Genomic DNA, 144,179 nt, shown 5'->3' with positions numbered 1-144,179 from the left:
CTTGTATATGTTTTGGTTATCTAGTTGCGGTTTATTTGAAGTAGCTGATGTAGCAAGACTCAAACTCAAAACATATATTTTGAGTTTTTACAACATGATTAAGGCATGTTGCTAAAACTCAAAACACAAATGTTACAATGTATATCAGTGTACTCTGTCAAAAATGTTCCAAAGCAACATAAGCATTTGTCTATGGGCAATAACGCATGTATCAATCAGCTTTTCCATGAATTGGAAACAAAAATATAAATTTATGTTGTCTTGTCCCTTAATTGTTAAATCCAACACTGATATAGTTAATAGTTCATTTGTATTGATTGGGTTGTCCAAAGAAATGCATATCTACATTCATCATTTGCTTTTTGCAATGATTGGTAAGTCAAATTATTTGAGGCCAATATCAAAAAAATTTCTATGTCTGTTGTAAATTTCACTAATTTCTTTAGAAAATAATACTGTGTTCATTTTTAAAAATACATCATGTTGGTGCGAACAACTACCTGATGTGTGTGATACATTTAAAGTATGTCAATTTTTATAATATAACATAGAGCCAATATACCTGGAAAGAGATTCAACAAGGGTCAAAGCTGATCAATTATACTATTCAGATATATGTTCAAGCTACAAAATATTGGAAGACAAAAAATTAGATTGCTTCCACTCTTTTGTTTGGACTATTTGTGCAACACTATGCTAAGGAACCCAAGATGATGACACTAATCTAGCCAAAATAAAGGTGCAAATATTTTGTTTAAACAATCAACTACATATTCATTACATATGATTAGAGCTTCTATTTTAACATTAAGTTCAATTTATATTCTAAGAAAGTAGAATTATGGATATATCATCACATAACATAACTATTCATAAAACATAAATGGAAAATAATTAACTTAATCCTAGGTCCTTTATGGGTTTCTTAAAGTCACTACCTAAGCAGCGCTACTATAACATATCTAACCATCTAGGTACATAAATGAATCACATAATAAGAACCTTAAATATCATTTGCTTAAACTACAAGTTCATTTTATAGCACCAAACCCAAATGTTCCTAGATTCTTTTCATCGTCATCATGTAATGATGTAGTTCACTAACTCTAACTATCATTTAATGATTTCTTATCAATGTATCAAATAACTATGCAACAAAAACAATTATGATATCATCTTATCCTACCATTATAATTTGTAATGCCATAAATTTTACACCCCTGTGTAGAATGCCTTTTTTTCATCTAGCCAAACACAAAAACTCACCAACCCATGATTCTTGTCATTTACCAACTCATTGCTCAACTCAAAATCCTGCAATGAAGCCCTAGCAGTGAGACATTCATGTAGGATGCTCTAGTCCACAAATCTGTAAATATGTCAAACATAGTCATGAAAAAGCAAAAAAATTAGTTATTATATGCAATTAAAAGGTATATAGTTAGATAGGGACATCCATAGGGAATATTGAAGAAATGAAATGGTCATATAGATTTCATGTAGGATTTTGAAGATGATAGTGTTCTAAGGAGAAGAATCCATTCATATGACCATAATGACATTAAATGTTTATGCATGGACAATCATCAAATATCAAAATAGAGTAGCAATAGTATTTGCTTGAAATTTTCTAAAGCCTTTTCAAAAAATCCATTTTTTTCTTTTAACTCTTAAATCATTTTCTTTCATTTCTGTCATGATACAATAGAAAGCAATGCTATTCAGAATTATATTCAACAAACTTTTGCAGTGTAAATAGCCATCTCCTTTAAACTAGACTCCATACATGAGGGGGCATTCACATACTCTTTCCCTAAAGGTGTCCTAAAAAACAAAAGCCACTATTCTTGAGTTTGTGAATTATACCTCGAGATGAATGAAGCTTAAAAGGAATGAAAATTGTTTTCATACATTTAAATCAGGATGTAATATTTATTCATAAGTATATACCTTGCAAGCACTCATACTAGTGTTTGTGTGTTGCCAACAACCACCATTATTTGTCAAGCATTCATTTGTCTCTATATCTGTATTTATAAATGGAAAAAATGGATTACATCAGCCAAGAGTTTGTAAAAATATGGTATTCCAGATAAACGTGTAAAATAAATTGAGTAAAAAAAAAGGAATAAAATAATATACTATATTCTTTTTACAAAAATCAGTAGTTTTTAAGAAATCAATTTGGAGGTTTTCAATTACCATGAATTGGATTAAGAAAGCCTAAACACCTATATCCTAAACACCTATATCTTATGAGACTACATATAAAAGGTGTCGGGAATCTACCTCTAGTCAAACAAATTAGAGGTTCGGTAGTTTCTTTAAATCTTGCACATATGGCCTTCAATATAGCACTTCTCTCTAGCTTGCCTCTCACAATAGAAGAAAAGATGAAATTAAAATGAAAGCCAAAAATGTTACAAAGAGAATGAGCTTTTTTATATTGATTATTTTTAATGATATTATAGAACTCTGTATCTATAAATGCTAGCAGGGTATTGAAGTGGGTGGCCTTCAAACCAGCCTTGGCCAGCACATGAAACATCATTTCATAACAATATTTGTAGCCCTACCCTCCCTTAAGCCACATTGCACCCATACCATAAGGAGTAATACACACCCAGGTCATATCACAAGCAGCGTAAAGAACATTCAGATGTTTCCGTAGATAACACAACATGAAATGAAATGAGTATAAGTTATTATGTCATTCAAATTGTATTTTTTTGCATTTGACATACAAACAACATTTTAGGTCTCCGTTACTCTAAGTCTTGCTAGGCATTTTCGGTCAACTAACGAACTAATTTGTAACGTTTGTAATGCTTGTCTAGTTCTTGTTGGGTCTTTTGTGTAATCTATGTTACTACTAAATCTTAGCATGCTTTCCTGAGTTTAATGTTAACTAACGAGATACATATTTGATTGTGGTAACACTAGAACTTACAACATAGGTAAGAGTAAGTTAGCAACACAAGGAACCAAAAATGAAAAGAAATAATTCATAGTTTCATACCAACAACATGGAGTAAATGTACACAGACATATAATTAAGCATCATACAGAAGTATAGCAGTATAAAAATAGTAGAGAAAATATTTGCAGTGCATGGTACAACTCATTATCATTTGTATAAATCTCAGTATTGAGCATCTTACAGCCAACATGTAAAATCCTTAACATTTGTGTAATTTTCACTAATTCTCCTTGCTGTTCAAGTTTGATGATATTTTGCCTAATTCCATCTTAAAAACATAGTGAACTATAACAACAAAACCCAACAAGTTTTTGCAAAAATTTATTTCATCACAATCCCAATTCATCATGCATGGTCTATATACAGCTAATAGTCTCTTTTGAACAAACCTTAACACAACACAAAAATATATATAGTCACTCTACACGCAACTGCAATCTAGGTGTATATAGCAGGTGTCGTGATTGTTTAAACAACATTAAAAAGGCACTTTAAATGCATAAGAAAACACAGTCATAAACATGACTAACCACTACTACAAGAACCTAGTCCAATGTAGCATGGTCATAGAACATAGTGCAATCTCTGCACACATCTTAGGGTAATCACAGAACAACCTCATGATACCACATCGATCCTAGTAACCACTGGCACACAAACCTCAATGAACCAAAAATCACCATAATCTCATAGATTAGTCAAAAGCATAATCAACGCAACTGATACAGAAACATAAATCCAAACACCTCGACGGTGTAGACCACTCAGGGTCACAATCATGATCCTATCACAACAAAAGATTAGCAAGCTTTCATCCATAAGGATGACTTAAAAAAGTCAAATGGGAGAGGCACTACATCATTCCCCCCAAAGACTAGGCTTACTCCTGGAAGCCTGCAATCCAAGAATAGAAACCAAAACACACAAGAACCAAAATCAAAAGTGAGCAATAGGAATGACTCAACAACTCTCTACAAGTCAAACCCAATCAGTCCCACATTCTCAAACAATCATGTTAACCCCCAAACAAGTTAACCACAAGAAAATGGGTGTCACACAGACATAAGGTCCTCCAACAAGGAACCTTCTATGCGCTAGGAAAAACCCATCTAGCCATAAAGTCAACAATACAAGGTAAGGAAAAAGCCCCTCTACCTCGTCTACAGGTGCCCAACAAAACATGCACCTACCAAGTGTAGGAGCACAACGCCTCACCAAGGCACAAAAGCTCAACTACCACTAGAAACTAGGGTAACATAACCCAACCACACAAGATATCACCTTCTCACAAGGTTTCAAATACTTTTTTCAGTGGACACAATCATGAAATATCTGCATACCAACTCATAAGATGGTAACATGTGTCCAATGATACCATGTCCCTCTAGCACCATGCTGGGAATACCACACCCAACCTACCACTAAACTCAATCTCTAGCCTCAAGTCAACAGTTAATGAGAAAACTTGACTAAGACAATCCACATGAAGATATAAGCTTAGGGAGAAGGATACTACAGAGTATAGGACTGAGAGGGAATAACTCTCAACCTCTGCACAAAATCAGCCCAAGATGCATTAGGGAACTCACAATTCCACCAACCATCAACATACTCAACAGAAAATACTAAGCTAGTGGCATAACCACACTAGCCTACTCTCTCAAAAGAGAAAGAATACGGAGATGCACCAAAGACAACCTCCAAAAAGGAGAATCTAGACTCATCAAAGAACTGAGTCACTCCCAAATGACAAGGGAACATCATCCTCAAACAAGGAATGCTCACAAACCACACTACACCTCACAAAGGTGGGTCAGTGCAATAGGAAACACAAAAACCCAAGCACGAACCCCAATAGGTACCTAGTAGATTATGAAGACAAGATAACTCTTCCATTATGAATAAAATGAAGAGTTAAACTTCTCCAATGGCCATCAATATGATATGTCATGATTCAATTGACCTCTACTCGAAAAGGTACTTGAAATCTCAATCAGCAACTCCAAAAGCCATAGCTTTCACATCCAGACTTAGATTGAATCCATTTGAAAAGCATTAAAAGATATCGACAAGGACTACAACATGAAGAAGCTAAGAGAGACCTAAGACCTACGATCTGAGACACCACTCAAGAGAAAACCACAAAGACAAAAACAACAGTCTTGGCCACCAAGACAAGCGACGGACAAAATATCCAAATCCACACAAGAGTACACATGGCCAAACAACATAAGGCATGGAACGAAAGCTAGTTCACACATTGAAACCATCATTACTTCTCTTTCATAATTTCATTAATGAAACATAACATAAGCACTAATGCACAATTAAAATGAAAGGTTTTTCAAGCAAGGTTTCAAGAGCACTTTCCATAAAACAAGTACATATCTTTCAATTTCTTTCAAAAATAACATTAAGTTTAATCACCATTTAAACCATTCAATTACAATAAAAACTTTAAATCTAACAAAGACACACTAGCATGTTCTCCATGATATTATCCCTTGAACGTACTACCAGAGGTTCAAGATGAACATGATAGAGTGACAACACACAACTGGGCAGCAGTAAAACACATCCAAAACAGTCATCATGAACCAAAACAAAAAGCCCAAATGGGGGAATTATCAATTCCAATAGTAAGTACCAAAAAGAGCTCATTTCAACAATAAGTCAAATGTGACAACTGTCACAAAGAGAGTGATAGATAAAATTTGATGACTGTTCCAATAGAGGAAAATACTAAAAACCAATGCTAGCCCAACAACATGAGGAAAGTACCTCTAGCCAAATAAAATAAGGCATCAAAAAAATCACATTATAGGTGATGATTGAGTACAGTCACACAAGAGGGATAAATCACCACGCAATGCTAAGGAATACATCATCCTAGCAATGTTAGAGAACACACTCACACACATCAAGCAGTATACCATCAGTAACCTCATGCATATGCAGAAAACAATAATTTCCATGCAATGCAACATTTATATATCCATCAAATTAATACAATTTTACATAAGCTTAAGTCATTAACCCAAGGATATAATGCAAAACTACTACTTTGCAATGATTCACAATAAACACTCATTTCTCCATGAAAAGAACCATTTCATTATTATAACAAAAAAATAAAGAATCACAATAGGATTCATCTATTAACTTATAAGTAGGATAAAAGAAGGAAATCAATGCACCTAACTCCACAAGGAGAAACAAGAAGAGGCACACAAGCCAACACATGGAAACCAATCAGTGGCTCCATCCAAAAAGGGTCACACAAGCAACCAACCAACAAGGCACATCGACACTATCAACAAAACAACCTGAAGATTCACTTCCTTCTCCTCACACAGATCTAGTTGCATCTACTGGACAAGCAAGTCCATCACGAGTAGATACCAAAGCAACAAAGATCACAATTTCTCACCAAGACACTCACACTAACCAATGTAGAAATAACTACAAGGGCAACATAAACACAGAGATCCAAATGTTTGAACATGGGCTCTGATACCAGATGTAATGCCCCGCCCAGAGATCCTTGGAAGCAAGGATGAAATACAAGCCAAGATTGTTTTTTACAAGTATGAATGCACATGACAACATCATCACAAAGATCGCAACGAAAGACTTCACCACAATTCTGACAACCAATGAATCTCCAAACGCCACTACCAAACAAGCCAACAATGACAACACACAAGATGAGGGCTCAAGAAACAACCACTCATTAACAAAACACCAAGCTGAGGTAGAATGCAGAAACCTAAAATCTGGCTAATCTTGAAATCCTGAAGCCCTGAAAATTTGCTAAGGCTAGATTTCTAAAGCCCTAAAATTTCCTAGAATTTTTAACTTATCTCTGAGAGGTCTGAAACCTATTTCAAAAGATTCATCACATATATTAAAATATATCTTAAGTATAAGAAATTAAATTAAATATACGTCAACTTATACTTAAATGATATATTTTAAACCCCAAGAGACTGACTACAGAAATGCACACAACGAAAATCAAAAAGCAACACCGAGGGATTGAAAAACACCTAAGACGGTATCCTGAATCATCCCTAAAAAGTTTAGATCAGACCAAAAAGTGCCCGCTGCCCACTTGTGCAGGTTTCATAAAAACTATGTGACACTTTATCAGCATTGTGTGATACTTTACCAGTGTCGTGTGACGTTTCTTCTCCAAAGGGTGTGCAATACTGGAAGTGTATCGTACGACATTTCTTCTGAGCGTGTACGATACTTTAAAGTATCGTACAACATTCATCAAATGGGCATGCGACACTATATTGTATTGCACCATGCTGACACATGGTCGCCTAGGGAAAAAGCAAGAAAACTCTAAGGACAAACAACAAGCTAAAACATAGATAAAAACCTCCACATCGGGGAGTACCGGATCCACATAGATCAAGGAGTGAACACTCACGAGCAACAATAGAAAGGAAAGAGGAACATCTATCCATCTAAACCATAATAGTAAGGAACATACTGAAATAAACATCACAGTAAAAAGAAATACTAGAAGAAACTAAACAACCAAATTAAGTGCACGGTTCCTCCCAACCGTCAATAGCATCATAAGACCATCATGTGTCCTAGCCATCCCCCATGCGTAACATCCCAAGCCACTAACCAGATCATTGGTACTATCATAATAGGGACATCACTACTAAACATGCTACCAACAAAAGCATAAGGAAATCTAACATGCTAGTAGTAAAGCATCAGATAATCCTACAAGTAGATAACATCACCTATTACATGCTAAACATCAATAAGCAATAGATATGCTACTACAACAATTCACATCATCTAATTATATGCTAAACATCATAATATGGGAATGCATCAATTAAACTAACATCATCTAAACATGATATCCAAGAATTCCAATGAAAGCATAAATCACAAGAAAGCATACTCCAGAACCTGAAGTACTGAGTGAAAACATCCAGCAACGGTTGCACTAGGACAAAAGACTATCTCTGTACACCGGTCCCTAGTAGTGGTGAAGGTAGCTATGCCTCCCAACTACGTGGAACCCGTAGGTCCACACCTGCCGTGCTGATGGAGATAAAGATCCAACCACAAACACACAAAACAACATCCATGGCTAACACTCATGCCAGATAGTATGATGGCTACAGCCAAGAACCTAAGACAATGCAAGGAGTACAGGTCCTGGTCAGACACTCAAAAGGTTACTAAGTAGGGGTTGACATCATGGAGAATCATTTGGCATCGACAAGCCCAAGCTCGGATCGTGCGTTTCAACTCCTCAATCGAGGGCCCCGCACACACATTTTATTATCTTAAGTTTTATTACCAGTCGCACATTTTATTTAGTTATCACTTATTTAAAACTTCCTATCCTCCGCCAACCCTATGGGACTAAGGTCACTAGGTTGCGAGATAGAAGCCCCCTCCATATGCTACCCTACCCTACCCATGCTCATCCTACAACAAGTGCCTATGGGCACGCATACTCTCATCCCAACTCCAATGAACATAACTTTTGACAAATCCATAGAAGATCGGGCCTCGCAAGTCACCCAACAAATGTACATGCATGTACTCGTGTGTGGTGCACCACCATCATGAAGATCACAACACAAGGACAGGATGAGAAGACAATGCAAAAAAAACACCGAACTAAAAGCAACAGAGGAAGGATGGATTCTACACGAATCCCAAAGTGAATAAAACCATACATCATGAAATCACTCAATCGGCCTCAATCCAAGAGAATGGATTCTACACGAATCCCAATGATGCAACAAGACCAAAAGTCATGAACTTACTCAACCAGCCTCAAACCGAGAGTATGGATTCTACACAAATCTCAACATCCATGAAACAAAGAAAAGGTCTAAAAGAAACCATAACAACAGGTATAAAATTACTCAACCGAACACAATGTCGGGAGCACAAATGTGACACGCATCCCTATGCAAAAAAAAAGTGCAATTGTGGTCTGACTGATATCCAAATGGATCATCCTGATCCATGACCCAAATTGTGCCAAGAGAACCCAAGAAAATAGGGTGACATGCAAAACGAGGTAAAAATCTCAAATTTTAGAAAAATTCCAAAATTAAAACCCATTTGGCCTTTGGGTTCAAAAACCCCAAAAATCCAAAAATAAATAGAATTGAACATCGTATGCTAAAATGGCCAGCATAATGGCATAAAACCCCAAACCCTCATCTCAAAAAATAGGAAAATGTTCGTACCCACCCAACCAAGTAGAACTAACATACAGAAACGAAGGGGAACACTAGTTCTCAGCTTCCAAACAAATGGATATCAAAAATAGAAGTAGAAATGGAGTAGAAACAATAAAACAAGAAATCCCTACCTCACAGCCAAAAGGGTAAAACGAGAATCTGAACCATAAAATAAATATCTCGTAGAAGTAGCTAAAAATTGTGACAATCCAAGGTTTCCCCGAGCTGGATCCAATGAGCCCAACCTTGCAATGATCCCACACCCATAGCTCCCACAACGAACAAAACAATAAATCCTCATGAAGAGGATTTTGGGTTTTACTCTCCAACTTTCTAATTCAAAAGTGAGAAGTGAGGAATTAAATTCCTTTTTGGATACTTATTCACTTTTCGAGTGAATAATCAATTAGGGCAAATAACTAGCCAACCTAGTTAAAGCCTGAATCGACCCAAACGAAAATAGGCTATTTCTATAAATAGGAATTCATCTATGGAAAAGCTGCCAAAAATTAAAATAAATCAATTAAAAAGCTCGAAAATACAAAAATACATAAATCTCCTTAACAACTTTCGCAACAATGCGAAACTCTAAATGCATAGACACACTCATTGGTCTAATCACATAATGCAAATGAGTTCGGATTTAATAATCATCAAAAGGTTTAAATTAAATATTTAATTAAGGATACGTCAACCATATAAGGATGACATTGGTAAAATATGAAAGGCTGAATCACTAACTCCATGTGCCACTGCCAGGGATATAAATCCTACACACTAAACAACACAATCAAGTGCAATTGCATATAATAACATAGCCAAAGCAATAAATGCATTAAATCACCTAATTTAAACATTTATTTAATTATATTAAATAATCTATTTACATCACTCACGTTCGCATAAAGCATAACAATGCAGGAATGAAGTAAATAACCATAGCTTTAAATCCATCACCTAACATAATTAGAGGTATGTCCAAATACCAGATAACTAGATATCATCATAAAACACACTGTCATCTCAAAATGGCATCATCATGCAATATGATTAACTGAACAACATAGAAGTCTAATATATATGATACTAAAATCAAAGTATAACATCTGACCCCCAAGTCATCTCAAATGTAAAACATCACATAAGTAATAGATATCTCTCAGATCAAAATATAACAAGGTAAATGTCTGCAACACATAACCAAAGAAACCAACAAGAACAACCCATTTTAATTACTTAAGCATTTAATAATGATTGTTTAAACAACATTAAAAAGGCACTTAAAATGCATAAGCAAACATAGTCATAAACATGACTAACCACTACTATAGGAACCTAGTCCAGTGTAGCATGGTCATAGAACATAGTGTAATCTCTTCACACATCTCAGGGTAATCATGGAACAACCTCATGATACCACATCGATCTTGGTAACCACTGGCACAAACCTCAGTGAACCAAAAATCACCATAATCTCATAGATCAGTCAAAAGCATAATCAAAGCAACTGATATAGAAACATAAATCCAAACACCTCGACAGTGTAGACCACTCAGGGTTACAATCATGATCCTATCACAATAAAAGATCAACAAGGTTGCATCCATAAGGATGAGTTACAAAAGTCAAATGGGAGAGGCACTACAAACCTCATCCTAAATATTGAATATCAAACCATTCATATATTGTGCTACCTTCTCTTTTGAAAATTCTTGATGCCCAGATTGAATAGTCAACTTGTAGAATTCTTCTGTATAATCATTAAACCTGCATGAACAAATTGAGCTATTTTGAACTATTTTGAACTGCTTCGTACTTTAGTTCAAAGTGGTTCGAGACTCTGCACTTGAAGTTTGAACTATTGAACCTTTGAAACATCAAACTCATTAAATCTTTGAAACTATTGAACTGACAAAAACTAATCATTAATTGTGAACTTTTCTGAGTCAACCATTCAGCACTTTGAACCATGAGTCTAAATTTTGCTTGTATTGAACCTCCAGGATGGATCATCTAAACCACTGAATGATTTCAAACTACTTTGAACTAAGGTTCAAAGTGGTTCAAAAACACAAATTACAAGTTTTAAAACCATGTCCATATTGGGTACTAACACTAGGTTAAGATCTCTATTTAAAGAGTTTCGTAAAGAGTTTTCTAGATGCTTCCATAATATATGAATCATTGATCACAAAACATAGCGATCTATGATCCATGTCATTAACATATAAAATTCTCTATAACAACCTCTACATATATTAAATGTCCCTTCCATGTTGGCTTGAAAAGAATTTTCCTTACAATGTGTATCATTCTTGACTTTTATGTAAACTCTACATTGCTCAGCCTTTACTATTTTCTATTGGCATTGTTGTTTCTTGGTTTGTACTATGATCAACACATACTGTGCAACTCAACACTTGTATGCTTGAAACTGATTGGTCAATGTTGAGCTTGAATTATATAGAAAATACTCAGTTACCATACACTTACTCAGCACCTATAGATCTCAATACATACTTACTTATGTAGATGACTCAAACTTTATAGAGTACCTTGGTCATAGTGATGATCATCCAATTCTACCCTATAAATGACTAAGTCTTTGACACTAATTGATAACAATAGTTAGAGATACCAATAATCTCCCCCTTTTACACAAGTAGAAAAAATACTTTTTCATATTTACATCATTATAAATATAATCTGATATTGAACTCACCCCATAAGTTTTATGAGTTATGCCAAAATGAATAATAAATAAACAATATAAAATTAATTCCTCATTTAAAAAATCCATTTCCCCCTTTTTTGAATACTTATGTCATGGTCGTTGGGTTGAATGGGTGGAAGAAGACCATATTTATCAATGAATGTCTTATGAACTCAGGTTATCATAGATAATGCATGATCCCATGTGGTTCTTGTTGCCTCCAAAATGTGATTCTACAACTGTATTCTTGCAACTAAATTAATTAAGTTGTTAGCCACTAAGATATTGTGATCTTCTTTGATAAGATCATTGGTTGATTACATTTCCCTTTACATGACCTCCAAATGAGGTATCAACATTGCTTGAATAGAAATCAATTTAGATCTCATGTTGTTGTCAGCTGTCTAAATCTTGACCAATGTTCCTTGAGCATTTAGTAAATTATTGTAATGATCAATGTTGAATCATGCTGACTATGAGATAATGTTGCTAGATCTATTCGTCTCAGCTTGAATTAGGAGCATCTATGCTTGAATATAATTTGTAAATCTTGGTACATCTAACAAAATGTTGTACAAATGTTGTACTTTCTATATAACTTCTATCATAACCTATACATGCTCTTGCAATTGCACTTTTTTCTTGGTAATGGTTATGGAAACTTTATCCACAACCTTGTTCTTGAATATTCTAGCAAACAAATCCAACCATTTTTCATTTGATTCTATATGACCAACATTCAATTGTTCAACAATATTTACAAGTTAAGTAATGATTGGGGCTTCTTCATCAAAATTTTGAATATCAAAAGCATCAACATAAATGTTTTTCACATCATAAAGTACCTATTTTTTCTTATGCTCTCTTTAACTCTTCTTGCAATTTCTTTTTTGCCAAAATCTCTTATAACAAAATTGTTTGTTCCAAGTTGAGATTTTCCAAATCTAACTATGGCATCTCAATTATTTCATCCTGACTGACTTCAATATCTAGTGAAGCATCCTTTACTGATTTTCCTCTTCTCAACAAAGGAGTACTTTTACTTAGCACTTCTTTGAGATTTGGTGAGGGAGTTTCACCACCTGGTCATGTTGGTACATCGATGCATGAGACACAAATGGTTGCACTCAATTCAGCTTTACTCATCTCTTTATTTTCCTCAATATGAGGTGTTGAAATAGTCTTATTGTCTACATTTGTGTCTTTTTCCTCAATACCTACCTCTATATCTATGAGCCTTAATTTCTTGGCCCCTAGAATGTTAGGGGTGTCAACACATACTAGTGACATGCTACCTTATAGAATCGACACACCTGAACTTTCTCCACTATTGTGATCATCTTTAATGGTCACAGTTGTAGTTTATTTTTCTATCTCTACTCCCTTGGTTGATAGCCCATAAATGTTTTTCCAAAGCAATTCATCCTATTGTGATACAACTTTGATTTTATTTTGTAAAACAAAAAAACATTCTATACTTAGGAACAAATCTTCTCCTATACTTTACCAAAAATGTTTCATGTTGATCAAGATAGACTAGGCATGACTTTGACTAAGGTGTTAGTCCTTATATTTTTCTCTTCTACTTTTTCCTACTACCATCTTATTTCCAGTTTATCATATAAGTTTGTGAGTATCTTCTTCTCAATTTCACTAGGAGCTAGCTTATGATTAGTAATCATATCTACCATAGCCTCCTCAATTTTGGTTATGTTAGTATTATCCATTGTATTATATTTTATAAATCTAAAGTTGGATAATCCTGAAGATCTTATGATATTTTCACATACCTCTTTAATAGAATTTGTGTAAGCTATGGGTGGTCCTCTGACCAATCTCCTTCTCTTAGGTTTAGGAGAACTAGGATCAGTAGTTTCTACTACTCTTTATTTTACAATCTTCTCAGTATTAGCATCTGTTCTGGTTCTTGGCTTCTTTGGTGGTGGAAGAGAGATGGATGTCAAGTTACTTATTGGGAATAAGGTGTCTCAACCTTGGATAATTCCTATTCTTATTTTTCTTTTTGTAAATGTAGTTTTTGAAAATAATGTAATTAAGTGTGAGTGTACTCCACTTGCACGTGTCAGAATCTTGAATTGTGTGTAAGGAGATCATGACTGAAATAGTTATGATAGATTCCTATGACACATAAGAGCTATATTTGAAAGATATGATGATGAGTGAAGATGGTAAGACATGTGGCAATTGATCATCAAGTACTATACACTCGAGCCTCCATCTAGTGTGTAATTTTTTTTGGATTCCTACTTTTCTAAAGAATGGTAAAACCCTAATATGGTTGTACTTTGGAAGTTTCCCTAAAAATGGAAAGCACATTATATAAGAACTTTTAAGGTTGTAGATAAGAGTGTGAATAGTGCATTATTGGTTGCTATCAAATAAGTCTTTTGTGTCCTGAAAGAGCTTGTACTGCAAGTGTGTTGTAACCTTTGAGTTGAAGATAATACATTGTGTAGGTTTTAGAGGGGTAGGGTTGTTTTACTGAAAGGTTTTTCCCCATCGACATATCTTTGTGTTTATGTGTTATTATTTCTCTATCTATTTTCTACATTTGTGATTAACTACAATATTATTGTTTACATAATATCAAATCTGAAATTGTAAAGATTTGAAAGAATTTGCACAATACTTTCCTTAGAAAGTTATTTCCACACTTGAGTTTCCTTACAAGTGGTATCAAAGCTTGATCAACTTTTGATCCTAGTTGTTGGGTAGGGTTTTTTGAGCTAATCTTAAGTTGAGTGGAAGTTTTTTGTGTAGAGCATTCTAAATCTTATTTGTAGATTGAGATGGTTAGTTTATTATACAAGAAAATGGAGGTGGAGAAATTTAATGGTAGTAATTTTGAGTTGTGGGAACTCAAGATGGAAGACTTGCTTGAACATCATGATCTATGGGAGAAAACTTTACTTGATGTGAGATTTGCAACAATATCTCAAGTAGATTGGGATCTCAAGGATTAGAAAGCTAAGGGTCTCATTAGACTTTGTCTAGCTGATTTGGTTCTCTTGAATGTTCTTGATGAGAAGACAACAAATAGTTTGTGGACACAGCTTGGGTCTATGTATCAGGACAAATATCTGGTTAAAAAGTTGTTCCTATTGATCTTATTTTTTGCATAATGAATTTTCCCATTTTTAGGTATTAAAAATCAGATTTGATTCCATTATTATAAGATAGGTTTTCTAGTTTTTGGGCCTTGCAGATTTTATCATTTGAAAGCTTTGCCTAAGCCTTCGATTTTTTTTAGTTTTAAATTTATCCTAGTGCCAACTCTTTTTAAAATGCAAATATTTATTTCCCACTTAAGTCTTGTCATGCTAAGATACTTTTTTCAAAATCATTTCTCACCATTTGATCTTAGTTAGATTCATGGTTGTTTCTTTGTCATTATAACAAAATGTAGGGTCTTTAACTATAGTGACATAGCGACCATCAGAAATTTAGTTACGTTACTAAAAAATGAGGTCCGACACAAGAAATGTGCATTGATTTGAATACATTATGGTCACATGCTTTGTCCTAGGGTTATTAGTGTCAAAAAGGACACACATGGAGCAATTTGCAAATGGTGTTGTCAGAATTCAAGTTTTTCTAGCAAGTCGCTATGTCGCGACTGGAAAATCTACGTGCCTTGCCAATAGCGACATAGCAAGTACTCAGATAATGCAAAAGGTGATGCTCTTTTGAAAAGGGGGATGATTATGAGGATCCCAAGAAAGATATCTTGAAAAGTATGCTTTTATTTCTATGAGAGTTGTATCATTTTTGGTTATTCTGTTTTAAATTTCCTAGCACCAAACTTTGATGGATCACTGAAAGTTGCTATGTCACTACTGGAAAGTTAATGACTTTCGTCGGTAGCAATGTAGTGACTAGTAAAAATTCATGATGTAACAATAGTTTCAAAAGGTGGGACCCAAATGAGTGTTTTTTCATAAATGAGCTATGTAGATCTAATGACATTGTGGCATCCTACAAAGCATTTATATGTCAGAAACTCTGAATCCATTGGAGGTCCCTATGTCACTACTGAAAAGTTAATGATTTTCACCGTAGTGATGTAGCGACCCGCCTAAAAAATAACAAACATGGTGAAATCAAGGAGGTGTGATGTCACTAAGGATTAAAAAATATATATGCCAACATGTCAAGATAGGTTAGCATCACCAAGAAATGTGGACCCACTTCCAAGTCAAAAGCCAGGTAATGAATTGTGATCATTCGATCAAGTTGAGATCAATGAGAATCGCTACCTCACTATGGTGAGTTGCTCAAAGGCTATGTGTAGTGACATACCAAGGAAGGAAGATAAAGATGGGACCCACCATGTTCATATTGTATGATGCATTGAATGTCCTCCACTTGATCAAAGGGAAATCAACGATCATCACTTTGTCACTATTGAAAGTTGCTCACCTTTTATGCATAGAGACATAGTGAACAAGGAAAATATAGGAGGTACCCACTATTATAGTAATGAGAATGTAGCAAAAAATTTTCCATTAGATTAATATCAGAGCAAGGGTTATCACTTCCTCGCTATAGCAATGTACTCACTCTTTATGTATAGCAAGGTAGTGATTCAGTGACATGTCTCCTCAAGGAAAAGTGGGTCCAATTTAAAGTGCCAACAGCAAAGGAAAGGTACAAGTGTAAGAATTTCATTGGTTTGACTGCTAGCATGTTAAAAAGAAAGATGAGTCAACCCTATTTTTATCCCTAAATCGTAGGATTTTTCAAAGATCAACAGCACAAATTTAAAAGGAAAGATGATGCCACTCTATTTTTCTACTTTGTGCATTTATGAGGAATGAAAGCTTCGCATGTGAGAAAAATAGAGTATAATACAAGAGATTTCATTAGTTCTAGTATCAAGTGAACAAAGATTTCATGTTTTATGAGCATAAGAGGCTATTGAGAATATTGTGTTAAGCCTAGCAAAAACGTGAAGTAGTTTTCCATTTGTTCGTGAGCTATTGCAGAAATTCAGAGAAGAACAAGTTTAAAGAAAATCAAGTAAGTAGTAATATTATAACCTCTGTAGCATTCCAATTCCTATGAATTATAGTCAAGATGCCTCCTAAGAAAGTATTTTTTGTGCAAGGGAATTATATGGATAGAAATGTTCATGATGATTTGCTAGAAATACTCCTAGAGTCCACCACCGAAACTATACAAGTTAAGAAGTTAACTTCCTTAAACCCTAGGCTTAAAATTGTTGACGGCCTGTATGACAAAGGGAACTAGGTTAGGGATGGTAAAACTTCACAAACTGGTCTTTTTTTGTTCAAAAAATGGTTTTAGAGAGAAGTTTTCTTGCCCCACATGCTAATATCTAGAATTTTGATTTGGGAAAACTAGTAGTTCCAAGTGTTTTCATGGATTATGATTTTCTTGAAGCCATTGCTAAGAATTATGACCAATCTGTTAGGGTGGTGAGAAGAACTGATGGTGTGCCTCTAATTTCAATTAGTCGTGAGGAAATTAGAGAGGTTTTTCACCTAGAACCATCGACAGATTATCATGTGTCGATTAATCTGCAAGAACTAGAAAATGAATACAAGGCAAAGAAGGATGTGATTAGGGGAGGTGCACTGAGGGCACATATTTTCACAATAGGAACTTTTCTATTAATCATTGTAGCCTCTAGGGAACCTTTTAAAAAGGATCTTTTCTCTTCCCGAGCTATAGAAATATATAGGACCTTGTGTTGTGTTTTTGGTGAAGATGAACATACTTTCATGCCTATCAGCATTATGTATATGACGGTTCAAATTTCTTCTTTTGGTGTAGATGTTATTTTTGATTTTGCTTCCTATTTGGCTAAAGAAATTCATACTAGTTTGGTTGGAATTGCAAAAGAGAAAGTAGAGAAAACTTTTGGTCATTATTCTTTGTTAATGCATATGTTCTCATTTAAGGGAGTAACATATTTTGGTAAAGAGATGGAGTTGAATAGAGAGGAGGATGGAGAAGTACTACCAGTCGAGTTATGGAGTGCAGATATGACCTGAGATGCAAAGAATGCTAGCTTTGTTAGGTTTGATAGGTATTTCACCTCCAAGTTGAGATGCCTCATATTGAGTGATAATCCCAAAATCCCCAAGGCACTAACGAATTTTATTCGGCCTATGGACAATCCCAGTGGTTTGAAAGTTTCATACAATTGGGGATATATCATCCCATACTTTGTTTCTATTGTTTTAAAAATTTGTAGTTTTAAAGGAAGCCCTCAAGTGTTACCCTACCAAGTACATTTAAAGGTAGGAATGGCTCAAGTTTTGTGGAAGTTAGGAGGAGTGGAAGAGATGTATCTATTGAAAAGGCAACTAGGGTCAATTTTCCCTACTTGTATAGTGGCTCATCAATTTCTAATTACTAAAGGGGGTTGGCTCTTTTTACATAAAATTTTGGATTAGTATAAAATGGCTATTTCCCATCCCCATGTTTTTGATACTGAGGGGTTTTATAATCAGATCTTGAGACATAGGATTAAATTGGGAAAAGTCAAACATGACTCATACTATTCAAAGGACATTATAAGGAATGAGTTCTCATTACAAGAATATAAAACCAAAAAGGAAAAGTGGAGATTTTATTCCCTGATTTTAGAATTCATTCATTGTTTTGAATAGAAATATAGTCATCTAGATAATGCTAATAGAAAGGCTGATAAAATAAATAAGCTCATGAATACCTTCCCTAAAATCATGGAAGCTATGAATGAGAAGAAATAATTTTTTTCTTGATTCATACCCAGATAAGGCCAGAGAGGTCATGAGGAGGTTGGCTTTCACTCCTAATTTAGGATCTGGTCAAATAATTGTTCAAAAGAGACTAGGCTATACTGTAATTTAAAATTAAAAGGCTATTGTAGACAAAGGCGAGAAAATAATGGGATCCACCAGTGTAGTCCTAAAGGAGAGACCTGATGAACCTTCTCCCAAGAGGTAGAAGGTAATGAAGGAAAAGATTCATCAAGTTGAGGAGTATTCATCCACTCAATCCCCTTTGAGGATTGGAGAAGCACAACTCATTAGTGAGAAAATTGAACAAATAGGATTACAAGGAGGTGTATTTATCACCCAAGCAAAACTAGATGAGGAAAACCCTCAAGAGCCTCCTATGCCAAGTTTGGATTTGATTGTTGCAGACTATAAAGGTAGGGAATTGGACCCTGTATTGGAACATGCTAGCTATCAATTTTTGTCTGATGATAGTTTTTTTAAGTCTAGGGCTTTTCTCCAATTTGCATGGTGGGCCAATATGGGTAGATTTGAAGAAAGGTGCAATAAGTTGAGAACAAAGTACCTAGAAATGGAGGAAACTACCTTGGAAAATTAGGTAAAAGAGGAAATGATGAGGGAGTTTCAAAGTATAAGCCCTGAGGAAGGAAGGCAAATAGTCAAAGCATCAAACATTTTCTTGTTTCCCAATTGGGACATTGTTGATGCTCTTGTGTTTAATTCTATTTCAAATAAGCTTGATTTACAAGACCAAAATAAGAAAGACTTCTAGGGCACTACTTTCAATGAAGACTAGGCTACCTTGGTTATCTGGTCATTGAGGAGAGGATCAAGAGCCACCTCATCACAACTGGATGATTTTGGTTTGATGAAAAGTATTGTTGTAAGAAGGGTGACTGATACTTCTCATGTGTAGGCTACACATTGGAATATAGATTCATCTTAGTTTGTTTTGGCCACTACAAAAAAGGAAGAAAAGGCCATGTTTGAATTGCAAAGTAAGTATGAAACAATTTTGAAAGCTTACAATAAAGAGGTTCAGAAGAGGATTGAGTTAGAAAATAAAATTATGGGAAAGTCTACCAGGCCAAAAATAACATATCCTTGCCCTCCAGTGGAGCCTTTTAAATCCACTCCTCTTATAGAAATACTATACACCCCATTGAGGCCTCAATATTATACAACCAAGGATTTTGAGGAAGAAAAAAGTAAACTTTGGGAATTACATGTAGAGATGGAATTACAATATGAGTATAAACTTAGAAAGGCTCTGTTATCCATTTTTGGCCCCCCCCCGGCCAAAAGTTTGAATTTTGAATGTTGCCCCATCAAACGGCTACTTCGCATCTTCTATATTATTTAAATGCCCAAGAAATACAAAAAAAACATGTTTAAAACCTTAGGTTACTTCTTTATTTCCTAAGTGACTATGCTTTAACATTTCTGCGGACCCACAACTCTCCTGCCGTTGGATCTTCTCAAGATCTACGGCCCTTGCCATGTTGCTATGGGAATTGTCATGGTCCTTTGCCATGGTGACATAGTGAGGTTTTTTCATGTGTTCGATGGGTCCTCCTATTTCTTGTTGTTTCTTCGGCACTGGGTTTTGTTTCACCCATGGTGGGCTCTATGGCGCTATCAGAAAACTCAAGCATCCCACCGTTAGCAACATAATGAGTCACCGTGAAATGAGTGTTTGGTGGAACCTCATGCAACGTGGAAGGGTGAAAATTCTTAAATGGGGTTTTGTTTTGCTAGTTGTGCATTTTTTTGATGTCATCAGTACCTAGACCCACGCCTCTTTTGTAAAACACGAGGGATTCTGACCGTCAGATCAATGCAAAATCAATAGTCCTGGCTATCTCGCTATGGAAGGTTGCAAGTTGTTTACTCATAGAAACATAGCGAGTATGGGACCCACCAATCTTCAGAATGCCTGATGCAGTTTCTTCACCCTTGGATTGACCTCAAATTAATGGCTTTCACTATCTCACTATGGGAAGTTGCTTGAAGGATATGTATAGCGAGATAGCGATTCACTGCCGCATATCTTTGTGGGGCCAGGTTTGTTCCATAAGCCACAGGTTGGACCCCAAACTAGTGATGCATCAGGAATGAGTGTACAGATGAATGGCACATTGGTAGTTGGTTGATTTATCATTGGCTAGGGTGATGATAGTGCAAAATGTGGGCCAATCCCTTCAACGAGTCTTTCACTGTCGTCAGATCAGCATGGATCTATGGTCCTCGCTAACTCGCTATGGGAAGATACACGTCATTTAGGTATAGCAAGTTAGCGACCTGGTGACACATGGATTGTGGGTCCTATTTCCCTTGGTGGGCCGCAAATGCAAGAACTTACTAGACAAGTTGGGAAAAGGCCAAGTTTCTATTGGTCAGTACATTGACAAATTGGGTGTATCTTCAAGGCTGTCAGATGGTGGAAGATCAATTTTTCTTGCTATGTCATTATGAAAAAATGCTCAATCTTTAGCTATAGTGACATAGCAAGGATTTTCCATGTGTCCTCAGAGTTCTGTGGGCCACAGGGCGAACAAGTGGTGGTTGAGCTGGTAGATCATTTGGTGTCCACTTCCCTGCATTCTGAGTTTTGTCAGACCTTCTGACAATGGGAGGAAGCACCTTGTTGACACGCATGGATAGAATGACATCACATAGGGTCTTTGTCAGGTTTCAACATGCAAGTTATGTTCACCGTTAGATGGTGGTAGATCGACGATACTCGCTAACTCGCTATGGAAAGATGTGTGAAAGATATGTATAATGAGGTAGCGAGTGAGGGACCCACCATTGTTCTCATTAGGTTATATCAAATTCCATCCATAGGATCAAAGAAAATCAATGGTTGTCGCTATCTCGCTATGGAAAGGAGCTCAAAAGTTATGTATAGCGACATAGCAATTTAGCGACATGTGTCTTCATGGGCCCAGCCAAGATTGATAGTTAAGGGTTGGCGGTTATGTTGCGGCCATTGCAGTTAGAATTTACAAGGATGGCACAGTTAGTTGGAGAAAGATGTGGTCAAACTCGTAGGACTTTGTGAGGTGGCAAAAAGAAAAGAAACTATTGGCTTACATGGCCCATTTTGCTTGCAAATTTTTTGTTTAACTTGTTGACTCTGCTGGTTATGAACCCAGAAATGATGGAAATCACATTTTCTTGTGTGATTTGATCCTGTGATCAATGCCAACCACTTTTGCATGAACGCTAAATAAATAAGAGTACTCCACCACATCCCCAGTTGATCCATTTGCCTAGTCAGAGAATAGTTATGGCACCATTTCTGTCTTCTCAAGGCATTATTTGACACAGACAATCAGATTTCATGGTACCTAAAGTTATGCTTAGATCAGATTTCTTCAAATCCCCATGATTGTTCTTGGCAGAGCCTTGATGGCAATGGTTGTGGGATAATTTTGGAGGGAAAATCTCAGTTATGCCTGCACTATAAAGGTAAATTTTATAGATTTTTTTGAGGTCAGATCATTCTCTCTTGTTCTCTGCTATTGCTCTGCAATTCTTAGTGTAAATTCCCCTGTGCCTCTGAACTGTATGATTCTTTACTTTATCTCCTTTAGCCATTGGTATGAAAGTTCAAGAACTCTTTGCCTTCACCATTTTTTTGTAGAAGTCTATAATCTGCATGACTGTATCTCTTCTGGCCTATGAATGATATATAAGTGAATCTTCTCTTTCCTTGTGTCATTCATTCTAGTTTTCTAATCTGCATATGGTTATTAGATGAAAGCAAGTTTGAATGTGTATATCCTTAGTTTCATTATGGTTCAGTGGTGTATATATGGGCAAAGATTGGTCTGAACACTCTATTTTGGTGCATCACCTCTTTAGATTAGATTAGGTAGATTTGCTTTCATGCTCTCCTTCTCCCTTTTTCTCTCCAAGAGTAGCTAGGTGCATCCTGATAGTCAGAGGAAGCCAGCCTTCTCTAGAGACTCAACCTCATAGTTCAAGTCCCATAGCTTGGAGGTTATTTCCATGTTTCACTAGGTTGTCCTCATGCATAGGCTTTGGACAAGGGTGCAAACCTAAGTGACTATAGTTTTTGGCATGCTTGGTGGGACAAAAATCTTGGAAAATTTCAAGTTTACTGGTGTCAAAAGCAAAGATTTCAAGATCAATACCGAGGAGATAGTACTAGGTTTGGTGTTTAAGCCTTCAAGAGGTTCATTCTTCAAAGTACTTGGTGACTTTGAGCTTCAAATACACATTTGGTTCCAGACCAAAGTTGCAGTGATTTATGCCCAGAGCTGGAACAAGGGCATCTTCTAGAGGTAAGTTTCAGTATCAAGAGCTTTCATTTTCAAATCCTAGAAGAAGGAAGACTAGAGTATCCTTATTACCAGTTAGGAGTGCAATAGTAACAAATACACCTACAAGATCTATCTCTACTCCTCCTGCTGTTAGATCTCAACCTAGATTTCCATCAACACATATCAATAGAGCACTTGTCTATATGGCATTGCGTAGAGCTCATACTTTTGCCACCTTTAATGGTGGGAGCCCTCTCTTATTAGCCCAAATACATGACATACTAGTAGCTACACTCAAAAGTATACCAGAGTTTACTGGCAAAACTTCTATCTTTCCCTCAAAACACATTCAAGAAGTTGCAAATGTGTGTAATATCCATGGTATTATAGAAGATGATGTTGCAGTTAGGCTCCTAGAATCATCCTTGGAAGGAAAAGCACTACAATGGTATAGAGGTTTAGCTCATGTTTCTATAACAGATTGGGATGGATTAGGAGCAAGATTGTGCAAACATTTTGAGGATAAAAGTGACTATTTGTCACTTTTAGAGCAGTTGACTACCATAAAAAGAGCCCCCCATGAATGTATGACTAATTTTAATTATAGATTTCAAAAGACATAGGATAGAATACCTGCTTCATTGAAGCCTACCCCTGGTAATACCTTATTGCATTACCTTAGAGCTTTTAACAGTGATATTGCCACTACAATCCAAACTATGGGAGGAGATACCTTGCCTAATGCTTATGACATAGCAATAAAATCAGAGAACATCCTAATACAAGGAGCTAAACTAGCTCCAAGGCCTCATCTACCTTTCTTTCCTAATGTTCCAAATCATCAACAAGAAATGGCTCCCCTTCCCACAACTTCTACATCACAATCCCTTACTCCAGTCCCTCAAGCTTCCACATCCTCAAATGCAATAGATGAGATCAAGGAGATGATGCAATCTCTAATGCAATACATGGACAAAAGAGAGAAGAACCTTGATAAAAGATTGCAAGATCAAGAGAAGAACCTTGATAAAATATTGCAAGATCAATGGAAGAAATTAGAAGATCAAGGAAAGAGGCTGGAGGATAATTTCTCTATGATGCAGAAAGTGAGCAACAAGGTGGTGACTTTAGAAAGACAAGCTCAAGTTAGTAAAGCTCATCAATTACAAGGTCAAACTCTAAGCAGTGGTAGGCCTCCAAATCCTAATCATTGGAACAATTCTTTTGATCAGAGTAGGTAGGGTGGCCATGCTTCAACCTCGAATGTAAACCAAAGTAGGGCCATAGTCCCTCAAAACAATATGGCTCAAGATCAAGATTTTTGTCCCTCCTATAACTACTCCTATGCCTATTGTATGTGTTAGAAGGTTGAATATTTTATGGCTTTGACAGTCCAAGAACTTGCAGCAAAAAAATCATACCAAGAAGGACAATTTAGGGATGCCTTACATATGCAAAGACAGGGTGATTGTTCTTTTATGAATTATCAAATGGAGGAGCATTGTAATGTAAACCAGGATTCCATTGCTCATAACACTAAAAGAAAAAGAAGAGCTATGGAAGATGTTGTCCCTTCTCCTCCCAATCAGGCCTCAACTTCAAATGCAGTATCTCATGAGCAAGCAGCAAATAATCAATCAAGTACCTTTCAGCAGCAAAGGCAAAACCATGGCAGAAAAGATACAAGTAATCCTTAGGCTATTCCATCTCAACCTCATACAATTGCAGCTCTTAAGGTTTCTACCAAAACACCTACGATGCCATTTAGTGTGGTAGAGAAAATGAAGAAGACAAATGTGAATATCTCCATGTGGGATGTTGTTGCTAATACCCATGCAAAAGAGGTTGTTGCAGCAAGAATTGGAAAGAATTGAACCAAAGGATCAGACACCTAGTATGGAAAGTGCCACAAGCCTAGTACAACCATCAAGGGAGGTAAAAGTAAGTAAAAAGGTTAGACCTCCTCCCTTCTATGTTTCTCTAATTATAGGGGGCAAACTAGTCCATTATTGCATGATTGATTCAGGGGCTAGCAATTCAATGATGCTTAGGTGTGTTGCTAATGCTTTGGGAATGAAATATGAGCCCATTATTAGGGATGTATCATAGTTGGATGGTAGTACTATCAAGACTATAGGAATCCTTAGGAATGTAGAGATGGCCTTGCATGCATGCCCTGGTTGTACTGTAACCCAAGATATCTCTGTTGTTGACGTCAAGCCATATTTTTCCATCTGTATGTCAAGAGATTTTATTGCCCAAATAGGTGGTTTCATATTGTAATCACCTAAAAATGGTCATCTAGACTATTAGCCCCCTTCTCAGCATTTTGGATAAATTAATTTAATCATTTACCTAGACCAAATTGCTAATAATCAATTTATTTGATTATAACCTATAGTTGACTATGCTATCCTAAGTTCATTATTTGATCAAAAAAATGTGTCCCCTTTTAATTAAATAAAAGACCCCATTCTTCTAACCCACTTAAAGTGCACACATAAAGTCCTTTTTCTATTTTACAATTAAAAGAAAATGTTTGTGAGACTTATGTCTTATATGACAAGTCAACTTATATTCTATTGGTTGACTTGTGTGTGCACATGGATCACTCCTATTTTTGAATTCAACCGTTGATCATCCACCATCTTCATCTTGATCTCCACCGTCCGTACATCTTTAAAAGGGAGAGAGCTTTCCCCCTCAAAGCATCCATCTTCATTTTGAATATTGTTATGCTACAGGCTTTCTAACATGTTTCTTTGGAGCTTTGTGGAGAACTTCTATTTCTTGTCTACATTATCTCATCCATGGCATCATGGCATTCTAGCTTAGCTTAACTTTTATTTTTACATGTAGCTTAATCTCACATAGCTTAATAATGGTATTGTAACACTCTCATACATGTTTTAGCATAGCTCCATTTTGCATTATCATCTTAGCTTAGTTTGCATTGCACTCTTGAGGAACTCCTTGAGACATTTGCATTCTTGCATCTTGTCTTTGGAACCTCCCATTGCATGGTTTACTAGCAAGAAGAGTATCTCTAAGGCTCATCTAAGAGCTTTCTTATTCTTGAAATATACTCTCTTGCACTCCGTGGATAGGGAGCTCTAAGCCGGCATCCAAGCATTTCCAACTCATGGAATCGTTTGGATAGAAGGGTTTAGAGTGTGACACTTTTCGAGTGTACATTTTTTGTGCCCCACGATGGGTGCCAAAAATGTACACTCAAAAAGTGTGCACTTATCTAAATCATTCTATCTAAAATTCTCCATAGATTGGAAAGCTCAAATGCTGACTTAGAGCTCCCTAGTCATGGAGTGCAAGGGGCATACAAATGAGTATATAGGAGCTCTCAGCTGAGCCTTACAAATACAACCCTTGCTAGTAAAACACAAAATGGGAGATTCTTTAGACAAGAGCAAGAGTGCCAGTGTCAAAGAAATCTTAGATCATGCAATGCAAAAATGAAACTAGATTAGGATGAGATGCACAATGCAAGCTATGCTAACAATGAGATGGGAATGTTACAAATCCAACTATTAATCTATGTGATCTAATTATTTGCAAAGGAATCAAAGTTAAACTAAAATGCAACTATGCTAAGAATGCCATATGATCTTATGCTAATGTGATGGAATGAGAGAATGAGACAAGAAATGAGAAGTTCTCCACAAAGCTCTAAAGAAACCTGTTAGAAAACCTGCAACATAACAATATTCAAATGAGGATGGATTGAGGGGGAAAGCTTTCTCCCTTTTAAAGATGTATGGACGGCAGAGATCAAGATGAAGATGGTGGATGATCAACGGTGGAATTCAAAAATAGGAGTGATCCATGTGCACACACAAATCAACCAATTGAATATAAGTTGACTTGTCATATAAGACAAAAGTCACAAAGCCTTTTCTTTTAATTGCAAAATAGAAAAAGGACTTTATGTGTGCACTTTAAGTGGGTTAGAAGAATAGGGTCTTTTATTTATTTATCTTAGAAAAAGATCAATAGGGAATTCACCATTTGTGTTGGCATATGGTAGAGAGGCAAGGCTTCCAATTTCATTGGAGTTCCCATCTCTAGAGCTAGCTCATCATTGGAACTAATTGAAGATGATGCCATGACAGTGAGAATGGCAAAGCTGACGGAGCTGGAAGAGAAGAGAAGTAAAGCCATGTAGACCCTAGAGACACACCAGCAACAAGTAAAGAAGAGTTTTGAAAGGAAGGCTAGAGTCAGGATCTTCAGAGGGAGATTTGGTTCTGAAATGGGATACAGATAGGGCAAAACTAGGGAGGCACTCAAAATTTGACACACTGTGGAGTGGTCCCTATTTGATTGAAAGTTGTAAATAGGCAAATCCCTTTTAGTTAAGCAAGCCTAAAGGTGAGATTCTACCTATCCCAGTCAATGGGATCTATCTCAAGCCTTGTTTTTGAGGGTTTAAGTTTCCATGTACATAGTTAGTTTAGTTATGTTCTCTATTTGTTTCCTATTTTCCAAGAGGTGCACAAGCATAGGCTGTGTCTCTGTTAGAGAGCCAGTTTTCAAAATTTTGAAGGTTGCAGAAGGAGTTTTGGTCTCTAGTTCCAGTTGTAGAGATTGGGGTTTCAAGGTTTCCCTCTCAGAGGTAGGGTTAGGGTTTCATAGTGTTTAGAATCTACATGTTTTTTATGACACTATAACCCAATGGATGCTACAGGCCACTAGTCTTATGCATAGTAGGCTAGCATCCCCTGTGAGTCACCAGAAATGTTATCCATTTTTGCCCCCCCCACCAAAAGTTTGAATTTTGAATGTTGCCCCATCTAACGGCTACTTCCCATCTTCTATATTATTTAAATGCTCGAGAAATACCAAAAAAATGTTTAAAACCTTAGGTTACTTCTTTATTTCCTAAGTGACTACGCTTTAACATTTCTATGGACCCACAACTCTCTTGCCATTGGATCTTCTTAGGATCTACGACCCTTGCCATGTCACTATGGGAAGTTGCATGGTCCTTTTCCATGGCGACATAGCAAGGTTTTGCCACATGTCCGATGGGTCCTCCTATTTCTTGTTGTTTCTTTGGTGCCAGATTTTGTTTCACCCATGGTGGGTGCTATGGCGCTATCAGAAAACTCAAGCATCCCACCGTTAGCGACATAGCGAGTCACTGTGAAATGAGCGTTTGGTGGAACCTCATGCGATGTGGAAGGGTGACAATGCTTAAATGGGGTTTTTTTTCCCTAGCTGTGCATATTTTTTGATGCCATCAGTACCTGGACCCATGCGCCTTCTGTAAAACACAAGAGGGATTCTGACCGTCAGATCAATGCAAAATCAACAGTCCTCGCTATCTTGCTATGGAAGGTTGCAAGTTGTTTACTCATAGTGACATAGCGAGTATGGGACCCACCAATCTTCAGAATGCCTGATGCAGTTTCTTCACCCTTGGATTGACCTCAGATCAATGGCTTTTGCTATCTAACTATGGGAAGTTGCTTGAAGGATATGTATAGCGAGATAGCGATTCACTGCCGAGTATCTTTGTGGGGCCAGGTTTGTTCCATAAGCTACAAGGTGGACCCCAAACTAGTGATGTGTCAGGAATGAGTGTATAGATGAATGACACATTAGTAGTTGGTTGATTTCTCATTGGCTAGGGTGATGATAGTGCAAAATGTGGGCCAGTCCCTTTAGCGAGTCTTTCACTATCGTCAGATTAGCATGGGTCTATGGTCCTCGCTAACTTGCTATGGGAAGATACATGTCATTTAGGTATAGCGAGTTAGCAACCTAGCAACACATGGATTGTGGGTCTTGGTTCCCTTAGCAGGCCGCAAAAGAAAGAACTTACTAGACAAGTTGGGAAAAGGCCAAGTTTCTATTGGTCAGCACACTAACAGATTGGGTGTATCTTCAGGGCCATCGGATGGTGGAAGATCAATGTTTTTCACAATGTCATTATGAAAAAATGCCCGATCTTTAGCTATAGCGACATAGTGAGGATTTTCCACGTGTCCTAAAAGTTTTGTGAGCTACAAGGTGAATAGGTGGTGGCTGAGTCGACAGATCATTTGGTGCCCGCTTCCCCACATTTTGAGTTTTGTCATACCTTTTGACAATGCAGGGAAGCACCTTGTTGACATGCATGGACAGGATGACATCATGCAAGGTCTTCTTCAATTTTCAACACATGAGTTATGTTCACCGTCAAATGGTGGTAGATCGATGATACTCGCTAACTCACTATGGAAAGATGTGTGAAAGATATGTATAATGAGGTAGCGAGTGAGGGACCCACCATTATTCTCATTAGGTTGTATCAAATGCCATCCACAAGATCAAATAAAATCAATGGCCATCGCTATCCCACTATGGAAAGGAGCTTGAAAGTTATGTAAAGCGACATGTGTCTTCACAGGCTCGGCCAAGATTGACAGTTAAGGGTTGGCGGTTATGTTGTGGGTGTTGCGGTTAGAATTTGCAAGGATGGAACAGTTAGTTGGAGAAAGATGTGATCAAACTCGTAGGACTTTGCGAGGTGGTAGAAAGAAAAGAAACTATTGGCTCACATGGCCCATTTTGCTTGCAAATTTTTTGTTTCACTTGTTGACTCCGTTGGTTATGAACCCATAAATGATGGAAATCACATTTTCTTGTGTAATTTGATCCTCTGATCAATGCCAACCACTTTTGCATGAATGTTGAACAAAGAAGAGCACTCCATCGCCTCCCCAGTTGATCCATCTGCCTAGTCAAAGCATAGTTATGGCATCATTTTTGTCTTCTAAAGGCATTATTTGACATAGACAATCAGATTTCATGGTAGCTAGAGCTATACTTAGATCAGATTTCCTCAGATCCCCATGATTGTTCTTGGCAGAGCCTTGATGGCAGTGGTTGTGGATAATTTTGGAGGGAAAATATCAGTTATGCCTACACTATAAAGGAAAATTTTGTATATTTTGTTGAGGTCAAATCATTCTCTATTGTTCTCTACTATTGCTTCACAATTCTCAGTGTAAATTCCCCTGTTCCTCTGAACTGTATGATTCTCTACTTTATCTCCTTCAACCATTGGTATGAAAGTGCAAGAACTCTTTGCCTTCACCATTTTTTTGTGGAAGTCTATAATCTGCATGACTATATCTCTTCTGGCCTATGAATGATATATAAGTGAATCTTCTCTTTCCTTGTGTCATTCATTCTAGTTTTCTGATTTGCATGTGGTTATTAGATGAAAGCAAGTCTGAATGTGTATATCCTTAGTTTCATTCTGGTTTAGTGGTGCATATATGGGTAGAGATTGGTCTAAACACTCTATTTTGGTGCATCACCTCTGTAGATTAGATTAGGTAGATTTTCTTTCATGCTCTCCTCCTCCCTTTTTCTCTCCAAGAGTAGCTAGGTGCATCCTAATAGTAAGAGGAAGTCGGCCTTCTCTAGAGACTCAACCTCACAGTTCAAGTCCCATAGCTTGGAGGTTGTTTCCATGTTTCACTAGGTTGTCCTCATGCATAGGCTTTGGACAAGGGTGCAAACCTAAGTGAAAATAGGCTCTAATGTACTTGGTAGATAAAATTGAATGGCCCCTATTCTATGATCAGTTGGCAAGAGTAATAAGTATATGGGAAGAATTGAAAACCCATGATGAAGCCCTCAAGCCTATTGTTAATAAGTGGGGAAAGAGGAAGAAAGAAATTACTTTTTTATGTTATTTAGTTATAAGGTCTTTCCATGACCATATTGAAAAAAACATATGATGTTGCTAATGATCTGTCAAATTTTGATAACAGGAGAGTTGCTTTGCAACTAAAAGTTGTTTCTTTTTTAAGCAAGTATATGAATCAAAAATTTGATTTGTTTCCTCGTGCCTTGGATAGAAAGAATAAATTGAAAAATAAGGATGAATGGGCTAAGGAATTGGATGACCTATTCTGTCTAAGGATGAATAAAGTCATAAATGAAAAAGGGCATGCTTGGTGGGTCACCATGGCAGAGGAATTGGTGAAAGTCCAGTTATTTTTTGATTCTTTGAAACAAGAATTTGTTAGTATTGATAACAAGGCTGAGTATATACTTAAGAAGCAAAATGATATTCTACAATTCAACTGGCCAGATGATGCACAATTTAACACATGGATGGTAGATATTGCTTTTGGTGAGAAGTTAGTGGAAGTTAGTATAGATAATGATGAGGTATAGGAGGATGAGGTGTAGATTATTGACACAATAGCACTAGATCCAAGAGATAAGGAAGATGAAGGTCACTAGTTGGTTCCAGATACAAGCTCAGAGAACTAGGATGTGGACATGACAGAAGATAAATTAAGGGTAAAAGTGGTAATGTCAGTTCAAGATGAAAATAGTGAAACCCCATGAGTAGAAGTTGATTTGCAAACATTACCACATGATTCATCATTGGCTAGCTTCATAGTTGCATATTTAGAAGAGTTAGAATAGTGGTGACGAATCAAAGTAACCAATAGCTTGTTGTGATGTAATAGAAATGGGACCTACCAAAGAATATATTGATATGTTAGCTTTCTATTATATTAAGTTTTTTCTTTTGGACACTTGTCAATTTCTCCAAGCCTAAATCTTGTTGCATCTCATGTTATATAAGTGAGACCCCAGGGCTAGAGAAAGGGTCTGAAAGTTGTATAATTTTTGTTTTTGTTCAAAAAAGGTATAGTCAGTCTAGTTGCATGTAGATGTGTTGATTTTATTGTCAAACTTGTACTCTTTGATAATACATACAAATGATAGCATCAACAAGATATTCAAGGATTTTGATTGAATTTCTATTCGTCATTGTATTCGTCATCTAAAAGGATCATACAAAGGGGTATTTACATGAGATTTGTGTCATCAATTTTTGTCTCCATTTTATGAGTTTTTTTACTTTGATGTCATTTGAATAAGGTTCAATTGATTGAATGCAATTTGGATGGGTTGTATGTTGATACTATTGTTTCTCTTAATTCAAAGAGTTATATAAATTCTTTAGTAGATCAGTGAGGTTTATGAGTTTATAAACTAGATAAGTCATAAGAATGGAAATAGGTGACTACAATTGATGAATTCATTTACAATTTAATTGAATTAGATCTCCTACCAATAGATAGTCTTTTGCCCAATGGATAAGACACTGATCTCATGAATCAAGAGTGAGTTGGGGTCAATTCTGCTTCTACGTATCATATTAATCACAAATTCAAAATCATTCTTGTTCTTTTTAGTTTAGAGTTATAATGTTGGTCAGCACTCATTTATATTTTATTTCTAGATCTTAGGTAGCTTCTATTCCTAGAAATAATTGTAAACTTAAGGAGAAATAGGACCAAATCTTTTTATAAGGGATGCATCATAAATTGGATAAACTATATATGTGTTAGGAATTAGAGATGAGAATCAAAATGAAACTAATATAATTCTCATATATCAGTGGTTATCTAAAGCATCCTCTAGGTAAACCCACCTTGGTCCTGCAGAGCCTAAAGAGTAGGAAACCATTTTTGGTTTTGTTGAAGTTTGTCCAAATGGTTTGCACATAGAGTTGTTGATAGGAAGTGGCTAATCCATATATTGTGTGAGTATTATCAATTTGTTGTTGAAAATTTTGTGGTTCAATAGTTTTAAACACCAACAGTTCCTGAGGAAGGAGTTGTATTCTCTAAGAATGGAGGAAGGAGGATATGTTATAGATCATCTAAATGCTTTTAATTTATTGATTGCATAGTTGACATCATTTGGTGTCAAGATAGAGGAGGAGGATCGATGTATGACCCTATTATGTTCCTTGTTGGATTCATGCAACCATCTTGTGATGGCTCTTGGAAGTACTTTAGTCACTTTCAGAATGGATGATGTGGTGTCTTCACTTTTATCTGAGGAGGTGAGGAAAAAGCCATCAGATTTGGCTAAGGAAGCTCTTGTTGTTTTTAGTAGATCCAACAATAGAGGGAAGCAAAATGAAAATGCATCTGGAAAGGGTAGATGCAAAATCCTGTGGAAAGTCAAACACTCCTGGAAAGTCCAATGCAAAATGATAGAATTGTGATAAGACTGGGCACTTTTGTAAAGATTGTAAAGAGTCAAAGAAGAAGAAGAAGGCCTCAAATTCAAGTTCAGAAAAATCTCAAGAAGATAGTGATGCTTTCATTGTAGCCTTGGTAGTGCATGCATCTGATGATGTGCAGTTGATAGACTCTGGTGCTTCTTTCCATATGACCTCTCATCAAAGTTGGTTCTCAAAGTATGAATTTTTTGATGGTGGAAAGGTGTACTTGGGTGATGACTCTCACCTAAAGATAGTTGGAAGAGGAAGGGTCACTATAAGATTCCCTGATGGATGAGAAAAGGGGATCAATGGGGTAATGCACATCCCTAGTGTGGCATGAAACCTATTATCTATAAGTATGTTGAATGATGTAGGTGTGCAAGTTGTTTTTTCTAAAGATGGATGTAAGATCATGAGATGAGATATCGTGCTTGCTAAGGGTACTAGGAGAGGTACTTTGTTTCCGCTTGATGCATGTGTTTCTCAATGCAATAATTCTTCTAATTGAAAGAAGAGAGCAACTATCACTTCATCCCCACCATCTGAATGAGCAATAAAGAAGATAGTGGTTATTGGTTCCAATGGCAATGCAACATTTGTACCTAAGCATGCAAACACATTAGAAGGAGAGATTGCTATAGAAAAGACAATGTTGCGGCATATGAGATTTGGCCACATTGGTGAGAAGGGTCTTAGAACCTTGAAAAACAAGAATCTCATTGAGGGGATAAATGATTGTAATCTCAAGTTCAATTTCTATGAACATTGTGTCTATGGTAAACAAAATCATGTTCAATTTTACTCTACTTCTCACAAATCTTTTGATGTTTTGGATCTTATTCATTCCAATGTATTTGGTCCTGTAAAAGTTCGTTTAAATCTCCAAGTTTGTATTTTTTGTATCTTTTATAGATAATTACGTTAGAAGGACATGGATTTTTTTCCTAAAAAGTAAGACACAAGTCTTTATTCAGTTCAAGGAATTTAAATCCCTTGTAGAGAATTAGACTGGTAAGAAGATTAAGTGTGTGAGAACTAACAATGGTGGTGAGTTTTGCTCAAACAATTTTGAATAGTTCTATAAAGAACAAGGTATCAAGAGGCATAAGATAACTCCTTATACCCCACAAAAAAATGGAGTTATAGAAAGAATGAATAGGACACTAATGGAGAAGGCTATGACTATGCTTAGTGGAGCTGCTCTTAAACAAAGGTTTTGGGCTAAACCTATGGCCACTAGTTGCTATCTAGTTAATAGATCTCCTACATCAGCCCTTGCTGATAAGACACCCATGGAGATGTGGTCTAGTAAGAAGCCTTTAATTAGAAATATTCATGTTTTTGGTTGTGAAGCTTATGCATATGTTCCAAAGGAGAAAATATCTAAGTTAGAAAACAAAGTTGTCAAATGTATTTTCACCGGATATAGTAGTGGTGTGAAGGGATACAAGCTTTGGGGCCCTGCGGCTAGTAAGGTTTTGTATATTAGAAATATTATTTTTAAAGAGATAACATCTTCTCCTATTATGCTACAACTAGATTAAAAAGATAAGAAAGAAGATATTGTTCAGTTGCCTCCTACCCCTAAGAAGATTGAACAGAAAGATCATGTTGGGTCTAATAATGAGCAGAGCTCTAGTAGCTTTGATAGTTTAGAAGAAGAGGAAGAATAACCTCAACCTTAGCCCTTGAGGAGATTCACAAGAGTAAGAAAGCAGCCATAAAGGTTTGGTTATTCTATGTTAGATTCTTGTTGTGCCTTTGCTTTGATTAATAACACTGATGAGCCTAGATTTGTGAAAGATGCTTTGGATATGGAAGATGCAAGTTCCTGGATTGAGGCCATGGATGATGAGATAGCTTCATTCGATAAAAAAAAAACTTGGGAGCTTGTACATTTTCCTAAAGAACAAAAATCTATTGGTAGCAAATAGATGTTTAAGAAGAAATTTTGTGTAGATGGCAGTGTAGAAAAGTACAAAGCTAGATTGGTTACGAAGGGGTACTTAAAGATAGAGGGAATAGATTATGGTGAGATATTCTCTCCTATTACAAAGTTGAAATTCATTAGATTTATATTATCTCTTGCTACATCATATGATTTAGAGATAGAATAGATGGATGTGAAGACAACTTTCCTTCATGGTGATTTAGAGGAAGAGATTTATATGTCATAGCCTGAGCACTACATTGTTAGAAGTAAAGAATCATTGGTTTGCAAATTAAAGAAGTCTCTGTATGCTTTGAAAAAATCTCCTAGGATGTGGTACCTCAAGTTTGATTCCTTTGTGTTGTCAATTGGATTTGTAAGATCAAAATTAGATCATTGTGTTTGGTTCAGAGTTAAAAATGATCACCTTCTTATTGTTACAATATATGTTGATGATATGTTGCTATTTGGGAAGGGTAGGGTTATGATTTCTGATTTTAAATCTTATTTGTCAACATAGTTTGAGATGAAAGATCTTGGGGTAGAAATATACTTCTTGGGTATGGAAATCAATAGAGATAGGTCTAACAGAAAACTTTGGTCGAGTCAAAGTAAGTATGTGAAGTTTGTGTTGGAAAGGTTCAGCATGGAAAATTGTAGACTATTATGTGTTCCTATTTCTAGGAGAACAAAGTTATCTATAGATGATTGTCAAAAATCTCCTAGTGAGGTGGAGGACATGAGTAGAGTACCTTATGCTAGTACAGTTGGTAGTCTTATGTATGCTATGGTTTGTACTAGACAAACATTGCCCAAGTAGTGGGAGTTTTGAGCCAATTTATGGATAATCCTAGATGGATAAATTGGAATGTAGTTAAGTGAGTATTCAAATATTTTAGGGGTACATCAAATTACTCTATTTGTTATTATGGTAACCCTTCTGGAGCTCTACATTCAATTTTTATTTTTGGGTTTGTGGATTCATATTGGGTAGGTAATATTGATAGTAGGAGATCCACCAGTGCTTACGTGTTCACTATGTTTGGTGGTGCCATCGATTGGATGAGTAAGCGATAACCTGTGGTTGCTTTGTCCACTATAGAAGCTAAGTACATGGCTGCTACTCATGCTTATAAGGAAGCCATTTAGGAGATTGCATTTTGATATTGGTGTTGATATATGATAGATTACTATTTGTTGCGACAGTCAGAGAATCATTTGCCTTGCAAAGAATCCAACTTTTCATGCCAGAACAAAGCACACTAATGTGTAGTTTGACTTTTTGAGAGATATGGTGGAAGATGGAAAGGTAAATTTGGAGAAGGTAGATACTGTAAAGAATGTTTTAGATGCATTGATAAAACTAGTAGGCACAAAGAATTTTAGATGGCATTTGAAGTCTATGGGCCTTTTGACCTATAATAGTTAATTTCTATTACATTTTTGTTGCTCTTACAAGGTGTTCAACAAGTGTGAGAATGCTAGGAATAAGGTTTCTCAACCTTGGATAATTCTTGTTCTTATTATTAGTTTTGTAAAATTATTTTTTGCAAATAATGTAATAAAGTGTGAGTGTACTCCACTTACACATATCAGCATCTTGAATTGTGTGTAAGGAGATCATGACTAAAATAGTTATGACAGATTCTTGTGACGTGTAAGAGCTATATTTGGAAGATGTGATGATGGGTGAAGACGGTAAGACATGTCATAATTTCTCATCAAGTATTGTACACTCGAGTCTCCATCCAGCATGCAGGGTTGCAAAAAAAAATTGTGTTCCTACTTTTCCAGAGAATGGTAAAACCCTAATACAGTTGTTCTTTGGAAGTTGCCCTAAAAATGGAAAGCGCGTTATATAAGAACTTTTAGGGTTGTAGATACGAGTGTAAATGGTGCATTGTTGGTTACTACTAGATAATTATTTCATCTCCTAAAAGAGACTACAAGTGTGTTGTAACCTTTGAGTTGAATATAATACATTGTGTAGGTTTTGGAAGGGGGGGGGGGGCATTGTTTTATCAAAAGGTTTTTCCCCACTAGCATATCTTTGTGTTTATATGTTATTATTTCTCTATCTATTTTTTGTATTCATGATTGACTGCAATATTATTTTTGACATAATATCGAATCCGAAATTGTAAAGATTTGAAAGAATTTGCACAATACTTTCCTTAAGAGATTAGTGTTGGAAGTTTTTTTTGCACTTGAGTTTCCTTACATTATTGGCTTCTTAGTTCCTTTATCCTTCTTACTTGGTGGAGTGACAACAACTAGGGATTTACTATTGTCTCCTTTTTCTTCTTCCTCTCCCTCATCACCACTGTCTTTTTCTTTATCCTCTCCAAGACTTTGTCTAATCTGTAATATTTGGTTCCTTTCCTTTTCCTAGGGTGCCCATTTTTGCTTCTAGGTCTTCAATCATTATTTTCTTCTCTTCTCTTTAGAAGCTATCTTGATATTTACAATTAGTATGGTTTTAGCATTCTCATATTTTCCAAGAGGTTCAGTCTCGGTGTCTATTTCTTCTTTCAATAGTGCAACAATGTTTGCACTCACTAAATCACTATCAATTTCATAATCAAAACCTTGTAGCCAAGCCTTCCTCGACTTTACTACCTATACAAATGTATTGTTTGAATGTATAAGAAAATATATGTTGTTATAATACATTGTGACCAATTCATCAAGTATCCTCATCCTCATCTTCATTCTTTTCTTCAATTCCTTAAAGTAAGCATCCATGACATTCTCAAAATTTACTCCTAATTGAGAAAAGTATTCATTTATCTATCTTGTCATTAGTTTGTTCTATTCCCAAAGAAGATCACCAACATCAAGGAAATACTTATGGATATAAAATGAAATGCATACAATGAGGGATTCAAACTTGCACAATGAATTCTTTTCTTTTTTGATAGATGATAGATTCTTTACTAATTGTAGTCATTGAAGCTTGGCAAGATCATATTCATGATCTTTCATCACTATCTTCCATGCTTGGTTGACTTCCATACATGACACACTTCTCAATCTACTTGACTGATAAAATTTGTGAGCTATATCCCTTACAGTAAATTTGATTAGTGGATCATAAATGTTTGCAATGGACAAATCGTGTCCATTCCACTTGGCACCTGTGTTTTCCTCAACTTCCTCTTAACTCATGCATACATGGTTTTCTTCTATTCTAGGGTTAATAGCATGTAACTCTATGAATCATTTTCTTTGTGATCTCCATGGTTCTATTCTATATCCAATACTTTATATCATGAATTCTTCTTTAAAAAAATTTAATCCATTCAATCTTGAAATTATTTGGAAATTATAGGGCATGAGTTAACCCTTTCCTTTCAACAACTTTCTCTTTCAAGTTATTTTCTTTAATCTCTCATTACTCTATCTTTGTTATTTTATTTTCCAATGCTTGGTTAAAATAGGAATTTGTATAATTTCATTAGTAGATTGAATTCATCATAAAACAAAAAAGTACAAAAATATATCTCTTTTGTGGTTACATCTCAAAAAATAGCAACAGATTCTCTAAGATTGTTCAAGAACCAACAAAGGCCTCCTCATGAACATACACATTTATCTTCAATTGAGAGAACCTAGTAGGTTGCAAGACCACCCAAAACCTTAGATTTGGTCCTTGATCATCTTTCCAAAAGAGGGATTCGAAAGGGTTCATGTCATTCAACATCATGCAAAATGACATCTCAATAGGTTTGTCTAACTTTTAAGAGGATGATTGACAAATAGACAAGGGCCAGGAGTCTTGAGATGAATTTAGCTTTGAAGAAGAACTAATTTGTGAGCTATCCTCACCTTTTGATAGTTCTAACCTAGTGAGCATCTATAAAGAAACCTATAGAGTACATAAATTTGAATGGTCTGTATATGTTGAGTCCTTGGAAGAAATTAATGTGTGATATTCAAGGGAGCTTGGTTGGGATGGAAATCCACTATCCTCCTAAATTATTGGAGCATCATTTTGAGTCAAATATCAAATCTTCCAAATAAGAGAAAAATAAAGATCCAAGGAAACCGATATGCAAGTTTTACCAAATCCTCTTCGAGTATGCTCTTAGAAATCCCCTTGAGCTCCTTCTCATGTAGGGATCTAAAGTTTGGTGCTTCATATTGGAACAACTAATCTTTCACTATATTATCCATTTGAGCTGAGCTAATTTCCTTGGTGGAGCTTAAAAGTACTATTTGTTGATCAAATGAAGAAGACTATTAAAGAGGGAGATTATTGAGAATGGATTGATACAAGTATGATCAATATGCTTCAATCATTGTTTTGTCACTGATGTCAAACTTGCTATCTACTGTTAACTACTTATATGATTTAAGTTCTATCACTTATTTAACTAATGAAGATGATTTGATCAAAAGATGTAACAATAGCACCTAGAGAGAAGGTCGAGTTATAATTATGTAAAGAAGTCTCATGATGTAGTGCATATTGTAGATTTTTTTTTTCAAAGAGGTGGTGAGGCTACATGGTCTCCTAAAAAGTATTGTTTCTGACAGTGATACTAAATTTGTTGGGTATTTGTAGAGGAAAATGTGGAAGAAGTTGAAGATAGAATTGAAGTTCAGTTCTGCACATTGATGAACAAACAAAAGTAGTAAATAGAAGTCTAGGAAATTTACTAAGGTTTTTAGTAGGAGATAAGCCCAAGTGATGGGATTTGATTCTACCACAAGTAGAATTTTCTTACAATAATTTTGTGAATAGGAGTACTAGTAGATCACCATTCCAAATTATGTATGAGAGCAGTCTGAGGATTGCACCAAAGCTAAGAAAGATGGAACAAGGAGAGAGGACAAGTGTAGAGGTAGAAGACCTTTTTGAACATGTCAAGAACCTACATGAGGAGGTATATGCACATATTATAACAATAAATCTATAGTATAATTCTAAAGCAGATCAAAATAGGAGACATAAGGAGTTTCAAGTTGGGGATGTGGGTATGGTATACTTGAGGAAGGAATGATTTCTAGTGGGTACCTACAACAAGCTAAAGATAAAGAAATTTGGCCCCTGCAAAATTTTGAAGAAACATGACTCAGGAAATGCATATGAGGTGGAGTTTCCAAATGGGATTCACACTTTTCCTATTTTTAATATTGTATACTTAACAAAGTATCATGATGATGGTGCAGATGAGGAGTTGATGCTGGAGCCATGTCTAATTCCTACTTCTGTAAAGGAAGAGATTGAAGAAATTCTAGATAGCCATGTGGGTTGGAGTACCATAAATAGGTAGTATGAAGAATACCTAGTGAAGTGGAAAGGACAACCAGTACAAGATTCAACATGGATATCCACAATAGAGGTTTCCCATTTGAGTTTTCCTTTACTAGCTATAAAATGATAGGGTCACTTTTTAATCTACCCTGGGTGTCTAATGCAAGAGCATCTAGTAGTGTAAGGGAAATCTTGTATCATCTAAAAATATTCTTAGCACTAGTTTCTATTTAATGTGTTTTCATTTTTGGATACCTAATTTGGTCAAATAGAGATTCCAACTCTCATAATTTTTCTATTGCTTTTATGGGTTAGAGTTTTTTAGCACCTTGGGATACGTACTAATGTAGAAAATAGATTATTTTATAATTGAGCCATAATTATGAATGATTACACTTGTAATTTAAAGCACTCCAAAAAAAGAATCAGGTCAAAAGGCTTTATGGTTTGAAATTTATTACAATTTTAAGTTGCCTAGAGACCCCCTAAGAACACTTCAAAGTCATATTTGATGCACCAACTAGCCTCATAAGGGCTCAAAAAATGAGAGGATAAAAAAAGCTGGTCCATAGGGCTATAGAGTGCTTGGAGAGATTTCCAAAAATCTAAACAATTCATCAATCGGAGTCTCAAATCAAAAGTTATGCCTCTTAGAAGTTGCACTACCATTTCTAAATTCTTCTAATTTTACATCAACTTCTAATGATTTTTCTAGAGCCTTCTATTTTGGTAGTGGATGCCAAATGGAATATTAAAAAATGTATTCCTAACATAAACCTAATTTATGTTACTTAAGGACATTTCAGGCATTGTAAATGTAGTTTTTGGTGGAGTTTGGGAGAAGGTACTAGAGGAGGGTTTTTCTCTAGAATCAGACAACATTGTAATCCCCTGGGGCACATCATTGGGTTTGTTTTCATTGTACTAAATGTAATAGCATATCACTTCTGATAATAATATTCCCCTTTTTCCTGTTGTGTTCATTTTGGTCTTGGATTGTGCCCTCATCAATTAGCATATTCACCATGAAAATGATTCTTAAACTCCTCACATACCTTATAAGCTTCTGCAAAATCCTCATCTCCCTCATAAAGAGTCTTGAACTGAATGCTAATACTTTGTAACTGTACCTCATGAATTATGAGTAGCCTGCTACTCAATGCATTTACCATCTTGTTACATTGTCCTTTATTATGTTTGATGGTGAAGGTGTAGGCCTATAGGAACTCCATCCACTTGATATGTCTTACACTGAGCTTCTCTTGAGTATTAATGAAACTAAGAGATTGGTTTTTAGTGAACACCATAAACTCTTTAGGAAACAAGTAGTGTCTCAAATTTCTAAGGGCTTGCACTAATGCATATAGTTCTAGCTCATAAGATGAATAGGTAGACTTAGCTTGATTTAACCTCTCACTAAATAAAGCCACTAGTCTTCCCTCTTGACTCAAGACTACTCCAACTACTATGTTTCTTTCATCACACTTCACTTATGAAGGGCCTCTCAAAACTAGGTAGTTTTAGGATGGTTTGGGTGGTCACTACCTTCTTTAATTTCTCAAAAGCTTCAAAGGCTTCCTTTATCAACTTCAATTGAGTCTTGTGTCCATCTTTTATGGTATCCTAAATGGGTGCACATATCTAACTTCCAATAGAACTGAGCCAAACCATGGAAGCTCCTAACTTTAGATATTGTCCTAGGTGTTGGCTAGTTTAGTATAACTTCCACCTTATTTGGATCCATCTTGAGGTTTCCTTGTGACACCACAAATCCTAGGTATACTAGTTCTTGTTTCAACAACTCACTCTTCTCCAAATTGATGGTTAACTTCTCCTCTTGTAGCATCCTCAATACCAACTCAAGATGTTTCATGTGCTCTTCCTTGGTCCTATTGAAAGTGAGAATGTCATCTAAGTAGACTACTACAAACTTAACTATAGTGTTTCAATACCTCATTCATCAATCTCATGAATGTGTTAGGTGCATTGGTGAGGCCAATGGGATTACTAACCACTCATAAAAATCCTATGTGGTTTTAAATTCAAACTTCCACTCATCCCCCCATGGTAAATTCCACCCATGCTTGTTCATTGACCAACACATTTTGCCCCTTATTCAACCAACTAACCCTATATGGCTTAGTATGTGGCAACTTGTTTCATTTTAGTTTCATCACTACCTCTTCTAAGATCATGTTATCAATAGACCTTGAGTCTATGATAACCTTGCACACCTTCCCAAGTATCTTACACTTCACTCTAAAGAGAGCCCTTCTCTATTTTGGTTCTCCCTTACTAGGTTCCCTAATTCACACTCTCTTGAACATTAGGTTTTATCCACTCTCAGAGTCAAGGTTAACCTCTTGTATTTTGATATTACCAAATTCCACTTGTACATAGCCTATCTTCTTCTCACCTTGTGATGAAGAGGCTTTATCAAGGCATCTAAGGTATGGTCACCTAGTTGGCCATAGTTGTAACATTTCATGTTAGAGAAATGAGAACCCCAACCATAGTTATTGAATATACCTCTTCCACCAATACTAAAGCCTCTACCCCTATTGTAGTTTCCCCTTCCACCCAAGCTAGTACTTTGTTTAGCATTTATAGAATCCCCTGAACTCTTGTTATCCATACTTCTTCTTCCATAGCCACCTCTATGTCCTTTAGATTCTTTGTCCCTTCCTCTCCCTTTGGATGTTGAATCTTGTGTCTTCTTGTTCTTTTATTCTACCTTGAGTGCCAACTGATAACACTTATGAACTATGGTGGGTATCCACAATCTGATTTGTTCTTGGGTACTCAACTTTAGTCCTCCCAAATATCTAGCCACTTTGATGCTCTCATCTTATTGGACCTTAGATCTTAGGCACAAATTTTGGAACTTCTCTGTATAGGATTCCACATCCATATCCTTTTGGTCTAGACTACCTATTCTTGTGTAACTAAATCTCATAGTCCTCTAGTAGGAAATGCTCTTTGATCTTTGTCACCATAGCCTTCCAGTTAGCTATTGGCTTCCTATTTACTCTTTTGCTTTCCTCTTGAAGGAACTTCTACCATCTCAATGCTTGTCCTCTCAACCTAGACTTTTCCACTTTTACTTTTTGTCCCTCTGTGATCCCTTCACATTTAAAAATATTCTTTGTACCTTCTATCCATTCCATGGCCATTTTTTATCCATCTTGCCACTAAAAAGAGGCACTCCTTATAAGGATTTTTCACTTAGGGCTTTTAAGACCTTAAAAAATGATTTATCTCTTAATGGAGGGTCTAGTTCTGGGATTACATCTTCTTCATCTACTACTTTGCTTTTATTCTCATCTATATCTAGCTTTTATTTCACCTTTTCAATCATCTCCACAATTTCATCCAATTTATTCTTCATGTCTTCCAAAGCTTCCTCTAGAAGTCTATTTCTTTCCTTCTTCTATGTGACCTCTTTAGCCAATTCAATAGTAGTCACCATGGTGCTCTTACCCACTGATTTAGACATAAATAATTCCTATCCCAAATCTTAACTAGGCTCAGATACCACTTTGATGGGGAGAATCCAACTACCAAGACCTAAAAGTTCTCTTCTTTTAAATCTACACTAGGTTCACTCTCCTAGCTTTGTAGGGTTTATCTCTTCACTCTAACCCAAGGGATAATCACTCTCCTATCCCTCTTACTCTTTGATCCTCACCAATTAACTCAAAATAATCTTCTACCCTTACAAACACACCCTTGCATTTGTAGTTTTATAACCTAATATTCCAAGAAGTTAGCACCCTCTTTGACAAATAATCTTTTAGGACTCCATTACTAACACTTCCATCTCTCTTGAAGGTTTCTTGTAAGCCATATGTTCCTACTCCTTAATAGTCTATTCAAAACCCACTTTTTTCCTTGTAGCCCGTTTGCCCCCATTAGGCCTCCAAATAGGGAATTTGACTCTTCATTCCAAAAAAATCTTTAAAATCCCATAAAATAACCAGTACCTTGATACCCTTTTGGGAAAATCCCAAGATTCATCTAGTTTGGAGTCCTCAACTCATCCATACACCCCTATGCCAAAATGGCACTATTATTAAGGGTTTAAGGATTTGTTGTAGTCAATTTGGTTTCTAGTGCTTTGAACTAGTCAAAAGGACTCAACTCTTTCCCACCTTTAGTCCTACTTTCTTTCACCCTATGGACTACACAAATCATTAGCTGATTGGCACAAAACAATCCACCTCCTCCATTCTTTTCCTCTTGCAAACACCAAGTTCCCTTGTTGAGCACACCAAGGCTTGCCTAGGGCTTGGTGGGAGAATTAGCCATCCAACTCCAATAAAACCAAAAATGCATATTTATAACATATGTATAGTGTTCTACTTGATTCTGAGTAGCCATGATGTTTCAAGCATTGGAAATCAAGTTAGAGCCATGTTTCTACAAGCAACTTTGTACAAACCAGAAAACTAGCCAAAGCAAACTTAATTTTATAACCCTTATCAAAAAGATTCCAATTACTAAATTTCTAATGGATTCAACAAGTAAACAACATAATCTGACTATCCACACTAAGAAACCAACTAGTTCAATCCATTAGAAATTGAAAGAATAACTCTTCAACTGTATTGTGGTAAAAATGCTTAGAAATTGCTCAAGAATCCCTTATGCCTTCGTACAATATGAATTCTAACCCTTGATATGGGCATGGAATGGAATTATATAAGCCTCTTGCATGTGTGGTAGTTGTAAAAACTACCCAACAATGACTTTGCACAAAAGTTGTCATGACAACTTTGCAAAAAATGAAAAGTTGTCATGAGCAACTTTTTACTTTTTGTTGTCTGATTCTTCCTAGGACCCCTAATGTGTCCACTTTGATCCATTGGGACTCAATAAGGATATTTTACTTAGTTTCACATATTCCTAGTCATGGTCAACCCCTTTGACTAGGTTTTAACCCTTAAGAAACATTTTCTCACCTAAGTCCTATTTGAGTCCAATTTGCAAAAATAACTAGACAACTCTTGCTAACCCCTCCCAACCTATTTAGACACACCTCATGGACTATTTTAAGTCCTTATTATTCAATGGTTTATCTAAGATTATTTACAAGCCAAAATTTGAGTAGGCAGAAGCCAAAAACCTAGGTGCTTCTACACCAAAGAGGTAACTATGCTAGAGATTATTCTTCTTCGTACCCTAGAAATAACAATATTGTAAAAAGAGAAGATAGATCTTGGTTTAAGGGAACTTGTTTTAAATGTGGAGAAGGAAATAGAGGCTTTGAATTTACCTTTTTTAACAAGACCATAAGTGATGCAGAGTGTTAGTAGCAAAAGATGGTTTTTCCCAAAATTGGAATTTTGCGCAAATGTATGAAGAAATTGCTTGATACTCCAAAGGTGTAAATGCAAATATCATAAAGTCCAACTCCTTGTCCACACTAACAATGGATCACCTATGACAAGATCCTGGAATAACTTTCCTTCACCAATCTCCATATTATGAAATTTAGAAAATTGACATCATCCTAACTTAATTCCCCCAAGTGGTCATATAAATTCATTGGTGGGAAGTCAAGTTAGGGCTCTATCTTTATGGATGCCCTAGATTTAAGGGTTTAATAGACCAATTTTGCAAGAATCAATGTAACTTCTACCCTACTTAATGAAATAACTTAAAATAAACTTCCATAGCATGTTAACTCCTTCCTCTACCCAACCATATCATTTTTAGATGTCAGGACTTTCGTACAAAATTGTACCAACAGAAAATACAATGAATTTTTGCACAAAACTGAGTTTATTTTATTGATATCAGTAAATCCTTTCATACAATGGTGCTCTCTGACTAGAGAGAGATGATACAACCTTAACAATCCTTCCTTCAATGGATACAATCACATTTTAGGCTATTAGAGGTAGTTTTTCAAGTTTGGCAACTTCTTGGCTAAAAATTGCTAATTAGCAACTTTTGTAAAAAGTGCAATTTTTCTTTATAAATTGAAAAATAGACTCCTATACTTGCTATAGGCATAATATAAGAAGAAAACATAATTAAAACTTATTTATAGACCATGGTGGCCATATTTAATCCAAAACTAGCAAAGACTCCTAATTAAGCGTCATATAGGACTAATGCAATCAGGATTTATAAAACATCCTTAAGCAATGCCCTTTACAAGTGACCAAGACCAATATCTAACATGTCTAAACATGATCAAATAATGGTTCTTATCATCTTTCTGGTTGATGTAGACCCTTTCTCCTTGTCCTTGCATGGGTGATTTGCACCATACTCCTCTGGCCAATTGAACTCAAGCCCCTTGAGTTGGAATGGTGGAAAACTTTGCTCTAGTCTTTTCAATCTAAGATTTTGTCAGCCAAGTGGCCTCCTCTAAGGATTTTCCTTGCCATTTTACCAAGTATTCATATTACTCATGCCTTCTTTTTTGTTTTCTCACCCTTTTATCAACAATACATTCAATGCTTTGTGAGGTGTGGATTGGTAAATCCTTGAGAGTTTCCTAAGTTTCAACTTCACCTTGTCCTACAAAACAATCATCAATATTGATGGATTTATAAGCATAAAAATTAGAAACATTAAAAATGGGTGAGAGAGAAATATCAAATGGAAGATCTATTCTCTATGCATTTGGTCCACATTGCTTCATAATCTTGAAAGGGCATATCTTCTTTAGGTGTATATTTGTTTATCTACCCTTCGGTAGTCTCTCTTTCTTCAAATGTATCATTACTAAGTCTCGCACCTTGTACTACACGTCTCCTTTTCACATATGCTACTGGTTTATGTTTTACAATAGTCTATTGAAATCTTTCCTTAACTTGTTGATGTACCTCCTTCATGACTTCTGCTAAGTCATCAGCCAATGCACTCTTTTGTCTGATGTTTTGTACTTCTCTAAGTTCAAGGACTCCTCTAGGGTATGTCCCATAGAAAATTTTAAAATGATTATAGTCAGTACTCCTATTTATTGAATCATTATAAGAGAATTTTTCCTAAGGCAATATAGTATCCCATGATGCTCCATATTCCTTAGTTAGGCATTTGAGCAAGTTTTCAAGTGATCTATTTATGACCTCAATCTGACCATCAAATTATGGATGGTATGTTGAAGACATGGCAAGATTAGTTCCCAACATTTTCCTCAAAGTCCTCTAGAAGTGTCCAATGAACTTAGGGTCCCTATCTAACACAATGGTTAAAGGTAACCCATGAAGTCTCACAATCTCCTTGACGAACAACCCTGCAATACTAGAGGCATCATTAGTTGTTTTACATGGAAAAAAGTGTGTCCTTTTAGAAAACCATTCTACAACAACAAAAAATTTGTCAACTCTATTCTTGGTCTTGGGAAAACCTAGGACAAAGTCCATGCTCACAAAGTCCCAAGGTTTAGAGGGTATTGGTAGAGGTGTATATAGTCCTACATTAGAGGTCACTCCTTTAGCCCTTTGGCATACCATAAAACTCTCCACAAATTTCCTAACACATGTATGCATTTTAGGCTAGTAATAAAATCTCTTTACTAATTCAATAGTCTTATCTAGGCCAAAATATCCTGATAGTCTGCCACATGTGGTATTTTTCTTTAATTATATCCTCTCTCATGGAGCATTTAGGAAAGCATAACCGATTTCCTTTAAAGAGAAGACCTTCTTGAATGAAAAAATTAGAATATTCATTGTTATACATATCCCCAAGTTTCAAAAAAACCTCATATACAGTCTTGAAGTCTTCATCCTCTTGATACATGTCCTTAAGTGTTGAAATGCCAACACTCTCCAACTAGACCTCATGAATAGTAAGATTTCTCCTACTCAATGCATTTTCTATTTGTTATCCACCCCTTTCTTATTCTTAATGGTGAAAGTGAATGCTTGAAAGTACTGTACCCATTTTAGATGCTTGTGATTCAACTTATCCTGCTTGTTTAAGAAGCTCAAAGCATGGTTATTAGTATAAACAACAAATTCTTTTAATAAAATGTAGTGCCTCCATTTATTAAGTGATTGGACCATGGCATACATTTCCAAGTCATAAGTTGAATATTTTTTCTTAGCCTCATTTAACTTCTCACTAAAAAAGGCCACAGGCCTGCCTTTCTGACTTAAAACAACATCTATAGATTTGTTACTTGCATTACACCCAATGGTGAACACTTTGTGAAAATCTAGCAATACTAGTATGGGTTGTTGGGCCACCTTTTTCTTAAGGTATTCAAAATACCTATTTGCTTCATCTATCCATACAAACTGACATTTTATCCACCCTTTGATAGTATTTATCGTTGGGTCACAAACTCCACTAAAATCCCTAATAAATTTTCTATAAAAGCTTTCTAGCCCATGGAAACTTTTGACCTCACCTACAACTCTTGGAGTGGGCCAGTTTAGAATAGCCTCCACCTTTGAGGGACCCATCTTCAAGTGTCCCTTAGAGATGACAAAACCAAGAAACATTAGTTCTTCTTGCAAAAACATTCATTTTTCAAATTTATCTTTAGATACTCTTCATGTAGTCTCTTCAATACCATGTCTAGGTGGATTAAATTTTTACTCCTATCCCTATTGAAGATTAGGATATCATCCAAGTAGACTAGTACAAAGAGGTTTATAAAGGGTTTGAGGACTTCATTCATTAGCCTCATGAAGGTACTAGGGGCATTTGAGAGGCCAAATGGCATGACCAACCATTCAAACAAGCCGTCATTGGTCTTAAAGGTTGTCTTTCATTCATTCCCTTCCCTTGTTCTTATCTAATGGTAACTACTCTTTAGGTCAATCTTAGAGAAATAGCTTGCTCCACCTAGGTAATCCATGAGGTCCTCTATTCTAGGCATAGGGAAGCTATATCTTATTGTTATCCTATTGATTGCTCTAGAATCTATACATAGTCTCCATGTACCATCCTTCTTGGGAGCCAACACTATAGGAATTACACAAGGACTTATACGCTTTCTAATAATCCTTTTTTTTAGTAATCCCTAAATTTTTTTTGCAATCTCAGTGTTCTATTCTAAAGTTAGTTTGTAGGCAACTTTATTTGGCAATATGGCACCTAGGATTAGGTCTATACAATGGCTTATGTCCCTCTTGGGTGGCAAGGAATCTAATTTCTAATATTCCTTAGTACTGTTGCAAAAATTCTTGCACTTCCTTAGGTCCTACTTGTAATATCCCAAAATTGGCACATTGCCATATTAACCAACTTTGGTTTATTCAACTATTCCTAAGTCCTATTTTACTAGGCGATTCTAATTCTAATAATCACTACTTGACCTAAGTGTCAAATGCAAAAAACCATAATTTGCATTAATCATATTATTTATTTAATTCCTAAATATTGACTCAAATTAGCTACACAAACCTATCGATTTAATTTAATTTAATTATAAGTGTTCTACTTTAATTAAATTAAAATTACCTCTTTAGCTAATATACAAAGGAATTAAATACATTTAATTTAATAAGATATCTCCTCTTTTTAATTATTGAATTTAATTATTCAATTAGTTAAACTTATCCATTTATGAGGTCATATTCTATTTTATTAAATTAAATATTCACTAAAAAAAAGGAACTGGTCAGCTCCTTTTATCACTCAGAGGGCAGTTAGTCAAATCCTTTTATCACTCAAAAGGCACACAATTAACTCCTTTTATCACTCAAAAAGGACTCAGTTAACTCCTTTTATCACTCAAAAAGGACACAGTTAACTCCTTTTATTACTCAAAGGCAACCAGTTAACTCCCTTTTCATGAAGAATTTACCTTTATGACTGGCTCTCCTCTTTAATCTTCACCATCCATTTCGGTTAATCTTGACCGTCAATCACCTCTTGGATTCTATAAAAGAAGCTCTCCATTCCTCATTACAGAGGATGGATTTTGGAATTTGCATCAAATTTATGGTGAAATTCTTACTCACTTTGCTCACATTTTCATAGCTTTATTTATTTCATTGTAATATCATTTAGATTTTAAATATGCATCCATTTAGCATACTGTGCTTCTTCATTTCTTAGATTAATAATTGCATCTCTCATCTAGATTAATTGCACTTTCATTTAGCTGCGTAAATCCTTTGTTCTAGAGGTCTAGTTGCCTACTTCTCATTCTGAGAGCAAAGGCATAATCCTTCTAGTTAGAAGGCAACAAGTCACTCTATTAGACTTTTCAAATAAACAATACAATGTTTATTTTGGGATGATCTCACAAGTAATGACCATGTTGAAGTGTATGTGAGGATCAAAGGCCCCCAATTTTGCATATACACTACCTTCCTCAAAGGTTCTTGGCTTTTAATCCTTAACTTAGGCTCTGATTTTGGTTTTACCACAATGGAAAAATAGGGTGTATCCTTCTCCTTAAGGATCTTTAAGAATTCCTTCTCTCCTATCAATAGAACATCACTTTTTAAGACTCTTTTCGTCTCATTATCAGGTAAGGGCTTCATTGTATAATCGACTCCATTTTTGGTTAAAGTGTAGACATTTTTATTTCCCCCATATTGGGCATCTACATCAAACTACCAAGGCCTTCCAAGAAGGAGATGGCATGCATCCATATCTACAACTTCACACAAAATTTTGTCTCTATACTCTCTATTGTCACAAAATCTTACACCCTTGTGTAAATTGTTTACCTAAGGAAAATCATGTGAAACATGAAAAAAACCTTCAAGCTATGGGACTTGAACTATGAATTTGAGTCTTCAAAGAAGGTCAGCTTCCTTTTGCTATTAGGATGCACCTATACTACACTTGGAGAGGAAAAGCTAGAAGGAATATATGAAAGCAACTACCTAATCTATTCTAAGGAGGTGATATACCAAAAAAGAGTGTTCAATCCTATCTCTACCCATACATGCATAATTAGCTATCATGACACCAAAAGATATATAGATTTAGACTTGTTTAACCTATCAATTGCATGCAGATTAGGAAACCAAATGAGCAATACAAGGAAGAAGAGTTTTACTATATATCATTCATAGGCAAAAGAGATACAATCATGAAAATTATAGATATCCACAATACATTAAAGAAAGGAAAATAGATCTTGCACTATACATCAATGGTCAAAAGAAATAAGGTAGAATATCATGAGCAGTTCAGAGGCAAAGAGAATTTACAATGTGCATTCCAAAATATGCCAAGGAAAATAGAGAAGAATTGATCTTTCAAAAGATTACAAAATGTGCTCTTATAGATTAAGCATAACTCATATAGCTTTTTCCCTAAGGCAAAACTCAACAACTGTATTTAAGATGGTAGAGAGTAGTCACTACAAATCTAAGAAAGATATGATCATGGCACACATCTAGTCACAGGAAAATCACTTATTCACTAAACATAGCACTTGAGAAGATGAAAACAATGGCCATTAATAGTCTAACTGATAGATGGACCAACAGGTAGTGATGGAGTGTCTCTCTTTATCTATTAAACATTGGGAATGATGGAAGTTGTTGCAAGAGATTGAAAAGATTAGATCTACCATCAAATATTTTCTTTCTTAGTCATTAGTACACCAAATCAACTATGTCATTGGCCAACTTGGAGTCAACCTTCAAGCCTTGCCACATGGACCAATCATATTATCATTTTTTTCCACCCTACAAAGTCTCCCTATTTTGACCATCTCATATGATCATAGCTTCACCATCTTTCCCCTCAACTAACATCAAATGCCTATGATTGAGCAAAAAAATTATTATCGCCACTACATGGCTTGCCCCTGACATTTCTCACTAAGTGTCATGACCTTGTGAAGGCTAAAACTTAATTGCACTTACATCATCACTGCCTTAACCTGAGGCCAACCATAACTCACTATGACCTTGTGAAACAAGGAAGATCGCTCAATCACAATGCTAATTGTAGTCTATTATTTAACCCATGTGACCGTGTGATACAAGGAAAATTGCAATGTCACCACTTCAACCCAAGTTAGTCATTTTATTCTTGCGACCATGCAAACATTTGAATTGTACCATTAGGACTTGTATTTTAGTTAAACCCTAACCCACTGCAATCAAGCAAAAATAATGCAGTTGCCTCATCACCATTGAACTTTAGTTAGCTCTTACTCAGCCATAACTATGAGAACCAAAGGGTGATTCACACAGTCGCAACTTAAAATATTTTAAAGGTATATCAAGAAAATAAGGCCACGAGACTTAGGAAAAAAGATATGGAAAAAGTTTTAAATAAACCCTTATATAACATTTGATCATTTGAATATTTGAAAATGTATGATGTTGGACATGTTTGAAAGACACTCAAGTTTTGGTGGGAGGGAAAATATGGCTAACAATTTTAGTGACTAAGAGGGGATACAAGCCTACTATGCATGGACTAGTAGCATGCACATCCATTAGGCAACAGAGTCATATAAATTTTTAAAAAATACCCAATAAAACCCTAAAATTGCAAAAAAACATGCCCAGTAAAACCTCAAAACTGCTCTCTGCAACTGCAAAATAGGAACCAAACTCACTGCAACAAAACATGTGCTCGTGCACTTCTTGGAAAATAGGAAAGAATAGGAAGCAATATAACTAATTGTATAAATGAAACATTCATTCCTATCAGAAATAGGGTTGGAAGCATATTTCATTGATTGGAATAGGCAAGATTTCACCATTAGTCTTGCTTAATTGGAAAGCATTAGCCTACTTGCAACTGATAATTACATAGGGACCACTCCATAGTGCATCACATTTTGAGTTCCTTCTTGGTTTTTCTCTATCTTCATCCCACTTTAACACAAGATCACCCTCTCTAAAAATTCTAAACTTATCCTTTTTATCAAAGCTCTTCTTCATCTGTGTTTGGTGTGCTTCCAAGGTCTGCATTGCTTGATTTATCTTCTCTTCCAACTCCATCAAATTTGCTATCCTTACTATCATAGTAGCATCTTTAGCTAACTCGAGTAGATGAGCAAATTCAAGAGTAGGAAATTCCAATGATATAGGAAGCCTAGCTTCTCTACCATACACCAACATGAAATGTGAGTTTCTAATAGCCCTTTTAGGTGTTATTATGTTAGCCTTAAGGGAAATTCTCAATTTTTTGTGCCAGCACCTTTGATTATCTTCAATATTCCTCTTAATGATTTTGATCAAATTCTTATTGGAGGACTTAGCCAAGCCATTACCTTGGGGGTAGTAATTGGAAGAAGTGCTCAGGTATATGCAATGATCAATCACCCATGCACTAATCTGAGCTCCTACAAATGATTTTGCTTTGTCTGAAATTATGGTGGAAAGGACATCAAACCTTGTAACAAGTCCACCTAAGATTTCAACAACTAAATTCTTAGTAGCAACTTTTAATGCAATTTCTTTCGTCCACTTGGTAAAATAATATGTAGGAACTAGAGTCCATCTATGACCAAAAATAGAAGGAGGATTAATAGGACCTATGAAATCTAATCCCCATTAAGCAAAGGATTGATCAACTTAAATAGGATGAAGTGGAAGGGTTTCAAGTCTGCTTACCTGAAAAGAAGTCACAGTTTTAACATTTCCTTACATGTCTGTAGAAATCATGGAACAAGGATGGCCATTAGTAACTAGCTCTCATTATCTTCATGGAAATCATCCTTGTTAAAAAGTTACCACCATCAAGACCATCATGAAGCTCCTTAATCATTCTCTCAGCTTGATATGCACCAATACATCTTAGAAAAGCTCCATTGAAGTCCCTCCTAAATAGGATACCATCAACTATGGCATAGGGAATTGACTACAATCTATATTTTTTCCTTTTAGCTTTATCCAATCCCTTAGGATATCCATTTCCTAATAAAAAGGTCATCATGTCATCTATCTAGCTCTTTAGATTGTCATATCTCACCTCTTGTTGTTCTGTCAACACCAAGGCAACTTCTTGATTTGATTCTTGAGACAAGAACATCTATTTGCACAATGATTTCCCTCTTACCAAATTGGTGATCTAAATGTCCACATCATACTCCATCACTCTAGTTATCAAACCTATGATTTTCTCATTAATATCCTTGCTTAAAAGGAAATCCTTCACACTGGCATGAGGCACTAGCAAATGGTTCCTATTATGAGACATAAGATGTTTGAATTTCTCCAAAGCTCTTATGACTACAAGGGCTTGCTTTTCCACATAAATATAGTTATCTTCATACTCCTTAAGACCTTCACTAAAGAAGGCAATAGGTTGTTCTTTATTCTTATCATTTTATTGAGTCACGATAGCAAAAATGTTTGACTCACCAACCAAGGTGTAAAGAATAAAGTCTTTCTCAAAATTTAGATTGATGAGAGTAGGGGCTAAAGCTATGGCTACTTTGATCTCTTCAAACTTTATTTCCCTTCCTTGGTCCATGAAAAGACCATATTATTTTTAAACATAGCTATAAGAGGTTTCACCATGGTAGCTAAATTAGGAATAAATCTCCTCACACTATCAAGAAAACTTTGAAATCCTTTCTTGTGGTTAGGAAGAGAGAGAGAAAGTATTGCTTTCATTCTTTTTGGATCAATGGTCAAGACATCCTTGGATACAATGTGTCCTAAAAATTATCCTTGATTAGTGGCAAAGACACACTAGCTTGGATTCAAAGATACTTCATACTCTCTAGGATGGCCAAAATGATCTGCTACAATCTTTGAATACACTGTGATATCATCAAGGTAGACCAATACAAACCTTTCAATCATGTTCTTGAAGTTCATCTCCATTTCCTTTTGAAATGTGGCACTTGCATTTTTTAGTCCAAAAGGCACTTTACTATAGGCATAGGTGCCCCATTTGGTGGTGAAAGTAGTCTTATATCTGTCATCCTATTTGACTAACACCTACTTGTAACTAGAGAATCTGTCAAGGAATGAAAACTTCTCTAAACCACTAACCTTGGATAGGATCTTCTCTATGGAAGGAAGGGGATGATGATCCTTAAGGGAGACTTGGTTAAGATCCCTAAAGTCTACACATAGTCTGATTTCTCCACTCTTCTTCCTAACAAGGACAAGGTTAGCTACCCATAATGAGTGTTTGATAGGGAAAACGATATTGGCCTCACTAAATTTGGATAGCTCTTTTCTCATTAATGACTCAATTTTGGGATTCATTGGCCTCTACTTTTGCCTAATAGGTTTGACATTATTACTTAAATCTATGGTATGCTGAAATAGACTTGGGTCAAAACCCTTTAGGTTGTCATATGTCCATGTAAACACATCACTAAATTCTTGAATAGATGAATGAAATTTTCTTGCTCAACTTTAGCACATATCTTTCTCATGTTTAGAGTTCTTCCATTAGCAACAATGACTCGAATATGATCATCCTTACTTGCAGAAAGGTTTATGCCTCTATCTCTTGCTCGATCATTGGGAGTGAAGGAACTTTCTAAGGTAATCAAATCCTTAGGCAGCTTTTAGAATAGAGATTGATGATCTAATCCCCATACTGATCATGTAACCTTGACTAGTTTCTATCTCAGAATTTTGCTTCATTCTAGAAAAGAAACTTACAATTTGTGCATCAGACTCAAACATTTGCCAATTATTATTATTATTAGGAATAGCAGGTCTAACCACCACTCTAATATGATACTTCTTTTTATCTTCAAGGCTCCTTGGCACATCATAAGATGCACCCACTGTTGCAAGTTTTTCAGCATGTATATTTTCTTTCTTAGTGATGCTTTAATATTAAATGCATTGAAACCTTCAAGAAAATACCATACTCTATGTTATATGACTTGTGTAAACCATTCTTAGTGACATTTTGATTTCTCACCTGATTGATGATCAACTCACTATCTCCATATACACTTAAGGCTTGAATTTTTCTTTTTTGAGCAAGTAGGAGTGGATCAATGCCTCATACTCTGTTATATTATGAGTACAAATGAATTGAAGCCTAAATGAGAAATAGCACCTTTCTAGTGTAGGAGAAACCAACATCACACCAGCCCCTAATCTATTTTTATTTCTTGATCCATCAAAGCTCATGCTCCATATTCCACTTGTATCTTCTTTGGTCTTCATAAGGTTAGAAACAAGAGTATCCTTCTCTTATATACAATAAGTACCAAGGCCTATCTTTAGGGCTTCTGATATAGTATCAAACTGGTATGTATTAGCCCATTCATCCGAAACAAAATCAAGAATTTCTACCAATGAAGTAGTAGGCTCCCTTGCTATGTCATTTTTATCTGTCTCTAGGATAGTACAATTCATGTTGATGAGATTAGGAGTGTAGGGTTCAATGTGATTGAGGGCTAAAAGTTCTACTCTGATTGAAGCTTTAGTTCCATATCTCATTCTAAAAAATATGTATGACCAATCAGAAGATATGTAGCCACCTATTTGGGTAGTGAAATCTCTCTAGAGACAGATGGAAAAGTCTGGCTTGACTTCAGCAACTGATATATCTTGAACTACAGTACAACCAGAGCATGCCTATAGGGCCATTTCAACATTCCTAAGGATTCCTATGGTCTTGACAACACTACCATCCAACTGTAATACATCCCTAACAATGGGCCTATATGTCATTTCTAAGACATCAGTAACACACAATTGGGCATCACCAAACTACTAGCCCCTAAATTAATCATGCAATTGTGGACTAGCTTATCCCCTATAATTAGAGAAACATAAAATGGAGGTATAACCTTTTTACTTATTTCGACCTCCTTTTCTGGTTGTACAAAACTTGTGGAATTTTCTTCTCTTAATTGTTGATACTTTGGTTCAATACTCTCCAATTCTTGTTGTAGCAATGTCTTTTATATAGGTATAGTAGCAACAACATCCCACATACAAATGTTCACATTTTTCTTCTTCATCTGCTCTACCACATTGAATGACACATTGGATGTGTTGGTAGAAACTTTGGGAATTGCATGTGTAGAAGGTTGAGATGGAGTAACTTGGGGATCATTCACATCTCCTCTACTATTGTTTTGCCTTCGTTACTGAAGAGCATTAGCAAGTAGATTAGTATTGTGTTTCTGATCCACCACTTGTACATGAGGTATTGCGCTTAATGTTGAGGCCTGATTGGGACGAGGAGGAGTAGCATCTTCAATAGCTCTTCTCTTGCTCCTAGTTTTGTGAGCATAGGAATACTGGTTTACATTACAATGCTCTTCCACTTTATGATTCATAAAGGAAAAACCACCTTGTCATTGTGCATTAGTGGGTTCATTAGCATTATGTTGCTAGTCCACTACTTATTCCTGTGTAGTTAATGTCAAATAAGACACCACCCTCTAACACATACAATATCCATATGAGTAGTTGCAAGAAGGAAAAAATCTTGATCTTGAGCAAGATTATTTTGAGGAACTAAAGCCCTATTTAGTTTGGTACTCCTAGCATGGGAATCGTCAATAGGTCTACTCTAATTGAAGGGGACATGAATCTAGTTTGGGGATCTATTATGTATGGGACCCTAGTACTAAAGCTGGGGAGGCTTATTATTTTGATCTTGTTGCCTCTCCAAGGTCACCACCTTATTGCCCATTTTCTACATCACTGAGAGGCCATCCTCTAACTTCTTCTCTTGACCCTTCAATCTCTTGTCTATGTTTAGCATCATAAACTACATCATCTCTTTAATTTCATCCATTCCATTTGAAGATGTAGAAGCTTGAGGGGCAATGGCAAGAGATTGTGATGTGGAAGGTATGGGAATAGGGGCTATTGTGGGTTGGTGGTTTGGAATATTAGGGAAGAAGGGCATAGGAGGCCTTGGAGTTAACTTTCCTCCTTGCATCAAGATATTATCTACCCTTATGGCTATCTCATAAGAATTTGGCAAGGTGTCCCCTCCCATAGATTACAGAGTGGTAGCAATATCACTATTGAAGGCTCTAAGATAGTATAAGAATGCATTACCAAGGGTAGGCTTCACTATAGTAGGTATTTTGTCTCATTTTTTTAGAAGTCTATAATTGATATCGGTCATACATTCATGGGGGGCTCTTTTTATGGTAATCAACTACTCTAAAAGTGAAAGATAGTCACTTTTATCCTCAAAATGTTTTCATAGGATTGCTCCTCACCCATCCCAATCAGCTATAGAGTTATGAGGCAACCCTCTATACCATTGTAATGTTTTCCCCTTTAAGGATGAGGCTAGAAGCTTGACTACTACGTCATCTTTAGATATTCCATGTATATTACAAACATTTGCAACCTCTTGAATATGCTCTAAGGGGGGAATAGAAGTTTCACCAATAAACTCCGGTATACTTTTAAGAGTTGATACTAGTATGTCATGCCTTTGGGCCAATAGGAGAGGACTTCCACCATTAAAGGTGGCAACAGCATGAGCTCTAGCCATATAAGCAAGTGATCTATTGATATGAGCAGATGGTATTCTAGGTTCAAATCTAACAACATGAGGAGTGGAGATGGATTTTGTAGGGGTATGTGTTATTGCTGCACTCCTAACTAGTGATAGAGATACCCTAGTCTTTTGTCTTCTAGGATTTTGTAATGATCTCATCTTTTAGCTCTCACATTCTCCAAAGTCTAAGTGGAGGATAAGAAGAAATTAAATTAATTTCTTATAAAGTCATTCAATTTAAAGGTGACTTTGTATTTAATTAATTTAATTATTAATTACAAGGGAGTAGCTTCTATGGTATGTATTAATTATTGGAAGGAGGAAGCTTCTAGCTCTTGCAATTAATTAATATTTTAGTTCCTTCCAGAAGGATGAAGAAAGGGATAAATAGGGCTGAAAGTCTCATTGTTGAGGATGGGATTATTGTATCGGATGATTATGGCTTGCATTTGATAAGAGCTTGGATAATTGAATCACACTCCTTTTTTGGCAATAGAGGACATTCATTCTCTGTTGTAACATTCTAGATGTCATTCCCTTAGGGTTTGGCCTTTGGAATACATCTCTTTGTACTTGATTGCAGCATTTTTAGAATTAATATAATTTCAACAGTTGATTCAGCTTTTGGGCATTCTTGGGTGTCTATTACAGTGGTATAAAAGCTATAAGTCCTGCCATCCTATGGAGATCATATTGATAGCTAGATAAAGATGTATATTAGTTCAGATCAAGATGTGATGTTCAAAGAGTTATTGGGTACATTAGAGAAGAGGCAACGTATGCAACAGGAGCAAAATAGGCGAATGGATATGATGTTGCAACTTATGGCTAGACAGATGGGCATCAACATTGATGATTTGTATGTTGCTCCAGAGCAGAAGGTAGTCGATTTCTTAGGTGGGATTGAGACACGTATAGAGCCATCCAGCTATGATATTGGTGATGTGGGCATTTTGGCAGAGTCAGTAGAGACATGCATGCGAAGTCAGGAGACCACATATGAAGCCTTGTCAGGGGATGATGACGTAGCAATAGTGGAATTAGGAGAATGCGAGGATACTATCATATCAGCAGCCACTTCTATGTCAATTGAAGCATCCGATGAGGAGTTTAATGGTATAAATGCAGTGGTTGATGTATTTTCTAATGAAGCCACACATGTTAATGATTATGAGTTTTCATCAACTACAAATTCAGTTCAGTTTTCTGTTGCAGCAGTTAATGTTGTTCCTATGTCCATATATTTCGATGCGGCAACACCTATTGTTGATACAGTTAGCATGAGTACATATGGTTCACCTAAAACTACATATTTTTCAATGCATGATGGTGATAATATGAATTCCAGTCCAATATATATTATGTGGATGGATAAAGGGAAGAAGGCATTTCATAGATCTTCTATGGAGTTGCCTTATGGACACCCAGGAATGCCCAAAAGCTGAATCAACTGTTGAAATTATATTAATTCTAAAAATGTTGCAATCAAGTACAAAGAGATGTATTCCAAAGGCCAAACCCTAAGGGAATGACATCTAGAATGTTACAACAGAGAATGAACATCCTCTATTGCCAAAAAAGGAGTGTGATTCACACATCCAAGCTCTTATCAAATGCAAGTCATAATCATCCGATACAATAATCCCATCCTCAACAATGAGACTTTTAGCCCTATTTATCCTTTTCTTCATCCTTCTAGAAGGAACTAAAATATTAATTAATTGCAATAGCTAGAAGCTTCCTCCTTCCAATAATTAATGCATTCTCTAGAAATCCCTCCCTAGCAATAATTAATTGAATGATGAGAGGCTTCCGTCCTTCCAATAATTAATACATACCCTAGAAGCTACTCCCTTGTAATTAATAATTAAATTAATTAAATACAAAGTCACCTTTAAATTGAATGACTTTATAAGAAATTAATTTAATTTCTTCTTATCCTCCACTTAGACTTTGGAGAACGTGAGAGCTAAAAGATGGGATCATTACAGATTTGAAAATGAATGCTTTGAATATTGGAACTTACGTCCATACGATGCCTCTGTATGAGCTTTGGGCATGAATCACGATAATTTGGTCTAGAAACCAAATATATTGTAGGATAGAGTCGCCAAGTACTTGAAAATGAACATCTTGAAGGCCTAAAAATACTAAGAGAAACACTATCTTCTTAGCATGTATTGGAACTTTTCTTCTTTGACACCAGTGAACTTATAAAGCTTTAAGAGTCTATCCCACCGAGCATGCCAAAAATTGTTGTCACAAAAGCTTGCACCCTTGTCCAAAATCTTTACCTAAGAACAACCTTGTGAAACATGGAAACAACCTTTAAGTTGTGGGACTTGAACTATGAGGTTGATTCTATTGGCTCTTGATTTAATAGTTCTGAAAATAACCAAGAAACTAGACCAATGCATCTAAGGCTAGAAAATTCCTATGATGGATACACTTGACTGCAATCTTGGGCCAACTATAAGGCATAATGCCTTCTTCACTTCAAGCTCTACCAAACCTAGGTGGGTTAACCTTGAGGTTCTAATATATGGTACCAATGCAATTAAAACATAAATCTGAACCTAATAATAGTAGATGAAACCCCTTTTATCTTCTAAAACTTATGCAATGGCATAGGAATGAAATAGCTACAGATCATAACCTGTGAAACCATAACCTAAGTGAGGGTCAATTCTTTTCAGCCTACTACAAAACATGAAATATTGAATTAATTTTGATTAAGATCATTTGTGCAAACAACTTTCATCTCAGCCTGCATATGATTTAGTGATCAGTGCCTTATCCATTGAAACATAGAGTCATTACTAGCAGGATGACCTAACTTGACTTCCTTACAATTAAGTTTGTCAACTAAAATTCCCCAATTCCATTCTTACAAAATATCCCCTCCATACACTCAAAAACCCTATTAGAATGTTGAAGCATTTACTTGACTCCTTGAATCAAAAGCAACAATAGACCTAACATACAACTCATCCAAGCTGTCTCATATTGAATAAACCTTATTCATTCAATTATAAAGTCAATAATATATGAAGAATTAGGAGACAGAATGAGAAAACCCAAGTAATTCATTGCAAATCCTCTTTTATATCCATCTTTGGAAAGACTGAATGCATAAACTAGTAAAACTAAATGAAAGTCTAGACATGTCACATAATCTATCATCAATTTCCAATATCTCAAAATGATAATACATAAAGATGAAACAAAAATCTACACAAGAAGTGGATGTGTGGCCTTCATTGCTAGAGCTCATGAACAACATTCATGGTTTCACAGTAGAACATTGGAACCCTACTGGTGTCACAAAGAAAACTGCCAACAACCACAAAAGAGAAAAAGAAAGAAAGATATAGAGAAGAGTGAATTCATGGATCTGCTATACAACTAACATGTGTCCACTTAGAATTCTTTCCCAAAAAGTTAAAAAGCCTCTCTCTACCTTCTCTCTATAACTGTATATCAAATCCTTGATCCTTTTTGCCTCCAAAAGCATAAAGTGATTTAGATATTTTGTTTGGAAAGAATAACTGATTTCTGATGTCAAGTTTGGACTCAAGGTAAAAGTGAAAAATCAGTTAAATATGACCTCTAGAAGCCAAGAAAACCTCTTAGAATCAATTTTGTTCACATTCAGACTTCAACAAGCCTTTATATCTACCTCATGACCAATTTTGATACTCCATGATGAAAATTACCTGTTCTGTTGAGAATGCCCTGGAAAACAAAAATATGCTTATAGCACGAACCAGTGAGCACCTGTGCAAAAATTTCCTTCATATTTGGAAAGTTCATCTCTTCCCGATTTTGATGCTATATTAGAGTGCCCATTTTGGTGAAAAAACTCCTCTGTTATGCCCTTCTGAAGTTCAAGCTCCTATTTATGACTTTCAAAGCAATTAGAATTGCAAAAATGTATCCTTTTGTATAGTCTGAACTATATGATAAATCAGATTTTATTTTAAAAATTTCTGACCTGTCAACCTTTGAGAAGAATAAAAAATAAATTTTTATTTGAAAACTTTGAATTTTCCTTGCCTTTTCAATCCAGATCAAACCTAGTTTAACCACCTCATGACACATGTCAGCATCTGATTTGTTCCATTTTGCCATATCAGTGCTTAGTCATCAATCCACATCATCACACCACATCATGGTTGTGATGTTCCTATATTAACTAGCATGCAACTTCACCTTAGCGACATAGCAACATCCATCAGATCAGCCACGTGGCACAATCTTGTGCGTTAGAGATATCAGCTTGCCACATCACTGTTGAGTCATTGCTTGCTCACCAGATGCTATCACTTGTCATCATGTGGTTGGCTCTCAAGTCCACATCAACATCCAGTCACTCTACACATTGCTCTCATCAGATCTCCAAGTTTTATGGGCTAGATTTGTGATTTTCCGACAAGTCACTATGTCGCTTGCTGGAAAATCTTGCCTTTTTCCAGTGGTGACATAGTGACAACTGGAAATCTCCACTTTTTCGGTGACTTTTTCGATGACTTTCCAATGGTGCAAATTTTTTGGCACTCCATTTTGCGTACTCATTTAAAAGTTTTTCTAGGTGACCTATCAGTTGGCACCCACGTTTAGGGCCCACAGCATAGTCACTGTCTTTCCAAAAGGCACCAATTTTGAAGACATTTCAATGATTGAGTGCTCATAGCTTTAAACATATTTTAAAAACTCCCCACGAAGGATGTGGGACAAAATGACAAGAAGTTTTGTTTTCAAATCTCCTCATATGTGGAACAAAAACCTTTAACAAATCTGCTCTCCCTGGTGTTGACTGCCTACCATCTTTTGATGCTGGATGTGTATCCTTGCAAGCAACCATGGATGGCTTCCTTAGCATGATATTCTACCTTCAAGAACATCTCTCTTGCACAACCGCCTATTAGAAGCATGCATTTCCCATCCATTACTCTGCCTCTTGCTTTGGTGTTTTAAAACGTGCTCTACTCTGCCACACAACTTGAAACAAGGAGGATCGATTCACTTGAGCCAGTTATTCCTTTCCTAATGAGTAAAGTTAGGGATGGAACATTTTGATGCCCCCATAGAATGATCATTGTGAAGTCCACTACATACACCATATCCCCTCTGATAAGAAACCTCAGGATTTGCTTTGCAGGTAGGATGTAAAGAAATGTTAATCCACAACACAATTTGCCCAAAAGAAACACCACCCTCACCAACTGCCACTGAACAACCTCGGTTATTGATAATGGAAGCCAAACCCCTTTCTCACTTTGGTTCAATGCATGCTCAAGCCACACTCAGAACCCTCAGCTTAGAATCCATGGCCAGTAAGGAAATTGCCAAGAATTCTTAAGATATATGTCAAGATTTGATCTTGACCTCTAGTTAAAACCTTGAAAATCCTCCCCAAAAATTAATTTTAGGGACTCCCAAGAAATCTCACCATCGTGTTTGAACACATTCTAAATCCATATCACAAAGATTGAGCCTTCAAATGCTGGAATCAAGTCATTTATTCTCAATGAAACATTAACCTCCATGTTCAGATAGGCCCATCGATGCATACCTCAGCAGTAATGTGGAAAAACAAAAAAAGAGCATGGCTCTAAATAGCGCTCTTGAGGCCTCAAAAAGAGGGATTGAACAATGATTATTCTATTAATGGTGTGGCACACTGGCAGTTCACACGTACCACAAGTACAAGTACACACAAAGAGGTGTCAAGCCAACTTATTCTTGACTATGAGATGAAATAAGAGGTGGATTTAGCACAAAGGAAAATCCAGCTTACATGAAGCAATATCCAAAAAATCTTTGAAGAGTGTCATATCGATTGTACTTACTCCAAACTTGCTCCAAGCTTTGACAACTTGTTTTCTATATCATTGGCCTCCCTAAGGACATGGGTTACTCTAAAATCTTTCAAATTCATTTAAAAGGTACCTGATCAGATTTTCTTGATGTACTTATTGAGATACCAGGCCTCCATTTCTCCTTTTACAATGCCTCATAAAATCAATTGGGAATCTCCTTCTAGATGGATCTTTTGAGCCCCTACTTTCTATTCTTCCCTTTTTTAAACATTTTAAAATCCTAATGCCTTACTAATCTAATAGAATTAGTCACGCCCCAAAGTGGGTCTGGCTAAAAAAAAAATTGTTTTCGAACACTTGAAGCTTCAAACAAGCCTGTTGATTATCTAGCACTGATTTGAATCAAAATCCATCACTAAAACATCATTAAAACTCATTTTACCACTTATCTACAAAATACAACTTTCTACTAATAGGGCCTATCAATTGGCTTTAAAAACTAACACGAACATCTAACCAGGCTTCGAAATTAAACATACCGATTCTCTACTCCGCACTCTTGCACCCTGTCAAAACTTGTCTCATGAAGAATTCTTTGTAAAAAGATATTGACCTCCAAAGTGGCTTACTTAAAATCACCTGCAAACAAACATGTTAGAAATCTAGAAAATGTGCTTGGTTTTGGCTTCAAAAACTAGGCAAACTGACACTTGGGGAAATGAAAACTGGGACATTGGTTCACTGTCACAAGGAGAGTATAAGTTTGTGATTTGGGTTCATGATGAATAACAGAACACAAATGGCAAGCAGTCAAAGCAGGCTACTCGGATTTTGTAGACTGGAAACAATGTTAGAAAAATATTTTTTGCAAATGGAATGGACCTGGGAAACTGTGCAGACGGATTCATCAAAGCTTGCAAACTGGCACACTTAAAGCATTTTTAGAGTACAACATAGCGGTACAATCCATTAAATCTCATCTATCACAAATTTTGAGATATGACATCATGAATAGGGCTTCTGACCCATCTATATTTCATGACACCAGTGAAACTTTATAAATTGCAAACAGAATCGCATTTGAAAATTGATCAAATGGATTTGTCATAAGCTCAAATTTGAAACATAACAAGTCTCTAACCTCTAAAATGCAATGCAAAAGGAATTTTCTCATTTAGATCAACTCGTCAAAATATTTTACTCATCAAACAGGGCCTTCCAGAATTCTGAACAATTCATATCAGCATGACATCAGTAAATGACCAACTTTGAGGGAATTAAAACCCAATCAAATGGATTTGAAATGAATCAAAATCTAAAACATAGGCTCTCTGGTATGGACACTAAACACTCCCAAAGTGGTGAGTCATGACACATTACTGGGTGTGAGATATTCAATTGCAAACAAGGCATCCTGTCGCTATTTGACACTTGGGCAAAAATGCAGAATTGACAATTGCTCAAAATAGGACTTCACGAAATGACTCAAAATGTCAATTTATCTTCATGGGACACTTAGACACATTGAATGAAAGGTGCTAAAAGCATTAAACACCTATTAGGCCTACAAATGGACAACCGCGTACATGTGCATTTAAAAGCTTTTATAGGGCTTGATTTCTCAATGGTACTCAAAATCAGGGCTATAATTTTGAGTGCCAACAGAGTCTCTAGAGAATGTTAGCTTCCTTTGTTATTAGGATGCACCTAAACTACACTTGGAGAGGAAAAGGGAGAAGGAATACATGAAAGTGACCTAATCTATTCTAAGGACCATGCACCAAAATAGAGTGTTCAATCCTATCTCTACCCATACATGCACAATCAACTATCATGACACCAAAAGATATACAAATTCAAGTAGATCAGACAACCAAATGAACGACACAAGGAAGAAGAGTTTCACTATATATCATTCATAGGCAAAATAGATACACTCATGCACATTACAGATGTCCACAATACATTGAAGAAAGACAAATAGCTCCTGCACAGTACATCAATGGTTGAAAGAGATAAGGCAGAATATCATGAGTAGTTTAGAGGAAAAGAGAATTTACAATGTGCATGCCAAAACATGCCAAGGAAAATAGAGAAGAATTGACCCTTCAAAAGATTACAAAATGTGTTTTTATAGCTTAAGCATAACTTTGATAGCTTTTTCCCTAAGGCAAACTCAATAACCGTATTTAAGATGGTAGAGAAAAGTCACTACAAATTTGGGAAAGATTTGATCATGGTACACATCCAAACATAGGAAAATTACTTATTCACCAAGCAAAGCCCTTGAGAAGACAGAAATGGCGGTCACTAACATTCTGACTGATTAGGTGGACCAACAAGCAGTAATGGAGTGTCTCTCTTCATTTATCAGACATGGGGAAAGATGAAAGTGGTTGCAGGAGATTGAAAAAGATCAGATTTTCCATCAAAGAGTTGTTGCATTTGTCATTAGTACACCAAATCAATCATGTCATTGGTCAACTTGGAGTCAACCTTCAAGCCTTACTGCGTTGACCAATCATATTATCATGTTTTGTCACTTTGTGAAGTCTCCCTACTTTGATTGTCTCATATGATCACAACTTTTCCAACTTTCCCCTCAACTAACATCAAATGCCTGCGATTAGCAAACAAACTATTATCGTCGATACACAATTTGCCCCTAATATTTCTCACTAATTGTTGCGACCTTGTGAAGGTTGAAACTTAACTGCACTTGCACCATCGCCACCTTAACTCGAGGTCAACCTTAAATCACCGCGACCCTATGAAACAAGGAAGATCACTCGATCGCAATGCTAACTATGGTCTGTTGTTTAACCCATGCAACTGTGCGATACAAGGAAAATTACAATGTCGCCACTTCAACCCAAGTTAGTCGTCCTATCCTTGTGACCATGCAAAAACATTGGAATTGCACTGTCAGGACTTGTACTTTAGTTAAACCCTAACCCACTACGATCAACCAAAAACAATGCAGTCATCTCATTGCCACTTGAACTCTAGTTAGCTCTTACTCCACAGTGACTATGCAAACCAAAGGGTGATTTGCACGGTCACAACTTAAAATATTTCAAAGATATATCATGAAAATAAGGCCGCAAGAGTTATGATAAAAAGATATGGCCAAAGTTTTAAATAAATCCTTATATAACATTTGATCATTCGGATATTTAAAAAGGTATGACCGTTGGACATGTTTGACAGGCAAACTCAAATTTTGGTGGGAGGGAAAATATGGCTAACACTCTCCTATTTGGAATTCAACCCAACATTGTTCATCTACCACAATCTATTGCTCTTTGTTTAACCAAGAGAATTTATAGGGTGTGGAGTGAGGAATTACTTTGAGTCCATGTTTCTTAATCATTTTGATGGATGCTAGGTTTTCAATAGACCCACTGTCTATAATAACTTTACATACTTTCACATTCACCTCATAGTTATTCCTGAATAAAGACTTCATTTGATGTGGTTCCTTAGTTGCTTCTTTTAACAAAGTCCATTTTAAACATTATGCACTTACCTTGCTCTGGATCAGAAGACCTTGATTTTGTGGTGTGTAAGAGGTTGTACTTTGGCAATCATCTTCTTGTGCCTCATGTGTCAATTGGATCCTCCTATCACCCCTCTGATTATTTCCACCAACATTTTCCTTTTTGGGACACCTAAAGGATTGGTGACCAACTTGATTGCAGGAGAAGCATTTTCCTATGAAGACACCTTGTCCTCTGCCTTCAAATCTTCCCCTACTATTACCTATGCCACCTCTAGAGTTGCTTCTTGATGAATTATCCCTTTCCTAGTCTAGATTGCTTGACTATCCTTGAGTTTTGTTGAAGTTTCTATTTTGGAACTTGCCCTTTCCTCTGAAGTTTCCTCCTCTTCCTCCTTTGTTATTTTGATCTCCCTTTCTCTTTTTTTTCCTCAATTTTCAAAGCTAGTTGGAAACATTTATGAACAAACTCCACGGACACTAGAGTGAGTTCATCTTGAATACTATACTTAAGACCATTTATGTACCTAGCCAACTATTGTTTCTCACTCTCATACATTCTTTCCTTCAAAGATAAAGAATGGAATTCTTTGGTATAGGTACTTACATCTAGGTCACGTTGCTTTAGGTTTCGTAGCTTCTTGTGAACCATGACCTCATTGTCCTCTGGAATGAATTGCTTCTTGATCTCCTCCTTCATCCTCTTCCAAGTTGATATGAGAGCCTTCTCTTCTTTTGCCCTCTCATTCTGTAGGAAGTTCCACCAAAGGTTGGTCCCTTCAATTTGGACTTGGCAATCTTAACCTTCTAGTTTACAAGTATTTCATCACATTCAAAGATATTTTCAAGGGTCTCTAGCCAATCCATGCACTCCTCTGGTTCCAACTTACCATGGAACATAGGTACGTCTCCCTTATCATTCTTTCCTACCCTCTTTAGGGTTGAAAGCATAACCCTTTGATCTTCTAGCGTGTCTACTAGTCTAGGTGGATCTTCTTCCTCCACCTCTTTAGCCTCTGACTCTTCATTGTCTCCTCTCCTTACCTACCCTTTCAACTTATCCAATTCTCTTCTCATGGTTCTATTCTCAACCCTGAATGCTCTACTTTCTGCCATTTACTCCTTTACTATCTTGGCCAACTCCATGTTGGTCACCCTCAAAGGGATCTCCCTATCCCCTTCTTCACCTTCAGACATCATGTCCTTATGAAGACTCCTAAATTAGAATCAAAGTGGCTCTGATACCACTTGATGCAAAGTGTTGGCAGCAAAAGATGGTTTTGCCCAAAATTGGGATGTTGCACAAATGTATGAAGAAATTGCTTGATAATCCAAAGGTGTAAATGAAAAATTTTATAAGGTGCAACTCCTTGTCTACACTGACAATGGATCACCCTTGACAAGATCTTTCAATAACTTTCCTTCACCAATCTCCAAATCGTGAAATTCAAAAAATTGCACTTTTAGGCCTAAAGCCCCAATTAGCCCTCCTAACTCGACATTTCACAAATAACTAAATATTACTCCAAAAGACTTGGAAAAAAAATTAGGGATTCTAATACCCTTTTGGAAGTTCTTAGAGACTACAAAGTTACAAACTCCAACCCTACTCTAGCATTCCAAAATGGTCTCAGGACTCACGAACCCAATAGTCCTAATTGGATGTGGTTTCTTAAGGAACTATTCTAGAATGGGTACATAGGATTGGATCAGTGATACTAATGGATTCTCTAACCCCAAACTACACTAGTTTCATCATTCTTTTTCCAAATCAATACTTCTTATTTATCTAATCCTTCAAATTCAATTCCTAGTTGCTAAATACATAGGGATATTTAGCCTAGGGCAAGGAAGGAAAAATAGAAAACACTACTTCCCTGATCTGTGCTTTTGGAATCTGTTTGGACATCATCCTAACTTGACTCTCCCAAGTGGTTGTATAAATTGACTAGTGGAAAGTCAAGTTAGGGCTCTATCTTTATGGATACCCTAGATTTAAGGGTTTAACAGACCATTTTTGCAAGAATGAATGTAACTTTTGCCCTACTTAATGAAATAACGTCAAATCAACTTCCACAACATGTTAACTCCTTCCTCTATCCAACCATATCATTTTCAGATGTTAGGACTTCCATATAGAACCGTACCAACAACAAATATAGTAGATTTTTGCACAAAACAGAGTTTATTTTATTGATATCAGTAAATCTTTTCATACAATGGTGCTCTCTAACTAGAGAGAGATGACACAACCTTAAATATCCTTCCTCCAATGGATACAACCACATTTTGCACTGTTGCAGGTATTTTTTCAAGTTTTGCAACTTCTTGGCTAAAAGTTGCTAATCGCAAAAAGTGCAATTTTGCTTTATAAACAACAAAACCAACTTCTATACTTCCTATAAGCCTAATATAAGAAGAAGAAATAATTAAAACTTATTTATTAGACCATGGTGGCCTTATTGAGGCCAAAACTAGCAAAGACTCCTAAGGATCATATAGGACTAATGCAATCAGGATTTATAAAACATCATAAAGCAATGCCCTTTACAAGTGAACAAGACCAATATCTAACATGTCTAAACATGATCAAATCATGGCTCTTATCATCTGGGTGGTTGATGTAGACCCTTGCTCCTTGTCCTTGGATGGTGATCCAATGAAATGGTGACACATGACAACATTAGATGACATGTGGCAGAATCGGTGGACCAATCAAAGGGTGCCACCTGGCGCCTAGGTGGCAGATGATAGTGTAGAACCTAACCAATGGCATGGTGACACATGGCACAGGTGTCAAACTTGAGTTGACCCGGATGCATAATTGGGGGGAAAATTAGGTTCAGAAAAATAACATTTTTTTTATTGTTTTCTAGTTTTGGACATGCAGGAGGTTTTTAAATCAAAAGGTTTTATTATATAGTTTTGACCTTATATAATTTTGACCTTAGGAGAAATTATATTTTTACATAAAAATAAAATCCTAAGGGTCATACTAGGAACCTGATATTCAAATGGAGATTGTGTGTGTTTCCAATAAGCAGGTATAGGACTATCATATACCATTGGAACTAGGAGAGAACAAACTTTCCATATTTGCAGTTAGTTTTTGCACAAGAAGCCATGTATTTGATTTATTCAAGGTTTTGTACCTGGTGCTTTTTTTTCAACCACATTTTGTTAGTGCAGTTCAAATTTGATTTTTAGCAAAATGGTGAACTAGGTGTGCGCCAAAGGCAGTAAGGATGCAGTTAGTGATGGGTTTTTCACCTCCAAATTAGTTTAATGAGGGATTTATCGACATTTCAAATGCATATCTAATATTCTATCAGAGCAAAGGTTTTTCATCATTAAGAAGAGACATTTCAAAGTTTTACACATAATGATGAGATTCATATTAGATTTTGATTGTAGAGAGAAGAGAGATATTTTGTAGTAGCAGAGGATGGAGATTCAAGTGGACATGTGCCACTTCCAAATCAGATTAAGTTTCTTCTTCCTTTCCTATATCTTTCTCTTTTTCTCTCATTGTAAGGGTTGGTTCCAGTTTCTTGAACAAGGTTCTAGTTAGTCTGTGATACCATCTAGTTGGTTCCCAATTTCTCTAAGCATGCTCAACTAAGTTTCCACCATTTTTTCAGCATTTTTCTTTGTTATAAACAACAATTGTAATGATTATAAGAAAATAGATTATACAATCATATGTTGTGTATATTCTAAGTCTTGCATACATTTGATGTATTGATTTCAAGGAGATTAATAATTAAAAAAAATTTGAAAGTTTCAATCTAAACTTTGTCTCCATCTTCATGGGTTTGTAATTTTCTATTGATATATGTATAAGGTACATGTTGTTTAGTTGCAGCTTGGCTTTGAAGTTGTATGCAATTGCATGTTTTGTTGTTGGGTCAAGGGCTCAAGTAAATTTATTGATATGCATTGACAAAATTGCAGGGATCATGGGAGGATCTTATAAGTATGAAGTTCATTTTGAAGATAGATGTTCGTTTATAAAGTGAATGGGTAGATCAGATAGCTGAATATGAGTATATCTTGAGTATCCATGTATATGTTTTGACTTAGCTTATGCCCAATGGATAAGGGACTTATCAATTAGGAGATTTGCATATCTTTGTTGTTCATACCTTGGGTTGTGTTGATATTCAACATCATTAATCAAAAAAAAATTCCCTTTCATGTTGAAGAGCTGAAAAGTGCTACCCTTACTTAGCTTATTTAGTTCATATGTCATGATTCTAGCTATTTCATGTATATGTTGTCTGAATAAGTGTTAGAAAATTAAGGGTATTATCTTCTTTATTAGATTCAAGTGTATGCTTTAACATTGGTACCATATAAGTGAATCTAAGGTACACCAGCCTAGGTTTTACAAATCCTGAAGTAGAAGAAGGGTCTCGCATTATAGTTGCTGCCAATGTCTGAACAAGTATGTTGTAGATTGGAAGTAGCTGCCCCTAGATGTATTTTGTTCTCATTTGGGATTTTGAAACATGAAGTTTTAAAACACCAACAGGGCCTAGGATAAAGGATTGCTTTGGGGCACCCTATCATGTTTCTTTATCCAAGCTCTATTATGATTGAACTAAAACAATAAATCAAATTTGTCATATGACTACTTGATAATTATGAATGTATGTTCCTTAAACCTAGTAATGGTTGATATCATAAGTTGTATCTTCAATAATTCTCTAATATTATTGTAGGATTTTAATAAGTATATCTTACTTTCAGGTAAAGTTCCATCTCTAACTATATTATATTCCATGTATTAATGAAGGGAACTCATCGAGCAATCCGAGGAGGCGACATTACATGCAACAATGAAGTACTTTGGAGCATTTTGAAGTGTTATATAGGAAGAGATGTTGAAGACTTGGGACAATTTTAATCTAGATTTGTTGTAGGTATGCATGCCTATTAATACTCAAGGGGATAAAAAAAGATGAGGGAAAATTTGTGAACAAATAGGGAAAAAGGGAAAGATGGTACTGATGTAAATAGTGAAAAGCTTCAAGGTAGGGGTACCCTTGAGGTTAATGAAGTGTTGGGTGAGATGCAAGTCAGGCTTAACAAGCTTGAGAAAATGGTTTCTAAGTTCCAAACTAGTGATAGTTATAATGAAAAGTGGAAGAATTTGTATAATGTCTTGAAGGCTTTATAAAACATGCTTACTAACTTGGAGAAAGCCATGGAAAAAGTGGTGCAATTTAATGACATGAGTAAAGTTGTTTTTAGCATGTGTACTCTTCAAAATGGACTCAATAAATCCAAGTAGACCAAGGAGGAATTTCTTTCCTCCATAAAGAAGTTGAAAGGGACTATGGATCACCTCACCACTAGAGCTGCCAATTGGGATGAGACTTTAGATAAAATTCCCTGATTAAAAAATACAAAGTTCCAATCTTCTTTTTTCTAGCATGTGTTGTTCTTGGTATTGTTTTTTTGTGTTATTCAATTCTTTAGGGATGTGTTTTGTTGTTTGGGTCTCTCTTGGTAGTTTCTACCTGAATTTTTGTTTTGTTTTGTCTACTTGTGTCTTATGGACTGCTAGTTTTCCTTTAGTTTTATGTAAGGTGTTGGAGGCTTTATTAACTCGTCCAATAAGAAATATTTGCAGGATCTACACATATAACAATTGAAAAATGCAAGATACTAACAAGAATAAAGATTGTACATGACACAAGTGATGTTTTTGCATCATGAGGCCCTAACATCCAACACACTAAAAAATAAAATAAACCCCACAAGCAAGAAAAATCATGTGACACTCCTTATACAATCAGACAACCTATATTATATCTCTAACATGGAATCCAAATAAATGGAATACTCTTCATCTATCCCTCACAATGATATTCCCCTATTATATATAGACTTGGTCACATGGTGCAAAGCTGAATCACTAAATTCACCATAAGCCATCTCATTACACAACATAATTACACAAGTTATCAACATAACTCAATATAGTTTACTCAAGATCTGCATCACGTGTGAGCCTCTCCATTGCCCCATAATATCACATTCATAAGTACATAACATTTTACTTATTTTATTTCAAACATTTAATTTGACCAACACAATTTCTACTGGCCTCTATTATCAAATGGTTGACAACCAAACTTCATAATCCTTTAATATAATTAAGAGATGCCTATAAAACCTATGCTAAACTTTCATTTTTTAAGAAGCAAAAATGGCACATATGAGTTTTCCCCAAGCAAAGCAAATATATGTTCAAGTATATTTCTTCAAAAGTAATGTATAATCTGGAACATATAAGTTTTCCCCAAGTAAAGCAAATATATGTTCAAGTATATTACTTCAAATGTAATGTATAATCTGATTCTCTTTCAGGATGTTTTTGCACCTAGTTAACTATGTTAAGGTATTTAAGTTTTCTTTTCTCCAGTCATATGACTATGACACTATCATAATTCTTTGTTTGTGCTATGTCTCAGCTTTGCCAATATATGTCCATCATCATTGTAAATTTACATTCCTCGATAAATAGAATTATTCTCTAATTCTGGGTCTTTCTCATGCTTCCATTGAAGCTCTTTTATCTTGGATGGTAATTTCATAGACAAATCTCATAAAGTGGATGCAGTATTTGATGGGAATGTCTATATAGCCTCTGCAAGATACGAAAAAATAAGTCCCAAGTTTAAAATGGATAAAATAAACCAAAAAATATTGTTCTGAACTACCTCTACAAGACACAATCAGATGTATATATATATGACAAGTCAAAGCTATCTCTCTGTCCCATAAAATCCCCAAAACTTGCTTGAGAAGGCTCAGTGAGGAATGCTAAATCACTTTTGGTTTTACTTTTTTTTATTGTAAACGAGCATATATTAATTGGAAAAATAATGTACAGCAGAGATGTCTTTCACTATATGTACTCTGAGAGAAGCAACCTTTTAAAGTTTTATTGCATTTGCAAGAAAGCTTTGCAATGAGGAGCATTGCAGCATAAAACAGCTTTGATTGTACTTAGGTGAAAGTTGGGTAGCTCTTCACTAGAAATAAAATCAAATGTTCTGTTTGAAATTTATCTAAGTTACCGATTTGGCCTCCTGGAAGCCGGAGGCAGATGCAGATGCGGACAGGTGCTGGATGCATTTGGAAGCCCCATGGATGGCTTCCATTCTGGATGCATCCGGGAGCCTGCAGATGGCTTCCTGGAAGCATCCACGGGGCTTCTGGTTGCCATGAATTATCTACTCAGTTTCAACCGATATCCTCAGCATGTACAGTTCATTCTATGGAGAATAAGGCCACAAACTCTTCAAACAGAAGATCTACCCCTTGTTGCTCCCCAAATCAGTATTACTCAGCCATGTAAGGTCTAAACAAGTTCAACTCTTCAAACAGAAGATCTACCCCTTGTTGCTCCCCAAATCAGTATTACTCAGCCATGTAAGGTCTAAACAAGTTCAGACAGCATTTTATAAGTCTATGGAAATACAGACCTAGTAACATATAACCTAGTAATGTGTTGCAGCACTTAAAATGCAGACCCTCAATGTCCTCAAAATGTACAAGCTGTAAGTATGTATTCAAACCCTTAAATCTCCTTCAGTCTGCATGTCTCTATAGTGAACAGCAGTGTCCATAGATGGCCATCAATTAAGGAGTAATATTAAGCTTCAATCTGACATATCTGGGCTTGCAAGAGCTGGATGACAGGGAATGACTATGACAGAAAGTGTATCTTCAAGCTCCTTAACTGCTTCCCAAATTTTGCTATGAAGTTCAAACTATCAAATCAGAAATCTAACACTTTCATGCATGTTTGTTACAATTTAATGATGTATAAAGATTGGTTCACATGAGAGTTTCCGTCCTCACAAACTCTTGAAGGCAACCATTCTAAACAATTTGCAATTTACCAATTCAATCCAGCATACCACATGAGCCTCACAATTTTTCTTTTATAACATCCTCATGTGGCTTCACTCTCTCCTGTAGTCAATGTGGAATAAACTTTTCTTGCTATTTCTTTCATATATATATACATGCTTCCCCCGCATCCACATTCAAAAAGAAAAGAAAAATCCCACATCCTGCATCCACTTCCTGAATCCACTTTGGAATCCGCATCCGAATTGGTAACTTAGAAATTTCAAATTTACTATAGAACAAGATAATTTCTATGCATTTCAATCAAACAAACTAATTCTTTCGCGAAGATTTGAAAGGCATCACATTATATTAAACAAAAGCTTTTGTCCAATGTTTAGATGTATGCTCAGCTACAATCACATCTACATTTATATTTATACAAGTAAAAGAAGAAAATATCTGAGAAGTAATTGGGATGCACAACATTTACAGAACAGCTAAAATATGAACAAAATGCCAACAATTTAAACACAAACTAACTTGGTAAAACATTTATACATTATTTTGAAAAATAGTTTGTAAATGACAATATAGTTTGTAAGTGTTCCATTTATTCTCATGAGAGATGGATTCATGTTGAATCACTACTCATGAAACATGAGTCATCGAGTTTGACTCAAAATCACACAGTTAAATCCTGATATTCACATCACAATGACAATATAATTCAAGCATAAATAAAACAATACCCTTGATTTTGAAATGAAACAATAATTTTATTTAATAAGGCAGTTATAAGAATCGGATTATTTTTTCTCCTGAGACAAAAACAAGATGAGACCAACAGATAGTGGAACCACAAAATATGCAGCCACCTTTAATACTGCTTCAACATCTTTGGAAATTACCCCAATACGAGACCAGTCACCACTGTACCTGAAAATGACACACCCAAACAATACCGTTAGTTTGAATAATAAAAGAATATCAAGATACATTTGTGGTAATCCAAATCTTATAGGATAATGTCTTAAGTGTATGGGAAGTTAATAAGCTCACAATAGCTGCAAGAAAATATGAAACTCAGCTATTGAATATTTCATTTTCTTCACTGACACCATGTAATCACAAAAAAAACTAAAATCAAATCCACAAGATGTGCATGTTACAGGGACCATCAAGCTTTGTGAGCACTATCATTTTTTACCCTGGTCATCCCTATATCTGGATATGCAAGAGTCACTTCCGGCCTTTGGTCCCATATAACAAAAATGTTAAATGATAAATGTGTACAGAAAATTTTTGTAGGACTCTATAAGATTCTGCTCTTATACATCAAATTACAAGACCTAAAAGAGAAAATCTGATGTTTTTAAGGGGCGATGTTTTCTTTATGGCCATAGATGGATGTCTTAGAATTATTTTGTTTGCAAACAAAATGAGAAATGAAGTCCTGAATCAGAAAAAAGAAAATGACATCATATTTTCATTACATCAAAGGCACTTTGGTGTTTATCATCTCTTTGGAGCTGAAAACTGCCAGACAGATAGCCATCAATTTAGGGTGAAATAGCATTTTAACAAATTATGCTTAACAAATTTCATGGTTTGCACAGTCTTCTGCCAAGAAAATTAATGTTTGTATACAATGCAATAAGAATCGAGATCGCTCAATCAATTCATAAAAGCTCGAGCCCATAAAGACTGATAATATTTATTATTAGCAACTTGGATCAATCTTAACTGGCAGTGTAAAGAGGCCAATTCTGGAGGTAGTTTGTCCCAGGTTGCATAGACACAAAAACAAAAGGGTTGAGACCAGATATCATCTTTAAGAGGAAATTCTTAGTAGTGTCAAAAGAGATTTAATCAACCTTCCATCAAATATATGTTGGAAATATTGCCATTGATGTCGAAGGGTTTAACAAATATGGACAAGATTGTTAGTGTAAGCATCATCAATATCAAAGGTACAGAAATGAAGTCGTCATTAATATCAAATATGAAGAGTTGAATAATATGACAATGATGGACAACATAAACATTACTGTATCATATGATGTACATATTCATTTAAATATGAGACATATGTTATCATGGTAGCAAGAAACAAGCATAGAAATGAGGAAAGCATCTAATAAAGGCATAGTCATTAATTTCGGTTTCAGATTCATCGAATATCTGTATAGAGCTGCAATTTCTATATATGGTTGACTCCTTTAAATGGGTACAAAGACTAGGCGAATTTTCTTTTTTTTAAATGGTGCTTTTGTCATTATTATTAAGGTGTGATCCCAGTTTGAAGAAGACAGCGATCTCAGTAATAAATGAAGTTATCAGCAGTGTGAAGATAATTGACTTCATCATGAATGAATGAAAGCAGCAGTGGTATATTATAACTAAATACAGAGAGAAAATCAGAAGTATGAAGAATATGATCCAATGGATATACGATAACAACTCTTCATTACTAGTTTATTGTCTCCTTCTGTTAGTGCATAACTCTGAGTTTGTTCTGTAAATAATGAAGGACTACAGTCATCCTCATTAAGCTAACTAAGAAGAAGTGTGGTTCAGCTCTTAACACCTCTTTCAGTTAGAACAGTAGTTCACCGTTAATTCCAATGTGCAAGAGTAGTTCTCTTCGTGAATGACAGTAGTAGCTAAGATCTTCAAATCTGCCTTCACTTACTCTGTGATTTCATCTCTTACAGGTGTTTAACATTTTCTATAAGTCATGCTTTTGCATAATGTAAAATATACAATGTGATAAATAGAATTTTATTCATTCTCAGCTCTATAAATTTTCTGTATTCTTGCAAAGATGGTTTTCTTCTTTTTCTAGCTAGATCTATTATTTATGTTGCAGGTTTAGCTGCAAAATTCTACATGGTATCAAAGCTTAGGAGCTAGTAAGGAGAATAATTTTTTTGCAGGAACAAAAGATCAAAGCTTGAAAGAATAGAATTATTTGCTTCTGTCATTCTCATGCCATTCAGCAATTTCAAATGGAAGCCAAAAATTCTGCTTCAGCCCACAAGTAGAGGCTTGTATCGAACAATTATGGTGACAAAGATCATCACAGATAAGCCAAGTCATGCTCTCTTTGCATGGGTTTTTCCTTCCTCTTTCCTTTAGTAACACAGCATTTCAATGGACCTATCATGCCTCTTTGTACTAATACTTCCTTGGTTCCATAGGTAATCAGTTTTATAGAACCTATATTTTCAACTACCAATTTGTTCTTGCATGGTTGAGTAGTGTCGTTAGGGTCACTCATACAAATTCATGTGTCATGTGCATCCTTGACTAATAGATGGTATTCCTTAGTTTGCCATATATTCATTGTTTGTGGATGCCTATGAAGATTATTGTCTTTTGTATCTTCAATTGACAAATGTTTTGCTTTTGTTTATCTGCTCATTATTCAAGTAGTGTTGTTGTGTGCACTCATGCAGATTGGTCCTGATATTCATCTTGGTTTTAGAGGAGTACCTTCATTTAGCACTATAACAGTTTTCATTTGATAGATGTCTACAAGTTTCTTGTCTATAATATAAAACATACAAAGTGATATATATAACTTTATTCATTCTCAGCTATTTTTATTTTCTGTATTCTTGCAAAGAAGGTTTTCTTCTTTTCCTAGCTAGATCTATTATTTATGTTGCAGATTTAGCTGCAAAATTCTATATGGTATTACCTTTGTGTGTGATCACCGCCAATATATTTGCATCGTGAAGTAAGGAAGAACAATATGATAAATGAATCACTACTTGTAACAACCAATTTTCCTAAACCTTATTTTCCTTATATTTTAACAAGCAAAATAGCCTATCTACATATTCACATACACAGGATTGACAGATATAAGAGATTAATCGACTCTCATGAAATGCCTTAACTAACAAATGGAGATTTATTTCCTTTATTTAAATACAATAAAGATTAAATTGCAAAAAAGAAAGATCGTTAACTAACTAATACATTTAAATATCACTTCATATAACTGAAAGGAACAAACGTAACTACAAACATATATAAATACATATCTAGCTGAACTTGAAATGAAATGTGAAAGGAAATACAAATACCCACTAAATAATGTCACACTAAGAATGCAAACCCACTCTGTCTTGTGCAAGTCTTGGTGTTGGTGGAGAGAAGAAGCATTGTCAAAGGCCTAACCACCCAACCATGGACCTAGTGTACCCCCCACTCACTCTCAGCTGAGAATGGCCTTAACCTGCACGAGAACACCATCTAGTCCAGCCGTCTGAGCATCCTGGTGTTTGAGTATCAACTACATAGTCGGCTAGACTGTGGAACCCTCCTATCAGCCTATGACCTCTAATGATCACAACAACAACATTTTCCACTAAACCTATCTTGGCCAGGGATTTACATAGACACTATGTGCCCAATCACCCATCGGTCGACATGACAAACAAGACTACACCATGAGCTGATTCGTTTATAGTTCCAGCCTTTGCTTCCTTTTTTTTTTACTTACTACTGATTCAATCCCTTGATTTGCAGGAGTATTCCCACAATTCATTGTTCATAGACTACACCATTCATCTTAGCCATGCTCGGCCATCCTTGATGATCCTTGGTGTAACTATCCATCCTTCATGGTATTTGCAAGATGTTTAAGAAGTAATAAGTTCCTTGACTTAAAAGGGATTTTATAAATGATAATAAGAGTAAAAAATGGTTTTCAAGAGAATTCAAACATTACACTGCAAGGGGGTACACCACCTTGTCCCGGAGACATGAATTTTAATGCCTTTGTACAAGGGCATACAACTTGTACAGATTATCCACTTTAACTTGTACATGAACTTCATTTGATTTGAAAAATGACAAGCTATAGCATATGACATGGCTCTGTGCAAGGCCAGTGTGATCATTTCTCATTCATTTATGCTTGGCCAATATGAGTTTATTAAGCTGACTAGATCATGAAAACAATAAAATATTTAACAAAATGATTGACTACCAACAGGCAGAGATTTCAAGATATAAATATAAGCCTTATCATCAAACATATGTCTTGTACACTTGGATACAATACTAGAAAAATTTGAGGTTTGATAAGGAATACAAAAGTATTTCCAAAATACAACCAAATAGGGCTTCTTGGAAATATAGATGGAGTAACTGAGAGGGAGGGTCAATCAGTTACCACAAAAATATTTCAGATCCCTTGAATGTTAACAATAAAATTGATTGCTTCTGTTATTCAGTAAACACACAAAAAATGTTGTAACTCGGTAAAAGCAGATTGTGATTTACTTTTAACTGAACTTAAACATTCACAATGATTAATTTGCAAGCATAAAAGAAATAACAAGAACACATGAGAAACTAGGATTTAACGTGGAAACCCAATATGGGAAAAACCACCAATGTAACTAATTACTATTTTTCACTCTTCTGAAGTGAGCCCTGTTAGGAGCCAACTTGGTTAAAAGTTACAAAACACACTGTTAGGTGTGACCTTGTTAGAGGATTTAATCCCCCTATTAGGAGTGGCCTTGCAAGAGGTCTTGAAACAATTCAATGGAACTGTCACCTTGTTAGAGGATTTACAACTGGCTGTTAAACCAACTCTGTTAAAAGATTTTGGAATCATTTCTACAATGGTAAGAAAGTAACAATGAAATGACCTAATTGAGATGCAATTGAATTGCTGATTAAAAATCTCTATTCTACTTCATACTAGATCCTTCCTAATCGGATATTACTTTGCTGCTCCACAAGGATATTTGACTATCCTTCAAGTTTGCTCACACTTTTCTTCTCAATCAATCAACACACTTGCATACTCTCACATATATTAGAATCTCATCTTGACCTTTCATTTATACCATCAAGATTATCAAGTCGGCTCAATTACAAATTACATTGACTAATAAACATCACCATAGTCGGTTGGAATCAATACTTGAAATAATTAAACTTCATATCCCAAATCAACAAAATCCTTTATTGGCCAAACCTGCTCGGTAAACACTAGTCCTGACATGATTTCCTGTGTTAACCAACAAAAGCTTGGTTAACACTGCGAACTTGCAAAATCCTTTGGCAACCAAGTGAACTCGGTGAATACTGACTCTAACCAACTTTCCTTCGTTAACCATGAGAACTTGATTAACACTATTTTCTGCCATAATTTCTTTCGATGTCCAAGTGAGCTCGGTAGACACTGTCTTCGCAGAGTAATCTCCAGGAATGCTCGGTAGACAAGAAAAAAACTGTCTTGCTGACCAAGTGAGCTCGATAAGCACAAAATAACAACTGATATGACATTTATGTAACATCAAAGACAACACACAATTTAGACAATTGTATCCAACAATCTCCCTCTTTGGCATTGATGGCAACACATGTCATAGCACAATGAAATTTGAAAACAAGACATTCTATGATAGAAAGTTTCTCCCTCTTGATTTTTATACAAGCTTCTCTTATGCAGTAATCTCCCTCTGTGAAGGAATTACATAGCTTCTTCCTCAAAACAAATTTCAGACAAATATGACAGTAAACTCTCCCTCTTTGACAACACATGCCAAAGACAACACGTACCAAATAAGTATCAATGTACCTTGAGTACTGATTCATATGCAATGTTCCCTTGACTATGCTACGTCAACTAATAGATCTTCAACTAGGTTCCTATTGATGCATCACTAAAAGTTTATTTAGTGAGAGCTTCAGATAGGGGAATGACCCCTAGCTTACCTCTTAGATACAAGAATGCATCCTTAGGTAATGGCTTGGTAAATATGTCTACAATCTGTTCTTTTGTATGGACATATTCCAATCTGATTTCTTTGTCCTGCACCAATTATCTGACAAAATGATATTTTATAGCAATATGCTTGGTTTTGGAATGCATCACTAGATTTTTTGATATGTTAATTGCACTTGTATTATCACAAAACATGACAACTGATTCTCTGATCTCAACCTTCGTGCCTTCCAACAACTGTTTAAACTAAACAATATTAGAACAATTACTGCTGCTGCAACATATTTTGTTTCTGCTGTGGATTGAGATATGCAATTTTGCTTTTTACTTGTCCAAGATACCAATCTTTTACTAAGAAAGAATGCTCCACCACTTGTGCTTTTTATGTCATCAATATTTCCTACCCAATCAGCATCAGTAAATACTTTTAGGTCCAGATTTCCTCCAAGTTTATACCATAAGCCATAGTCTTCAGTGCCTTTCAAATATCTCAAGATTCTTTTGATTGCCATCATATGATTTTCTCTAGGTTTTGCCAAGAATCTTGCCACTATGCCAATTGCAAGAGCAACATCAGGTCTTGTATGAACTACATAATGTAATTTTTCAATCATTGATCTATACAAGGTCTGATCTACCTATTTTGATTCATCATCTTTGGTAAGCTTTAATCCAGTACACATGGGGGTTCCAACTAGTTTTGAATCTTCCATACCAAACTTCTTGAGTATCTCCTTGATATACTTAGACTAAGTGATGTAAATACCATTCTTACTCTGATGTATCTGAAGTCCAACAAAGAATTTAATCTCACCAAACATAGACATTTCAAATTCTTTGTTCATTTTCTCTGAAAATTCTTTGCATAGATCATCATTCTCTGTAAATAAAGTATCATCCACAAATATTTCTGCCACTATAATCTTGTTATCTGGTCCTTCCTTAATGTACAAACTACTGTTATCATTAGTTCTCTGGAAATCAATCTGTATAAGGTAGTTATGCAATCTCTCATGCCATGCTCTAGGAGTTTGTTTCAGACCATATAAAGCTTTGTGCAGCTTGCAAACCATGTCCCTTTTGTTTGGATCAACAAAACCTTTTGTTTGTTCAATTTAAAATTCTTCATCAAGAATACCATTGAGAAATGCAAATTTAACATCCATCTGATATACCTTAAATCCTTTGTGTTACATATGCAAGTAAGATCCTGACACCTTCCAATCTTACAACAAGAGAAAAAGTCTCACCATAATCAATGCCTTCTTCTTGAGAGTAGCCTTTACATACCAATCTAACTTTGTTTCTTGATACCTTACCATCTTCATTCAATTTATTCCTGAATACCCATTTTGTTTCAATCGCATTTTTATCTTTAGGCCTAGGTAGAAGAGTCTAGGTTTTGTTCATCTCTATTTTCTCTATCTCTTCATTCATAGCCTCAATCCAACTTTCATTTTCCAATGCATCTTTAACATTTCTAGGTTCAAAATCAGCAAGTAAACATGTACCTTTTAGCTTACTTCTTGGCATAGTACCTTCTGATTTATCTCCAATAATCTGATCTGGTGCATGATGCCTCTTGGCATACTTGGCCAATACAGGTTCCTTGCCTTTTGAATGAATTACACTGTCATCCTCTTGAACTTCAACTTTTGGTTCTGGTTGCTCAGACTCGGTAGGCATTGGCTCGGTAGCTTCACAATGTGACTCAAGTCCTTGTGACTCGGTTTAAACTTCTTGCAACTTGGTGACTGAGAAAGACTCAGGAGTAGAAATCTCTTTATTGACAGATGTGTCTGGCAATGTATCAGGTACGATGTAAACAACTCCCCTGTAATCTTTTGGTTCCTTTTTACTTTCTTCTTCAGTCCTTTCTGCAAACTCATCAATTCTCACATGTGCACTTTATATGATTTTGTGAGTAGACAAATTCAAGCATCTATATGCCTTACTTTTGCAAGAATATCCTAAGAATATACCTTTATCACCTTTCACATCAAATTTGTCTTTTCTAGATTCTTTCAAGATATAACATTTACTTCCAAATACTTTCAGGTAACTTACATTGGGGTTATAGCCATATCATAATTCATAGGGAGTTTTATATGAGTCCTTCTTCAACTATACTCAGTTTAAGGTATGAATTGCAGTGCTGATAGCTTCCTTCCAATATTTGATAGCAACTTTCTTTTCAATCATTAGAGTCCTTGCACAATCCATGATGGATCTATTTCTCCTTTCAACTATACCATTCTGCTCGGGAGTTCCAAGGGCTGATACCTGTCTTTTGATTCCTCTTTCAATGCAAAAGTTGTTGAATTCATTGGAGATGAATTCACCACCTCTGTTTGATCTTAAGCATTTCAATTTTTTCCCTGTTTCCTTCTCTATTCTTGCTAGATACCATTTGAATTTCTCAAATGCTTCTGACTTCTCTCTTAAATACATAACAGTCATCATTTTAGAGTAGTCATCAACAAAAAGAATAAAGAATTTTTCTCCACTATAGCTTTCTATTCCAATAGGTCCACACAAATCAGTATGCACAATTTCCAAGATATCTTCAGATTGATAGTTTTTACTTTTAAAACTAAGCTTTCCCATTTTACCAATCTGACAATTCTTGCATAGTCCAACATCTGGTTTCGTCAAACTAGGAATGCCTCTTACTTTCCTGAATTTGCTTATTTTCACCATGTTATCAAAATTTACATGACATAACCTTCTGCGCCATAACCAACTTTCTTTAACTTGAGCAATAAAATATGAGCAATCACCAAGATCAAGATAAAATAGGTTACCTTTTGTTTGTTTGCCTGATCTAATCAGTTTTCCTCTGTCATCCAGCAGTCTTGCCTTGCCATGTAAAATTCCACCTTGAATTTTATGTTGATTAGTTGTGCCACACTTAGTAGATTATGTTTTAGTCCTTCAACCCAATAGGCATTGTCACATACAAGTTCTTTGATTAATGAGATTCAGTCTCTCCCTTTTATGCAACAAAGTTCATTGTTTCCAAACCTTACACTACCACCATCATAGTCTTCAAATTGTTCAAACTTTGTTTTGTCATCAATCATATGATGTAAACATCCACTATCTATGATCCATGTATCATTTTTGCTCACATGAGAGATAAGTGCCATCTTATCTTTTTCATCATCAGATTCATCTTTCACAACAATATAAACTATTTCACCTTCACTATTATCTTAATCCTTAGCCATAAAACAAGTCTTCTTACCTTTGTCTTTGAATGATTTGAGATTTTTGAAATCCTTCTTGCCATTGCACTTGTGACTTTTCTTCTCATCCTTGCTTTCTTTGTCTAGGCACCTGACAGCAATATGACCAATTTCTTCACATGAAAAACAAATTAGGGGAACTTTACCTTTGTATTTTCCTCTGCCTCTAGAATATTTTCTTGCAAGTAAAGCTTCAACAACTTCAAGATCACTATCAAAACTTTCCTCTAATTCTTCTTCACATTCTAATTGAATGTCCTTTATTTTTTTGCCTTTCTCCTTAAGTGAAAGCTTAGCCTTAAATGTAGATTCAATATTCTTGGAAGCTAGAACATAATTGTCAAAGTTATCTAGCTCAAAGGCTGTCAATCTTCCTACTAAGGTATCCAAAGTTATCTTATGATTTGTTTCACACCTCCTTTCTTGAATAGTAGAGACTCTAATTGCATAGATAGGAAGCAATGTTCTGAGAACTTTACTTACAATAGTTTCTTCCTTGATGTCTCCTCCAGAAGCTTTAATTGCACTGACACTTGCTTTGATTCTTTCAACATTTTTGGCAATATTTTCATCTTCTCTCATTCTCATCTGATCAAATTGTCCTCTAAGGCTTTTTGCTTTGGCTCTCCTCACATTGTCATCACTACCATAGATGTCCTTTAGCTTGTTCCACATTTCAAAAGCAGTTTTGCAGTCCTTGATATCATCAAATTCCTCATAGCTAAGAGCAGATGCAATGTCTATCATCATAGTGTTATGGTTCTTTTTCTCAACAATATCTCCAACAGATATGTACCAGTAGGAGTTGTGTATTTTTCGTCAAGGTATTTCAATTCTGAATCACCAATGGGAGCCAAATGAAGTCTCATGAGTCCCTGCCATGCTGAAAAGTTGTCTCTGTTAAGCTTTGGAATTTCTCTCTTACATCCTGATCTTTAGTTTAGGTCCTTGAAACCTTTCCTGCAAGCACCAAAATCTCTAATACCAATTGTTGTAAATATAATTGGAGTAACTAAGAGGGGGGGTGAATCAGTTACCACAAAAATATTTTAGATCCCTTGGATGTTAACAATAAAACTAATTGCTGCTATTATTTGGTAAACACATAGAAAATGTTGTAACTTGGTAAAAGCAGAGTGTGATTTACTTTTAACTGAACTTAAACATTCACAATGATTAATTTGCAAGCATAAAAGAAAATAATAAGAACACATGAGACACCAAGATTTAACGTGGAAACCCAATATGGGAAAAACCACCAATGTAACTAGTTACTATTTTTCACTCTTCTGAAGTGAGCCTGTTAGGAGCCAATCTGGTTAAAGGTTACAAAACACACTATTAGGTGTGACCTTGTTAGAGGATTTAATCACCATGTTAGCAGTGGTCTTGCAAGAGGTCTTGAAACAATTCAATGGAACTATCACCTTGTTAGAGGATTTACAACTGGCTGTTAAACCAACTTTGTTAAGAGATTTTGGAATCACTGTTACAATGGTAAGAAAGTAACAATGAAATTACCTAATTGAGATGCAATTGAATTGCTGATTATAGATCTTTGTTCTGCTTCATACTAGATCCTTCCTGATTGAATATTACTTTGCTGCTCCACAAGGATATCTGACCATCCTTCAAGTTCGCTCACACTTTTCTTCTCAATTAATCAATACACTTGCATACTCTCACATATATTAGAATCTCATCTTAACCTTTCATTTATACCATCCAGATTATCAAGTCGGCTCAATTACAAATTATAATGACCAATAAACATCACCATAGTCTGCTGGAATCAATACTTGAAATAATTAAATTTCATATCCCAAATCAACAAAATCCTTTATTGGCCAACCCTACTCAATAAACACTAGTCCTGACATGATTTCCTGTGTTAACCAATAGAAGCTTGGTTAACACTGCGAACTGGCAAAATCCTTTGGCAACCCAGTGAACTCAGTGAATACTAACTCTAACCAACTTTCCCTCATTAACCATGAGAACCTAGTTAACACTGCTTTCTGCCATAATTTCCTTCGATGCCTAAGTGAGCTCGGTAGACACTGTCTTCGCAGAGTAATCTCCAAGAATGCTCGGTAGACAAGAAAAAACTATCTTGCTGACCAAGTGAGCTCGATAAGCATAGACTAACAACTGATATGACATTTGTGTAACATCAAAGACAACACATAATTTAGACAATTGCATCCAACAGGGCTATGATGCAAACAAAGTGTATCTTTAGAATCCAAGCTAGGAGCTCTAATGTAGGAATTACTGGTCTCTTGTCAGCACCACTAATAAGATGAAATTTTAGTAATAGGAACTATAGAAAATGGATGTGTAGATTTGCAAGCATATTTTGAGAGCAGGCCCATGAGTGGCTATGATTTTCCATCTTATAGAACAATGCTTGGTTACAAGAAAATAGAACTCAATGAAGAAAGGGGTACATGCATAAAAGGATACGCAAGTTGGTGAACATGAGTTGCAATCTTGATAAAATTTGAAAAATGCAAGGAGCTGAGATAATAAGGAAATTATAAGAGGCTATAGACTTCATGCATTAAAATAATTTGACATAAGAAAAGAAAAAAAATAGACTCCTTCCCTTAATTTAATATATCCATAATACTCATTAATTATGCGTGTTTGTATGTCTAATGTCCCCAATTTTAATAAAATACTTCAAATAATTAACGGTCCCAAAATTTAAATAATATTATTTGGACCTTTAATTATTTAATAATGGGGCCCAATTTTTATTAATTATTTGTACATGTTTGTCGTGTCGGCACTCTTTTGTAAACCCTCAAGAGTTTTCTCCGGAGGGGTATTTATGTGCAGCCTGTAGGTAGTTGTTAGTATGTGATTTGGATTATTTCTTTGAACTGCGATTTTCTGTTGGAGTTCAATATTGTTTGCCATTTTAGAAGCGAGAGATTTTCTCTACTTGGCTCTTCTGGTTTCAGTGGGATTAAACCCTCACCCTATTCCATCTTTGTATTACTTGCTCGGATCTAGCAAATCCACACACCATCTTTGTTTGCAAATATAATTACTATTCAGAGATTAATTGCATATATTATTGATCTATCTCTTGTGTACCAAGTTGTCTGTGCGCAATATTTCATATCTAATTCACTACATGTTGGCGTCACTGAATTTTGTCACATATCTTTCGTCATTGGCAAACTCCCTCAAGCTTTTCCACTTGCTACACTCATCATACAAACAACTCCTATCTACTATTCCAGCATGATACAACTCTCAAGTCATATGGCCACAATCATCTGCATCCACGATACACCTTCAACCCATCACCATACAGTTCTCTTGTCCACATCGTACAACTGCTTTCCCCCTCACCGTACAACCACTTTCTCATCACCATACGGCTTGCATCCCATATTGTACGACCACCATCATACCAACGGTATGGCCAACATACAACACTACACGGTCAAACCCAAAGACACCATACGGTCAACTCAGAGACAGCATACACTTCCTTCACTTTCTTCCTCCCTTCCATACAATACCCTCAAATTACCTGATAGGGACGTAATTAGGTATACAAAAGAAGTACGTCTTCAACTATGGGGGATTGGAACATTATAGTCGGTTTCATTTATACACATGTATGAATTATATTTCAAATATATGTATACTTACACATGTTATATTTAAATATATGCATACATATATGTAACACGTACAAATGGACATAAGTACTATGGGTATTATTTATATAATAAGTTGTATCTGACATCACAAGAAGAATGTAGAGCATTTAGATTTCCAAATCAAAGGTAACAATTTTTATTTCACTTAATGTTCATGTGAAAATTTATTTATGTACCTTTTTAGATTAGATGACTTAGCTCATGGTGGACACTTGGCATAGTCTAGTTTGTCCAACCTACTTTCCCCTAACCATGGTGGTTTAGACCCATACTTGTTAGCTCAATGGCAGGTTGGTGCACTCATGCCCTATTCCCTCTCTACCAATGCTCTCCTGGGCCCACCATTGCCATGCTCCGGCAAGAAGAATTAACATGGTGAAAAAATACTTCCACATCATTCAAATGAAAATTAGTTATTATTATAAATAATAATCATATTAGCTAACCATTCCCAGTTCATTTAATAGCATATGATTAACCAACATCTTCAATTCCCCATGAAACATAACGAATAACCAATATTTTCATTCATATGAAATCAAAATGAGTAACTAATTTAACCAAACATTTCGGATTAGCTTGAAATATCAATAGCTAAATAAATTTTCAAAATCAATAAAATAGGGGATGTAGCGTACCCCCCCTTGTGTTTCATCTTCTTTGACGAATATTGCAATTAAATACACCATAATGACTTATATAAAAACTGTCATAAAGTCTCAAATAGCATCATGTCACAATGTCTCAATTTAAATCACAATATAATACTATCAATTTATAGTTCATGCTCTTGCAAAGAGATGGGGAAATTTGTGGAAGATTTCATCATAATCTTCCCAAGTAGCATTCTCCTCTGCATATTGGTCCCACTAGACCTTGCACTAGGTGACATCCCAATTTCGTAAGTGAAGCTTATGCACTTTGAGTATTCTGAGTGGTTCTATTTCCACCACCCTTGGGACTCACACTTGTAAGAGATTTCATTCAATAACATGCTCAACATTGGCTCTATACTTCTTACAATAAGATACATGAAACACATTCTGCATCCGGACAAGGGCTAGAGGTAGTGAAATTCTATAGGCTATGGAAATTCTATAGGCTACATGATTTACAACTTCTAATACTTCAAAGGGTCCCACATATCTTGGGGCTAGCTTGGCATTTTTACCGAATTTGATAGCACTTTCCTGGGGTTTTACTTTTAAGAGAACCTTTTCTCCCACCTCAAATTCTCTGGGAGTTATTTTAGCATCTGCATTACTCTTCTGTAGGTCATTTTCCTCCTTTAACCTCTAACGGATTTGGATTACTTGTTCTTCCATTTGTAAAAGCATCTCAAGACCAATAATCATTCAATCCTCAATCTTGTTCCAATTTATAGGACTTCTACACTATTGTCCATATACAGCCTCAAATGGTACCATCTTAATAGCATATTGATATGAGTTATTGTAAGAGAACTCTACCAAGGGAAGATACATCTCCCTACAATATTGGTGATCTATGCAGTATACCTTAGGAGATCTAGTACCTAGTTTACCCTTTCTGTTTGGTTGTCGATTTCTAGATGATAGGTTGAATTGATGTTCAATTTTGTTCCCAAAGCAGGAAACAAGGTTTGCCAAAATCTAGATGTCATTCTAGAATCTCTATCTAATATAATCTTTTTTGGAACTCCATGAAGTCTAATATTTTCCTTTATGATTTTATGCGTGATTTCTACTGCCCCATTGTTTAAATTTCCTCGAATGAAATGAGATACCTTCACTAGTTGATCCACTACTACGAGAATAGTGTTATGCCCATTTCTAGTCATAGGTAATCCTTGTATAAATCCATGCTAATTAATTGCCATTTCCAATATGGAACTTCATTTGGGTATAGCAATCCAAGTACATACCTATGCTCGGCTTTGACCTTCTGACATTCGAGACAACATACAACAAACTCAATTGTTACCTGCTTCATGCCCTTCTAAAAGTATAACAAATTCATACCAGCTAACATTTTAGTTACTCCAAGGTGTCCTGAGCAAGGAGCAATATGGATCTCTCTCAAAATCATTCTTCAGATTTCAGAATCCTAGGTATACACATTCTTCCCTTATACCTTAAGAGTCCATCTATTTCTACCTAGTAACCTTTGTATCTGATATCATAAGGATCTCTTCAAAGGGCTTGATGCACTTGATTATAGAAATCATCTCTTGGTAGACATTGAAACTTGCTCCTTAAGTCCATTATTTATTTTTATTATGGTCAAGCTATGTCTTTGCCTACTCAAGGCATCAGTGACTCGGTTTTCCTTCCTTTTGATCTAGCTGATCCCAAAATCACATCTGCTAAGAATTTCAACCACCTTCTTTGATGAGCATTAATATTGGGTTTAGTGAATATATACTTCAATTCGTGATGGTGTGATCTAAGTTCAAATGGTTTCCTAATCAGGTAGTGTCTCCACATTTGAAAAGCGTGAATAATGGCCACCAATTTATATCATGGGGTGCATAATTCTTCTCATAGTTCTTTAACTTCCTAGACTCAAATGTAATAACTTGATCCTCTTGCATCAAAACACCCCCAATCCTTCTGATGTGTTAGTAAGAACCACGAAGTGACCCTTAGGATCCAATACTCTTAATATTGGTGCAGTAGTTGACTTCTCTTTCAAATATTCAAATGTTGATTGACACTTTTCTAACCAAACAAACTTCTTCCCCTTTTGTTGGAAGGTAGTTATGGGGTGTGCTATCTAGGAGAAGTCTGTAACAAATTTCTTGTAGAACCCGACTAAACTCATGAAGCTTCTACTTTTGACACATTTCTAAGTATCAACCATTCCTTAATTGCCTTAATCTTGGCAAGATCCACTGCAATTCCTTTTGTTGATATAAATGTCCTAAATCTAAATCAACTTTCGATAGAAAGAGCATTTAGACAATTTCCAGTACAAACTACACTCACGCAACCTTTGAAGAACTATTTCTAGATGTTTTTGGTGTTCTTCCTCATCTTGAGAATAGATAAGGATATCAACTATGAATACCAATACAAACTTTCTTTGTAATGGGCACCCCTGAATGTCCCAAAAACTAAACCAAATTGCTGAAAGGAATTATGTCAAACAGTTTGCATTCAACTTCTTAAAACCCCTTATAACTTAATTACTTCAGCAATATTGTCATAATACTCCAGCCCATGCTTACGAACTTGCTGCTACAATACTTTGTCCTCCAATCAGTCCACTACCTTCATAATACCATTCCCTCCAAGCGGCATAAGCGTCGGACAAGTAGTGAAGAAGATATGAGCAAAATATCAAATCTGCCTGTAGCCGGAAATGCAACTAAACTGCCTGATAATGAAGCCAGTAAGAAAGAATTCCAAAGGCCAAACCCCAAGGGAATGACGTCTAGAATGTTACAAGAGAGGATAGACGTCCTCAAATGCCAAGAACAAAGCTGCAACTCACACACCAATTTCTTCTCATATTCAACCTGTCTAATGAAGCCACAAATGCTTCCTTTTATTCTATTCCCACGGGTCCCCTCAACTCATATGGGCAATGTGGGATAAAAGATGTGTAATATAAAACATATATTAAAATACCCCTTATGTCTCCCTTGGGTACACATCACCATGAAATATATATTAAAGTAACACTTTTAATATTTTACAATTAAATTAGACGTTACTTTAATAAAACTTCAGGCATTAAAATGTATTAGCAATCGGACTCCGAATAATGCGAGTGATAGCTCATCGGAAAGCTCTCACTGAGGAGTATCGAGTCCAATCACCAAAATTGACCTGCACTGTGTCCTGCCGACTTACTAAAAATAGTAAGTATGCCTGAAACTAAGTAAATCAACTTCGTTTTGGCCCAAACTGGAAATGACTAGGCCAAAACACTCCAAGATCCCATTAAACCCTTCGTTAGCCCTCGGGACCATGTAGAACAAGGCTAACGTGCACACACTTGGTCAACTGCTAAAATGGGGCCATTACAGTCCGCCCCCCTGGAAATTGCTTGTCCTCAAGCAACCTCAGTCCAGCCTGCTGAATAACCTGCTCACTCTCCCATGTAGAATCTTCCTCCGGCAGGTCTTTCCATTTGACCAAATACTCCTTCACTATCCTGTTTCTAAGCTTCCTCTCTCTGGTATCCACAATAGCCTCAGGTACTAACACAAGCTTCCCCTCCTCATCCAAAGGGGGTAAATCTGCAGAAGGCACTACACTCTGACCAATGGCTTTCTTAAGCCTAGACACATGAAACACATTGTGCACTCGATTGCCCTCTGGAAGCTCAAGCTCATAGGCGACTTTGCCCACTTTGCGAATCACCCTGTAGGGACCATAAAATCTAGGTTTCAACTTTTCAGCTCCGCTCTTCTTGAGCGATGACTGTCTATATGGTTGTAGCCTCAAGTAAACCATATCCCCTACCTCGAAGCTACGCTCTATTCGGTGTTGATCAGCATACAATTTCTGTTGATTCTGGGCCTGTTGTATATTCTCTTTGAGCACTTTCAGGATGTCCTGACTATTCTGCAATAAGTTTTTGGCTTTGGGCACTCTACTGTCCCCCAAAACTAAATCCATGAAGCTAGGTGCTTCATAACCATAGAGTGCCATGAAAGGAGTCATCTTGATGGACATATGATAAGTGGTGTTATAACAATACTCTCCCATATGCAACCATCTGATCCAAGCCTTTTGTTGTGTAGTTACATAGTTCCTCAAATATCCTTCCGCCCATTTATTCACAATCTCTGTTTGCCCATCTGTTTGCGGATGATAACTAGTGCTAGGTGTAAGATCTGTACCACACAACCTAAACAACTCTTGCCAAAAAACACTCATAAACTTACTATCCCGGTCACTGACAATGAATCTGGGCAGCCCATGTAACCTGAATATCTCTTTAAAGAAAAGATCTGCCACCTGTGCTGCTGTGTAAGTGGACGGAATAGCAAAGAAGTGAGCAAACTTCGTCAAGCGGTCCACCACCACATAGATGCAATCCCTTCCCTGCACTCGTGGTAAACCAGTGATGAAGTCCATCGAAATACTTTCCCATTTCCTATCAGGAATGGGCAAGGGCTGTAATAAACCTGCAGGAAATGTGTGTTCTCCCTTATTCTGTTGACAAACCATACACTCCCTGACATACCTCTGAACATCATCCTTGAGCCCTTTCCATGAAAACCGCTCTCGGATCTGCCTGTACGTCTTGAAGACCCCCGGATGTCCTGCTGTGGGTGCATCATGAAATGCCTTCAATATCGCCTCTCTCAAATGTGATGATGGAATCAAATAAACCCTGTCCTGAACTCTGATCAATCCATCTATCACCTCATAGCGATCATCCTGTATGGTACCTGAAATCAATCCAGAAGCCCAAGCATCTCCGACATACTCTGCTATAATCCGATCTCTCCAATCTCCTGAAATCTTTGCCAGAGCACATAAGTGAGGTCTCCGAGATAAGGCATCAGCCACCACATTTTTCTTACCTTTGACAAACTCTATGTCAAAGTCATAAGCCTGCAATTTAGTCACCCATTTTTGTTGCCGGTCATTAAGATCACGCTGGCTCATGAAGTATTTAATACTGTTGTGATCAGTCTTGATCACAAAACGTCCACCTACCAAATATGATCGAAATTTGGCCAATGCATGCATTATGGCCAACATCTCCCGGTCATAGACAGAATAACTTTTCTCAACTCCTCGGAGCTTCCTACTCTCGAATGCAATGGGATGCTTCTCCTGCATCAATACTGCTCCAATCCCATCACCTGATGCATCACAATGAAGCTCAAAAGGCTTTGTGAAATCCGGTAGAGCTAGAACTGGACATGAAGACATTACCTGCTTGAAATGCTCAAAACACCTCTGTGCTGCCCCTGTCCACACGAAGGCTCCTTTCCTGGTAAGATTTGTCAAGGGTGTAGCAATCTGTGAGAATCCCTTAACAAACCTTCTATAAAAACCACATAAACCAAAGAATCCCTTAAGCTGTGTAAGGTTTGTGGGAGTAGGCCACTCTACAATAGCTCTAATCTTTTCGGGATCAACCCGAACGCCATCTGCACTAATGATATGCCCCAGGTAAAGGAGCTCAGTCATGCCAAACTCACATTTAGATTCCTTGGCATACAATGACTCTCTCTCCAGAATAGATAACACCTCCTCCAGATGATGTAAGTGCTCCTCCCAGGTCTTACTGAAGACCAAGATGTCATCAAAGAAGATCAAGACAAATCTCCTCAGCTGCTTCCTGAATACCTGGTTCATACAACTTTGAAATGTAGCAGGTGCATTGGTTAGACCAAATGGCATAACCATGAACTCAAAGTGGCCATAGTGACATCGGAAGGCTGTTTTCTCAATGTCCTTTGCTCTCATCCTGATCTGATGGTATCCGGATCGCAAATCAATTTTGGTGAAGAAGCATGCCCCATGCAACTCATCAATCAGCTCATCAATCCTAGGAATGGGATACCTGTTTTTAATTGTTTTCTTATTCAGTGCCCTGTAATCGATGCACATGCGCATTGTCCCATCCTTCTTCTTTACCAATACTACTGCTGAAGCAAAAGGGCTCTTACTGGGCCTGATATGCCCCATCTCCAACAAATCCTTAATCGCCTTCTCTATCTCATCCTTGTGTTTCTTAGGATGACGATAGGGAGTAATCATAACTGGTTTGGCTCCCTCCTCGAGCTCAATAACATGTTCCATCCCTCTGTCAGGAGGAACCCCATGAGGAATATCGCTAAATACTTTAGCGTGTCTATCAAGTATCTTCTGGACATCTAGTGGATGACTCTTTTCTTGTGGCTCTGGTGAAGTTGGCATAATGTGGCACTCTGCCGCCCACTCTATGTCATCATGACGAAAAAGTCTCTGCATTCTCCTCAAGGACACTATTCTGCAACCTCCATCTGAAAGCCCTCTAAGTACCACAGTTCTCCCCTCATGCTGGAATCTCATCTCCAATTTCGCTAGATTGAGTGTGAACTCAACTAGTGAAGCCATCCATGTCATGCCGAGGATGACATCATAATCTCCCATGTCCACAACATAGAACTCATCTTCCAACTCGTAGCCATCTCCAAACCTGATGCGAAGATTAGATATCTTCCGAGTGCATAATAACTTATCACCGTTAGCCACCATGACTCTAAACCCATCATGCTCCTCTGTCTGTAACCCTCTCCTGGCTACCAACTGTGCATCTATGAAGTTATGTGTAGCCCCAGTGTCAATAAGAGATATCACTTTCTGCCCCTGGATAGTACCCCTGACCTTAAATGTGATTGCCTTTTGGGCCCCTGTCAAGCGTGCCAACGATCTATCATCCTTAGGAATGTTGCTCTCCTCTATAGTGTTACCCTCATCTGAATCGGAGTGCTGATCCTCCCCTTCTGACTCTGACGTTTCTGCTGAAAAATACTCCATTTGATTTGCCTTAGCCTTGAGAGAACATTTATGAGATAAGTCCCAAGGCTCTCTACAATGGAAGCACAGCTTCTTCTTTCGAAGTTCATTCAAGGTTTCATTGTCTAGTCCTTTTGATCCTTCTTTGGGTTTGCTATACTCTTTCTGAAATGATTTTTTGTCTTTGTCGTTGCGGTAGGAAGAATCTGTTGAATGGTTTTTTCCTTTGTATACCGAAGGGGCTAAATCTCGTGCCTTTTTAGTTGCTTCAGCTAACGTGAGTGGATCATGTCCCTTCACCCAACCTCGTAATGGATCAGCAAGACCATCACAAAATAACACCACCAATCTCTTAGGAGAGATATCCGTAACAAGTACAGACAAGCGCTGAAACTCGGCAATGTAAGCATCCACAGAACCTGACTGTTTTAACTGTGCTAGCTCCTTGAAATGTAACTCGGGATCCTTAGTGTCAAATCTCCCAATCAATGTTTCGGTGAATTCCTCATAAGATGTAATCTGATTATGCCCCAAAGTCACCATGCCATGATGCCACCATTCATGTGCAACGCCATCCAAGTGCATAGCCGCATACTTGATAGCCTCCTCCTCAGGCATAGGATTAAGCTGCAAGTATGTATCTACCTTCTGCACCCAAGCTCGTGCAGTCATCTTCCCTGAAGCATCATAATAAGGTAAAGAAAGTTTTCCAACTTTCTTCCTCAGCTCAAAGTTTTGATTCCTCCCTCCTGCTTTAGGCATGTGTCTCATCCTCAAGTCCATATAATCTCTAAGAGAAATATCCGCTTGAAACTCTGGTCCACTAGCCTCCCAGTCCCTCCTGAACTGATCCTGTAACTCGGTAATCTGCGGTTCGTTTACTGGATGAACCGGATCTCTGGGTGGAAAAGTGGGTAGAAGAGGTCTCGAGCTCACAGTCCGTGCTGGGCGTGCAACGTGTCTAAAGTTATCAGCCTCATTCCCATTGTTGCCGTGTCCATTATTACCATTAATGTTATTCTCAGGACCATTGTTGTTGCCTTGGCCTTCATGGTTATTGTTTCCCTCGTTGTTATTGTTTCTGTTGTTGGCATCACCTGGATTAATATTGACACCCATCTGTCTAGCCATGAGCTGCAACATCATGTCCATTCGCCTATTCTGCTCCTGCTGCATACGCTGCCCCTGCTCTAATGTATCCAGTAACTGTCGGAACAGTACCTCCCCTTGATCTGGACCAGCATTTCTGCCTCCGCCTAATCCTGTATTCCTGTCATCTCGATCACCCATATTATTGTCCCGATCACAGAATATCTCCTCTGTGTCTGTATGGTTGAATTCAATGTCCCCCTGCACGGATGTACTAGACTGTTTGCTTTGCAAGTCTGAAATCCTATTTTGTCTTGCTCTGGTATCGCGGAAATTATAAGACCCCTGTCGCATGCTCAAACATAAATGCTTAGCCTGTGTTTTTTTTTTTTTTTTTTTTTTTTAACTTACTTTTTCCCTCTATCCGGCTGTTCCAAATTCCCTATAAGACCTCCACAGGATGGCAGGACTTATAGCTCTGATACCACTGGAATGGGCACCCCTGAATGTCCCAAAAACTAAACCAAATTGCTGAAAGGAATTATGTCAAACAGTTTGCATTCAACTTCTTAAAACCCCTTATAACTTAATTACTTCAGCAATATTGTCATAATACTCCAGCCCATGCTTACGAACTTGCTGCTACAATACTTTGTCCTCCAATCAGTCCACTACCTTCATAATACCATTCCCTCCAAGCGGCATAAGCGTCGGACAAGTAGTGAAGAAGATATGAGCAAAATATCAAATCTGCCTGTAGCCGGAAATGCAACTAAACTGCCTGATAATGAAGCCAGTAAGAAAGAATTCCAAAGGCCAAACCCCAAGGGAATGACGTCTAGAATGTTACAAGAGAGGATAGACGTCCTCAAATGCCAAGAACAAAGCTGCAACTCACACACCAATTTCTTCTCATATTCAACCTGTCTAATGAAGCCACAAATGCTTCCTTTTATTCTATTCCCACGGGTCCCCTCAACTCATATGGGCAATGTGGGATAAAAGATGTGTAATATAAAACATATATTAAAATACCCCTTATGTCTCCCTTGGGTACACATCACCATGAAATATATATTAAAGTAACACTTTTAATATTTTACAATTAAATTAGACGTTACTTTAATAAAACTTCAGGCATTAAAATGTATTAGCAATCGGACTCCGAATAATGCGAGTGATAGCTCATCGGAAAGCTCTCACTGAGGAGTATCGAGTCCAATCACCAAAATTGACCTGCACTGTGTCCTGCCGACTTACTAAAAATAGTAAGTATGCCTGAAACTAAGTAAATCAACTTCGTTTTGGCCCAAACTGGAAATGACTAGGCCAAAACACTCCAAGATCCCATTAAACCCTTCGTTAGCCCTCGGGACCATGTAGAACAAGGCTAACGTGCACACACTTGGTCAACTGCTAAAATGGGGACATTACATTCTTAGACAATCCTGAAATACACTATTCATAATAATCATAAAGATTCAAGAGCGTTGGTCAACCGAAAGGGCAAAACTGTGAATTCAACGTTCATATCGGGTTCTAAAGGTAGTTATATGAATGCCTTCCTCCTTGATCTTGAGTTGGTAATAACCTGATCAGAGATCAATCTTAGAAAATATCGTTGCTCCTTTCACCTCGTTAAATAAATCATCAATTTGAGTAGTGGGTATCTGTTTTTTATGGTGACTTTGTTAAGCATCCTATAATTTATGCACAGCCTCCTGGTTCCATCCTTTTTCTTAACAAATAATATTGGGACTCCCTAAGGGGAGACACTAGGGCAGATGAGCTTCTTATCCAATCATTCTTGTAACTGTACTTGCAACTCCATTAGTTCTATGGTAGTCATTCTATAAGGTGCTCTGGATATGGGCTTTGCTCCCAGTACCAAATCTATGGTAAAATCAAATATCTTAGGAGATAAGCCAGGTAATTCCTTTGGAAACATATCTTGGTAGTTCCTAAGGTAGGGGTACCTTTCCACAAAGGATTCCTTTATTCCTTCCCTAGTTTCCTTGTCCTCTAGAATGCAATCATCTTGATACACATTTTCTTGAGTCTCACTTAGATCTTCTATTATTACTACATAGATCTCACACACTTTTCTTATACATCTCTTAAGTGCACAATTGATATTTGACACATTTTCACTTCATGTAGTATTCCTTGAATGTTTACAGGGTTCCATTAGTCATCTAGGCATTCTACAGTCTTTCTAAGACAATCCACTCCCCTTATGTTCACTAAGCCTATTGATCCCCATGATAATAGCATAGGACCCCAAAGGTGCTACATACAGGTTAACCTCGGTAGAGAAGTTTGGAAAGTTTACCTAAGCCTCAAACATGCATTGGTCTACCCAAGCATTTGATTGGTTTGCATACTCAACAATCCAAGGGTTTTCCATAAATCCAATTCGTTTTGGAAAACTACTTAACAATTTTGGAGATATAAAACACTTAGTGTCTCCAGTATCAATTAGTATTGAGATGGCCTTTCCATATATCTTACCTAAGGTTTCTATGGGGCCCAGTTATTGCTCTGTTGGACGATTATCCACTACTACATGAATCCTCTACTCGAAGACGTTTTGTTGAGATGGTAAGGGAGGACACATTTGCTGGTTAGATGTGCCCTTACTAGGACACCAATTGGCATAGTGGTCTTCGCCATAAACAAAACAACCCTTCGTTGGTCCCTCCTTTTCATTCCCTTTGTTGCCATTGTTAGTACTTGAATCGTCTTTGAAAACTTTACTATTATTCCATTTCAAGTTGGATTTGCTAGCCTTAAATTTCTTGAAGTTCTTTTTGTGAGTCCTTGGTTCAAAACTAGATCAACTCCAGTTGGCCTTCCTCTTATTATTATGGATGATGTCATCCTTCTTTAACCTTTTCAAGAGCCTTTTCCATCGTTCGAGGCGCTAGCACATCTACGGCTCCCCCAATCTTGTTATTCAACCCCGTGATGAATTTTCTGACCTTGAAGTTCCCATTTGGCTAACAAGAAGGAACGTACTTAAGAAATCGAGCAAATCTTTCCTAGTATTCATTCAATATCAAATCCCTCTATTTGAGATTTTGAAAATCTAACAACTTCTTATCATAGAAGGATTGGGGCAACCATCAATTCTCAAATATAGTGAAAAACTTATCCCAAGTGATGTCAGCGGTCTTAATATTTAATACCATCTTACTGTTTTCCCACCAGGTAGCAGTTTCCCCAGTAAGCTAATAGATTCCCCAAACAGCCTTTGACGACTTGGAGAAGCTCCTAATGTCAAAATACTTCTCCATTTTAGTCAATTATACCTTAGTGGCATCCCCACACTCACATCTTGAAAACATAAGGGGCTTGATTTTCTTAATGTCAGCAGATAACTCAGTAGCTATCTGCTTTTTCTTTTCAATTTCCAACTGTATTGGAGGGGGCCTATTTTCTTGTTCACTATGGGCAAATGATTCTGGCTCAGCTCTAAGCTGAGGTAACATCTAGGTAACTTCATGCCCTTGCCCAAGTTGGGTTAGTAAATCATTCATCCTCTTCTCCATTTTCTCCATTCTGGTTTGGATGTCAAGTAAAACTTGGGCCTATTGGTCCATAGAACCCTAAGAGTTAAACTCCCTCGATTTCTCATTTTGCACATGGTAGTTGTTTTCACTATTTTCCATTGAGTTTGGTTAGTTTCCTCAAATATAGTTGGCTCATCCATCAATTACACATTGATATATACGTTTACCATTTGAAAGAAAGAAGAAAAGATAATAACTGATTGCTAAGAAATGACGGGAATCAGCAAGTACACAATTACATTAGTTATCATCTCTTTCTTCATTGATCTCAAATAAATAAGGCAATGATTTTGTATTCCGACTGCAACTATACTTACAAAAATTTACCAACAATTATGAGTACAATATTTTTCTAACATAACTCTTTAAGGAAATTGGACACCTTATCCCTAGGTATCCAGTCGGTTTCCTTCCTCGTGCTTATCCTGTTTGATACAAGGTACATGATACATCATAAGTCGATCCGTTTGTTTAGAATTACAGATTTGGGTGAATTTGTTTCTCACAATTGCCTTCCTGGCTGGAGTCCATTTGACTCTTTCCTTCTTGATCTTGTTTGAGGCATGGGCTAATGTTTCATCATCTCTAGGTGTGGAGCACTATGAGTATTCAAATTTGGGCGCATTCTTAATTAAAAAGATATGAATGGGGTGATGGGGTTTCTTCTGAGGCGTCAGTCAAGTTCTCATTCTGTTCCCAGTTAAAGATTACATTTCAGTTTTCTTTGAAAACAATGGTGAGCCCAAGGTTCGGTGTTGAACCCAAAGCTCTGATACAATATGTAACAACCCTTAGTTTCCTTATATTTTAACAATCAAAATAAGATATCTACACATTCACATGCATGGGTTTAACAATTATAACAGATTAATCAATTCTCGTGAAATGCCTTAACTAGAAAAAGGAGATTTATTTCCTTTATTTAATTACAAGAAAGATTGTATGAAAGAGAGATCATTAACTAACTGATACATTTAAATATCACTTCCTATAACTAAATGGAATAAATGTAACTGCAAACATATATAAATACATATCTAGCTGAACTTGAAATGAAACATGAAAGGAAATACAAATACCCTCTAAATCATGTCAGGCTTGATGCAAGTATTGTCACTGATGTCAAAGGAATCGAGGAAATTGTCGAAGATATTGTCATTGATGTCAAAATATAGGAACGAGAAGTTATTACTGAAATATCCTTGGTTGAAGTCAATACGAGTGTATACTACAACGAGGATGGTCAACAAATCTATATATGGCAAAATGGAAGATTGTGGAGTGTAATAAAAGACAGTATTATCCATGATGAATATCAATCCTCGGCAGCTGGTTACAGATATTGTTTTGCACATGTAGACCATAAAGAAGATTTTTTATACAAAAAATGATAAACTCAAGCAATATAGTTCTATACAAGCAGCATTGGAGAGTTACGGAAGAAGTCAAAAATATGATAAGTGTTTGATGTCGTAGCAGAAAAGTATTTCACAAGGTAACAGTTATAATATGCAGTTGAAAATAAATGAAAGACCATGGAACAACAAAAATATGATTATCAGACCAACAGAAGGACCAGTCCATCGCATTGAAGGTCACATGATAATATAATAAAATCATGGTGTGCAACGGAAGAATCTTCAGAAGTTGATGAAAAAGTCATCGCACAGCTAGCGAATTAAACAAAAGCAACAGTGAGATTTCAAACCGGATTGAAATGTAGTGTTGTCAAACTGAAAGTTTGAGATTACTGTGCAATAAATATTTTCTATGTATGCTGTTGAGTGTGCTTGTTTGAAAACAAATAAAAGTCACATATTATAAATATGATCAGAATTCAAAAAGAGGAATAATGTTCTCAGAAAAAGTAAAACATGTCATCAGCAACTATAGAAACAGTAAAAATGATGGTGTGAAGGCCAACAAGAGCAGTGATCTGTGTCGGGTAATAACAAGTCAAACACAAATATAAATCATGTTAGCCATATTTGTCTTTGGGAGTTTCATTATTGAAAAGCAGCGAAGGAATTATTTAGATATCAACATTAGGTATGAGGTATTGATAAATAATTAAATTATTAACTAAAAGGTGTGATGGGATTGTAAGAGGCATCTCTCTTACCAAAAGTCATAGTGTTTTGTGGAAATGAAAATATATAAATAATATATCTATTGTGGAAAAATGAAGTAAGCAATTGGAGAGGAGAAGAATATATGGACATGTGATGGATAAGAAGAACAAGTCAGCAGATGAATTGAGAAGTAAAGAATAGATATAAAAAGATAAAAAGGGGAAAAGAAATTGAGCAGATCATGAAATAAAAGAATATGTAAAGAGGAAGATTGGATTGAATGAAGAAGTCAATGGAAGTGGAGTAAGCAAGGGAAGTAAGAAGTAAAATAAAGAAGGATATATAATTAGATTTTTAATCTAATTTATATATTTATTATAGAGAAAAATGAAAAAGATCAAAGGAAGATTAAAAACATATTTTCAGATCTTATTTGTATCAAAGATATAAGTGCAAAAAGGAAGAGTATAGATTTTGGCTGGCTTCAAACTGAGATACATACAGTGCATCCATCATCAGTTGGGTAAGCATCATTGGCAAGGTGGAAAAGAAGTTTGTGTGCAGTGAGTTGGTGCTCGCGAAAGCAAGCAATGGCGGTTGGTGCTTCTAGTAGGTTGATGTCATGAAAGTGTGGGAGTTGGAGCTTCCAGTGAGTTGGTTCTCATAAACATTGGAGTTGGAGTCTCTAGTAGGCTGTAGCCTACAAATCTTTGTAAAAGGTCAAGTTTATATAAAAGCAATTATTTTGTCATGGTTTTCTCCCCCGTTGGGTTTCCACGTAAATAATTGTGTCATTGTGTTCCTGTGCATAATTGTTTATTTCAGCATTTGAAGTTATTATTTGGATAAAGTTTTAAATTGGCAAAGTGTTTATTATACTGATTCACCCCACCTCCACCCCCTCAGTATAATTGTGTGCTCTTCAAGACTAAGAATGCAAACATGTTTAATATTGTGCAAGTCTTGGTTTTAGTGGAGAGGAGAAGCATTGTCAGAGGCTTAACCACCCAACCATGGACTTAGTTTATCCCCCACTCATTCTCAGCTAAGAATGAGCCTACCCTACACAGGGTAAGGCACGAGAATACCATCCCATCCTACCACTTGAGCATGCTAGTGTAGAGTGTCAACTACACAGCCAGCTAGACCATGGAACCCTCCTACCAGCCTATCCATCCGACCACAAGTTATCTTGTCCTCAAGTGATTACAGCATCATCATTTGCCACTAAACCTACCCTGGCCAAGGATTTACATTGACCTTGTGTGCCCGATCACCCACCGCAACCTACCCTGGCCAAGGATTACATGGACACTGTATGCTTGATCACCCACTGCTCGACTTAACAAACAAGACTACACCCAAAGTGCCCACCATCAGCTAACTCTGTTTATAGATCTAGACTTTAGTTTCCTTTCTTTTGTTTAATTTATTACTGATTCAATCTCTTAATTTGCAAGGGTATTCCCATAATCCATTGTTCATAGACTACACCATTCATCTTAGCCATGCTCGGCCATCCTTGATGATCCTTGGTGTAACTGTCCATCCTTCATGATATTTGCAGAATTGTTTATAAAGTAATAAGTTCCTTGTCTTATAAGGGATTTTATAAATGATAATAAGAGTAAACAATGGTTTTTAAGAGAATTTAAACATTACACTGCAAGGGGGTACACCTCGTTGTCCTTGTTGGTTATCAAAATCGATGGTTAGAAACCTACGAGCCTTGCCTGCTCGATGTTGGGTATCTAACTGATTTTGGCCAACGTGATAGGATTAAATCCTCTGCGCTTTAGGTTCCGCTGGACCAAAGCCTGTTTACCCAAATCCCAAAACTCGGATGCAAAATGTATTATAGCAGATTGCAAAATAAATTCCTTCAACTGGCAAGCGTTAAGGAAAACTTCTAGACTTGTGATATATAACTTCAAATTTGGATTGTTTATTAGAATTGTATTTTGCTGAAAGAAAAAAATGTTAAAATGATTGTTTAATAAAAGGTCTTTAAAGAAAGAAGATGAAAAATTGCCAGCACTCGATTTATGTAACTTTGAACAAATTCATGACCAGTGTCAAATTCCAATTGGGTAATAGAGTTAAATATTTATTTATTTTTACATACAACTTAATGATATTGATAATGTAAACTTTGCTTAAAAATTTACTAATTATGATGCCACAAGTTGTTATATTTTATGTATCTTAGACCTGTCTATTATGCTTTAACCATTAATGGACACAATAGATACAAATAACAGGAAAGACTTATATCCTATGCTATTTGTATTTGTCAAATCTGAAGAACAATAAGCAACTTAGTGTGCTTATCAAATTAGAAAATTATAAACAAATAAATGATTAACACCATAAAGCACGAACTACATATATTCCAACTCTAAAACAATTGAAATCCTTACTGTTTTTATTTGCTGGATAAATTATACTGAAGACACTCAGCTTCCTGGGGCTCTATTCAGCAAAATAAGATCCACACAATGCCTGAATCAGTGCTCAAAAGATTACAATCTCTTTGCTTGGTTCACAAATCCAACTTCTCCTTACAAAGATAAGAACTTCAGTAATGCTTCTACTAAATAGTGACAAGTTTCATATATATATATATATATATATATATATATTTTATGACCCCTTACTTGATTTACATCTCACGTATATATAGACTACGAAGAGTCATATTGTGAAAGGTTATGACTTTTTGAAAAGTCATGTTTTAATAACACAACGATTCAAAACTAATGACTAACTGCCCACTGTTATAAATTTTTAATAAAACACTAACATTTCACAACTGCCTGCTAATTAAATCATTGAAATTCGAATATGGACATTTCCATCCATGCGGAAAAACTCCAATGCCTCAGCCGTTGATATTCACATCGTGTTCTGAATCGCTTGACATTATATGGGCATTTTCACCATTATCTGCACAGACGGCATATACATTCTGCTCATAACTCGAAACCCCTCTCGTGCGATCAGAACTTTGACATTTCTCATACGCAAGGAGGCCTTCATCCCATTTCAGACGATTTCGATTAAACTGAAGCTGCCGGCAGTCAGTTCCAATCGCGATCTTCAAACCTGAGAATACTCGCAAGTCTTCATTCGTATGGACCATATCCTTCGTCGCGCACCTGTCACAAACATATACAAAACATTTGTAAGTAAATTGTACAGGCAAACATTTCATGGGAAATACTTACCCGAAGATGCCATGGTTGATGTTGACGCTAAGGAAGAGATTCAATCAAGGGATTTGCATATACCACGACCTCCATGCCGTCTTTACTAATGAAGGCTTCCCAAAATATTACCACTGTTACAGCACACTAATATCATCAACATCGGATTGCCATTGGCACTGCGCATTCTCCATACAGATGCTATGGTGGTTGACTACAATGTTTTCAGAAATGGGACACTTAATGTTACAACCTGATACTCGGTTCCTTTATTACTGCTGTGTGTGCTTAAATGCTATTTCAGGCTTTGCATTTCCTGGGCCTGTAATCAAAAACCCTTCGTCACATTAGCAGCGTTTTCAAAAGACGATGAAGATTCCATATACAGTACTCCGTCAGTCCCAGTTTTGTCGGTTGCATCAGCAATCATTGTTCCAACCCATTCATCATTTCCAGAAAATATTACAGGTTGTGACTTCCTCTTCAGGTCTTCAAGAAGCTATCGCATTGCTTTATCTATTCCCCTTTTTTAGAATAACTCGGTTAGTTCCTGAGCGGACGTAAAGAAACCCAAGGCTAATAATTTCTCTTGCTTGGACAATCTATGATTCCATCTTTTAAAACTAAAGAATATGAGACAGAATGTGACAGAATATTAACAAGTGCTGTGGCATTGGCCAAGAGAGCAAGTTGCTGAAACTCTGTTTTATCTGGGTTCAGATTAGAGTCTCAACTGAACTTTGTTTTAATTTATCCCCTGACAGACATGGTGTAGCTCTAGCAAGAATGCCGATGTACTTATCCAAAAGAATAGAAATGTTATCTACAAAGCTTTGTCCAATCTACAAATTCATTAATGGAACCAAGTCTTCCAAAATATCCTGAACCATAAAAATGAATTTGTGTGCACTGCTGGTCAATGCACAGCGGGTTGCCAAGCTACCAACCACATTTGACAAGTTAGAATGTTTTTCCACAAGATGATTTAGGAACTGTGAAGTAATAACTGACAAATTGTCATTAGCAGCAATGCTAACATTTATCTCAATCCGTTCTACGCATCCAACTAAAACTTCTTCCATGAATGGTTTCTTGAGCTTTGTAAGATAAGGACACAGTGCTGTTCCCTGACCTTTCAGCAAACTACAATGTCCTACTGCCACTTGCACCTATGCAACAGAAGATTGAAGCTCACCTACTCGCTCACTGAAGAATAAGATATGCTTCATAATTCACTGGACAAAATTATCTGTTTCCTTATGTGCCCACAAAACAAGCTCTGATGCGTATGCAGATGCTTCACCGAATGTTTAGCAGCCACTTGTGTAGTTCAGTACTATGAATCCTAGGTTGCTTAACAATTTGAACAAAGTATTCTGCAAGCCTGCCCCTCCATTTGGAAAGAACATATTGATATAATGCTAGCAGTGAAGATGAAATGTTTTCTTCTGATCCAACAGTTCTAGGCAAAGATGCTTTACTCCTTTCCGTAAAAAACTTAGGAGAATCTTCTCTGTCTGGAAGAGGGTTATAGTGCACCCCAACTGCTCATCATCAGCATCTATTTCACCAATAGATATTCTAAAAATCAAAACTCCATCAGTCCCAAAGATATATGAATTTTAATGCCTCCATAGAAGAGCATACAACTCGTATAGACTATCCACTTTAATTCAATATGTGAACTTCATTTGATTGAAATGACAAGCTATAGCATATGACACAACACTGTGCAAGACCAGTGTGATCATTTCTCATTCATTCATGCTTGGTGAGTATGAATTTATCAGACCGACTGGATCATGAAAAAACAATAAAATATTTAACACAATGATCGATTACCAACTGGCAAAGATTTCAAGATATAAATATAAACCTTTTCATCAAATGTATGACTTGTATGCTTGGATACAATACTAGACAAATTTGAAGTTTGATAAGGAATAACAAAAACACTTCCAAAATACAACCTGACAGGGTTGTGATGCAAACAAAGTATATCCTGAGGATCAAAGTTGTGAGCTTCAATGTTAGAATAACTGGCCTCTGTTGGGACCACTAATAAGATGAAATTTTAATGATATGAATTATAGAAAATGGAAGTGTAGATTTGCAAGTGTATTTTAAGAGCAAGAGAATGAGGGGCTATGGTTTTCCATCTTATAGAACAATGTTTTTTAACAAGGGACTAGAGCCCAATAAAGAAAGAGTTACATGCATGAAAATCTTTGCAAGGTGGCGAGCATGAGTTGAAATCTTGATAAAATTTGAAAAAATGCAAGGAGCCAGAATAATAAGGAAATTATAAGAGGCCGATAGACTTCATGCATTAAATTAATTTGATGTAAGAAAAGAAAAAAATTAAAATTCTTCTCTTAATTTATTATATTGATAATATTCATATTATTTATGCATGTTTGTATGTGTTATTTATACACATACATACATATGCATTATATTTCGAATATATGTATACCTACACATACATTATATTTAAATATATGCATACATACATACATATACATATATGTAACATGTACAAATGTACGTAAGTGCTATGGGTATTGTGTATATAATTTGTGGTATCTGACATCACAAGAAGAATGCAGAGCATTTAGATTCCCAAATCAAAGGTAACAATTTTTATTTCACTTAATGTTCATGTGAAAATATATTTATGTATCTTTTTAAATTAGCTGACCTACTTAGCTCATGGTGGACACTTGGCATAGTCTAGTTTGTGCAGCCTACTTTCCCCTGACTGTGATGATTTAGACCCATACCTGTTAGCTGAATGGCAGGTTGGTGCACTCATGCCCTATTCCCTCCCTACCAATGCTCCTCCCCTCCTCATCGCCGCGCTCTTGCAAGAAGAATTAACATGGTGAAAGCATACTTCCACATCATTCGAATGAAAATTAGTTATCATAACTAATAACCCTATTAACTAACCATTTCCAATTCATGTAATAGCATATTATTAACCAGCATCTTCCATTCCACATGAAACATAATGAATAATCAATATTTCCATTCATATGCAATCAAAATGAGTAACTAATTTAACCACCATTTCGGATTAGTTTGAAATATCAATGGCTAAATGAATTTCAAAATCAACACAATAGGGGATGTAACACTACCAGATTGTACTAGGCATCATAATACAATCAAAGATTTTAAATCAAATACTGCAAACACCAATCACCAAATCAACAGATTTTCATAGAGCGAAAAAGTCTTCAAAGCAGCACCAATTACTTCCATGCCAAGGCGTCCATGGTCAAGATTAAATCTCCCATCAAATACGATTTATCATTCTACATCTGCTAATAACGAAAACCATCTAATTTGATGGGTTGTTGCTCATATTGGGCACCTAAGGTATTGCTACAATATAGTCTCAAATGGTAAGACATATTATCAATCTGTAATTACAAACCAAAATTAGATGGCGATGACTATGGGGAACCTGTGTAGCGATCAAACAGTGGACAGATAGTGAAAGATTGAAGTTGGTACAAGGATGATTGAGGTAGTCGACTTGTCAATGCACAAAAACCATTGAGAATGATAAAGCAATATTAATAAATCAGCGGATCGTGTGATAAAAGACATCAGTCATATTGAAGTTACGAAGACTGAGTCTGTTTGTTTAATAAACAATGAAGTGGACAGTGATCAAATTAAGGATGAGCATATGTATACAGCCATGATTATATGGCCACTATACACAGCAATAATATGCAGCAATTACTATCAGGCAATATGAATCATATTTAATAAACAAATGGCTGAAGACAGTAATTATTTCATTTGGTTGGACTTCCTTAAAGACAGCAGCAACTTCATTAATGAGAAGCAATAAATATCTAAATATAATGATATGTTTGGAGCAAGCAAGTATTAACGATAAAAATTTACCAATCATAAGCGAAGTGTTTATACAAAAAGTTGTGATTAAGAAACAAATCCAAACAGTGGATAATATGTTCGACGATATAATAATTAAGTATGATTTGTTTAAAAAGATGCCTCATCAAAGAGATGCAATTTCCATTAACAATTGATAATTATTTAAAGGATTGTTTCATCAAAAGGTTGCATGCCTTCATTAAAAGGGCATATGAAATATATGATAGGAAGATACAATTCATTGTTTGAGATGGTTATGAATAGAGTCTGTCTATGATAAGAAGAGCATGGAATAAAAGAAGATCCTTCAAGTGTGGTGTGTCCAATGAGGAATATACAAGTTGAGAGCAGATATAAAGGAAGAGTGAGTGAAATAGAGAATGTGCATGTGATGTGTATGATAAAGGTATATCATATAAACCAACAGATATATTATATACAGATTTACAATAGTCTATGGAAGAATTATAAAGAGAAATAAGTGCAGATTTGAGAAAAGGATAAGTGCATTCAAGGCAGATTTATATGAAGAAATTATAAAGGACAGGTTTATATAAAGAGATTATGAAAGGCAGATTTGAGAAGATCATTTAAGGAGCAAAATGCAAGAAGAAAGGTATAAGAGTTGAAGAGATATTATGTCCATCATCACTTGAGATAGAAATGTTGTCAAGGTGGGATTCCAGACTTCAAGTGAAGTTGGTGCTTTTCTTTTAGGGGTCAGTGCCTCTTGTAGGTTGGTGACTAGTTGGTGCTTCCAATGAGTTGGTGCTCATAAACTTAGGGGTTGGTGCTTTTAATAGGTTGGTGCCTACAAGCATTTTAAGAGAAAAAATATTATTTATCGCAGTTTTCTCCCGCATTGGGTTTCTATGTAAATATTGTGTTATTGTGTTCTCATGTGCATAATTGTCAATTTAAGTTATTGATGGTATTGTAATGGATAAAGTTTAAATTGGTAAGAGTCATTGTTATATTGATTTGCCCCCCTCACTTAGTATAAGTGTGTACACTTCAATTGGTATCAGAGTCGGTGCTTTTGAACAAGACTCATCACTTAAAGGAAGATCCTAGAGAACACAAATAGCTAACCATTATGCATCTCACAAGACACCAACTTTTGACAGGACAAACTATACATTTTGGAGTATCAAGATGGAAGTTGAAAACTATTGGATTTGATGTTTGGCAATCCATTATAGATGGTTATAGACCTCCTTCTACACCACCAACAGATCAGGACAGAAAGAGGAAGAGTGAAAATAATGCCAAATCCAAACATGCCATTCTACACAATCTAGCAGGATCTGAGTTCACAAAAAGTCATGCATTCCAAATCAACAAAAGAGATATAGGACAAATTGAAAAATGTTAATAGAGGAGCTGACAAAGTGAAGAAAGCAAAACTCCAAACCCATCGAAGAATATTTGAAAACCTTGAAATGGAAGATGACGAAGATGTAGCCATAATCTTACTTCGAGTTGATGATCTTGTATATTCAATAAAGAGCATTGGTGAAGATATTGATGAACAACTAGTTGTTGAGAAGATACTAAGATCCTTGCCAATGAAGTTTGATTCTAAAATGTCTACAATTGATGAAATGAAAGAGCTAGACCAACTAATAAAGCATGAACTACATGGAATTCTTTCTGTTAATGAAATGAGGATTGAAGGCAAAGCACCTAAAACGAAAAATATCCTTCGAATTATCTAAGAAAGGAAAAACAAACTAGGTTTCAAGCGAAACCTCATGTAATGAAACCAATGAATCAGAGGTTTATTTCTTGAAAAAGAGGAATGGAAAGTATAGGGGAAAGTTCCCTTCAAATGTTTCAACTGCGGAAAGGTGGGACATTATGCTTCCAAATGTCCCCAGAACTGTAGCAACTCCAGTGAAGATGAAAAGGAAATTTATACAAAGAAAATAGGGAAGAAAAATTGAAAGTACAACCAAGAGGAGAAATTCCACAAACACAAAAAGAGCCTCTAATTAAAGAAAGAAAGCAGACTACCAGAAGAAAGAAGTGATGAATGTCAAAGTAGTAATGAAGAAGACGAAACTCTTTTTGGCCATGGAGAGCACAAACAGCGAGCAAGAAGATGTTGATGGGGCATCTAGTGAGAAGAGAATGTAGATGTGATGGAAGAGCTACGCTATACACAAAAAAAAAAGAGAAATTAAAAGGGAAAACCACTAAGAACAAGATGCATGTTAAAGAAATCTCAGAAACTCTAGAAAATTCGAACAAAATTATTAATGGCTTAAGGACTCAACTAGAAGAAGCCAACAAGTTAAGAATGAAGTGAAAAGAAAACTAAATGCAAAGGAATTGGATTGTGCCAAATTAGAACAAGAAATTGAAAGTTTGGAAAAGGACTTTTAGGAAACTACCATCAAATTGAATAAGTCTCAAATTTGAAAGGAGCTCTGAAATTCTAACTGATATCACTGATAGCCAAAGGCCATCTTCTAGCAAGATGTTGAAGGCTATGAAGGAAAGTCAAATAAGCATGATTATACGTTCAAAGGCTTCATCAAAACAAGAAGTGGCATGGTAGAGTCACTTAAGACATTGAAAGAGTCAGAAAGTGAAAGATATGTCAAAGTTTTGATAAGCCCTATCAAAAGTAAAGATAGCAAGGTCACTTTCAGAAAATCCTTCCCTCAGAGGCAAGTGTATACATCTAAGTTCCAACATGACTCTATGGATATTTCTACTCGTGTAATTAGTTTGGCCACAAAACAAGAGGATGCATAATACAAAATGGAGACCTTTGTGGATGGAGAAGTAAAAATTCTAATTCATATCCTTAACAAGTAAATTATAACATTGTATGTTATAGGTGCAATAACTATGGGCACTAGCACGACATTGCAAATATGTCTTTATGAAACCATGTAAAGAATGTAAGAGAAACGGTACCAAGGATAATATAAAGGAAGGGCTACCTTGCTATGGAGAAATAAGCATGAAAAAGACAATAAAAAGGATGATTTCACGAATGTGCACTATGCACTCCATGCTCAAGTGATGTCTCAAAGTTTGTAAGGAGAAGCACGGGTCAGGAAGAGATAAGTATAAGATTATCCTCCAGCACTTATGAAGAAAAGAATGAAATGACATACGAAAATTTTGACCTCAAATTCCACTCCAAAGGCCACCAAAAATACAAACTACTAATTGTTACATCCCAATTTTTGACCTAACTTGAAATATAGCCATTGAGGTTCGCATGAAGTTAGTTGGCAGTTTAATTTGTTATAATCTAGCGAAATGGTAAGATAGTTAGTTGTTATGATTTCAAGTGAAGATGACATGTTAGTTGATTAATAATCACGAATTCATGGAATTGAGATGAAGGTTAACTGTTACGATTATTTATGATTAAATCATTTATAATTTAATTACGGAGAAATTCCTTGCAGGAAGCATGTCGAAGGGGGGAAACATTGTTAGAAAGGAATTAGGCACAGGAGCATCACCATCACTGAGCAAATGGGTAGAGGACCTAATGACTTGGAACTGAATATATCTGCAGAACCCACATGAGTTATTTAATAAATAATTTGATTAAAATAATTGAGTTAAAATATAGAACATATCTCAAAGGATTTTAATATATCTTTCATCACATTATTTTAATTAATATTTATAAACGTGCATATATGTATAATGATTTAGCACCATTATAATTTAATAATTAATAAAGTGATGGTGCTTGTACATATTAGATTTTAATAATTATAATAACTTTTAAAACTTCCTATTGTTCTTTCTTCCTTTCCATCCTCCTTTCTTTTTCTTTTAGAATTCGATTTGAGAGGCATTCGAATGGCCATCTTTATAACTGAAGGTAGCCGAAGAGCTAAGGCTGGCCAAATTAAATAAAATATCTTGGATCATTTTTGAAGACAACCTTTCTATATACTCTGCATTTTCTTTTTACCTTATGGTTGGCCGAAGCTAGTAAGTCGGGAGAATCTTAGTCGACAATCGATTGTACATCATACCATTTTAGGTTGAATTCCATTATTCTCTTCTTCACCGTCGACCAGTTTAGAGAAAAAGGGTGCCATGGATAATCTTTTAATCCGGCCGTGGAAGGAAGAAATCCCTTGCTACAGGTCACGATTAAATACTTTCTATTACTTGTTGTTTTGTCTTTTATACTATAGGTCATACCAAGTCCGAGCTCTATATTTTTATTTATTTATTTCATTTATCCTTGATAGAGTCAATACTGTCGTCGGATTAGAATTCTAGACGAAATGTAATAAGACATAGATCCTTAGACATAGCTTTCCAAGAATTCGTTATTATGCTACTTGTTTACTACCAATAATCATGAGAATGTCTTTGTTATATAGAGGATGTAAAACTATATTAAAATCCATGAATCAAAGATCCTGTCCATCATATTATATTTCTTTCCATGCATTTAATAAAATGTGTTAAAGATGTCATAATGTTCAAACACCAAGGAAACTCACCAACAAGGATGCCATTAAAGGTGAAGAGGTATAAATTAAGATAAAATAATGTATGCGTTACATAGGCATTATGAGACTTTGGCCTGATGAAACATATATGCAGATAAGTATCTTTGATCTAGTGATTATTTTGAGCAGAGAAATGAATAGAAAGTGTAGTTGGATATGTAACTCCCAACCACAATCAGTTTTTACAAAATAGTCCAATGTCTTGTTCTTGATTTAGATTTGATTAACCATGAGAACACTTAGATTCTGGATTTGGAGGATAGAGAAATTAATTGAGTAGCATATATTATAAATCAATATCTATGCATATGTATTTTCCATCCTTTATTTGGTTCAACATATTCTCATCAACCGGTTAAGATTGATTAGTAGAGATAATCCATTATGCTATCTATTGATATCCGAGGTGTTTTATGAATCCAATCATTTAAATGATCCTGAGCTTACACCAATTATACAGTCCATTGAAACTGAGATAATCTTGATTATTGGAATGAATCCATATGATTGCAAAGCTTTAACATATTACTAGGCATGAAATTAGAATATATTGACACCAAGGAATTCACCTGGCTGAGAGGCCAATGAAATGGTGAAGAGGCGGAGATAATCTATAAGAATGTGGAAGAGAATTCAATTTATTAAATATTCGATTTTGAAATCTTTAAAGAACATAATTATGTAATGACAAAGTGTGAAATGCTGGATGTACGTAATCTTCTTGAATAATTGACAGAGTCGTCTGCTCTGAGAATTCCAAATACCTTGGACTCACCCAATTGTGTAGCCAAGGAGATGGGTGATGAGATGAGAGAAAGGAATCATCAATATTATGAATCAGTATCAAATATGACCGAACAACATTTATCATTTTTAATATGAATAAAATAATAGCTCATGCATATTCCTATTATTGTGATCTCCTGTTGCCAAGTCGTATGGTGATTTAATTACCAAGAAGCCCAGTGGATGGCAAGATGACCCATGTTTGTTCCGGGTAGGGAGGGCCTTTCTCATTAGAGATCGTGTGGGGATAAGATTTGGTCCGAGGTTGGGTGGTTGAGCCCCTGACAATGTTTCACCTCTCCTTAAGTGCCAGACATGCAACAGACAAAGATAAGTCATACGTTCAATTGTTTATCGGAAAACAAGTATTATCACTCTTATATAGGAGGTAAGATTAAATTGAGTTATTTCATTGTTATCGTCATTTTACTTTCATTTATATGAATAACGAATATAAGTATATTTTCTAATCTTGAGTTACTGTCATAGTTAAGTAATCGAAAGGAAAGGAATCCGAAGCCCTAAATGATTGAGTGACAGCTGGAACCCTACATGATACAGCGGTTTCGGAAGCCCTAATTGAATCCATGGTGTTGGAAGCCCTATTTGAATCAGTGGTATCGGAAACCCTAAATTGAATCCATGGTATTGGAAGCCCTATTTGAATCAGTGGTATCGGAAGCCCTATTGAAATTAGTGGTATCGGAATCCCTAAGTGATACAACGATATCAGAAGCCCTAAAAGACTCCAATGGTAAACGATGTCCTAATTGTTACAGTGGTATGTGATGCCCTGATTTTAAATATAGTGGTATTTAATTGTGATCGTCATTTGATTTTGAGAAAGCGGTTTTTAGATGATAGTCATCATGTGAAATTGTTATAGTATATTTGTGGATTAACTCGGGTGGTTGCAGAAGTATCCCTAGTTTGATTTCGATCTCAGTTTTCCGAGGTATGTTTATTTTCAATTTCTGTAGTAATTTCATTTGATGGTATTTCAAGTTTATAGTTAAGAAATTTTGTCTAACTGATTTTAATGGTAAATCTTATTCACATGAACATGAATGATACAATTGTCTTCCTATGAAATGAAGTAATAACTGTATTCTTTGAGTATGTTAGATGTTAATTTAGACTCAGGAAAACCGGATGTTACATATGGTATCAAAGCGCTGGGTTCAACACTGAAACCTTGGGTCCAACACTATTTTTGAAAAACTGAAAATGCAATGTTGAAAAAGATTTATTTTTGCATAACTAGATATTGCAATCAAAACTGGAAAAAACACACTGGAAAATCTTTCAAAATAGCCAGGAAGGCAGAGATGATATAAAATGGACAAATGTATAAACTATAATATCATAAAGACGAAACCTAATTAAAAAGATAAAAAGAATTGGCAAGTCGAGTGGTGGAGATCGGGTTTGTAGACCCAATTTGAAATCCTTGGCCAAGGTGGAATTAGGCTAATTTGCCGAACAATTGATCTTTGTTGATTGTCCAGACGCTTCAATTATTTTGGCGAATAACTATTGGGACTTCAACCCACCTAAATACTCAAATGGCAAGACCAAAATGATACATATGCCTTATCCCTAGGGAGGGCCATTCTCAATAGAGAATGAGAAGATTAAAATGGGTCCCGATGTCGAGGCTTGCGCAATCCAAACACAGTTTCTATAATCTGGTAAAAACTTATCAAAATCCATCATGATGGCTAAATAATTCTTTATGCAATTAATGACAGAAATAAATTTTTACCTATTTGAACTTGAACTAAAGGAAAACAAAACTGTGAACCATGATCCTTTCTAATGTTGGTTAAACGACAAGATCATTATGTGCTCCAATATGGAGTAAACACACTTGCATAATTGGAACTATCAATGCTTGTTTACAAATGTAAACTTTGACAAGATGGGCATGGAAGCCTAAGTTATACAAAGGGAAAAGATGAATTTCCAAATACTAGCATATGAATGACGAGCCACTCGATAAGAATCTTATGAAATTGTTTCAGATGCTTATGATCTTGATTTGATGTATGATGATCTTGCATAGTATATCATGTTTTTACCCTTTGATACACTGCTATACATGTATAATACACATGCAATGTTGACTTTACATATTGAGTTATTGTATATTGCTTTGGAGATGAAGTGCATATTCTAACATGAAATGAAATGCTATTGTGATAAGATGGGCAAAGAGGCCGAGGTTACATAAATAGAAAAACATGGATCTAATAATCTTTTTAGGTGATCTGCAAGTTTATCGGGACGATCTACCCATTAATAAGTGTCTTATGCCAAATGGTATGTATGAGTGATTTAAATTAAGAACTTGCTAGTTGAAGAATTTCAATTTTGACTGCTTATCTTACTTTCAGTCATTGAACCCTGAAAAATCCTCTTAAATGAAAATATCAATACAGAATCGAACTAATGATATGGTGAGTGTCTACATGAGTATGATAGGAACATGAAATAGAATCAACTCAAATGATGCTAAGAAAACCACAAGTACGATAAAGAGAACTCGGGTGAATACGTGTTTAATTTTATGTTACCATGCAAGTATCTTTCTGGAAACTTTAAAGTAAAAACGGATCTTGAGTTTCGATTATGATTTTCATTCTAACCCAATTGAGAAAAGAAATGATATCACAATGTTATAGATATCTTGTATTTGGAATATTCTTTTAGTGTCTAAATTGCAGAGGTCATCGAGGATGATGAAACACGAGGGGAATGGTACGTTACATTCCAATTTTTAAAAAAATTACTCCTTTATAATGTTAATTACAATTTCAAGCTCATCGAGGACGATGAACCACAAGGGGAATGGTATGATACATCCCAATTTTTTACCTAACTTGAAATATAGCTGTTGAGGTTCACATGAAGTCAGTTGGCAATTTAATTTGTTATAATCTGGCAAAATGGTAAGATAGTCAATCGTTATGATTTCAAGTGAAGATGACATGTTAGTTGATTGTTAATCACAAATTCATGGAATTGAGATGGAGGTTAACTGTTACGATTATTTATGATTAAATAATTTATAATTTAATTACGGAGAAATTCCTTATAGGAAGCATGTTGAAGGGGGGAATCAGAAAGGAATTAGGCACAGGAGCATCACCATCACTGAGCAAATGGGTAGAGGACCTAATGACTTGGAACATAATACATCTGCACGACTCGCATGAGTTATTTAATAAATAATTTAATTAAAATAATTGAGTTAAAATATAAAACATATCTCAAAGGATTTTAATATATCTTTCATCATATTATTTTTATTAATATTTATAAACATTCATATATGTATAAATGATTTAGCACCATTATAAATTAATTAATTAATAATTAATAAATAATGGCATACTACCCAGTAATGTTAGCTAGAAGTTGTGGCATGGGTGTCTTATACTAGTCGATGAGTTGTTTAGCATTGGCACTTCCAGAAGCTTTGAATTCCTTTTTTATTCTTTAATTTGAATTCAAAAATCCAAAATTACAACTACTTCATATTGAACATGAAGAATCTTGTGGCATCTTGCTTAACACATTCATGTTTTCCATAATTTAGCTTAGTGTAATGTCCCATCACACACCAGAGATAGGTAAACAATCATTGAAGGCCAACGGCAAATCCATATGACAAACTAGAGAAGGTGAGAAAGGGTGTTTGTAGAACAAAGGAAGGAGTTTGAGTATGGTGGTTTATATGGATGACCATGAGACTATACATATGACATACAATGACAAGGGGTAGTTTGCACATGGAGGTCAAGACAGGTTGATCGTACAGTAAGAGAACTATATGGGGATTATTGTTTGAGGGTTGTAGAGTGGTGTAATTAGTATGGATGTCTATGGGACATATAGTTAAGATCTATGAATCTCAAGTTATCTCCTTTGGATGTTGCAAATAATTAATTCCAATGCCACAATGACCAAATACTTCAGATTTTGCAATTAGAGTTTCCTGGAAATGATCTTCTAATGTAAATGCACGTTATCAATGGAATGAAAACCCAACTGATTGTCATCGAAACCAGTGATATAAAGAGTTTCACATTCAACATTAGCACTACAGATTACAATAGGCATGGGACAAGAACCAAGCAAATACAAATCAATCTCCAAATGAACACAATCAACAGATTTGGCACACAAGTGAAAAATCAAAGTGATATTTCCAATGGCAGACTAGGGTCGCAGTAAACCACCAAAACCACAGAAAGCAAACTAGGGAGGATCTTCCACCTCTGAAACTGTGCATGAACACCTTTAGCCTCCAACTTCTAGAAGTACAAAGAAGAATCAAATTAATCCATGATTTTTACAATGCCCAACCAACTCTCTATAAAAGCCTCCATGCTTCTTGGGAGTTAGAATGACACGGGCCAACAATATTTTATTAATTTATCAATTGGGCCCCCCTTATTTATTCATTAAAATAATTAATTAAAAGGTCCTTTATTATGTTATTTAAATTCTAGGACCACTTAATGAATTAATTTAATTTAATTATTACATTAAAATTTTGGGGACATCACACTCGAATATAAAAGTGGAAGCTTACTGTGGTAATTTTGACTACCTCAACTACCTCCCAAGCCTTCACAAATCATAGATACAAATGTAGAATAAAAATCTATGGCATGAAACCTACATGCATATTGGCTCTCTTCACTTGTAGCATATCAAAATTTGCAAATTTATAGAGAATAACTATACAAGACTACAACCTAAAATAACATATGCAACTAGTAAACCACATATTGGAGGGGAAAAATGAGTCCAAACTACACATCCATATTTGTGCATCCAAAGAGAGGTGGACCTCAATGAGATATGTTCAATTTTTACAGCAAGAGTAACACAACGGGAACAACAAAGAACAACTAAGAGATTAGCAAGATTAGCCTTCTTATTATCTAAAATTCAGTTACAATAGACCTGTAACATGTAGTCTTACATGTCAGGCATACAAACCTGATTACAAATTGAAATTCCTTAGCCTCAAGCTTCTGAGAGCTAATCTTATAATTGATCCCTAGACTAGGGATAACTAACTAAATCTATAAAGCTGTGTGACTAGCAAGTCGACCTAAAAGGATTACATTTCCCAATATGAAGGAAATGTATTATGAAATTTAGGCCAGGACTCAGATCATAAGCATCTCCCTCAAATTGATATAACAAGAAGAGAGATCCCAAAGGTAGGTCCGCCACAAGTTAAATGACATCGAGAAATGATACAAAGAGCTTTGTTGATTGGGAAATCCTACGCAAGATCGAAAAATATCAATTGGTTGTGAAATGTTAAGAGTAGTAAAGTCCCACAAAGAATCCAAGAGATCTCAGTTATGCGAAGAATTTAACCAAGGTGTGAACCTAGGGGAAAGAGAAACATGATGCCAAGAACACACCATAAGGTGCACAACTAGTAAAGATCAGCATTAAAGGTGTACCGCAAGGAACTCAAAAACTACGTAGATGCGAAAGTTGAAAAGCCAAGAACCTAATATGCTCCTGCATTAGATACCTGGGGTAATTGAGAAGTGTTCCTCTCACTTTACTAGGCTAGAAGAAAACCAAGATGATCAACCTTAGCCTAAGAAATTCATGAATAATCTTCAACTGATTTGTCCTTCCACTTGACAAGATATTCTTGAAACTGCTCACCTCTAATTCTTTTGTTAATTTTACTATCCAAAATCTCTTCTACCTCATCTATCTGCTTCTTAGGGTATTGTTATTGAATATTTGATCCATCATTGTCACTAAAATCTACCTCATGATACTCATATAAGTCTGCAATATTGAATATAGGTGATATTCATGTCATTCTGCAACTCTTCTTCATATGCATTCCTTGAACCTAATCTCCTCAAGATTTTACATGGTCCAAACTTCCTTATCTTCAGCTTGTTATATATGTTCCAACAAGAAATCTACAGTTCTTCAAACATATCATCACTTCATCTCCTGCCTCAAACTCCTTTTGTCTTCTCTTCTCATCTACCCTCTCCTTATACTTTTGATTCATTTTCTCTAACTGTTTCTGAATTCATCATGCAGATCTCATGACTAATGTCTTTTAACTCGGATACTCCTTTAGGATTCATGCCTATGATTATCTCAAAAGGCATCTTCCTTGTACTCTTATTTATTGAATAGTTATATGAAACCTCTGCTTGTGCTAGGACTAATTCCCAATTACCAATCTTCTCTCCAACCAAGCATGTCAACAAGTTCCCTAAACTTTTGTTCACTACTTCAGTTTGTCCATCTATTTGAGGTGAAATGTAGAACTAAATTTCAAATCAGTATTCCTCTTCCTCAAAGTGTCCTAAAAAATAACCAACAAACATATTATCTCTATCTGAAACTATGCCCTTAGGTAACACATGTAATCTTACTTCTCTGGAAAAAATCTACTATATTAATTGCATGTGTAGTATTCTTACAAGGTGTGAAATGTGACATCTTGGAAAACCTATCTGCTGCCACAAATTTAGAATCACTACCTCTCACTATCTTAGGCAAGTAAGTACAAAATCCATGCTAATGTCATCTCAAGGTCTAGGTGTATACTGTTTACCGTACAGGTAAAGAAATCAACGCATACAGACAATGAACACAAACAGCAGAATTATATTCGCAATAGTAGATGGATTGATGATTTACAATGATCCCAGACGGGATATAAATACTACCGCCGAACCTTCCCGAAGGAATCTGTCGGCCACAATTATTTTATCCGCTACAAACTATTTACCGCCAGACCGTCGGCTACAAAAACACCGCCGGACCGTCGGCTACAGAAACACCGCCGGACCGTCAGCTACAAAATACCGCCGGAACCATCCAGTCGGCTAACACCATCCCCCCCAAAAAAACAGTCGTCTCCTGACGACTCACAAAATTAGGAGACAACTTACAGACTACAGAAAATCTAGAGAGAAGGGGGCGTCCCAGAAGTGTGGTGCTGGCGACGTAACTCATACACCTGTTCTGTCCTGATGTGGAGATCTGTCTGGATCTGAGAGTTGACTTCGACGGCCTCCTTTAGAAGAAGTGCCGCGTCCATGGCCTGCGTCCTGGCTAACTGCATCTCGTGCTCAGCCGCATCCTTATCTCGAACCGCTGCCTCTGTACTTTTCTTAGCCAAGTCCTCCTGCACCGCGGCTGCCAAATCTGCCAGTAGTGCTGCCCGCTCTGTGGCCGAAGCTGTCTGCTAGGCGGCCAAGTCGGTGGCTAGTTTCTGTCTAGCCTCAGTCTCAGCTGCCAATGATCGCTCTGCTGTAACCCTGTTCGCCTCCGCACGCTGACGACCGTAGTAAACATCTTTGTACAGTCCCACAACCTCATGTGCCAGCTTCATCATAGGAGTGTCAATGGGTCCCAATTCCGGCTCTGTGGCCCAATCGGCCAGCATCTCAGCCCCTGTCTATAAAGCAAGTCTCGAATCGCCGAGGACAAATCCCACGGATATATGCTCTGATCAAGTGCCACTCCCTCCGCCGAGTTAGGGCCTGAATTGCCACATCGTGGCCCTTCTTTAATGCAGATTTCATAGTCCTGAGGTAATCCCGGCACCTGTCCTCGTCTGACCCATAGTCTTCCTTGGCGAAGGCCTCCAATGACCATTCTGCATCACTGTTTCCCTCCTCGTCAGCGGGAGCCATGCCCACATCCGGTGCCGCCGTCTGTGTTGTTAGCACAACCACGGCATGTGGCATTCCCTCCTCCTGAATCTGAGGCTGGGGTTCCGCTGGCCATGTTTCTGAACGCCTAGGAGACTGAATGGAGGGACCCCGCTTCGTCGGAGTGAGTCGGAACTGCTGCCTCAGAAACTCACTAGCTCTATCCATCACCTCCGATTGGTCGACTTGCGCAAGCTCCATGTTTACCTCCGGTACGGGCTGGGCTGACTCGGCCTTTGCTAAAAAAGATGATGAAACGGTGACCACTGCATCACAATCAATGACCTCCAACCGAACCTGCGACTCAGACTGTGATAGTGCTGACTGTGTGGCAGTGACATCCACTGGGGCAACTGGAATCACCTCCGCTACAACCGTCGGCAATGGCTCGGCAACTATCCGTGGGACGGCATCCGTCACTGTCTGTGGAACCACCTCCGTCACTGTCCGTGGGACATCTGCCTCCGCCGGAGGAGTCATAAGAACCGAGGCATGGCACTGACCAAATGCCGGAATGACTGACGAAGAGATAGTCAAGTGCGCTGAAGTTGACAGCTGAGGCGGGGAAAAGAATGTGGGCCCACCACCTGCTGTCTCACCGTCAACTTCAACCAATGTGCTCTCCTCTTCTACGGATTCAGCCCCGTCACTCATCGAAGTGCCCTCTCGTCCGCTATCTGTCTCTCCGGAAGGGGCCAATTCGCGGAGTACTTTCTTGTGACCTGCTGCTAATCCTCCTGTATCTAAGTGTCGCCAGTAGAATATGGGAGGCTCCCCGTCTGCCAACACGAACGCATACAGACAATGAACACGAACAGCAGAATTATATTCGCAATAGTAGATGGATTGATGATTTACAATGATCCCAGACGGGATATAAATACTACCACCGAACCTTCCCGAAGGAATCCGTCGGCCACAATTATTTTATCCGCTACAAACTATTTACCGCCGGACCGTCGGCTACAAAATATCGCCGGAACCATCCAGTCGGCTAACATATACAATCCCACATTATGACTACTTCCATTAGCAACTTGATAAACTCTACAACTCTGAACAAATTCTCTTACATCTTTCTGAATTTGAGGACAAAAGCAATTCTCACTTACCAAAGCCAATGTCTTGTCAATACCAAAGTGTCCAGCTAATCCTCCACAATACTTTTCTTTAATCAGATTATCCATCATTAAATTCCTAGGTATACATAACTAAAATCCTTTGAATAACATACCTTCTTGAATGAAATAGTCTAACCATCTGCTTCGGTCTACTGCAATAGGTTCTCTGCAAGCTTTCCAAGGTTTTGCAAAATCATGGTCATCTCATACACATTCTTCAACTCCTCAAGTCCAAGCACTTCAATCCTCATCCCTGTCAGAAAATTCCATCTGCTACTCAAAGAATCAGCAAACTTATTTGACTTACCACCCCTATGCTTCAACACAAATGTGTAACTTTGCAAAAATTCAACCCACCTCATATGTAATTGGTTCAACTTACCTTGACTGTTCAAATATTGCAATGCTTGATGATCGATGTACGACACAAATTCCTTGGGCAATAAGTAATGTATCCACTTCTTGAAAGCTTAAACTATGGCATAAAATCCCTGATCATTAACTAAATACATTTTGTTAGCATCATTCAACTTTGCACTAAATATGTAACAGCTCCACCTTCTTGACTCAAGACTACCCCAATTGCATTCCCACTTGCATCACAATCAACTTGAAATACCATATTGAAATTAGGTAAGACTAACATAGGTTGTTTAGTCACCTTTTCTTTAACAACTCAAAACTATTCTCTGCTCCAAGTGTCCATTTGAATCCCTTCATATCTCCTCTCATTGTCTCAGTCGTAGGACTACAAACTGAATTGAAATTCCTAATAAAATTTCGATAGAAACTAACCAATCCATGAAATGATTTTACCTCCCCAACACTTTCAAGTGTAGGCTATTCAGTAATTGTTTTAACCTTCTTAGGATTCATCTTCAACCCATCAAGAGAGATTAAAAATCCAAAGTACATTATCTCCTCTTTCATGAAAGAACATGTCTTGATATTTATCAACAACTTCCCTTCCCTTAATCACCACAACAATTGCCTTGCATGCAACAAATGATCATTTTTGGTCTTACTGAAAATCAGAGTGTCATTTAGATAAACAATCACAAACTTACGCAAGAATTTCTTCAATGCCTCATTCATTAGCCTCATAAAAGTACTCAGTGCATTGTTTAGTCCAAAAGTTATTACTAACCACTCATACAATCTTTCATTTGTCTTAAATGCAGTCTTTCAGTTATATCCTTCTTTGATTGTGATATGATGATAACTACTCTTCACATCAATCTATGTGAAATACTTAACTCCACTTAAACAATCAATTATATCATCCATTGAAGGCAAAGGAAACCTATACTTCACTGTGATCCATTTCCTCATGAATATCTGTCATTGGTAAGGCAGCTTGATTGGATCACAGAGATGAAAAGGTACATTGAGTTTGAGGTGCCAATGAAGATAAGAAGGTTAAGTATACTTGTACAAAGTTAAGAGGTCATGCATCCTTATGGTGGGAGCATTTGCAGGTTGATACACAAAGAAAAGGTAAGAATAAAATCAAGTCGTGGGATAGGATTAGATATCCACCTTATTCATCTATGTGTCCACTCTGATGCCATAATAGAAAATTGGCCAAAGATGCTTACAAAATATTATACACAAAATACAATGCTTCTTATTTTTCACTCAATCCATATTACATATCCTAAATTATAGGAATCCTATAACAACTCTCCTAAATAAATGAATTGATTTAACAACTCAAATCCCTATAAACATTGTACAACAATAATATATTACCTAAACATAATATTTTAACAAACACAATATGATAAGTTGTTACTCAACAACTCAATATTTATATACATAATCTAACAAACCTTATTATTGTATGCATCATTGTTATATGCAACCTATGATGCAATATTTCTAACACCCATGTGCAATTCCCAGCAGCTCCAAGAGATTTCCCCCTCAAAGAGGCTATCAATATATAGTGATATGAGTCTTGTTATTTCAATACAATATTGCTTTTTTGTTTCTATTTGCAGCATATAATTTTTGTATCAGTTATTTGGCTAATCTTTTGGATGAAGGAGCTTATTATCAAAGGTGGGTATATCACTTTCTCTAATGCTTTGTCTAAAATCATGGGATAAGGAATTGACATCTTGCATCCATTTGCCTTTGTTTCTCATTGCTTTCCCAAACAACCCATCTAACCAATCCCAAGTACGCAATCAAAATCTAAGCTCAAAATGTTTCCTTTCTTTGCAACACCCCCTCTACAAAATTAGACTACGTTTAAAATTATAGAAATATTATTGGGGCAGTTTGAGATGAGACGCAACTGTAAATAGTCAATCACTTTGATGGCATTATAGCAACAATTTAATCAAGTCTCTCCCTTACCTAGCCTACTCTAGTCCAGCTTTCTAATCCAATGCTTCTACAATCTAGCTTTCTAACTCCTCTACTAACACCAATATAATGAATTCCAAATGAGAATGTCTTGGCCTTTTTATAGATGTTCAATTACAATGAAGGGCCAAGATTGATTCAAGATCAAGGGCCAGGATTCATCCCTACAAACCCTAAGTAGGGTTGCCAAATTTGTAGCCAATTACATGAAGGTACCAATTCATGGGCCAATATGAAAAATTACAATGTTTTTGATAGCCAGTGGGAAATTGTAATTGAATGTGCTTGAAATTGGAATTTTCTAAATGGAGAAGACAACTAGGTCCCATCTCATCATCCTTATCTTGTAAATCTATTTAATATTTTGACGAAGAGAATATCTCTTGATACTCAATATTTCTAACTTTGATTAACTCTTCTGATACTATCAATCTCATGTGAATGAATGTGTTGCCTCATATTCCCCAATTGCTTCATCTTTCTAATTTTCTTCATCTCCTGAAAACTTTTCTCGTGGCTTGACTTGAATTTGCAGCTCGAACTTGTAAACTTGATCTATCTTGAACCCCTTGAGGATGTCTTCATGAGGTTGGATCTTTCTTTCTCACATTGAATCCTCGAGCTTGAAGTCCTATTGCTTGCACTTAGGAACTTGAATCTGGAGCACCTTCTTGAAGTCTCCTTGTTTCCTTATCAGCCTGCTCCTTCAATGGTTCTCCCCGCAAATAAGAAAGGAATAGGCATCAACTTCTCAAAATCGATAGGCAACATAAAATAATAACTTACATCTTTATGATTTAGCCCGGATGTACTTTCGGATTATGCTTGATTTCATATTTTGAAATCTGGAACAATGAAGTCAGATCCACTAAACTTCATGTCGCCTCAGTTCTTTGGAGATAACTTACAGCCCCATTAAAAGATTAAGTTTGTTGCAAATCTGGGATCAACTTTTTGCCAATTTGAGATTAATTCGCTGCCTACAAATTGCTACCAATAGAAAAAAATTGCGGTTTATATTCGCAGAGGCAAATCATTGTGAATTGGTGCTAAAATGGATCACAATGCCCTTTCTTAAATAGGTGATTAGCAATATGAAAAGTCCCCTTGCATGTAGAGACCGACTTTGGCTTAGATAGCCAAAAGAGTTAATTTGAATTAAATCGTTTACAACCCCTTTGAGGTTGACCCATTAGATGTGGATTAATGTTGTTATATATTCAATTTTGATAAAAATTACAATTCATTTCACCCTTGGCCAACCTTGTGCTTGGAAAATGCATGCAATGGAGGGATAGACTTTAGAGGCCTATGCGGATAAAATCCTCTTGGGAGGGATGAATCGCCCTCCAAACAGGATAAGCTTTTCACAATTTAAGCATTTATCACCTTTTCGTACCTCCAAAATCAGCACTAACCTCAAGTCTTCAGTTCATCCCTAGTGTCTAGGCGCACACTAAAATTATCCAAATACAAGGCAGAGAAGGTTGGCAGATGATTTTATCAGCTGATTGAGTGGAATCTTGAAGGAGAAGAGCATTTTATTGTTTGCTTCCCATAGAGAAGGTGGAGATTACATTGCTGAGAGGACAAGTTCCGTATCGTCTCCTCATTTCTACAAATACACATTGCTTTCCAAATTCAATCAACCACTAACTCTTTTTCTCACTCATTCCGTAAATTGAAGGTGGAGATCCCAAGCATCACAACGCAAACTTACTCAAGGCGGAATTCAACTTTGTGTGAGGATTCAGATGGTGGGGTGGATATTTAAGCACAAAGAGGATAAAATGAATCCTTTGGGGCTAGTGGAATCCATCACCCTTAGAGGAATTTTCCTCATGCTCTCTTGTATTCCGCCTCCTTTATTGTCTTCTAAAACTCTTTGAAACATGCCCCAAGTCACCTATTTGTTTGCTCATAATGTAATTTGGAGGGGAGTGGATTAGATTCAAGGCCTTAAGTCCAAGGCGGATCCTAGCTAGCTGAGTAGATCTTGGGGCGGGAGCTCAAGTGTCTAGAGGATTAGTGTATGAAGTGTTGGTCAGAATTTGGCTAAGGCAGGATAAAATCCTCATTGGAGGGCGGATAGTGTCCTCCCTTGAAGAATTCACTTGTCTATTTCATCAAATTTAACTCAACTCACACCCCAATCTACCAAAAAACATCAAGATCAGACCCTTTTCAATCACTAACTTGAACTATGAATCGAAGGGAGGATTATTTGCATGACCTAATAGGAGGCAGAAATCCAAGGATGGAAAGGATTTTATCCTCAAGGGTAGGCGCATTCCGCCCTGCCCTGAGCATAAATCCTCATATAACTCGCTGCTTTCCTCCAATCTCAGTAAATCCTGCCAATTCAAGCCCAATCCTTTTGCCATCAAATCTTTTAATTTGCCTCTAAGGTATAATGACAGACATTCAAATTTGATTCAGGTATAATGAGGAAGGATTTTATGCTTAGTTACCCTGGTTTGCTGGTATGGCATCCGGACCAGGTCTGGGTTTGAATGGGTACCTAGTTCAGGTCCAATTCGCCAAAAATTCAACCAGGGTTCAACTTTGGCAACATGGTTCAACTGGTCCCAAGTAAAAATGAACTGTGGTGAATTGGTCACAAACAGATCAACTTTGCAGCAAACCACATCGAACTGGACCTTGCAGACGGTGCTTAAGTCATTTTTTTGGACATATTTTATAATTTTTTGAGTTCCTAAACCCTAAAAAGTGAATGCAAAAGGCTTATGTTGGCTTCTAACACTCATTTTTTGAGTTCCTAAACTTGAACTTGAAACACTGATACTTGAACTTGCTGTTATGATTCATGAATCATGATTTAATTTTAATGTTTTGAATCTTTGATGTTGAACTTGAAATATATGATGGTCTGATCATGATTCATGATGCTATGATTAAAAGTTTAAAGTTTATGTCTATGTTGTTTTTGTTGATTAAATGATTAAATCATATGATTGTATGATACTATTGACATTCTAATTTAACTTATGCTTCTAGGCTTCATAAATATGTATATTTTTTTTAATGATTTTACATGTTTTTGTATGAACGAACCCAAACACCTTTCCAAAATTTTGCCATACCAGCAAACCGGTTCTTCGAACTCAAACTTCAAATCGAACTCGAACTGGTAAGTAGGATTTTATGCTTTGATTCTACCATTTTCAGTCTGATTTTAACTTTGCCAAACACTTGCTCAATCTGAGGTTTGGGGGACTTGACCGATTTTGGATCTCTCACTGACATCCCTGACCTCACCAAACTCATTCTAAGGCCTGAGACTGAAAATTGTTGCTAGCTAGACTTCCTAAAATCACAACTTCTACAGCTAAAGCAAAAAAGGAGGTCCCTATTTTCAATGGGGTGATGGTGTGAAAACTTCACAACAATTCTATAAGAGAAATCCAACTGGAGAAGGAAGCGTCATAGTTGAATACATTTTAAATTAACCTTTCTGAAGCATGGACTGTGGTTCAGCAACCTGAAGACAAAACCCTTCAATGTCAGAAATGAAATGACAATGAGAGAGACTATTTAAATGCACCAAGCAATTACTAGTATTGACACACTGTGAGATAATCAAAACTATGACCCAAGTTCAGATTTTCCCATCTAACAAGGCAACCTATAATTCCGACTAACATGTTACATAGTTGTGATATTATGACTCTGGGCTATGATCAAGTGCAGCCTAGGTTCAAAAGGATCCACCTCAATGAAGCGAGCTATAATTCTATCCCGCGTGTTGTGAGATTCCAGACCAATGAGTATGAATTACATGCTGCAAAGTCAATGTTATGTATCACCATGACTCAAGTTCGACTCAGCCCATCACAATAAGGCACCCAGCACTCTAGGATACGCATGAGTGTGGCCTAGGTTGTGAAGTAGCGGACTAATGAGAATGGGGTACATGCTACAACTTCAACCCGCAATTATGATGTTTAGGTGTAATGAGTATGGTTACTTGCTGAGTATGACTATGTGACTTAAGTTCAAATCTTCCAATCTCGATATCCGTAACTCCAAATCATATTAAATGTGTGTTGTGAGAAAAAGGAGAACTGCAGAAGAGACTTCAATATTACTAAGTAGTTCAAAATCCAAATCCCTCTGCCTCTATAAGGTGACGCATATATTTCAATCCATCCACTTCAATAAGATAGCAACCTAAAGCTCCAGCTGTGCATGTTGCTGATGCTACTATGTAATGCATGTGAAACAGACACAGGTACAATTCTAGTTCCAATTCCCCGCCACAACAGAGAAATCCATAACAGCAGCCAATTGGGCAACCAAACAGAATGACCCAGGCTTAAACTCACAGAGTCAATAAATTGATTTCTAACTATACTTGGCATGTTACCACATTTTAGTGTAATGAATTTTAAAAAATTCACTAATATAATCCATTTCATAAATCTTCTTACACATAAATATGCGACAATCTGTCTTTTGGTTTAAATTACAGAGGAAAACGTAGTAGTTACAACATCCACCTATGTAATTCAACACTGAAAAAAACCAATAGTTTGTTTACAATAAATTTAAATTTTTCCGTACCCGGCATCGATAAAACCTAATGCAAAGACACCCACAGCAGCTTGAAGAAACAATTTCTTCAACAACGGAACGGAAAATGTAAAACCATTAGATTTGCTTAAATCATTTGACTCGTGCTGAGCTTGAATTAATGTGATTTTCTTTGAAAACTGCAAGGAAACTCTGTTGAAGCCTTTAGAATGATTTTTGAGCTTGGATTGCGTGAACTCTTGTGGGTGACGGTTGCTGGAGTTAAAACTTGGGAAAAAGCGCAGAAACAAATGAGTAGCAGACATGATCTTAAATTACGCCTACAAATGATCCAACGTTGTTCCGATTATAAGTTGCAAATTCCTGAGCACCTGCGGTCGAGACCTATCCATCTGTGCTAATTGTTTTGCTGCCATATCATTTAGATTTGAATCTCCAAGCACCTGTTGTGGATCTGTTGACGTGGAGGTATAGTTTACTCAAAACCAACCACTCTGGCCTAATTACTGTGTTTGGTCTTATGGGGATATGGGTTATTCTTTATGCTGCAATTGTTTTCTATCTAATTTGTAGATGTTGGATTTGTTAATTTCGAATTGGGTTTTAATCAGGGAAAAAATTCAAATTTAAATTTGATTTAATTTCAATTTTAATTACATTTTTTGAGATCGAATTAACAAATCTCTGGCCTCTGGTTTATCTAATAATACCTTCCCAAGGTAGTTTGAGACAGTTCTTATCTTAAACCAACTATTCTTAAGATCAAGCACAATGATCCTTTCCACATTCACCTTGTTTACCAAGACCTCTACCAACATGATCCTATTTGTCTTTTAACAATAATAAAATCCTCTTGACATGTTCCTACCCACTCAACAAATAATTTGGTTTCAACCTTGGATAAAGTGCTACTTCCTAGAAGCAAGGACCTAGAACATGACTAGTAGAATTAGGTCTCCATTTTGACTAAATCAAATATATCTCGGATTTCTTATGAACAACCTCGGGAACTATTGATAGTTCTGAGCACCCATTTGGACTCTTTAAACAATATCTAAGAATTGGATCTCAGTTTTGCAACTAACATGTGAAATCTAATTTGAACAACTTTCTCAGTTTTAGGCCTATTCCAGGTATTGTTTGCAAAATGTTATGCTCCCTTCAACCCTTGATGCTTGATGACTTACAATCACTTGTATGTGGTGCTTGATTGACCCAATAACCTCTCCAAATCAAATATTTCACCTTTTTACTTATGTGTGAGTTGCTACCAACAAATTCCTTGTATGCTTCCTAGCTCACCACTCACTGTGATCAACCTAAGGCAACATCATTTCAATAGCTGAATTTTTTTGGAAAATAAAACAAAAATGGAAATAGAAACTATATACAAGGCCCTAACATTACACAAAGTCATATGATTATCTAATTGTGGAATGTTGGGAGTTTTATATCCATCCAGTCAAAACCCTGATTTTGAAGATTTGTGAGGGTTTTAACTTCAAAACTATGGGTCTCACTAAGAGAACCTAAGAAGTAAAACCAAAACAAAAATTGATGTAAATAAATCCTCTCTAAGATACAATCATCAAATGTGTTTCACATTACCATTTATCTTCATTAAATAAACTTAACCATTCAACCAAAGTAAACAACAACCGCACAAAGATGCACATAAACAATTATACCAGATTTGTTGACTAGGGAAACCCTTGATCAGAGGGAAAAACCCAGTGGGAATGATGCCCACAAGATGATGTACTAATATAAATATTCCTTGTTAGAGGATGGACTCTAATAGGAGTCTATTAAAACATTTAGAATATATGAGTCCCTGTTAGAAGATCCCAACCTTGTTAGTAGTTGTGCCAATCCTGTTAGGAATTGTAGTACAATGTATGCAAGATGAGCCCATTGCCCAAACATGCAATTTCAACTACAAGAAGAGCTCACTGCTCGAACAAGTAATTTACTGTTATGTTCTTCTTTTCTTTGTTCTATCAACCTAACCAATCACTGTTAGACCTTGTAGACTAGGTCACGAACCTCATATCCAAATATCAAGCCTGGGATCACTCAGCAAAACTTTGGCAATGAAGTTTCCTTCACTTCCACTCTACTCTACTCAACTTCGCATTCTGCTCTTACTGCTACTTATCATCAATCAAAAGCATACATTATGATAAAGAAAAATGTCCTTCCTTTATACCAAGTCCATAATACAATTCCCTAAGTTGGTTATTAGACCTTCTCAATTAATTATTATAGGACCACATTAAGAACATGTTACACTTGGCAATAACATTAATCTTCCGCCTTACAACTTGAATAAATTTCTACACATGCAATATTATGACAAGCAAACTTAGCCATGTCATTACCAACATGTCTTCTTCAAATCCTCAACCTCGATTCTCATAATAACAACTCTGCTAAGAGATATAACAAGTTTACCAAAACATGCCTCTGTAAACTCTATCTCAAAGCAGACATCATCAAAACTTGCATAACTTCTTTTAGACTTATCATTTCTTCAACTGATGTTAACTGTATATACTAGATACTCAAAAGTATCTCCCATAACCTCAGATACTTAGAATACTTCAACTTCTCGTTTGTACCAACTTGATCTTTCCATTGTTCTTCTATCAGATACCACAGAAAACTACTATGTTGACATCAATGACAAACTTAGTCATGAATGTAACATATTATCATAGTAACATATCTACAATACTCCCCCATAGGAATATCATCAGCATTCATGCTTCCAACAATCTCTCAACAATCTCCCCCTTTGGCATTAATGGCAACATAGATGAAAAACATCTAGTTCCAGGAATACCAACAAAAGACTGTTCATCTTCTTTTCAAATCCTCTTCATCAATCATTCTTCCCCATTGATATACCTCAATGTGTTTTCTATCAAACTGACATTCCATGTTGTACTTTTTCAAACATACTGTATTCATGCTGAACTTCCTTAACTATCATGTTGTACATGCTATTTTTCATGCCAAACTTCTCCCCCATTGACATTAATGTCAAAGGTTTCAGCAACCAACTTCACTACATCAAACTCTTTAACAATTGATTCTTACTAGTTCAAGTGTCCAAAGACACTGTTCAAAAAAACATTCAACAAGAAACCTAGATGACTCTGTCCATCTCAAATACTCCCCCATATAGGAAGCATCAACATTTAGTCCAAACAATAGTCCACCAAGACAACTAGTGGAATTGTGGGTGGGTGAATCAGTTATCCAACAATTAAACCATTTATCTTCATTAAACAAACTTAACCATTCAACCAAAGTAAATAACAACCATACAAAGATGCACATAAACAATTACACTAGATTTGTTGACTAGGAAAACCCTTGATCAGAGGGAAAATCCCGATGGGAATGATGCCCACAAGATGTTTCCTAGGAGTCTTATTACATACCAAAATTCCTATTTACATAATAAATTAAAAAACACCACAAAATTGCAAAGGTTCTCCTACACCAATATGCAAATAAAATTATTGAAAAAAGTAGAAAAGAATAGGTTGAAGAGGAAGAAATATAAAAGGAGGGTTTTGAGTAGGAACACTTCAAATATGTTTAGAATTATTGCCAAAAGTATCTATTGATACACATGAGTCATTGATAGATTAGTTTAAAACTTGTTTTTGATGAAGTAAAGAGATTTGAACATGATATAGGAGATGAGTTAATCAAGACAACTAAGAAGAAGTTATAGAGAAAAAGAGATGAAATTTTGATGCAAAGGATTACACAACATACAACTTTATCATCTGAAGTGGTTAAGGAAACAAAGAAGAATCTACTGGAAGCAAGCAAGATATGTAGCAAGACATGTAATGTTACATATTTCACTAGAGAAAATAATGCCAAGATAAAAAGAGGTTAATATTGAAATGATTGCCTTGGTAAATCAGTTGAACCCTATGACTATACCTATAATGTAGCATACAGAAAAAGTAAGGGAGTTATCCTATAGAGTAAAAGTGATGCAATAGAACCAGTAGTGGGTTGAAACAAGGTTCCTAGAATCCTCTTCACTAAAGGTATGAATACAATAAGTGTCCTTACAAAGCCAAACTACCCCAAAACACCTATCACAAGTGTTCAACAAGATCATTAAGGTTATCCCAACCTAAAACCACTCCTAGGGAATCCCAATCACAAGGAAAACCTATCACAAAGGCAACACATCACTAGTTGCTCTTATAGGGAATTACAAGGCATTTTTGACACATTACTCCCCAAAATTACATAAGGATCAGGGCTGACTCTAAGACATAGTCTTGGTCTATTTAAGTCCTAAACAACATGAATCAACCATTGGAATCAAACTATGCAACATCTATTCAATAGTTGCTTCACAAACCCAAGACAAGGCTTATAGCCCTTGAAATCTGAAAACTTGATTTAGTTTCAACAAACTCCACACAACCCAAGGAATGAATCACAAATTCAAATACCCTTTTAGGGTTTACACAACATACTAAAGCACTAGGATCCCAAGATGAGAATGCAACAAGTAAAACTTAAGATCTCACCTAGAAGGATTAGCCAATTAGGCCTCCATTTACAAACGAGGTACCAAAAATTCTGACCAAAACTCAAATCCAACAATTGGAACATGAGGGGGCTCACATAATAGTCTTATTAAAGAGATCCCATGCCTTGAAGCCTCTTCTGTAGCGAGTTGTGGGAGTTGTTGTTGCACATTTCTAGCATGCACATAGATCTTGCATGCTTAAGGCATCAAGTTTCTCCTTACTATCTACACATTTTCACATGAGACCAAAATAATCTAAAAATAAATTATCCCTACTTGGATTCCACCTAGGGTCATTAAATCCCCATGGTGGAATCTCAAGATATGATTGAAAATATTAGAAACCTTAGGTAGATACAAGAAATGGTGATAGCAATTAGAAAAATTAAAATATCTAGAGTTAGAAGATGAATTAGAAACTCATTCCAAGTGCATGAGAAAGTTGATTCAATAGGATATCCAAAAATGTCACCAATTCATACCTATCTATTAGAATGATTCCATACAATGTGTTTCAGCATGAGATTTTACAGAAAAACTTGGTATTTTATTTACCTGAAAGCAAAATTACACATTTTGTGCCCACCACGTACCTGAAAGGGCTATATAAGATTTCCCAATGGTTATAACAATCATTCAAACCAAATATGCTCATTGGGATTTGAAATTAAAACTTTTGCAAAAAGTTGCTAAAAGTTGCTTGACAACTTTTTAGCAACTTTGCAACTTTTTGGTGCAACTTTGCCCATACTAACCAAAATTGGTTTCTAACCAATCCAATGTGGACCAAAACATGTATAAACATGAAAAATAAATCTATCCTAAGATTCTAGGTTATATGAAACCTTTGATCATAGTTGACTGAGGGCTTATAGTGCACCAATCTTGGAACTAGGTCTCACAAGTGGGTCAACATGAATAGCCATCATTCCTAATCAAACCTAAAGATCCAAAAGACTTCAAAAGATTCTTAACATTTTATTTTATTAGTATTTATTGGGGGTACCCCTGCACCAAAAAGAGTTGAGAGATGCAAAAGATAAGATAAGGATGCAACTACTCAAATTGTAGAGTATGATAACACTAATTGTTACATTCCAAATTTTGACCTAATTTGAAATATAGCCATTGAGGTTCACAAGAAGTCACTTGGTAGTTTAATTTTTTATAATCTAGTGAAATGGTAAGATAGTTTGTCATTATGATTTCAAGTGAAGATGACATATTAGTTGATCATTAATCACGAATTCATGAAATTAAGAAGATGGTTAACCGTTGTGATTATTTATGATAATATAATTTAATGATGGAGAATTTCCTTGTAGGGAACCTGTTAGTGGGGTGGAAACATTGTTAGAAAAGAATTAGGTAGGAGCATCACCATGAAATGTCCCTTTTCTGATTTTTGTATGATATTTCCAACCTCTAATCAGATTTTCAAGATCAAACAACTAATATCACAAAGATCCACCAAATTTCTCAAGAAACCCCAAATCGGGTATGCCAAAAATTGTGCCAAAAGCTTCACAGCTTCACCTATTATTAATAAATCTAGAAGTGGAAATTTTTACAGAAATTTCAGCAGCATAAAAGCCTACAAAATGACATTTCCAAATCCGTATAGCCTTTACACAACAGTTCTCAAATGTAGGACAAAAACTATGCTCATCGGGCTCCCGAAATTAACACAAAATGCCCGAAAACACCACAAAAACACTAATAATCTATCTCAGAAGTTTAATCACGTCCCAATACATATATTCAACTCTATTTTAAAACCTTAAATTCTGAAATACAGCACCAACCCAAAATGATATGAAATACTCAACTGAAAACACCAAACTCATACAAAAAACACACCCGAAAAGCCACAAATCTGCACTGTTCAGCACAAAGGCAAACTCTATATGAGCATGTACATAGAATGGCTTCAAACTCCCATCCTTAGCCCTCCTAGAAACCTGAAAACTCTCGTTCTTGGGTCTCCCTGGAAACCTGCAAACTCCCGTTCTTGGGTCTCCTTCTCCACAGGTTTGGCAGCCTCTGAAGAATAACAAAGAATGAGCAAAAATCAAGTTCTGAAATCTGCCCAAAATGCCTCCAAGCCCCTTAAAAGAGGGCATAACTGTAACTCACGTCCAAGAGAGGTTAATGAAACATATTTTAATAATAATTTTCATTTATTAGTCCAACGGTTTCCAAAGATTAACCCCCTTTTTTTGAAACTTCACTTTCTTGGGCCTGCCTGCCTTAGCAAAGATTATTATTTTTTAATTATTTGAAAAGGGGACATGACAAGTCCTCCCCTCCCAAAAATTGCTTGTCCTCAAGCAATGGCTGAACAATAAACCAATCAATCCACCTGGATCCCAAATGTAGTCATGAACTATACTACTACCAATTAACACAGGGTCTTGCAATATCCTCTGCAATATGACCAAGAGGAATCCATAATCGAACTGACAATTATAGCTCAACCAAACTCCAAAATCACAACTTCCACAGTCAGAAACCCACGAGAGACAAACTCTTAGAACATCAAAACCCAAGTAAAGTGGACTACCAACACAGTAAATACCATCAATGCATTCCACTGGCCTATATGGAATGTACAATCCAACTCTGCAACAATGGTGAATGCTCTCAAATGAAACTATACCAAGTATGGAGAATCCACACACTGTACAACTCCTGCAGTCAACACAACTCTGTAGATCATCGGCCACTGTCTCATAACCATAACTCCCATGCACCCCTGATGGTGAAAAGCCATCACAAGATAAACAACAAGAAATGGAACCCAAACCAAATTTTCCTACCATCAACTCCTCAACACAAGGATCAATTGCTAACTGATGTACATACCTTGCAATATAATGTTGATTAAAAAAACCAACCTCAGTCAATAGCTCACCATGAACAAGTGATATAACCCACTGTGACTGATCACTAGCTAAGTCAGGAGATGTCATAGCCAAAGGAGTAGAATCAATAACAACACCTGCTGAAGCATCACTCCAAAACTCCTGCTCTAATTCATGTATTATCAAGCTATCAACTGCAGGACCTATCACCATGTCGTGCCCATCACAACTCTCATCCCGAGGCATCAAACTATTCCATAACTGATGATAAGCACTAGGAACCAAAGTACATCTTTGTATCATAATCTCATCAACATGGTCATCAAAGGTAAATTGATGAGCGTACCTCACAGTGTAATGCCGATAGAATGCGCCAATCTTAGTCAGTGGCTCAGACTGTAATCCAGATGAAACTAACTGCAATTGATCATTAACCATGTTGGAACTGACTACTACCTCCAAAGATATCACCAAGGGAGTAGTATTACTAGCAGGAACCATGCCAACTGTCGACTCACCAACATCACACACGATCTTTGATACATCTCTAGTCTCTGTGCCATCAGTACTAGAGGCCACCACCATGTCAGGCATACAACAATCTGCTACAACACCCAACTCAACTAAACCTGACTCTAGTGGGAATGAACCTGATATGCCAATGTTAGTATCAAGGATGGATGCATCCCCATCTCCACTATCTCTTACAATCTCGGCCATGGTCATCCTCGGATCACCAAACACCATAGCTTGTGACTGTATAGAATCAGGTAAAGACTGTAGTCGCTCTAACTCCATGGTCACCTTAGCCAAATGAAACTGTGACTCCTTGAAAGCCAACCGTGTACTCTCAAGAATCTCAAAAGTCACCTCAAGCTGCTCAGTAAGCTCACTCACCTCATCTTCCTTGACCAACAATGCATCATATGATGTACTGCCCCACTCCATAAGATAATCTCTGTCAGCTACCAACTGCATATAATTTTGTCTCAAAATTCGAATAGCCTCCCATAAAGAGTGGATCTCTGTCAAGGAAAGATAACTGCCTTCCTGCTCATCACTAGTAGGAGAACCCCATCCATAAACTGCTAACAACTGATGAGCAACATCGAAATGCTGGCAAGTGATAGCAATGTCTCGGTCACTAACTCTCAACTGATTAGACACATGATGGCACTGGCTTGACTGTCTCCTACAAACCTCCTCTGATGCACTGTCTAAAGGAGTATCCTCAAAGTTACTAGTCTCTAGAGTATTACCATCCATATCCTGTGAATCAAATCTAAAGCTCATATCAACATACAGAGTATCAAAAACATTAGCATTGATGTCCAACTCCTCTATACCCAAGGAAACTAAGTCTTCAAAACTGCCCACTGCATCCTCCTGGATGTCATCAATGCCAATATGATCCTAGGACTCATCTATACACACTGCCAAATATGAAATATCATCAACACATTCTAGCAAGTATGGTCGACTGGATATATGAACAAAGCCCAACATCGGTGTATAAAAACTAATACCAACATCAGACAAGATACTGGCACAAGAAAAAACAACATCATGTAATCTGCTAATCAAATCCATGATAGCACCCAAACAAACACTGCTACCAAAAAGTGTTAAAGATCTCCAGTCAACTGAATCCCAAACGCCAATATAACAATCTCAAGTCCATATCCGTAAACTAGAATCAATTGGTAACTCAAGCAAACTCCTCACCTGAGTAATATGACCAATACCAACTAACTCCACATACTTGTCATGATGAGATAATGAAGTCACAATACTATCTTTGTTCACCTTCAGCTGGCTGGACAAATCATGTGAAGTACTACCAGCCTCAACCTCATGTGATGAACCATCTAATTGTGCCTAGTACTCTTTCTCAGCAAAGTCATGAATGCTCAATGTCTGCTCATCTCTACCAGGTATCTCACCATCCTGCACAACAACATCCTCATAATCATCATCTGAACCCACTACACTGTAGTCACTGCCTGTTGTAACTATACCATCCTGAATACCTGTGGCATCACCCTTTGACGACCTATAAACAATTGTCTCAATTTGAGTATCAAGTTGACTGTTACTATCAATCTGTGTAATATCCTTTCCCACCACCTCCTGTGGCAGAGTAGAATCTGTGACCTCTACCTGGCTATCAGCTAGTTTCTCAAACTCCTCATGCAAGTTCTTGGGAATTATGTCATCTGTCCTGTGAGAAAATCTGCCAAATAGAAATCCAGTCAACTTATCCACCTTAGCTAGGTCGGACAACATGTCATTCATTATACGGTGGTGCTCAACCAACTGTTCAAACATGTCATGGCTTATTTTCACAAGTTTATCTCGAATGTCTAAATAACCATCCTTTCTACTGTTTTGACTTTGGATATCAATTGTCCAAGATCGTGTCCTCTGAGACTTTGTACTATACCTGTCCATTCCGAATAAAGTAGAGTGTAACCCCAATAGGATATAACTTCTTCAAATACCAAGAACTAACATGCAATGATTAGAAGTAGCATGCAACCATAGATTTTGACATGCAACTGATTAGAAGCAACATGCAACCACCAAATTCACCAAGAACTAACATGCAAATGATTAGAAGTAGCATGCAACCATAAATTTTGACATGCAGCTGATTAGAAGCAACATGCAATCATAAATTATGACATGCAAGATCTGGGTAGTTGTCAAAACTGACATGCAAGATCTGGGTAGTTGTCAAAACTGACATGCAAACTTCTACAACCACCAAATTCACCAAGAACTAACATGCAAATGATTAGAAGTAGCATGCAACCATAAATTTTGACATGCAACTAATTAGAAGCAACATGCAACCATAAATTATGACATGCAAGATTTGGGTAGTTCTCAAAACTGAAATGCAAGATCTGGGTAGTTGTCAAAACTGACATGCAACTTCTACAAACCCTCAGGCTGGCAAGATCATGGCTCTGATATCATTGAAATGTCCCTTTTCTGATTTTTGTATGATATTTCCAACCTCTAATCATATTTTCAAGATCAAACAACTAATATCACAAAGATCCACCAAATTTCTCAAGAAACCCCAAATCGGGTATGCCAAAAATTGTGCCGAAAGCTTCACAGCTTCACCTATTATTAATAAATCTAGAAGTGGAAATTTTTACAAAAATTTCAGCAGCATAAAAGCCTACAAAATGACATTTCCAGATCTGTATAGCCTTTACACAAAAGTTCTCAAATGTAGGACAAAAACTATGCTCATCGGGCTCCTGAAATTAACACAAAATGCCCGGAAACACCACAAAAACACTAATAATCTATCTCAAAAGTTTAATCACATCCCAATACATATATTCAGCTCTATTTTAAAACCTTAAATTCTGAAATACAGCACCAACCCAAACTGATATGAAATACTCAACTGAAAACACCAAACTCATACAAAAAACACACCCGAAAAGCGACAAATCTGCACTGTTCAGCACAAAGGCAAACTCTGTATAAGCATGCACATGGAATGGCTTCAAACTACCATCCTTAGCCTTCCTGGAAACCTAAAAACTCCCGTTCTTGGGTCCCCCTGGAAACTTGCAAACTCCCGTTCTTGGGTCTCCTTCTCCACAAGTTTGGCAGCCTCTGAAGAATAACAAAGAATGAGCAAAAATCAAGTTCTGGAATCTGCCCAAAATACCTCCAAACCCCTTAAAAGAGGGCATAACTGTAACTCACGTCCAAGAGAGGTTAATGAAACATATTTTAATAATAATTTTCATTTATTAGTCCAACGGTTTCCAAAGATTAACCCCCTTTTTTCGAAACTTCACTTTCTTGGGGCTGCCTGCCTTAGGAAAGATTATTATTTTTTAATTATTTGAAAAGGGGACATGACACACCATCACTGGGCAGATGGGTAGAGGACCTAGCAACTTGGAACAGAATACATTTGTAGGACCTGCATGAGTTATTTAATAATTAATTTAATTAAAATAATTGAGTTAAAATATAAAACATATCTCAAAGGATTTTAATTTATCTTTCGTCATATTATTTTGATAATAATTTATATTCATGCATTTAAATATAAAAATGATTTAACAACATTATAATTTAATAATTTAATTAAGTGATTATAATAATGTTCAAAATTTAATATCATTTGAATGATAATATTCAAACTATAATTTCTTACTTTTAACTTATTGACACTTGGCATGAAAATCAATTCAATATTTGACAATTTGAATTGTGTAATCTCTCAACTTTCCAACCTTTTATTTATCTTTCCTTCTTTTTTTTTAATCAATTTAATGCTTTGGAATTCGAATTTGTGGAGGAACTGAAAGGTCTTCTTGTAACTATTCGAGGCCAAAGAGTCAAGTTATTATTTTATATTGGAGACTCATGATCGTATCGGCTATCTATCTTTTACTCTTTTCCTCCTCCTTTCTCCTTGCTATCGGTGGCTCTCTAAGAAACTAAGAATAGTTCTGACTACAGACTTTTTCTTACGAGATTATTCTGAGGAAAGTAATTCAATGTTTCAAAATTTGAATGATGTCCTTGTGCATACTGGATTCGTGCAATCTGAAGCTTGGGGTTTAGATTTGTTGTTCGGCTTTTGTTTGAATTGAGTAATTGGCATGTGGGGCTACATTTTTAGAATTAATTCAAAATTGGATTGAATGGGTTTATTTAAAAATAGTGTTGATATATATTCTCGGTTCCATCTCACCATTGGCTTTTTGTATTTGTTGGATTTTGATTGATAGTGTTGATTTATATTCCTAGTTCAATCTCTAGCTTTGGTAATATTCTAACATAAAGATAGTATCCTTTCACCCTGTAGCCCAAACTATGATTTAGTAACGCACTTGCTTTACTTATCAGCTACT

At 36.2% G+C, this 144,179-nt stretch overlaps 1 protein-coding gene across 1 annotated transcript; it reads right to left on the bottom strand.

The window, feature by feature from the left end:
- Positions 1-76,322: 76,322 nt before the first annotated feature.
- On the bottom strand, positions 76,323-132,292 carry LOC149564521 (DNA-directed RNA polymerase subunit beta). Its single transcript, XM_089818077.1, has 2 exons — positions 131,875-132,292; positions 76,323-76,718 (listed from the first exon to the last, which is right to left on the bottom strand). The coding sequence occupies exons 1-2, from the start codon at positions 132,147-132,149 to the stop codon at positions 76,589-76,591; spliced, it is 405 nt and encodes a 134-aa protein (XP_089674203.1). The 5' UTR covers positions 132,150-132,292; the 3' UTR covers positions 76,323-76,588.
- Between the last annotated feature and the right edge of the window lie 11,887 nt (positions 132,293-144,179).

The sequence above is a fragment of the Cupressus sempervirens genome, chromosome 3 (genome assembly GCF_028749045.1).
Source record: "Cupressus sempervirens isolate cs-2001-9-10 chromosome 3, ASM2874904v1, whole genome shotgun sequence".
Lineage (NCBI taxonomy): Eukaryota > Viridiplantae > Streptophyta > Pinopsida > Cupressales > Cupressaceae > Cupressus > Cupressus sempervirens.
Note: the sequence above shows the minus strand (reverse complement) of the source record. Positions and strands in the feature narration are given on the sequence as shown.

Coding starts and splice junctions, on each gene's coding strand:
- LOC149564521 (XM_089818077.1), bottom strand. CDS start 132,149: ATGTCTGCTACTCATTTGTTTCTGCGCTTTTTCCCAAGTTTTAACTCC. Junction 76,719..131,874: donor TTAGGTTTTATCGATGCCGG/GTACGGAAAAAT, acceptor TGTCATTTTCAG/GTACAGTGGTGACTGGTCTC.